Raw genomic sequence first — 101,798 nt, 5'->3', positions numbered from 1 at the left:
AAATCTCCCCTGGTCCTGAGGCGAGGGCCTCAGAGAGGTGGTATCCCTCCTGCAAACACGTGGGGACAGCCACACCAACCTGCCAGGGCCCTGGTACTTGGGAAGTGTTCTAAAGAGCACAGACAGGAGATGTCTTCTACACAGACAGCCCCAAACCCTGATAAGAAATGTCTGAAGTTTACATTTTATTAATGACAAAGAAAAGCAAGGAAAACCCACAGGAGAATGAATAGTGGTTCTGGGAGAAACAAAGAGGTTTCTGTACACTAAGGAACCAGAGCACCAGCAGTGGGGACACGTCCCCAAGCCCAGGATGGAGGGGAAGCTGCAACCACAGACAGATCTTCCGAGGGAATGGTCTGGGAACTAGCTGGAGACACAGATTTCAGTCAGACCTAAAAACAGAGACTGAGTCTGTTTCACCAAGTCCTCTGGGGGACTCCAGTGTGTGCTCAGGGCCTGAGAATCACGGTCACTGGAATGGTCACCAGTCCTGCCCTGACCTGGAACCTGCTCTTAACAAACTCCTGGGTACCTTCTGCTGCATGAAAGTCACCAGCATCCATCCAGAGGGTGCCTAGAGCCAGTCCAGGGAGGAAGGAGGCCCGTAGATACCCAACAACAGGTAGTGGTGCTGTACCCGCAGCCCAGGAGGTGCTCACTGCACACACGGGGTGCTCACCTGCACACACAGGGCACTCACCTGCACACACGGGGCCCAGCCCTGCAGATGAGAACCAGAACATAGCAGGAGGGAGACTGTGGGAGCCTGTCTGCCTCCTTGGGGGGCACCCTGCGGTCTAAGTAGGGGATCTTCTTAGATGACTCTGTTGAAAGTCAACCAACTAGGATCTGTCTCCCAGGGCCTCGACACAGCAGCCTGGCCACCTGAGACCTGACCTCACCAGAGGGCAGGGGAGCTGGTGGAGACAGGATGCCACACCCTTCTCCAGGGGCTGCTGTGCCTGATACTCTTCTTCACACCTACCTCTCCTGGTCTGCTACCTGATCTTTTCCACTTCTCTACTTTTTTATTTTCAACCTCAGCATCTGGGGGATGGGGACATAGCTCAGTTGGTAGGGTGCTTGCCTCGCAATCACAAGGCCCTGGGTTCAATCCCCAGCACCATACACACACCAAAAGAACATAGTCAACCTTGGCATTATATACACCCAAACTCAGTGTGACCCTGTATCAGTTTCCTGTTGCTGCTGTAACAACTATCACAAACATGTGGGCATAAAACAACATGAGTGGGCTAGGGATGTAGCTCAAGCGGTAGCATGCTCACCTGGCATGTGTGTGGCCCGGGTTCGATCCTCAGCACCACATAGAAACAAAAGATGTTGTGTCTGCCGAATAAACTCAAAAATAAATATTAAAATTCTCTCTTTCTCTTTAAAACAAACAAACAAACATGAGTGGAGTCTGAGATGAAATCAAGTGTCAACAGGGCCAGGCCTCCTTCCCAGGTTTTAGAAGAGAATCCACCCCTTGCCATTGCCAATCTTTAGAGGCCATGTGTGCCTTGGCTTGTGGCTTCTTCCTCCATCTCCCAGTCTAGCAAATCTCTCTGCTTTCGTTGGCACAGCTCCTTCTAACCCTTCTGCCTCCCTCTTACAAGGACCCTGTGATCACACTGGATCCAATTAGGTAGTGAACACAATCTCAAGACCCTAGTCATATTTACAAAGTTCCTTTTATCATTTAAGGTACCAAATTAACAGGTTCTAAAGATTGTGGTGTGGATTTCTTTGGGGTCCCTGACTGCCAGGAGCATCCGATCTTGCAAGACCAACTGTCATTAAAGCCTTGCTTTTTGCCATACCTGTCTCCTGGTCCCTTCTTTAGGCTTTAACAGGTATGTTTCTCACACAAGGTCCCCAGTCTTAGCCCATGGCAGCATCAGTTGAAACCCAAAATCTCATCTGCATCGAATCATCTAAATGACCTATCTGGGCGTGGTGGCACACACCTGTAATCCCCATGGCTTGGGAAGCTGAGGCAGGAGAATCTCGAGTTCAAAACCAGCCTCAGCAACAGTACGATGCTAAGCAACTCAGTGAGACCTTGTCTCTAAATAAAATACAAAATAGGGCTGGGATGTGGCTCAGTGGTCGAGGGCCCAAGTTCAATTCCTGGTACCCTGCCAACACACAAGAATGACCTAAATTAGGTACAAGTACAGCATCACCCAGGGATGACTGAGTGTAGGCCGTCCTGGGGCCACACTTCGTCTGTCTAATCCTGGGAAACTCATGACTGTAATGAGGCTTAAGTGAGTTCACACACATAAACTCCAGAACCCATTTGCTTCTAATGCAGTGCCTGGACCAGCACAAGGTAACAGTCACAGACATTCCAGTTTAAAAAGGAAGACCATGAAGAAAAGAAGGAGTCACTGGTCCCAGGCAATTTTGAATTGCAGCTTGGAAAACTCCAAGATCTTGAAGGTCTCAGGGCCTGGGAACGGGCTGACCCTGGGCTCTGCCCCCGGCCTGTACCACCGTCCTCTGAGTCATCCTTACCAGCCGAGTCCTGCCGGTGGGGTTTGGAGAGAAACTTGGAAACCTTCTTTAATTTCCTCTTGATGCTGGATGTGGGAAATCCTGAGTCAGGACACAGAAGAGGAACCAGCTCAGGAGAGCACAAACAGGCCAGGTTTCGCTTGGGTCCCGCTGAAGGGAGGAGCACTGACAGGGGACCAGGCTGCCCTGGCAACAGGGAGGTGAAGCTTGTACATTGATCTGGGACAGGGTAGAGTCAGGTCATTGGCACTGGCCAGGGGCATGCTCCAAAAGACGTTCCACAGATGTCTCTTGAGCAAGGCTTGGACCACCAGGGGCTTGTGCTCAGCTTGTCCTGTAGCTGGTGCCACCACCCTATGCAAGCCTGGCTTGTGGCTCCCTCAGGGCCTTGTGCTACAGAGAAAGGGCCTAGGATGCTTGGGCCGTGCAGTGGGTGAAAAGGCAGGCGGTGTGTTGGAAGAAAGCCCCAGGTCCAGGGGGAAGCCAGCATGTCCACCTGCAGAACCTAGGGGAAGCTCCCCCCCAGAGTTAAGGGGACAGATGTAACATGAAGATGGAGATCCCTCTCAGCCACCCATCAGACACCTGCAGGCCCAAGTCCCTGAAAAGTCACCTAGGCAACAGCTGCTATCATCACCCACACGTCAGAGGTGTGACCTCCAGCAGAGCCGGCTGTGTGGCCTTCGAGGTTAACTAGGTGAAGCTAGAGGTTTATTTGGTTTTATTTGTCATCCGCCCCTGTGGTTCCCTGATGTCTCGCGATGGCTCTGTGGGAAGAGCACAGGATGGGGGCAGCCTGCCTGCCTCAGAGGATGTGCCCAGAGTCGCCTGCCCTGCCAGCTCCTGTCCCCCCATGCGGCCCCAACATTGTTTCTCTCAGTCTGTGCAGAGGGACTTTTGCTGGCAGAACGTCCTTGAGAGCCCCGTGGGTTTTCTGGACAAGAAGCTCCTCTCCAGAGACTTCCTGGGTGATCCCATTTCTGTTCCTGGCTTCTGCTGAGATACCTGAGGGACTCCATGAGACACATTCCTGATCTCTTCAAGAGCACTGTGTGAAATGCTCTGACCCTTCCTGGTACCCGGGATTGAACCTGGGGTGCTTAACCACTGAGTCACATCCCTGACCCTTTTTATTTTGAGACAGGGTCTCACTGAGTTGCTTAGGGCCTTGCTAAGACACTGAGGCTGGCTTTGATCCTCCTACCTCTGCCTACTGAGCTGCTGGGATTACTGGCCTGCACCATTGAGCCTGGCATTCTGGCCATTCTTGATCCTTTCAGGCAATAACAAACCATCAAACAACACCCTGGGCTTCCTCTGTAAAGCATGCTTTCCTGACAGTCATCTCCTAGTCTCAGTATCTTAAACTGGATACTTAAGTATCTTGCATGTAGACAGGCTGAGAATTTCCCAAATTATGAAATCCTGGTTTCTTTTTGCTTAACGACTCGTAGCTTGTGCTTCTCCTTGCACATTATGCCAGACAGAGAGAGCAGGCAGGTGCCTGGCAAAGGGGATTGAGGTGGGTCTATTGACTGTGGGCTGGGGGCCTGCTGCACCTGAGCAGTCAGTCTGTGCACCATACAGACCTGAGTCCTATTTCCAGGGACAGCAGCTTTCCATTCTTCCTTGTTTCTTCTGGTAGTCACCCCCTTATGTCAGATGAATTAAATTATGTGGCTATTTGTTGATTTGTTGATTTACTCAATACCTATTAACATTATATAGTCATCACAATTAGTTAAGAGTTTGCCTCTCTATAACCATATTCTGCATCCCACACTGTGCTGGAATTGTCCATGGTGTGACTCCACCCTCCACCCCCAATCACAGTCACTACCACATGCCCAGTGTTTCACTGATTTAAAACACTCATCTGCAGCACAGGCCAAGGCAGAAGGCTGGCAAGTACAAGTCAGCCTCAGCAACTCAGTGAAAGCCTGACTCAAAAGATAAAAAAACTGGGGTGTGGCTCAGTAGCTAAGTGCCCCTGGGTCCGATCCCCAGTACCAAATATAAATAAATTAAATAAACATGAAAACACCTCCTTTCTGCCAATATTACTTTTCCAATGCTCAAGCGTGTCACAAGACCCACCAGGACAGCCCTGGGAGCCTCTGGTCTTGGACTCAGTTCTCGCTGAGCTCTCCGGTACCTCAGCGTAGCTGCAGCCAGATGTCCCTTGGCGGCATGTCCGTGTCTCAATGTCTGATCTTGGATCCTGCCGCTTCCCCATTTTGTTTTATGTCCATATTTCCTTTAGTAACATCTTCTTAATGTAATGGAGATTACAGTTTTAGCATGTTTTGTTCCTAAATCTGTCTTTACTCTGGTAATTGGCTGAGTTGAGAATCTAAATGGCAGATCATCTTCCATGGGAATTCTGCATGGTGCTGCTGTGCTTTAGCTTTCAGTGCAGCTGGAGACATCCCAGGTCGCATTTCCTCTGGCTCGAGGTTCCCAGAGCCCCAGCCTCCCAGAGCATCTATTGTGACTCAGAAGCTGGCTCCTTGCAGCAGTTACTTCCTGCTGGGCTGTGTCCTGAGTTGTTCCCACTGAGATCTGGGAGAAGGGACTTTCATAGGAAGAGGACTAGGTTGATCTTTCCTAAAAGCAAGATCGGAAGGGGTGAGCCATTCTGACAGCTCCCTCTGTAGGATTAGGACCCTTGAAGCACTTCAAATGCCACCTATGCCCCCCAGGCCTGCTGTGGCTGCAGCCCTCACCCTGACACCTGTTCCCTCCCAGGCCTGGTATGACATTTAATCTCCTTGGCTCTGAACATCCACCTCTGGGATGTGCTGATGAATCCTCCTGACTCAGGAGACAGCTTTGACCCATTCCCAGCCTTCAAGGGTGGGCTCAGATCCTGGGCAAGCAGGACCCACAGATCAGAGACCTGGACTGAGAAGTTTAGAACTGCCTCCTCCCGGGTGGTGAGCTTCCTCCTTTTCATCTTTTTTCCTTTTCAGTGAACGCAAATAAATAAATAAATAAATACTCCCTGAGTTTTGTGCCTTCAGGGAAGGGAAGAGAAAAAGTAACTTTCAGATTTGCTGTAATATTCTGCTAATTTTGAAAAAAATAAAGTCACATAGCTAAAAACTTTTTTTTCTGATAAATTCTGGTGCAAATAAGAACTATAAACAAAAGCTAATAAATTAAAAAAATAAACAAAGCAAAAATAAACTCCTATAAAGTATTAAAAACAAAAATTAATAAAAAAATAACAGAATTATAGGGTAAACATACTTAATTTTAAAACATTAAGAGACAAACACACTGGGGATGTGGCTCAAGTGGTAGGCGCTTGCCTGGCATGCGTGCGGCCCAGGTTCAATCCTCAGCACCACGTACAAACAAAGATGTTGTGTCCACCAAAAACTAAAAAATAAATATTAAAATATTCCCTCTCTCTCTCTCTCTCTCACTCACTCTTTCTAAAAAAAAAAAAAATCACATATCATCACATATCACAGGTTCCGTTAATATAAAGGTGAAATATTAACAGACACACTTGGTCTTGAGGTAGGAAACTGGAGCTACAGAAAAGGAAAAGCCATCTCAGGAGAGTCTTGGGGATGCAGAAAACACCACTCAGGACCAGCAGCAGCAGGTGTCCTTGGCCAGTGCCCTTGACCCAGGCCCTTGACCCCCAAGCCCATACCTGCAGAGAGTAAGGTGGGGGCAGTGAGCCACTTCTGGGAACATGGGTGAATGTGCTGCTTTGGCTATCCCTGCAGTCCAGCCCCTGCCAGCAGCCAGCCTGAGAACCAATGAATGGGAGACTGAAAGGAGCTCACAGTACTCAGGACAATCCTGCCCCAGGGCCCAGGGGAGGCCCAATGGCCTGTGAGACCGTTGCTAGGGGTTGTCAGGGAGGGTCCTTGGGTGGACCATGTTTTCAGGATTTCAGTCCCAGATGACAATTTCCTTCCTTTGCATATGATGGAATGTTGTCTGGGTTCAGGTCAGGCTAAGTCAGGGTGACTGTGAGGCGACTCTTGTTCTTGGATGGAGGATGTGTTTCAAAATGGCACTGCCTGTGTCAAGTTCTCCCCGATAGTGGGCACCTCACACAATGGGGTTGTTGGGGTTGTTGTTTCTCCCTCTCCAGGTGGCCCGATGGCCCGCATTCTCCTTTGAACATGTATTTGCTTTCCAAAATAAACCACTGGTGTCTGTGATGAGCACGTGCTGAGATGCCCTTCTGGCTGGTGATGTGGTACAGGCCTACAATCCCGAGGACTCAGGAGGCTGGGGCTGGGTGGCTCAGTGGCAGGGTACCCTGGGTTCAGTCCCTAGGCACTGCAACAAATACCCCTAAAAAGAACCATAAAGAAACTTTCCAGTCCCATATGGCAAGGACCCCTGTCTGGAGTAGAGGTCCCCCTCTCCTGGAACTCCTCCAGGGACAACCTCGGCCTCAGTGTCCTGCACAGAGCCCTTGGGTTTCTAAAGCAGTGGGCATCCACTTATATGCTAATGAATAGCTGGTGTCTCCTGATTGCCGGGGAACCAACTGTCCTTAGTCCACTTTGAGGAAGAGGAAGGGCTGGAGGTTGATCGGTCACCTCTGGATAATGACTTAATAAATCGTGTCTAGTGATGGCACCTCTGTCAAACCCAGCTGACATTCAGAGGGCACCCAGGTGGGTGAAGACCTGGAGGTGCTGGGAGGGGCCCCTGCCTGGCCCTTCTCCACCCTGCTTTTCCCGGGTTGTACCCTTCATGAGAAACCAACAATCTAGTAAGAAAACTGCTTTGCTGACTTCTGGGGAGACAGGGGTTCAGGATAAAGAGAGATACGGTGAATCTTTTTTTTTTTTTAATTGTAGTTGGACACAATACTTTTATTTTATTTATCTTTCTGTGGTGCTGAGGATCCAACCCAGGGCCTCACATGTGCGAGGCAAGCGCTACACCACTGAGTCCCAGCCCCAGCCCTCTACAGTGAGTCTTAAAGGAAACGCCCACAGCCATGGAGACAGGAAAGCACAGGTTTAAAGCTCCAGTTTGAGTAGCTCACCCTTGGCCTGTGTCCTTGACCCGCCCTTGACCTGTGCCTTTGGCCCGTGCCCTTGACCCACGTGTGCAAGCAAAGGAAACACTGGCGTGAAACTGTGCCCTCCCTGTGCCTCGGCCTCCTGCCCCACGCACTGTCCTCCCTAAATACTGACCGCCACTCGGGTCAGTCTCCCTGGACACCAGGTCCTTGCTTTGCCTGCAGGTGGCGCTCTTCTGAGGTTCATGTCCTCCAACCTCTGTCCACGCCCAGGACTGCAGCTGCTGAAATCCTTTTCCCTCACGCTCTCCAGGAACACCCTGGTCCCCTTCTCTGGGGGACTCCTCGGACCCTCGCTGTGAGCCATCCCAACAAACCACGGAACCTTAGGAGCAGGATTATCACAGGCAAAGGGCACAGGTGACAACCCTGCCTGGCGACTGGGAGGCAGGGAGCAGCCCAGGACAGCCTGGACCGTGGGCACCTGCTTTCCTTCCCATCTTCCCTGTGCTTCAGCCCATCCTCTCTTGCTCATCCACAATCTGCCATGGGCCGGAGGGCCATGGAAGCCAGGCCACGGAAGCAGGTCCACTGAGGCCTGCCCACAGAGGCCCGCCCACAGAGGCCGGTCTGCGGAGGCCTGTCCCTGAAATCTCTCCTAGCTCCTGCCTGCTGTCCCTGAAGGACTGGACGCCGGTGGAAGCCTCTTTATAAATCAACTGCATACTGGTCAGGAGTGCGCAAAACCCTCACGTCCCCAGCGGTCCCTAGTCCCAGGGCAGGGGACGAAGGCAGGTGCCCTGGCTCAGGTCTCCTCCATCAGGACAAGGGCACGTGGCTTCCCTGGCGCTCTCCTCTCCCCAGCAATCCTGGCCCCGGACTAGGGCACCGAGATGGACCAGGCAGGGCAGAGAGCAGGCAGGCTGGCCGCGGACAGCCCTTCCCACAGGCCAACCCGCCATGAGATGGTCCTGATCCTCGGAAGGGCCCAAGGGTCCATCTCACCGAGAGCCACTGTGTGACCCGCTGCGGCCGCTGCGCAGCCCGGGACAGTAGAAATGGGAAAGCAACCGGGAGTCCTCGCTGCAGGCCTCAGCACTCCTGTCCCCCTGCACTTTCCTCGAGGGCTCGCGGCGGTCCTTCGCAACTCTGTGGCACACGTGCCGATCCCGACTCCTGCCGGCAACAGGAGACCTCTGGGAAGGCAAACAGCCTCCTGGGCCTCAACCCGCTGCAGGCTAAGGGCTGGGGTGATCTCTCCACATACCGGGGCTGCCTCGGACCTCTGGCAGCCCCACCTCTCTGTCCCAGGGTCCAGATGCTCGCGCAGGAGGGCAGCGCCGAGTTCTGGTTCCCGGGGTATACCTGCCGTCCTTCCTCAAGGCCCAGGTGCTTGAAGGAGGAAGAGTCTTAAAACCATGCCCCTGATGCCCGGAGCAGTGGTGTACGATTGTGATCCCAGTGGCTCGGGAGGCTGAGGCAGGAGGATCTGAAGTACAAAGCCAGCCTCACCAACTTAGCCAAGCCCACAGCAACTTAGCAAGGACCTGTCTCTAATTAAAAAAAATAGAAAGGGCTGGGGATGTGGCTCAGGAGTTAAGCTCTCCTGGGTTCAATGGCCAGTGCCAAAAACCAAATCCAAAACCAAAATCCATACCCCAGGCCGATGAAAACTCATCAGATTCAGCCCACCCCAGAAATCAATAAAGGCATACTTCCCCTGTTCAGGGGGCAACCTGGCCCCCTGGAACAGTGCAGACCCCTTGGCTGAAGCCCTGTCAGAGCAAGGCCTGTGTCACTTGACCAAGTCATTGTCCTTCAGTGTCAAAGGTTGCTTGCCCAAAACACTGACCGACAAAACACAGCTAAGCCACTTTGGTCAGTACAGAAACAGCCATTTATATCTTCTTCAGGTCCCTGGGCTGCAGCTGGGGGGCCTGGAGAACCAGAGCAGGTGCTCAGGCCTCTGTGGAAAGGGCTGCTGTCAGAAACACCCACAGCCCAGGGGCTGCCCATCTGGCACCCACACACCTTCCCTGGCAAAGCCTGAAGAGATCCTCCATAGGAAGAAGGGCAAGATGATCCTGGGAAGGCAAGAGCCAACCATGTCCAGCAAGCAGGCTTGTTGATGAAGTGTTTTCTCTCATTCTGCCTCAATCCTTTGCCTCCATGGTGGCAGGGAACTGAACCTTATAGGGTCACAGCACCATGCAGCAAAGCCCCTCCCCAGACTCTGGCTCCTCACCCAGGCCTCCCCGGACTCCAGGACTGCAAGATATAAACATCTGCTCTTTATTAAAAAAAAAAAAAAAATTGAAGGAGAGCATGGCACACGATTCTTGCCTGTAATCCCAGCTACTCAGGAGACTGAGGCAGGAGGATTACAGGTTGGAAGCCAGCCTGGGCAACTTAGTGAGTGCCTGTCTCAATTTTTATTTATTTCTTTAAAGAAAGGGCTGTGGATGTAGTTCAATCCCCCAAACTGCAAAAATTAAAGAATACAATAAAACTGTAGGTTACCCAGTTTGTATCTGCAGATTGGTCACAGAGTGTTCCGTGTTGAGTGTGAGCACAGAGAAAAGCAAATCGCTGTTCCTGCGAAGTGAAGCATCTAGAACAGCCAGGTCTAGGGACACCATTGGTAGGCGAGAGCCTGCTTAGGGCGCGGAGCGGGACCAGCACCCTGGGAAAGCGTCCTGGACCTCTGCAGTGCCGGCGGCTCATCCACACACATGAGCTGGGTGCCTTTTATGGTGTGTGCATTACATAGTTGCTCAAAAGCAAACGTGCAGAGCGCTTCCTTTGCCAAACTGGGCAGGAATGAAGAAATTCTCAGCAACCGGTCCGTTAACATTCCAGGGTCTTCACCCCCTGGGGGACACGGGTTGTCGCCAAGGGCCAGAGCACCCGGGAGGGAGGAAGGAGCAGGATAGGCGCGGGGGCAAGCGGAGGGGAGGTGGGGCAGAGGGTCCAGAGCCCCTGTGGGTGGGCTAGGCCGCGGTCTGCGCAGCGGGCTCTGCGGAAATCCAGAATGACCTGGAAGAAAAGCGTGACCTGCGACGAGGCGCTGACTCGGACTTCATTAGAGTCTCCGCTTTGGTGCAGGAAGACGGAACAGCAGGGAGAGACTCGCAAGCCAGTGAAGAAGGCGCGCTGTCCAGCTGCAGAGAGACCGTGACTCGAGACCTGATGGCCGCGTTCTGAAAACGCAACACCACGTCCCTCCGGGGCCGACCGGGGGTACGAATCACAGTTGATTACTGTCGCTCCTTGTTAACCATATTTAATAACAACACGTTATTTCAAAGCTACGAAATAGAAAATTTTAAATATGCTCGTTGTCAAAAAGATGCGAGGTGATGGACATGTTAATTAGCTTAATATAATTATTCCACGATGTGCACAAATCCCAACATCACATTGGTGCCCATAAAATATATGACTCTTACATTCAATTAAAAATTTAAATTTAAATGATCTCTTAGAAAAAAAAAATCCCCCAAAGCATCAGTGAGAAGTCCCTGCCCTGGTCCGCTGAGAGTGCTGGGTCTTGTGGTCATTTCAAGGCGGTGCCCCAACGGCCCCTGCGGGGGCATTTTCTGCTGGGCGCCCCTCACCACCAGGAGGCGTATTCTGTCACTTTCAGTTCCCCTGGTTGGAAGGTGCTTTGGATGTAGGTAATTCCAGGACCCTTTCATGGGGCAAAGAGAAGGACCACATTTTATTGTCTCCTGCAGACCCCTTAGCAGAGTCTGCTCATGGGGGCTGCTGTCCTACTGGCGGCTGGAGTTCAGTAGGTGCCCCACACGCAGATGACCTTTACAGCTCTGTGCTCCTGCCATTATAGTTCCAGAACCAGTAGGAACATTGACTGCCAGAGACTCACAGTCAGCCCAGCACCACACAGCCAGGACCCCAGTTCCAGCTCTGGCTCCCAGTGCAAGCGGCTGCCCAATGGGAGGCTCCCTCTATGGGGGAGGGTGAATAGAAGAGCTGATCTCTGAGCCTCACTAGGAAGGATGACCAGGAGGGGGGAAAAAAATTCAGGGCTTCAGAGACCACCTGGGCAGCTATTTCTGGGACCAAGGAGAAGTATGACCAGTGGCCAGAAAGGTAAGGTGGGTGCACAGAAAAGCTGTTTAAGACAGACTCAAGGTCAAAAAGGGCCTTCCACAGTGGCCACGCCTGTAATCCCAGCGGCTTGGGAGGCTGAGGCAGGAGGATCGCAAGTTCAAAGTCAGTCTCAGCAACTTAGCAAGACCCTGTTCAGAAATAGAATATAAAAAGGGCTGGGGATGTGGTTCAGTGGTTAAGCGCTCCTGGTTTCAATCTCTGGTACCAAAAAAAAAAAAAAAAGTATGGTGAGTCTATGGTTCAAATATATAATAATGACAAATAAAACTAAAAAAAAAAAAATGACCAAGAGGGTCTAGCCATGATAAGTAAGTGAAATCTATGTGGCGCGGAAGCCAGCAGCAGTGGTGAGAGGAGTTGCTGGGGCCTGCGCTGTGCCCAGGGGGCACCAGGGAGACGTGTCCTCTCTGTAGGGTGGTTGGAAGTGAAGGGCCCCCTGCACAAGGCCCCACAGAGAGCGCCGTGACTTGCATCTGGAGCCCCAGAAGCTGTCATGATAGCGGAGCAGCTGTGCTTGGAGATGGGGAGGCTGGACATCCTCAGTGGATCAGCCCATCTGACGCATTCCTAATCTGAATGGGTGGATCGATGGTGGCACTGGGTGGATGGGTGTGTCACAGGGATGTGGTCTTGGGAACCCTGTCCCACCCAGATCCTTCCCATCTCTCTCTCTGCTGCCTGGCCTTCCTGAGCAAGCAGCCTGCCCCACCATGTCCTCTGCCATGTTCTGCAGTGGAGTCCACCAACCATGGACTGAACCTCTGAAACCGTGAGCCAAAATAAATCTTTCCTCCTTTAAGTTGTTCTTGCCAAATATTTTGGTCACAGCAATGAAAGGCTAACTGAGAGTGCTCTCAGCAACAGCAGTGAAGGGGCATGCACCCCTGGGACCCTAGCTCCATTCCAAGGACATCGCTGGAGAAATCTCACTCATGAGCTGGGACAGGAATGTACATCTCAGCTTTGATCACACAAGTTCCAACCTAAATGATTAGCAGGGAAAGGGTGAAATAAATTGTGCTACACTCACACAATGGAACATTCTCTGCGGTGAACAGGGTGATCTACAGCCCCGCGAAGCCACATGCAGAGATCTGGATAAAGCCTGACATGGTCATGCCTGGCTTCTGTGGCAGGAAGCGGGTGTGGGGAACTGGATATTAGCAGGCCCTCAGAAACATGCCCAGACAGGTCAACCTGAAGGCTCTGTGCATCAAGAAGGTGACTTAGCAGTTGCTAAGTCACACACCCCGAGTCAGGTAAGAGCCTTATCCTCGTACCCTCCTCCTTAAAATTCCCTTTGCCTTTCTCCTACCCAGGGGGTAGGTCTGGAGCTCCTCAGCCCTGTGTTCAGTTGTCTAGCTGCTAGCAAAAATCAGACAGTGAGTATTACCGGAGTCCTAGGCCAGAGGCCTGGCCTGGGGGACCCAACAAATCAGGTATGACCATCACCCCCAAAACCAAACAGAGGGTCCTGGTGAAGCCTAAAGGAACTTCAGTCAGTGCCGTTGCCCTGACTGAAGACCAGGGGGCTTGGGGGGACACTGAGGTTTTAGAGAGGGGATGGGGCAAGGGTGGGGTTTGCTCAGCTGGAGGACTCTCACTACTGCCCACCACAGATCTAATCCCATCTGAGCACCCAGGCAGGGCCTGTCCAGGACCAGAAGCTGCTGCTGCTGCCCAGGTTGGGGGGTTCTCTGGAATCCAAGGGGACCCAGAGCCCAAGAGCCGGATGCAAAATGGAGGCAGAGCCGCCAGGACTCTAGTCCTGCTCTTAGCTCCCTGAGGACAACTGCAGGGCAGGCCGACAGGAGGAGTCCAGTCTTGTCGCAGGTGCTTCAGGGCATGAATTTCAGGAAGACAGAGAGGACACGTCTCCTTTCCAGTGGCTGCCAAGGGGAGCAGTATGATGGGCTCAAAATCTCATCCGAGCAAAGTGCGGACTTTCGCAAGAATGCTCCACCCCTGAGCCACTGGCCAGTACCACAGTGGACCCGAGAGCCTCAGGCCTAGACCGGCAAAGACCACTGGACCCACCCTGCAGGGCCAGCGATCCCCGCGTGGGCTGCAGCTGGTGCTCCTCCCTGCTGCTGCCTGAGGAGCAGTTCAGCCAGCTGCAGGCTCATGGCCCTGGGTCTCCGGCTGCCAGGGGCTCGACCTCCCCAGACCGGCTCAGCATTCTCCCTTCTGTATTCATAAACCTGCAAGTCTTTTTATTTATCTTTAAATTTTGTGACAGGGCCTTGCTAGGTTGCTGAGACTGGCCTCGAACTTTCCAGCCTACTGCCTCAGCCTCCCCAGGCAGGCTAAGTTGTGGAATTGAAGCATTCATGAATGTCCTGTCCAGAATGGAGTCTCCTTCTGGGATCTGTGGTTAAAAGCTGTCCGTGGAAATAGGAGACTGACACATACCATTTTGCAGTGGATCTAAAATGTGTGCTGCATGAAAGAGCTAGACACCCAGGATTTATCATGTAAGGCTCCAGAAGAGCGGAATCAACAGTGATAAGAAGGAGCCAGCGGTTGCCCAGGTCAAGAGTGGGAGGCAAATGGACTGGGAAGTGCCAGGAGAGAACTGGACTGTGAGCCTGGAGTGGACAGTGGGTATCAGGTGTGCTCAGGTGTGCACATTTACCAAGTCCCCTTGGTACCTTAGGATGAGTGCATTTTAATATGTAAACTAGACCTCCATCAAATTTATCTTAAACAATAAAAAGCCCTTGGGAATATTTCTACAAAGAGGAGAAGATCTTTTAAGACATACTTTAGAAGTTATTCTTAGATCTTGTAAAAATATCCTTTAATATCTAAAGTTTCTAATTGCTTGTTGTACTCGATAATTATTGTCCAGGTATCAATGTTAAAATACCAATTGACATCATCCTGCACCAGCCTATGTCGATCCCAGCAATTTGGGAAGCTGAAGCAGGAGGATCTCAAGTTTGAGAAGAGCTGCCCCAATTTGGTGAGACCCTGTTTAAAAAAAAAAAAAAAAAAAATTAAAAAGGGTTGAGGATGTAACACAGCATAGAGCTTCCCTACGTTCAATCCCTTGTATGAAAATAATAATAATAAATAATAATAAGTAAAACAAACAAAAAACCACTGTCCACCCAGAGGATGAAAATTGGCAGTTCCTTTCCCCTATGCACGTACGATTGTGAGTTAAAGCCCACAACTCTGTTGGTTCCCTTTGCAAACATGGGTCTGAGAGTGTTGGAGGGACACCGTGGATTTCGAGGGGTAGCACAATACTTGGAATCTGATCGGGTTGACATTCCACCTGTGCTCCTCACCAGCTCTGTGGTGTCAGCCAATTTACAGGCCACCTGGGTCTGGGTTAGCATGCTTGGAGAGTGGGAGTAACAACAGTAACCTCCTGGTCAGGCTGCAGCAGGGGGCTGGTGTGCTGGATTACAACTCCCTCCTCTCCACTGTGGATTCAGTGCTGGCTGGAAGGGACCCCAGGGAGGCTGGGTTTCAACAGGTGCTTCCAGGATCACCAGACAGGAGAAAGGGATGCCAGAGCCAGGGCTCCTCTTAGGACTTTCTGCTATTTATATATCATTCATCAAAATGGTCACACAGCCACCCCAATATCAAAGAGCGAAAGCATGCAATACTACCTTGGGCCTAAATGGGAAGAAAGTAAATACCTGGTGAACAGCACTAGCATGGTTAGCAAGTATAATTCAATTTTAAAAGTGGGTAGAGGAACCAATAATAATAAAAAAAAAATTCAGGCTGTGGCTGTGGCTCTGCAGTAGCACACTTGCCTGGCATGTGTGAGGCACTGGGTTTGATTCTCAGCACCACATAAAAATAAATAAATAAAACAAAGGTCTACCAACAACTAAAAAAATTTAAAAAATAAAAATGAAAAATGGAGAAATAAAGAATGAATTTGAATTTTTAAAAAAAAATGTTTATTTTTTAGTTGTACACAATAGTTTTATTTTGTTTATTCATTTTTATGTGGTGCTGAGGATGGAACCCAGGGCCTTGCATGTGCCAGGTGAGTGCTCTACCACTGAGCCACAACCCCATTCATGGATTTGAATTTTAAGAATCACAGAATTGCAAAATAGGCTCACTGATCTGGGGAAATTTCATAGAGGGCATGGGAAGGCCACTGGAGGGACGAGTGGAATGGCGTTGTTATGTCTGGGTGTCCACTTGGGGTCCAGGTTCTTGGGGATGTGAAAAAAGAATTGAGCAAGACACACAGAAGGAATAAGCCAAGTGCACTTTATGGAGGGGAAGGCGGAAGTAGCACTCATAAGGCAGGTGCAGTGGCCCACAGGGGCTCATGGCCCCAGGTCCAGAAACCCTGGTCTTTTATGCTCTCTTCCCTGTGGAGACAGAATTGAGGACCTTACCCCATCTGCTCCCACTGGTTACCTTGTGATGCCTGATTACAAGTGTCCGGTTTCCGAATACCCAACCTGTGGCAGGAAGTCTCACATCCATAGGACTTGTAAACAGGGACATGACTCACCTCCAGCTTGTACCCTGCCTCTGCCATCTTGGAGTCCTGCTTCAGTATCTGGGATTTATCTTTACTAAGCCAGATGGAGGGTCTGGGGTCAGTGGTCGGTATCTGGGAAAGGATTTGTCTAGGGAAGGATCAATGCTTTGCCTCTTCCCAGAGACTGTCATTTCAGACTTGATGGATATCTCCTCCTGGGGACCTGTCTTGTCACTGGGGAAGATTGTACTAGGAAAGGATCAACGTATTGCCTTCTGCCTCATTCCCTGTCCCTGTTTGGAGTTTGTCATTTTCCATATCCAACACATATAAATAAAAGCACATTCTGAAAACAAATTTAATAAGTAAGTACCTATTAAGTGGACTGACAGCACTCTTTAAGAACTCAGGCCTGGAAAAAGACAGACCTGGAGGTGAAGGTTGGGGAGTTCACGGGGTTTTTGGATTTAAAGCCACAGTCCCTTTTTCCTTCCCTTTGGGTTCTTTCTACCTGTCCTGTTTCTTCTACCCTATTTTTTTTCGGCTTAGTGGTTGAACACTTGCTTGGCATGCCAGACGCCCTGGGTTTATCCCCAGAAAACTGTATTTATTTTGCCTCATATTCCGCTTATTTCACATTGCAAGCATTCGGGGACTGTTCATCCTTTGTCGGCTTCTACATTTTCACTCTTCTGGGGACTGCACTTTCAGCATCAAAGTCCAGCATCAGAAGACTGCTGTGGTGACCTGAAGTCAGAACAAACACACGGAAACCTTGTGCAATTGGGCCGGCTGGGTCCAGGCCCCAGGGAGGGCAATGATCTCCCGCCTGCTGGGTTCGGCCCCAGGTTAGGCGAGGACCCGCGTTGGGTCCCGGCCCAGGAGTTGGGCAGTGACCTTGCCTAGGGTCCCTGCTCCGAGGAGGGCGGTGACCTCGCAGACACCAGGCCTGAGATTGGGATGCTTCCTTGCAAGCACCCGGCCTTCCGCGGGGGGCGCCGGGGAGCTGCCTCCGCCCCGAGCGCGCGCCCCGGACCCGCACGCGCGGGAGGCCTCGCGGGGCCACGTGACGCCCTGGTCCGGCAGACGGCGGGCGCCGCGGAGCCATGGGTCGGAGGCTGGCGGGCGCCTGGGCGCTGGGCCCGCTGCTCTGGGGCTGCGCGCTGGCGCTGCGGGGCGGGATGCTATACCCGCGCGAGAGCCCGTCGCGCGAGCGCAAGGACCTGGACGGGCTCTGGAGCTTCCGCGCCGACCTCTCCGACGGCCGGCGCCTGGGCTTTGAGCAGCAGTGGTACCGGCGGCCGCTGCGCGAGGTGCGCGCTGCACGGCGGGGCCGCGGCCGGGCGCGGGGTCTGCGGGCCGGGGGCCGCGGCAGCGCAGGGCGGGCGGGCTCGCCCCAGCGGCCGGCGTTGCCGAGCGGTGTCCACGACTCAGAGCGCAGCGGGGCGCGGCAGGGGCCAGCCTGGACTTCTGGGGCCACCTTGGCCCAGGCAAGAGGGACCGTGGCTTCCAGCGCTCAGGGAGAGTACGGGTGCTGGCCCCCCACCACCAGGACCCTTGCCCAGCTCCCCGGCCGCGTGCGGGTGCGCAGACTGGGCCAGCAGGGCGCCCGCGGCTTCCTCTCTCTTTCCCACTTCACTCAGCAGAGGAGGAAGTGAGGAGCCGGCCTGCCGCCAGCATTACCGACCGGGGCTTCCTCAGCCTAGGGGCCCGGCCCTGCCAGCCTTCCTCTCTTGTCAGCCGGTCGCAGGGGGTGGCCCTTCCTGCCCCTGGCCGAGCTGACCCCTGGCTCACCCTGATCCATGGAGATCTTGGCCCTGGTGCTCTCTGCCCTGAGGAAGCTCTTCTGACCAACACGGTCTCCCCACAAACCATACTGGCATTGCTGAGGCCAGCAAGTGATCCATCTGTTCATAGTCCCTTTTGTGTGTCAGAGCTGTGCCAGGTGTTGGGGAGTGTGGCAGTGCAGGACGGTGGGCCTAGGGCCTAGGGGACTGGACCTGACCTGACTCTTCTCTCCCAGTCGGGGCCCACCCTGGACATGCCAGTCCCCTCCAGCTTCAACGACGTAGGCCAAGATGCACAGCTTCGGAGCTTTGTTGGCTGGGTGTGGTACGAACGGGAGGCAGTCCTGCCTCAGCGGTGGACCCAAGACCTGGGCACAAGAGTGGTGCTGAGGATTGGCAGCGCTCACTACTATGCCATTGTGGTCAGTGCATGGGGCAGCAGGCAGGGGGTGGGCAGTCATGCTGCTGAGCATGCCTGGGGTTGCCTGGCTCCCAACTGTCACCTGATAGCCCACCGTCTAGGTGGAACAGTAGGGGGACATTCATGCCCCAGTATTGGGTCTGAGCTGCAGGTGGGACACATTGCCTAATCTCCTTTGGCTCTACCCTCCTCCCACCAGGCTGGTGTGGCAGGGGGCTTCTGGCAGGCCCCTTGGCCCCTACATGTGGGTCCTTATGTGAGGGAGAACCTGAGACTGCAGGGCCCCCTCTTTAAGCTCTGGCCTGGTGGCCCTCCTTGTGTCTGCAGTGGGTGAACGGGGTCCATGTGGCAGAGCATGAGGGGGGCCACCTCCCCTTCGAGGCTGACATCAGCAAGCTGGTGCAGAGTGGTCCCCTGTCCTCTTGCCGCATTACCATCGCCATCAACAACACACTCACCCCCCACACCCTGCCGCCAGGGACCATCCTCTACAAGACCGATACCTCCAAGTGAGCAGCAGCCTGTCCCCTGGTCCCCCTCCCACCTGCCCAGAGGTCTTCCTGCTGGGAACAGGGTGGCTTTTGCAGAATTAAGGCCTTAGATCTGGGGAGGCCAGGGAGATGTGAGTTGAGGTCAGAGGATCCAGAGCAAGGACACATGATCACTGTCCTCCACCCAGGTATCCTAAGGGCTACTTTGTCCAGGACATAAACTTTGACTTCTTCAACTATGCGGGACTGCATCGGTCTGTGACACTCTATACGACGCCTACCACCTACATCGACGACATCACGGTCACCACTGGAGTGGACCAAGACACTGGTGAGGGTTCCTGGCAGCCTCTGCCCTCAGCTGGGCCTAGAGAGGCTTTATTCGCTTTTTGGAAAGATCCTAGGAAAAGGGCTCTGGACCCCCACAAGCTCCCATCTACTCAAAAGCTGAAATGAGAACCATCAAGGCCTTGAGAAATCACCTGGTTGACCTCACTTTGAGGACAGGAGGCTCAGGGAGAGGTGGGGTCCTGCCTAAAATGGTGTAGCTCAGGATGAGGGTCCTGTGCCCCCCTCTCCTCTCACGCACACTGAGTTCCATTGAGAATCCCCCCCCCGCCCCCCCCCAGGCCAGGTGGTGGCTGCAGGCTGTGTGATTAGTCTACCCTCCCTGTCCTGATCTCTTGTTCCCTGCAGGGCTGGTGAATTACCAGATCTTCACCCAGGGCAGTGAACATGTGCAGCTGGATGTGCGTCTTCTGGATGCAGACGGCAGAGTGGTAGCTTATGGCGAAGGGGGCCGGGGCCAGCTGCAGGTGCCTGCAGCCCATCTCTGGTGGCCATACCTGATGCATGAGCACCCTGCCTACCTGTACTCACTGGAGGTAAGGGTGGTTTAGGATTGGCGCTGAAGGAGGCCTTTTACCCCCATCTGGTGGCCCTGGCTTCAGCAGGCCTAGGACAGGTGGGCGAGCTGGCTTGGTCCCTTGGGCTTTCTTTTTTCATCCCTTGGTGGGGAGGCCCAGCTTTGAAGAGCAGGCCCAAGGGGAAGGGCTGGGGTGATTCTTCTTTGCAAAAAGCAGAACCTCTTACTTTTAGGAGATGTTTCTGCTTGCAGGCCCAAAGGTGGGGCTTGTGGTGTACTAGGGACCTTCCCAGTTGGGTGCAGTGGCTCAGGCCTGCAGTCCCAGCTATTCAGGAGGCTGAGGCAGGAGTTTGAGGCCAACCTCAGCAATTTGGCGAGATCCCGTCTCAAATAGTAAAAGGGACTGGGGATGTAGCTCAGTGGCAGAGTGCCTGCTCTCAGCCCCCAGTACCACGAAAAATGGGGCCTTCCTGTCAGGGCGGTGGGCTTGGCCTGTGCGCTCACTCTGCAGCTGTGGTTGCTTGGCCCCCACAGGTGCGAATGACCGTGCAGACCGAGGCCGGGCCAGTGGCCGATTTCTACACCCTCCCCGTCGGGATTCGCACCGTGGCAGTCACAGAGAGCCAGTTCCTCATTAATGGGAAACCCTTCTATTTCCACGGGGTCAACAAACACGAGGATTCAGATGTGAGTTGCAGCCCTGTGCTCTGGGGGGCTGTTTCTGTCACCATCCCCTCCTCCCACCTGCCTCAGTGGCCTGAGGCCCTGGAGGGCAGCTCACCTGCGCCCGGCTGGAGTCCAGTCGCAGTTCTGGCTGTGGCGGGCCAGCCCTGGCTGCGGGCGTCACTCTGTTCTGTGGGGGTGCCCAGGTCCGGGGGAAGGGCTTCGACTGGGCCCTGCTGATGAAGGACTTCAACCTGCTGCGCTGGCTGGGCGCCAACGCCTTCCGCACCAGCCACTACCCCTACGCCGAGGAGGTGATGCAGCTCTGCGACCGCTACGGGATCGTGGTCATCGACGAGTGTCCGGGCGTGGGCATCGTGCTGCCGTGAGTGTGGCCCTCCAGCCCTGCCTGCCCGTCCCGCAGCCTGTCCCCGCGGCCGGCCTTGCCGACGCCCTCTTCTGCTCTGCAGCCAGAGCTACGGCAATGCGTCCCTGCAGCACCACCTACAGGTGATGGAGGAGCTGGTGCGCAGGGACAAGAACCACCCGGCAGTCGTGATGTGGTCTGTGGCCAACGAGCCCACCTCCTCCCTGAAGCCCGCGGGCTACTACTTGAAGTAAGTGCTGCCTCCGCCTCAGCGGAGCCTGGCTGGGCTGGATCAGCTCTGGGCTCCACACACCAGTCGAGGTTTTCAACCTGGTGAGACCCTGTATCTCCCATTCACCCCTGAAGTGTTGTTGGTATCCGTAACTTTAAATTAAAGACATGGCTGGTGACAAAATGAGAGTCACCTATAAAATAGTACTTGAAAGCTGAGTGGTACAGCTCCTGCAATCCCAGTGGCTTGAGAGACTGAGGCAGGAAGATGGTGACTTAGAGGCCAGTTTTGGCTACTTAGGGAGGCCCTGCCTCAAAATAAAAAATTAGGAAAAAAAAAAAAAAGGCTGGGGGTGTACCTCGAAGCACCCCTAGGTTCAATTGCCCAAACTAAAAAACAAACAAGCAAAAAGCCCACACCAAAAACTCCCCAAACCAACCAACCCCAGGCATAAAAACACTCTCTGCTGCTCTGGTTTCAACTGTAAAGTGGAGTTGGACATAATAGAGCCAATTAATCTAGGCACACACTGTTTTGATTGTTTTGTTTTTGGTACTGGGGGTTGAATCTTGGGGTGTTCAACCACTGAGCCACATCCCCAGTCTGATTTTACATTTTATTTTAAGACAGAGTCTCACTAAGTTACTTAAGGCCTCAACAGTTTGCTGAGGCTAGCTTTGCACTTTCAATCCTTCGGCCTCAGCCTCCTGCATAGCTGGGATTACAGGTGTGCGCCACTGTGCCCAACTGTAGGCACACAATGAAACAGGTTTTTCAATGGTGTGCATATGTAACAGGCTAAAGTTACAGGTCCAGGTCATCTAAATTCATGCTCCCTTTCACCAGATGCCCGTAGCTCCCACCCCGATCCCCAAGTCACTGCGGAGGACTGTGGCACCTTTGGAGCAGTTTCCCTGAAGTAGAGGACTTGCTGTGGCTGCTGCCTGGGGGCATTCCTCCTTTCTTAGTCCCAGGGCTGTCACTTGTGGCAGGCTACCCCTTGCTGTAGAGGTGCCAGGCCACAGAAACTCCCCAAGGCAAATGCACCCAGCCCAGGAGTGTTTTGGGCCCAACCCGGCCCGGCTGGCAGGGAGGAGGGGAGGCTGGCTCCTGGACACAGGGACGGAGGCCCACCGGGCTTGCAGGCTGTTCCCACGTGTGGGTCTAAGGTGTCCCTGTGGAAACCACAGCTTTCAGAGGGGAAGGGGGGTGTAATGGAAGAGGATGTAAGGAAGGAGGAAAGCAGGCATGGCCAGGGACAGGGCAGCCTGCTCGGGTCCCTCTACCAGGAGCCTCTTCTCCATTCTGCCTGGTCAGCCTGACACCACACTGTGCCATTTCTTCAGGGAGGCTGCCCCTGATTCTCTAGACCAGACGAGGTCCCCCATGTGCCGCCCTTTCGTGACCCTTGCTGTCATTTGCCCTTTTAGCTTGTCCCTTTGCCTGTGCCCGACTCTGCTCCTGGGATCTCTGCACTTAGCCTGTGAGCCTTGCTGAGCACAGGCACAGGGCAGCGCCCTGACTGTTGTATGGACAAATATCCCATCCTGACACCCCCCTTCCTGCCACCAAGAGCTTCTCAGATTCACAACGCTACCCAGCCCAGGGGCAGTGCTAGGCCTACTGATGCCTGCTCACTTCTGGGGAGGGGCGGAGCCTGGGCAGGAGTGGCGGCCTCCGGGTACCTGGGCAGGTGGGGCAGAGGGAGAGGTGACTGAGGGCCCTTCCCAGGCTCACAGCCTGTCCTCTGTCTTCCTTGCTCAGAACAGTGATTGCCCACACCAAAGCCTTGGATCCCACCCGGCCTGTGACCTTCGTGACCAACTCCAACTTCGAAGGGGACCTGGGGGTGAGCTGCACACCTTCCTCGCCCGTGTCCTTTGTCCTGGTGTTTGCCAATACCTGCTGCTTTGAGGCTCCGTTAGCATCCCGCCATTTCCACAGATAGTCAAAGTTCGCTTCCTGGCCAGCCAGCCAGCGTGGCTTCTAAATCCAAAGAGGCTGGGCAAGGGCCATGTGCTCTGTTCAGTCTGGACTCCACGTCCTCTGCACCCCAGTTAACAAGCTCTAGAAGTCGAGTCAAAGGTCTAGGGTGCTGAGTCCTCCTGGCTGAGCACCCGTCACTGTGGGAAGCTTTTCAGAAGTCCAGATGTGATCTTGAGGTTCCCAGGTATCTCAGGGTGGGAACCTGAGTTCTTAAGAAGCTGCGCAGGGCCTGCAGTGACCAAGTGGCTCCCTTCAGATGGGGCCTGTGTGACAGGCACTCAGAGCTGCTGGGCCCACTGTTCCGGGCTTGAGTTTGTGTGGGAGCTATAAACATGGCACAAGGGAAGGCTCTTCACCAGGAACCAGGGGGAGCGTGGAAGGAGGTGGGACAGTAAGAGCAGTAGGAAGGGCCCCCTGGGCGGGGTTGGAGAGCCCCCGAGCCCCCAGGCCCTTGCCACCTCTCCAGAACACCACCTCCACAGCAGCACAGGCTGCGTCCTCGAGCCTGAGCAGCAGCGCTTCCTTTATGGTCTGCTATGTGGCGGGGAAGGCTTTGCAGGGCTCCCTGTGCTTAGCCTCCAGGGAGAGCGCCAGACTCCTCTGGTGGAGTCTGGGTCAGAGGAAGGTGGTGCCTGCACCAGCCTCCCCAGCTTCTGCCTGCCGCAGTCTAGGAAGGAAGGGGCTGTGACCCGCGGGAAGGACTGCCTCTTCTACTAGACAGGTGTGTCCCTGGGAGGTTAGGTGCGCTAGCTGGGTGCAGAAGCCTTCGCTGTGCAGTGGCCCCCTCCTCCTATCACCAGTTCCCCAGGGAGCCCAGGAGCCACCTTGGGACGCCATGGTGAGCTGGGAGGGAGCTCCGCAGTGTGCTCTCAGCGCATGCACAACCCTAGGTCCTCGGAGAAGAGCTGCATCCAGTGGGCCTCCAGGGCAAGATGTGGGAGCACCACCTCAGCAGCAGAATCCAGCTGGGTTAGGGTCCTGGACCCCGCTGAGGGTTGGGCCTCCGAGGCCAGCTCAGAGCACCTGCCCAGCATGCTCCTGGCCCCACCTGGTCACTCGTGGCCGCCTTTCCTACCTGTGGGGCATCTCCTGCGGCCCCTGGGTGACTTCTCTGACACAACCTGGCTAGTAAACAGGCTTTGTCACTCTGTCCCAGGCTCCCTATGTGGACGTAATCTGTGTGAACAGCTACTACTCCTGGTATCACGATTATGGGCACTTGGAGGTGATACAGCTGCAGCTGCGCACCCAGTTTGAGGGCTGGTATAGGACCTACCACAAGCCCATCATTCAGAGCGAGTATGGTGCAGAGACCATTGCGGGGTTCCACGAGGTGAGCAGAGCCGTGCAGTCCTTCACTCACCTCCACGAGGTGGGCAGAGTTCTTCACTCACCTCTCCCAGCCTCCCCGCCCTTTGTTTGGACGGGGGTCCTCCCAACTCTCCAGCACCTGCCCTGCTGCCAGTGGTCAGGCCTCTACCTTGCCTGGCCCGAGAGGCAGCCTCCTTTCTGGACAGCCACCCTCCAAATGCCTGTCATCTTGCTGGCTGACCCACCGTGGGTGTCCTGGCGCTGGCTCTTGCTGGCCTGTGGGCTGGAGCACTGACTGCCCTTTGCTGTACCCCAGGCTCCCCTGTTCCTGCCTAGGCTGCCCACAGCAGTGCCAGTTGTCTGAGTTCCAGGGTCAGCTTGGCTGGCCCCTGTCATGGGGTCCACCTTGCCCGCCCAGGCAGGGTTAGCTGTTGGTACCCGTCCTAGCTGTAGGCAGCACACTAGTGCTGAGTGCCCATAGGAGTGGGCGAGGTCTTGGGAGAAGACTCACTTCCTCAAAAATTAGCCACTCTGCCTTGTGGGGGGGGTTTCTTATGTGATTCTTTTTAAAAAACCTCTTCCTTTTCCAGCTGGGGTTTGAACCCAGCAGCACTTTCCCCACAGGTTCTGAGTTGCTTATAGCCTCGTTCATCTTCCCGGGCTGGCCTGAGCCTTGTGATCCGCCTGCCTCAGCCTCCCAAGTAGCTGGGATTACAGGCATGGCCACCTGCCTGGCCCTGTGTGGACTCTTGAGTCACAGCCAGACCATGATCCGCACCCAGTCATCCTCTGCTGTCACTGTTGAGCTCTGGTTCACTCAGTGGACTCTGCTATCCTGCTCACAGAGAAGGCCACTCCCACTGACTAGCAGAGCAGGGGAGAGTGCATGGTGTACAGCTCCTGTCTGAATAGGTTGAGGGGTGACAGACCCTTTCTGACAACAGAGATGTCTCCATCTGTGCTGCCCTAACAGTAGCTTCCAGGTACACATGAGCTGTGCCCGGCAAGGCTGCCTTCACTTGGGGTTAGGTAGCTGTGTGACTGTGCCGCTGCTTTAGACAGTGCAGTTCCATCTCCATGAGCAGGCGCCGGGCACCCTGCCCTGCCCTGCCCTGCCCTCCCCTCCCCTCAGACTCAGCATTTTTTTCTCCCCTACTTTCATACTAGGGATTGACCCAAGAGGTACTTAACCACTGAGCCACAGCCCAGCCATTTATTTATTTTTAAATTTTGAGACAAGGTCTCACAAGTTGCTTAGGGCCTGAGTTGCTGAAGCCTGTTTAGACTTTGTGAAGACTTGGCTTTGAAATGGACATAGCTTGGCTCCTCTTTCAGCTCCTCTCGCTGGAGCAGAGTCAAACCCAGCAGGGCCTTCTCTTCTGAATGACTGCTGCACCCTGGAGCACCTGAGAGACCCCATCTCCCAGGAGGCTCTTGAGGTGGACACTTGGACTGCGTGCCCCAAGAACATCTTTCCATCACGAGGTCCTGCACCTTGACACATAGGAGCACCTACTAGAGCATTCAGTGAGAGCCTAGAAAGGGCCTCTGGCCTTGTCTGCCAGGTGTGCTGCATACTGCCCAGCCCTGCTCTGCATACCCCTTCCCTGTGCTAACTTGGAGCTTGGTCCCCTTGCAGCGTGCTTGCCTTTCCTGTTTATTGCTCTGTCACCAGTGCCAGTCACACAGGTGGACACTAGGTTAACTGCTGAATGAACGACTGCTCCAGCAGCTGCTGCCCAGGCCAGCTCCAGGTGGAACTGCAGTGTGTAGAACTGGGGGCACGCTAATTCTCAGACGAGGCTGCTTAAACAAGACTTCACTGCAGGGCCATTTGGCTTTCAGATTCGGAAAAACGACAAGGCAAAGCTCAAGTTATGCTTATAAATACAGTAACTACTACTTATGGGTTCGACTCTGGGGTACAGCACACCATAGCTGAGTCCTGCAGTCACCATGGCCCACTGCAGGGACAGTTATTTTGGTCACTGTCAAGTGGATCTTTATTTTTATCTAACATTTTTGGTTCTGCCAGTTCTGACTCTTCTCTCTGCCTTGAATCCCAGGATCCGCCTCTTATGTTCACTGAGGAGTACCAGAAAAGTCTGTTAGAGCAGTATCATTTGGTTCTGGACCAAAAACGCAAAGAATATGTGGTTGGAGAGCTCATCTGGAACTTTGCCGATTTCATGACTAACCAGTGTAAGTGGCCCTATGACTTGTGCAATGTACCACTTCTCATTTCTTCAGGTTAGCTTTTCAGTTCTGGGCATCTGGTTGTAAGAAGGCTGGAACAAAGGAGTGGGCTTAGTTCACGTGGGCTACACGGAGAACTTGCTAGGAAAATAAGGCCGTGCTTAGCAACAACAACGCAATCAGCACCTGCTCCCAAGTCATCTTAAGAGAGAGTCTCCTATCTTGAGGCAAAAAGGGCCAGCTTGCCCTGCCTGGATCCAGGGGACTGGATCTAATTTTGGATACACCTATTATTTCAGAGAAGGGTACAAAGTCCAAGAAACACAATTCAGTCTGTTTTATGTTACCAACTTGCAAAAAGGAGGCTCGCCAAAGGTAAGTCCCAATGTACTGAATATGGGTGTCCATCTGCACCTTCTTGAGTCAGGCTGGATGAGCAGCTTCAGTGAGGTTCCAGGCCAGCACTTCCTTTCTTCCATGCCTCCAGATTTCTAGTTTCCTCACTTACTTGACCTTCACATGGCTGGGTGAGCAAGAGGACATGGCAATGGAGAAAGTCAGGCCTCTGGTAGGTCCAAGTGTGACTAAATACCCGAAAGGAAGGGGGACAGACAAGCACACAGGATGAGGTGAGGAATCAGAAAAAGGACCGAGCTGCTTAAGATCCATAGCCCTGGATACAGGGATGGCCCTTCTGTGGTGGGACGCTGTGACCTTGGGCAAGTTGTGTCACCTTTCCATGGGCCTACAAGGCGAGGTAGTGACCCTCACCTTATAGATTCCATTTGACATGGCAGCGGCGCCAGGTATTTGCTTATCATGGGAGAATTAATTTTTTAATTGTACGTGGACACAACATCTTTATTTAAATATTTTTACATGGTACCAGGGATTGAACCCAGTGCCTCAGGCGTGCTAGGCAAGCTCTCCACCACTGAGCCACAACCCCAGCCCCAGAAATGGTCTTTTTTGAGACGGGATCTCACTATGCTACCCAGCCTGGTCTTTGGCTCCTGAGCTCAGAGCCCTCTTCCCTCAGCCTTCCCAGTAGCTGGTCACCAGGTGCACACCTGAAGCACTCGTCCACTGGTGGAGCCACATTGCAGGTCCTGTTGCTCTACATCCCAGTCCCCTGGGAGAGCTGCCTCTGCAGGAGGCCCAGGCCTTGCTGGGCACCCATATTTAAATCCCCCCAACAGACCTGTGGTATGGGAGGGCAGTGGTGTTTAAATGCTCTGGCCTAGAAGGTGTTGCTCCATACTCTTCAGAACAAGCAACCGCCACTCCAGACACTCAATTTTTGTGGCTGGCTTGATTGCAGTTTGGTTCCCAGGTTGTCCCATCAGTCACCTCAAGTGCTTTCTGCTTTGTTTTTTAGCACCACAGAGACCAGTGGGGAATAGAAAGGGCATCTTCACCCGGCAGCGACAGCCCAAGAGTGCAGCCTTCCTTTTGCGGGAGAGATACTGGAAACTCGCCAATGAAACCAGGTACCACCCTTCGGTGGCAAAGTCACAGTGTTTGGGAAACAGCCCGTTCACTTTGTAAAGCCAGAGAGCTACCTCCAGGACCCCCACCACTGTGCACCTGAGGAAGGGCGACTTCCACACCCACAGAACAAGTGCCTCTTGGCCATGTTGATGGCACCAGTTTCTGGTCTGGACTCTGGTGACCTGCTAGAAGGGGATGATGTCAGAGACTATAAAATAAAGCTTTTCTAGAGTGGGAAGAGTCTGCATCAGTGGCCCCTCACACAAGGGTCTTTCCTGCAAAGACAGGTGGGGTCCTGCGTGTCAGTTCTTCCTTGGCCTTTGCTGTGCAGGACAGGTAGAGAACCATGGCTTCAACACCCACGTCACAGACGGAGTCCCCATCACAGGGCTGCCTGTGCTCGTGGGCCCAACAGCCCAGGGGAGTAGATCCCCACGAGAGGAGGCCCACAGGCACTGGCGGGCGTACAGAGGCGCTGCGCTGGCATCGACACACCCATGTGACACTTCCAGTCGCCTGGCAAATGAGCATCAGAGAGGCTTACGTGTGGACACGTGTTGCTAGTGCTTGTTCCAGCCTTGGCCAGCCCAGTCCAACAGACAGGCTCCCTCACAGCCAGTGCCACTGTCTGCGGTGACACCTCTGGGCCAGCTGTGTCTCTGAATGGCACTCCAGGCCTTGGTACCTCCAGGCGGACTCCTCCACCTGCCTTCTGCAGAACAGATGCCTTCCTCAGGAAATTTCCCATCCTCCCCTTACAAGGGTCCAGTGGGGCAAATAAAGTGCGTTATGCCTGAGATTTGAGTTTCCATCAGTCCTGGTTTGGAAAATGATTCCTTTTGGTATCAGTCAAATGGCAGACAGTGAAGCCACACAGTTCTGGATGCAGAGCTGGACTCGCTTCTCTCGCAGTTGCCTTTTCAGCCTGTTTTCCAAGCTCCGTGGAAGAGACAGTAAAATGAATTCAGCCTGACTGTACCAGGTATCTGCAGACCACTTTTTAAAAACAGCTTAAGTACCAAGTCAGAAATTCACGTCACCACTGAATGTAAGATCTTTAAAGGAATCAAGTTTTGTGTTCCAGTTTAATGCCAAAGAATATATAACGTTCCTTTAGTTGGCAAACATTAAAGGAAATTAAACATAACAGGCACATAAATGTTTTACAAATTAGGGACAGGGTCCAATTCTTCAGCCCTCATGGTCTAGCACATGATAGGTCTGTTCTTTCAAATGGATTTGTTATCTTGTAGGTGTTCCCTCTTCAGAGGACTGTCAGATGGAGCATCTGGGTGAGCTCCAGGAAAACCATGTACAACATCTGCTTAAGCATCCTACATCAGTAGGACTCTAAGCAGCCAGCACCTTTGGTCATTAATTCTTGAGAGCCACATACAGCACAAACCCACAGGAATCCTAAGACCTAGAGTCCATGGGAAATCGATATCAGATCAGTGTACCTGTAGAGATGAGGTCACATGCAGCATCACTTCAAGCACACTTTAAAGGTTCCTACTGAGTCTAAAAAAAGATTTCATTCAGGGGCTGGGGTTGTGGCTCAGCAGAGCGCTTGCCTCGCACATGTGAGGCACTGAGTTTGATCCTCAGCACCGCATAAAAATAAATAAATAAAATAAAGGTATTGTGTCCATCTACAACTTAAAAAAAAAAAAAGACTTCATTCAGCTTCTCTTAAAAAAATTTAATCCTGTAGTGTAAGAACGAGGGCAGCCGGTTTCCACAGATAACTTCTACATTTATTTTATACCAAAAAGTTATGTGCAACAAATAAACATTCTTACATATTTACATTTGTTTTTATTTACCAGTTAGCAAAATGGTGTCCTCAATCTTTGATAAAGAATGTTTCTATCTATATTAAAGGGGAAATTCTGCCCAGTGAACTCCATTTAAAATGAATGTTTACTCAGGAGCATAAAGCACTAGTAATAAATATTTTTGATGGAACATACTATACAGATCAGACACCTAATCCTTAGGCCATGCTTAATACAGATTTATAACAAAACATTTCACCTTTTTTGGGCGAATTTGTCAAAAAAAAAAAGGAAAGAAAAGAAAAGAAAAAAAATGTTTAATCGAGTAGCCTGGACTTCCACCCCTGCCCCTTTAGTTTTACCGAAGGGCTGTTCTCACAAATTAGGATTCATAAGTGCTGCCTAAAATGTCTAAATGGAGATGTTTTGCCAAGGCCTGTGTGTTGGACGAAACCTAGAGGACCAGGGCTGCTGAGCAGGCGTATCACCCCAAGTAAATTCCAGGAAGAACTGGGCTTCTTCACTGGCATCTGTCTAATGCTGATCTAAGACAAGACTGCCTGTCATTCATTGGCATCAAGCGCTGGCGCCTGCCAAAGTCATGAAGTAACTGCTACAGATTTCTTTGCACTTCCAAAATCTCTTGAAAATAAAGCAAGCAAACAAAAGCCAGCAAATACTTTTAATTTTACTGTGGTCTTGGTCCTAAATCCTACCTAGGAGGTCTAAAGATCCTTTGTACCAAATGAAGAATCTTTGTTTCTTGGTATGAAAATAATAGTCAATACTTTTGACATTCTTCTGAAGTCATGACCTGGAGGAGAGGCTGTGCTGTATTTATCAAGAAAAAATAATTTCTGGCACACAACTAGTTAAACCTGAGTTTTCCAGAAGTTCACCCTGACAGCAACTAGCTGCTGTGAAAACCCAGATGAAATCCTCCAAAACACCCTAGAATTCATCCTTTAACCATACTAATTTCCTCAAGTATTTGTGACTATTAAGTAAACAAGAGGCTTTGTTTGTTATGAACCACTTTAAACACAAAGCTTGGAATTACTGCTAAAACCAATGTTTTCCCCAGTCTGTCCTTCAGCATTGATGGTTTATGATGCTGCATTGTTTAAATATTCAATCTAAACACTGCAGATCGTAACAATCTTCAAATTTTATAATATGGTATCCCTCCTCTTGGTGGAGTAGAAGGTATGTAGGGAGCCTTAATTCCTCTAGAGAGAGAAAAAAAAAAAAAAAAAAAAGCCAAGTAACATGCAACAGGGTTTTCTGCTGCTTGCTGAGACACTGACAGTGCAACAGGGTTTCTGCTGCTTATTGGAGACTCTGAAACTTCAGCAATGCTGTTACTTCAGGCAGCACCTTTTCATCTCAGTGAGAAAAAGGGCCTAATTCTACTGGGGCATAGGAATGTGGCAACAGTTTTTATATAGCTGAAACAGTGCTTCCCCGAAGTGCAGGAAAGCAAGGGAAACATGAAGGGCCAGGCTGCACATCTGCAGCTTTCTCACGAAGGGTTGCAGACCTTTCCCAGAATGCAGCATCAAGATAAGCTTTAACTCTACTTTGCTGACGGATACAGAATGTGATCAGAGATGGCTTAAAATTGGGCACAATGGACTTGTTGGCACAGCTGCCTGGTGCCACAAGTCTTAGCCGCTAACCATTTCCACTAAAAGAGAGCCAGTGACTGCTCCAGTGACCTCACTGTACGGCTCTCAAACACAGGACCTGCTTCTCTGAAAGCGCCGGGCACTCAGTGCTGTCTAAAGTTCTGTAACTGCTTACGAACACAACTACAATACACACGAGACAGGCATTGAAATGTTCACATTCGTGGGAAATCATAAGCCTCCATGAAATCTTAATACCTTTTAAGAAAATGGGTTAAAAACCCACTAAGAGTTCATTAACTGTTCAGATTTTGCCCCTGCCTTGGGCCAGATCATCTATGGTGTGCCAGTTACGGCAGTTAGTGGTAAACTAACGAACAACTGCTGACTCTACACACCTTAGTTTAGAGCAGAGCCTGTCCCTGCAGTCAAAAAGAAGGCAAATAAAGCACTCAGGTTACTCTTCTAATTGACTATTTTTAACATAATGATTAATCAAATTGGAAGCAAAGACATCGCGCTGCTTCTCAATCTAAGGAGTAAAATGACCACACAGAACTTTTCTGCAGAGTGCAAGTTTTCTACTTCACAGTTAGGAAGGAAGGACACTCCTACCCAGGTTCCACACACAAAATATTTGGTTTGAGATTTAAGACAGAAGGCACTTTTAACATTCTGATATAGGATGTTAGCCACAGAGGCGTACTGTCACGATTTCATTTGGGTTTATTCAAATCACCTTGAAAGATTCTTACTGCATTGTGTTGTTATGAGAAAGAGCAGTGATGACATGACTGCATTCCCCCTTTAAATATTTCCACCTGTAATGCTTCTCCCAGTTCAGCAAACTGACCAGTGTCAGCCCTACCCTTTTACAGACCCAGGCTCTCATTCACAACAGTGACCAACAGTCCTCAGTGCAGAAGGAAACAGGGAACATGCAGCTACAGAAGCAATCCTGCCAGGGCAGTGGGGCTCACACTGGTGACTCCAAAGTCACAATACTGCTTGGCTGACTGGCACCAATATTAAGGGAAACATCTGCACTGAAAATGCAACTCTCCTAGGGCTTTACCTAAAAACGCCACATTGGTACTTCCAGTTTTTCTCCCATTAGTGTTCTGAAGGCCTTGACATGAAGGTCTGGTCACATGACACATTCTGTAAGGTTACACTGATCCAGTTTTATACTAGACATAAACGTGACCTGAACATTCCAATTTAGTTTCTTCCTCTCAGAGCAGGGAGATGAAAGGGAACCAACCACCCTATTATTTTTGCCGCCAATGCTGCACCCACGGCTGTCAGTACTTCCACAAGATGCTCTGCATGGCTTACTATTTCCACTATTTCACCAGCCAACATTGAGCTCTCAATTCTTCAATGCTATTCTTCAACTAAACTGTACAGTAAGTTCTGCAGGGATGGATCCAATATTTCTACTTTTATTTACAAATATCACATAAATGGATTCTAGTTGAATCTACATGTTTAAATCCATCGGCTAAAAACATATTACATATTGTAAACATGGCAATATTTAATACAGTATCTATTCTAAAATATTTTCATGTCATGATCACATTTGTTATACCTGAAATTGAATTCATACACATTAAAGAATTACTAGCAATGGTTGCTCACTTTACAGTTGAGGAAAGGGGGCTAGGGCTATGTTTTATTATCTCAGAAACATCTTCAAAGTAAAGTTAAAGCTTGTCTTTGATTGGCTCCGTGTGTCCTTTTTTTTGTATCCATATTTAAAATGAAGATTGACACAGAAAATAGCTAGGGCCCCTTCTAATTTACAGTATTTTAAAAAATCAGTTTAAGATTCTTAGGGAGAGTGTCTGTTGTGAAGAATTTAAAAAAAACAAAAACAAAAACAAAAACCTGCTGCAAAATAAACTTAATGGGAACGGGACATCAGACTGTCAGTAAAAGCTGGCCAGGGCATCAGTCCTGCTTGGGCTGCAGCTGCCGTTTCCAGGCCTCATTCAAGTAAACTAGTCGTTTGTAGTTGATGATGAGAAGGATGAAGTTCAGCACATATGTGGTGACGCAGATGATGCAGAACTCCTTCAGCACAAAGTACAGGATGTAGGCCAGGTACACGGACCCCACCACAGACACGATGGAGGACGTCATGAGGATCAGAGCCGCGACTGCGCTCGCTGTTAGGCCTGCAAGAGAGAGACATGGCTGAGCCCACTGCCAGGCCAGGGGTTGCCTGAGGTCCACTGCAGTGCATGAATACTGATCAGATGGGGTTTGAGTTTCACAGCATTTCACATGAAATACTGCTTGCTTCATAAGCTAGTCTTAGCTGAGGAATTGCACACAGAGAAGATATGCAATCTCACCATCACATGAAGCAAGGAAGCCGATCTGCAAGATCAACAGCCCTGGCTCTCCTAATGCATATAGGGACAGGACAGCAACATTTTCTTCCAAGCTGTACACATTTGGTGGCCCCCAACCCCCACAGCACTTTCACTACAGGCTCCCCATCTGTGGAAATTAAAATTTGCTTTTCATCTTTAGATCAAAATTTATCAAAAATCCACATGGGAGATGACTATGCCAACATACTGCTAAAGAAGGGGGAAAGGTCTTGATAAACATTTCAGAATGGGCTGACTGGTGGATAAGGGAAGCCACACTTGGCCAGGTGGCCACATGTGGTCAAAGGCAGCAGTGTGTTACACCAGGGCTCTCAAGACAGACATGTGCCTGAGTTCTTGATTCACCTTCCCCTGTTATTTTGTAACAACATAAAAGTGGATGCACTTATTTTCAAGGACAGAGAAGGCATGGCATATTAAACCACCCTCTTACCCAACGGCTAACAAACAGTAACAAGAAAAGAAGAGGAGGTGATGGCAGACTGGAGGAAGTCAGTGAGGACTCAAACCTTGGGGATTACTGGTAGCAAGAGAGGTGACGAGAAGATGCCCATGGGCTAATGCTCCACCATAGGGATTTAGCTTGGTCAGAACTGGTTGATGATGCTTTACTAAGGCTCTTCAAAACTAAGATGCTGTTCAATTACTTGTGCCAGAAACTGGCAAATCTGGCCAGCCACCTGCTTTTGTTAATAAAGCTTTATTGAACCCAGCCATTCTCATTTATGTGAGTATAGGTGCTTTTGCGCTAGAAAGACAGAGATGGGTAGCTGCAGAGGCCAGAAAAGCCTACCTGGCTCCTTACTGAAAAAGTTTGCTCATCTGACCTCTGCTAAACTTCTAAGATTTCAAAGAAAAAAAACCCAATTTTGTCTCCTTAATTTTACCTACAGAAGTCAGTTTTAAAAATGACATGGGCAGGCTGGGCTGTAGTGTCAGTGGTCAACTGCTTGCCTTGCATGCACAAGGCCCTGGGGTTGATACCCAGGCACCATGAAAAACAGATAAATAAAACAACATTAGAACAACATGAACACTTTCTTACTTTCTCCATGTTTCTCTCTTCTGAAGCCTACCAACAAGACTTGTGAGAACAAAGGGAGCTAGGATCAAGCTGATTAAATGACCACAAAAAGAATGCAATGTCAATGCTGCTAGTAGCTACAAAGTTGTTATAATGTAATGTAACCAGGTACTTGTGGCTTGGGGGGAAATTACCAGTAGAATTTAAAATGTGCTATAACTCTAAATAAATGATGGGGCAGCCATGTAATATTTCCCAGCTGTAAAAAAATAATAATAATAATAAAAAAGACACAATATACTGTTATTTCTTACAAAGATTATCAAGATAGATCAGTCAAGCAAAAGAAGTGGGGGTGGAGGGCAAGCTGTAGAACAGTATGTATAGCATCTACCTTTTATATTTAGAATGGGAGGAAAATTAAGATCATATATTTATATTTTCCTGTGCATGCATAAAGAAACTCTAGAACAACAATGAGCTATCAGTCACGATGCAGGGCCATGGAAACTGGGCCAAGTGGAACTTCTGAAGCATGTGAATGTGTATCCACGAAGAAATTAAATCTCAAATGCGGCATTTCACATGGCTTGGTGGGGGTGAAGATGGTGTGCTCTGGAGTAGCAAGATAACTTCAAATGTGCCTCCAGTGATAGACACTGACATTACAAACACATAAGAGTCTAAAGACCTTAGAAAGCATAAATGGAAGTAATACACATGATACATATGACTTGAATCATGCATAAAATGAAACTAACCAATTAACATTACATATAGAATTTTTATTATTTCACCTTTATCTCCAAAAATTGATACAAAGACTTTTCTTAGGCTCTTTTCTATTAAGGGAAAACAAACCATTCCCTTGCATTTGGGCTTATATTTTATATTCTTCTTCAGAAATTCAACAAAATATATGGAATTAAAAAGTGAAATTTCTCCTCTCCACCACATCCTTTCCTATGCTTTTAAATGCACATATATAAACATGTATTTTACCCTATACTTATTAAGCCACAATTTGCTTTTTTCACTGAGTAGTACCTTAAGCTTTCCAGGATTTACAAACAGACCTACTGTTCCTTGAATGAATACATACAATTTTCTGATAGGAATGTGCCCTAATTTATTCAACTATTACCTATCACCTAGGCATCTTCCAATTTTTGCTATTTTAAATTGTACTGCTATGAATATCTTTGTGCAATGTCTTTGTACTTTTGCAGGATAAATATACAGATAAAGAACTGGGCAAACTTGATGAAAGGATCATTCAGAAAAATTCACAATTTGCAATTTGCCTCATAACATCTACTTCAGATGGAAGAGTTAAATGTATTTTTAATGAATCAAATCACAGAAGACCTGGCAGACCACGAAATGAAACATTAACAATTAAAATGCACAGGCAAAAAAGGATGCATCTAAATCTACAGCTATAAAAATTTATACAATAAAAATTCACAAAACATAAAAAGTATAAAGGAGTAAAATGTTCACAACAAATATGAACACAGACTATTATCAGGATCTCCATAATTAAATGGGCAATAAAAGGAAATTTAAATACAATAAAATTAAAATAATAGCTAACATTATTTAACTATTAGAAATTTTAAAAAATATTAAAAAATGAAAATTGATGAAGCTTCAGGGAAACCAGACAACTAGGGGAAAAGCAAACTGGTAATATCTATTCAAAACCAAACACTATTCTATGCTTTTGACCCATTAACCCCATGCCTAGAAATTTATATTATGGAAAAGAGTCCAAGAGGAAGGGAGGGCTGTAAAAAAAAAAAGTTGAGTACTGCAGCAGTATTTACGATATAAAAAGCATGAAACCCAGATGTCACCAGTAGCAAAACACCGAAGGGGACAGGTAGCACTGCACTGGAAATCAAGGAGCACAAAGAGTCACCTGAGGAAGCAGGAGACAGGGCTGGGGTACTCTGTAGCAGAGTGCTGGCCTGGCACATGCACGGCTGGCCGCAGCCCCCGACCATACACGCACACAGCAGAAGATAGTGCAAACAGCAGGTAAATGAAGGCAGTGGAGGTGTGGGTGCAGCTTATTGTTAATGCTTTCTTGATACAGGATATTTAAAACAGCTACTGGGTCAATAATAAAATAAGCAAAAACGTTAACAGGGAAGAATGTTGGATCACGACTGCCTTAAATGGAGCTGGTTTGGGACACCATGAGATGCTGCTCTCCATGATTAAACAAACACCAAGTGACACTGAGTTCAACGTAAGCACTGTAGAAATTCTGGTGAATCACATTTCACAACACAAAAATATGGAGCGAGCTAGTGGTTCTATCATTAACATATGCTTTTATTTACTATAAAAACACTTAGGGCAAGGGCACAAAGTACTGAGTGAACATAACAAACTTATTTTTGTATTGCTGTATAAATACTTACCAAGTAATAACTGTAGTATATAAAATATAAGTCCAAAGACACTGTTTGGCTGGTTTAATACACCATCCTTTCCAAAAATGGAACCCAAAAGACCAAATCCTCGACCCCATCTGTAAAATAAGGAAAACCAGTAACCCTATATTTGAGATTCCCTATTTTTAAAAATGTAAAATTATTTGAGAATGTTATCCAATTCTTAATCAACTAAGTTGCCAAATTCTTAAATATCTTTTGTTCAGAGTGATTTACCCAAAGAGGGAACCAGTCCTAATTTTCAGTATTGCATCTGGTTAAAAACAAGGATTGCATAGAAACATATCTAAAACTGCCAATATACCCATCTGAATCTCTTAAGTGGCTCATTTCTATCTATTCCTTTTCTGATGTCGTTGTCATTTTCAGGAGGGAGCCTCTCTCAATTTGAGCCAGAGTCAGCAGCACCACTGACCTTTGGGCTAGGGATTCCTTGTGGTAGGGGCTGTTCTGGAAGGAGTGTTCAATAGCATCCTTGACCGGCTAGGTGCTAGAGCACTCCCCAACCCCCAATGAGACTACCCAAGATGCCTGAAGCCATTGTCAAACCTGGGGTGGGGATGGAGAGCTAAAGGCTGAACCATTTTAGGTCTTCCATGGAAGATGTAAGAGCTGTTTCCTGGCAAAGTTTATCAAGTTATGTATGAAAAAAGACATCATGGGAACACACTTTTAAATGCAGGACAGTATCAGCAACTATAGGTCTTCCCTAGAACCATATCTCAAAGGTAAAACTGATACATTATATGCCCCATCATTTTTTAAAGTTAAATTTCAAATTTTCCATTTAACAGGTTTTTTTTTTTCAGAATGCTATGTTCTTAGTTTAAAAAGGATTAATTCTGGTTTAATAAAACCTGATACAAATGTCAAATAAATATTTACCTTTAGATAAAAACCTTTGAAGGTTATATTAACTCTGAATGAACGTGCTTTTTAAATACCAAAAAGAAAACAGTTATTGATGTTGTCAGTTGAGAGGCACTCTAATAAAACCTAAACTTTAGTTCTGAAGATAGACTGCCTGAAAAATAAAGATTAATGGTTTAATAGTACTCATGTTCAAAAAAGCTAAGTGAAACCCCTTCAGAATAACCATGTTGAGAGACAGGAATAACCCCAGTTCTACAACCAAGAGCTGTAAACACTTTTACTGTATAGTTATGTTAAAAAACACAAAGTAATTGCCATTATGTTCATTTATTCTTTCATCCATCAAATGCTCACTGAATGTGTACCAGGCGGACACTGAAGTGCTGGGGAACTAGGAGTGGATGCACTGGACAAGGTGCTGCCCTTGGGGAGCTTACAGTCTAGTGGGGGAAGTAATAGTCAGGTAAACAAAAGACCAAATGACCCTGAGGAACCAAGAAGCCTACTAGTGTTTGAAGCCAGGCAACTAGTGTGTGGGTGTACTCACCATCCCTCTGGAAGATCAAGTGTAGTCACCCAGGGAGGCCTTGTTAACATGCATATTTTGCTTCAGTGGGTCTATGGGGGCTTAGACTCTGCATTTCTCCCAAATACAAACAAGACCCCCCCTCTAGGTGATGTTCAAGCTTCTAGTTTGAAGACTATACTATGAGGTCACTGCTCTGGACAGAGGATGGGTGGAGGAAACCACTCTAGCTAGGCAGCTAAGGAAAGCCTCTCTCAGGAATTCAGTTTGAGCTAAATCAGATCCTGAATGATAAGAAGAAGCCAGTCTCACAGGAACAGCAGATATAAAGGCCTTGAATGAGCTACTGGTGTACAAAGAAAGCCATCAAGGCTGACAGTGATAAGGGGGAGAGGGGTAGGAGAACCTAGCACAAGTCCAACCATTTAAATTACTTAGGGCCTGGTTTGTAGGCTTGATTAAGAATCTGATTTTTATTCTAATTGCAGTAAAGGACACTTATGATAGAAGCTTATTTATAATCATTCTTAGCCATGGTGTAAAGACCCAAACTGCAGGGGGGCAGGAGCACAGACAGGGAGAAACCACATGCCGTCAAACTTCTTAGTCTCACTCATCTGAAGTACAAATTCAAATTTAAACACTGCCTTTGGCCAATGGAAATAATGGGCATACTGCCAAAATTATCAGGGATAAACAATGTCTTAATCATTCATGTAAGATCACATGGATATTTTCCTTGAAAACAATGTGATAATCCACAAAATGAATACAGTATCTTATCAAAGAAATACACCTTAAGATTTCAAAACAAAACAATACCAAAGCCTTATAGAACAAAACAGACTTCCCTATTCCAGCACTCCCCACACGCATGTTCTAATCCCCAAAGACAAACATTCTACCTTCTGATCCCCAAAGACAAACATTCTGATGTTTTTAAAACTGTTTTTTACTCCTATTCACCTGAACATTCATAAATAGTGTTTATTTTGTCATTTCTTGATTCATGAATTCTAAATATTATCTTTTGACTTTCTAATATGGCAGGATGGAACACTGCTTTAAAAAAAAAAAACCATCTTAGGGGTTGGGGCTGTAGCTCAGTGGTAGAGCGCCTGTCTTGCATGTGTGAGGCACTGGATTCGATTCGATCCTCAGCACCACATAAAAATGGATAAATAAAGATATTGTGGGCTGGGAATGTGGCTCAAGCTGTAACGTGCTCGCCTGCCTTGCGCGGGGCGCTGGGTTTGATCCTCAGCACCACATAAAAAGATGTTGTGTCCACTGAAAACTGAAAAATAAATATTAAAAAAATTATCTTAATAAAAAAAGGTATTGTGTCCATCTACAATTAAAAAAATATTTTAAAAAATAAATTTAAAAAAATCTTATTACAGAAACTTCAAACGCATGTGTACAAAGTGAACAGAACAGTGTAAATAAACCACCCACTACCCAACTGCAATAATTGTGCCTTTCTTGTTTCATCACCATCTCTACCTACTTACCACTCTGGTTATTTTTAGTTATTTTCTTTAAGGTAAAATTTACATACCCATATATTTTTGACAAATGGACACATCTGGGTAGTCCACAACCCATCACTATATAGAATGCTTTCATCTCTCCAGTTAAGTTCTGCTCAGTCCTCGCCCATCCATCCATGATTCCCTGCCCATGTGCAAAGGCATGGTGGACAGTCAGGCTCGTAGGAACCCAGCCTCTGAACCAGAGTGACATCACTGTCTTGTGGACCTCAGTGTAGTACTTTTGCTCTTGCGTCACACACTATATATATTTACTCATTTATTTATTTATTTATTTGAGCTGTAGTTGGACACAACACCTTCATTTCATTTATTTATTTTTATGTGGTGCTGAGGATCGAACCCAGCGCCCCACACATGCTAGGTGAGGCTCTACTGCTGAGCCCAACCCCAGCTCCACGTTCTAGCATTTTAAACCAAACAGAATAGCCACTAGTTTTCTTAATAAATAGTTAAAATAGTGAATTTGATCAAGTTGCATGTAATAACTGTAACAAGTCAACTCACAAGCAAAGCAGGCCATAATACATGGGCATTTCCTTGGATGTCTTTTTGTGACACGTATTTCACTTAGGGTGATGCCCTTGTGGTACATCCATCCATGTTGTAGCATGTGTTGGGACTTCTTCTGCAAGGCACTGAAGGCACACACCACACTGTGTTACCCACTCATCTATCTGCATGGCCTTGGTGGCTTCCACCCTTGGCATGTAAAACTATACGTATGTATTTAGCCGCTTGATCCAAACAATCACAAATGCTCCTATAATTTTTCACCCATCCCTTTGAAAGGAGCAAGCCCATTTCAGATACAGTCAATGTCCAGGCCATCAAATGAGAAGAGGTCCTTAACAAGAAGAAACTGGAATATCCCTCCTACCATTTTGTTAAGGTTAACAGAGTGGTTTACGGGGAAGAGGTGGCTCTGGACAAAAACAGAAAAAGAATCCGTATTTCCTTCATTTTAAATTTATGGATTATGTATGACAACTTTCCAGAAAGAAAAATGACTATATGTTGATCCAGATGGTAAAATCAACTACAGATATTAAAAATATTGATGTTAATTGTTTGGGTTTATAAAATATTTGTCAAAGTTTCTTTGGTGGAAATGAACTTGTACCTAGAAATGGCCTCTTTCTTGGGTTAATTTTTCAACTTATCTCAGTAATTCACAAGGGACATAACCACTGGAGAGAATAGCTCCTGGGAAGGGTAACGAGGTGGGGTGCTGCAGGTGGCCACCAGGTTTTCAAGGCAACACACACATCCAATGCTTAGTTGGAGAGGACTGTTGGGAGGTTTTTTGAGTAACTCAGTGGAAGACTGTATTTATTTGGTAGGCTTTTTGTTTTTCTTATTTTCAACTTTACATATATAGTTTTAAAAAATCAGGGCTGGGGGCTAGGGTTGTGGCTCAGTGGTAGAGCATTTGCCTAACACACACGAGGCTCTAGGTTCGATCCTCAGCACCAAATAAAAATAAATTAATAATGATATTGTGTCCAACTAAAAAATAAACATATATATAAAAAATCAAGGCTGGGGTTGTGGCTCAGTGGTACAGTGCCAGCATACCATGTGTGAGGCATTGGGTTTAATCCCCAGAAACCCATTAAAAAAAAACTAAGTAAACGAAATAAATGTATCCATCTACAACTAAAAATATTTTTTTTAAAAAAAATCAGATGGTGCTAAAACACTTAGGATAAAAAACAGTGGTCCTCTGAACCTGAGTTACCTCAGAAGCAAGTGCTTACAATTCACTTCAGTGGTTTCTCTACATATTTACCTACAAATTTCTTTTCTTCCTCCCACCCTTTTGCTAGGGAGGGAACCCAGGGCCTCACACCTGCTAAGAGAGCATTCTACCACTGAGCCAACCCAGCCTCTACAAATTTCGTTGTATAAAAATGCTGATCATTTCTAGACAATCAATATGGTACCTAGACTATGACTTATGACTTAGTGCATTTTCACGCTGCCCTCGACATTGAGCTGAATTGAGCCAGGTGCTGAGTGGACAGGACGCCAACACAACACAGAGCTGCTGGTCTGTGCCAGCAGGTTAAAGTTTTGCACACTAAATGAAAGTTCACAAATAAACCAGGAAGCAGAGGCCACATGGCCACCAAGCCTCTTCATCTCTTGGAACTAGTAGTGGGCTCCATGAGTCAGTCCTTCCTCACGTTCCCATCATTCAAGCTGCCTTCGCATTTTCCCTCTGCCACTCCAAGGTGAAGTCCTATGTATCTAAACATAGCCACAATGATGTTCAAAAAGTGGTTTGTCTATGATGTCATAGTCCCAGCACTCAGGAGGCTAGGCAGGAGGATTATTTAAGACCAGGAGTTCAAGGTTAGCCTGGGCAATACAGCAAGACCCATCCTCTTAAACAAAAAAATAAAAAAAAAAAAAGAAAAGGAAAGAAAAAGACGAGGAGAGGGAGGAGGAGGAAGAGGGGGAAGAAGAAAAAAAGAAGAGATGAGGAAGCTAAAAATGAAAAAGGACCATTATCCTGACTTCATAGTCATTCCCACATTAAAAGTAGTCTGAATATACAATTAAAAAACACTGTCACTGGGCTGGGGTTGTGGCTCAGTGGTAAAGCACTGAGTGGCAAGGCCCTGGGTTCAATCCTTAGCACCACATAAAAATAAATTAATTAAAGATATTGTATCTCCCTACAACTAAAAAATATTGTTTTAAAAAAACCTTGTTATTGTCAAACTTCATAAACTCAGTTTAAGAAATTAATTTTAATATAACATAGGTTGAAACTAAAAAGATGAAAAAAAGATATACCATAAGATACTAATCAAAGACAACTAGAGCCCGGTATGGTGGCACTTGCTTATAATCCCAGCTATTTGGGATGCTCAAGCAAGAGGATTACAACTCTGGGGCTAGCCTCAGCAACTTGATGTGACTCTGCTGCAAAATTTAAAAGGCTGGGGATGTAGCTCAGCAGCGAGGTTCTCCTGAGTCCAAGCACTATAAAAAAAGGAAACTAGATTATAGTTAAAATGCTAAATTTTATGTTATGAATACTTTACTGACAAGAAAAAAAATATAGTAGCTGTATTAACACTAGAAAATGCAGTTTCCAGAACAAGGGAATTTACTAGGGAAGGGAAAGAGACATACAATGAGAAAAGGTCAAGTGACCAATAAGACAATCCTAAATGTAAATGCATCTAACAGGAAAACTCCAAAATAAATGAAACAAATAAATTAAACTGAAAGGAGAAATGAATCTACAATTATGTATAAAGACTTCAATATACCTCTCTCAGTAACTGACAGGACAGAAAGTCAGAAAGAAAACAGAAGGCCTGACCAGAATTATTACTCATCCAACTTCACAGTTAAAAGCACTCCACCCAACAACAGCAGAACACATGTTCTTTTCATAGACACAGAACACTCACCAAAATAGACTATTACAATAAATAAAACACAAACATATTGTAAACAAAATTTAACAACAAAAAAATTGGACGTAGGGTGCTGAAGACTGAATTCTGGGATTTGTGTATTAAGCACACACCTTACCACCAAGCTACATCTACAGCCTGAGCACGTGCCCTACCATTGAGTTATATCTCCAGCCTAACAAGCAAATTTAAAATAACAGAAATCATAAAAGCTGTCTTCTGACCATAATAAAATTAAACTAGAAATCAGTAGCAGAAAGATATCTGGAAAGTGTACTACTATTAAGAAATTATATAACATTTTGAAATTTAAAAATTCACATGAGGTGATAGATATGTCTACCCTGGTACCCCAACTAATGTGTGAAATTTTTATATTTTCATGTATCAATTAAAAAATAAATTTTTAATTTTAAAAAATTCATGAATCAGCTGGGTGCAGTGGCACATGCCTGTAATCCCTGAGATCTGGGAGGCCGAGGCAGGAGGGTTCCAGTAACTTGGTGAGGGCCCAGCAACTCAGCAAAACCCTGTTTCTAAATAAAACATTAAAAAATGGCTGTGAATATGACTCAGTAGTTAAGTGCCCCTGGGTTCAATCCCTGGTATCCCCACTCCCTAAGAAAAAAATCATGAATCAAATAAGTTATACATAAATAAGAAAATATTCTGAACTAATTAAAACAAAATAAAAGAATTGGTGGCATGCAGCTAAAGCAGTGCTCAATGGAAATTAATAGCGTTATTAAAGTATTTATATTAGAAAAGAAGAAATCAGCCAGGCATGGTGGCGCACACCTGTAATCCCAGGGCTCAGGAGGCTGAGGCAGGAGAATTGTGAATTCAAAGCTAGTCTCAGCAAAAGAGAGGCAACTAAGCAACTCAGTGAGACCCTGTCTCTAAATTAAATACAAAATGGGGCTGGGAATGTGGCTCAGTGGCCAAGTGCCCCTGAGTTCAATTCCCCGGTACCATCACCCCAAAAAAGAAAAGAAGAAATCATTACTGTTTCCACTTTAAAAAACTATAAAAAAAGAAAAAAACAAACTAGACCTAAAGAAAAGAAAGGGAAACAAAACACTAGAATTAAAGTAAAAATCAAAGGAATTTAAAACAGAAAAACAATCCAGAAAATAAAAAGCTAGTTCTTTGAAATGATCAGTATTATGCTTTAGATAATGAGCTGTCTCCCAAGAGTTCTTATGTTAATGTCGGAATGTGAAATGCTTGGATTGTGAGAGCTACAACCTAATCCTTGTAGGAAGAGACTGCGGGCAGGGGGCATGGCTGGAAGGGGTAGGTCACTGAGGGTATGTCCTTCAAGGGTGCATCTTATTCCCTATGTTCCCTTCCTCCTTCCTGGCTGCAGTAGGCGGAGCACTTTTTGCCTACCACACCCTTCCAGCATGATGTGCTGTCTCACCTAGGGCTCAGAGCAATGTAGTCGGCGGTTTATGGACTAAGTCTCTGACATCATGAGCCAAAACAAACTTTTTCTCCTTTGAGTTGTTCTTGCAGGTATTTTGGTAATCATGATGAGAAACTGATCAACACACCAATGAAATCAATAAATCTCTAGTTAAGCAGGAGGATTGCAAATTTGTGTAACTCAGCAAGATTCCGTCTCAAAATAAAAAAATAAAACAGGCTGGGGAAGTAACTCAGTGGTAGAGTACCCTGAGTTCAGGCCCCAGTACCTTAAAAAAAAAAAAAGATCGATATCAGAAATGAAAGAGAGGGTATCACAGCAAACACATTAAGAAGAAAAGGAAATACTACATATGATCTGTGCCCACAAATTTGAAAAGTTGCATGAAAAAACAATAATTCTAAAATTCACAAATACCAAAATTCACTCAAGAAGTTAGCAGAGAACCCAAATAGTACTATTAACAGTTTAAAATTTTCCAAGAAAACCAAACTCCTGGTCTACATTGTTTGTTTTCCTGCAAAAATTCTGCACAATTTCTTCCAGAAAACAGAAGAGGGAATACTTCCCAACTCACTTTGTAAGGCTATCCTGACATCAAAACCAGGCTAAAGCATTAGAAGAAAAACAAAGACAAATGGAAAGAAAACTCACTGCAGATCAATATTAATCATGAAAACAAGACATAAAAAATCTTTAAAAAAATAAATAAAACCCTACAACACTGTCAATCAAATTCAGCAACAGACAGGATAATACATTGTAACCAATTGGGATTACTTCTGGGAATTCAAGGCTGGTTCAACCTTCAAAAGTCTATTAGTGGGCTGGGGATGTGGCTCAAGCGGTAGCGCGCTCGCCTGGCATGCGTGCGGCCCAGGTTCGATCCTCAGCACCACATACAAACAAAGATGTTGTGTCCGCTGAAAACTAAAAAATATTAATAAAAAAAAAGTCTATTAGTGTAATTAATCATATATCAATGTCCATAACAAAAAATGCTTTGCAAAGGAGGAAGAGAAAGGATTTTCCTTGATCTTATATACTCACCCAAAGGAAAAAAAAGTCCTAGAATTAACATCACAATAAATGAAGAAAGACTAAATTCTTTCCCCCTAAAATAGGAATAAAATGACAATGTTTGCTTGTTCCACTCTTATTCAATACTAGCCAGTGGAATAAAGCGGGGTGTGGGGGGGTGGTGGTTAGAAAGGAAGATGAATTGTTCGGAAAATTCCAAATGGGAGAATAAATACATAAATGAACAAGGGCGAAATCCCACATAAATACAAATTCTACACTACAATTACATGAAGGGAAGAGAAAGATAAAAATTAACAGGGGCAAAAAGATTAGGTGAGGAGACAGGGCCAAAGATGACAACTCATTCTTAGAAGATGAAAAATAAATGAATAAATGATAACTGGCAGAACAAAAAAAGCTGATAGTAGGTGACTGCAGAAGATGTCATCGTAGGATGATTTGGGTAGCAAAGTCCCGGGAGGGCTCAGGAAGAAATGGTACCAAGAATCTCAGAAGCAAGAAGTAGAGGTGAAAACAGGAGAACTGGTACAAGCCCTATCCATGTATACTTCTGACAGTCATTTTACTGAATTTTAATATGAACAGACAGCCAAAGACATTTGGAAGAAAGACCTAACATGAAAGAGGTAAAAACAAAGTAAATAAACTGTAATACTTGTAGGAAGTAGACATAATGCAGGTAACAGAAGAAAACTGTATTGAATAGCACTTCCTGTCCCCTACTCCTTCCACCCTGATCTCCATAGCTAGTTAGATCCCACATTCCAGGGGACCTAGTCATGTGTATATTATAATCTTTTTTTTTTTTTGCCCTGTGAAAAACAAATAAATATAAAATTCTGAACCACCATCTCTGATCAATAACTGCTTCAGTTTTTTTTGCTTTGGCTTTTCTGCTCTGCTTCCAATTTAGGAACAAGAAGTGAAAGAATAGTATCCTCCCATAACCAATCACACAGGGTACCTCCCCTCTGTTTAGTCCTCTTCCTAGCTTCTCTATACAACAACTTCCAACCAGGGAATAAATACCTCAGGTCTCCCCCTGCTCCCCCTCCCAAAGAATTTATATTCCCCCTTTGAGTCTGTGTCAAATGCAAATAACAGTGGCTGATGCCCTTGCTATATATATATCAAGCTCTGAGTAATAGCCTCTTGTTCTCACGTGGGCCAATTTCCACATAAGAGGTAAAAAGCTTCTAGAATTAAGAAGTAAATGAATTTATAGGTCACAAGGTCAATATACAAAACTCAAAATTATTTCTATATATAAGCAACTTGTTGGAAATTTTAAAAAGTGTCATTTACAACAGCACATACATAAAGAACGAACATATATAGGTACAAAATATGTGTAGTTAACTATTTGCTCAAAGTTATGAATGAATGAAATAAATCAAAGAAGGCCTACACACGTAAGAGACTATGTTCATATGCTGGACGACTCAATATTGTCCAGTTTATTAATTCTCCTCAGACTGCTCTATAGAGTCAATGCAATTTTAATCAATAAGACTTTTTTTTTGTAGACAATGACAATAATTTATATAAAAAGGTAAAGGAACTAGAAAAGCCACGGCAGTTTTCAAAAAGAATAAAGTTGGAAAATAATAACTTCAAGACATTCCAAAACCTCAGTGATTAAGACAGTGTGGCAGTGGTAAAGGACAGACACAATGACCAAGGGAAGACTAAAAGACTAAGAGGCCAGAAACACATAATGTGGGGGGCCACACCAGCAATCCCAGCAACTTGGGAGGCCAAGGTAAGAGAGTCACAGGTTCAAGATCAGCCGGAGCAACTTAGCGAGACCCTGTCTCAAAAAAAAAAAAAAAAAAGAAACAGACATAAGTGATGTTTTTAGCATAAGTTCAAAGACAATTCAATGGAAAAAAGGATAGTCTTTTCAACAAATACTGCTAGAACAATTAGACATCCCATGCAACCTCACCCCCAGAACTGAAAATGACGAGAAAATACCCATAAGAAACTCAACCTGTATTTCATCCCTTAAACACCACTTACCATTAGAGAAGATTGCAGACTGGACTTCATCAAAAGTCCAAACCTTTGATTTAGGAAAGACACTCTTTTTTGGGAGGTGGGTGGAGGGGGGGGGGGCGAGTACTGGAAATTGAACCCAAGGGCACTTAACTGCTGAGCCACATCTCCAGCCCTTAAAAAAGTTTTTTTTTTTTTTTTTTGGGGGGGGATAGTTGTATATGGACAGAATGCCTTTATTTTATTTGTTGATTTATTTTTTTCCACAATACCTTTATTCTACTTATTTATTTTTATGTGGTGCTGAGGATTGAACCCAGTGCCTCATGCATGATAGGCAAGTATTTTGCCACTGAGCTACAGCACCAGCCCCCTAGCCCTTTAAAAAAATATTTTACTTAAAGACAGAGTCTTGCTAAGTTGCATAGGGTTTTGCTAAATTATTGAAGCTGGCTTTGAACTCACAATTCTCTTGCCTCAGCCTCCTGAGCTGTTGGGATAGGAAAGACACTCTAAAATGCCTACAATATAAGGATTTTGGTTTTAGTATCAAGGATTTAACCTATGGGCACTTTACTACTGAGCCACATCCTCAGCCCTTTTTATTTTAAGGCAGGGTCTTGCTATGTTGCTGAGGCTGGCTTTGAACTTGTGATCTTCTTGCCTCAGCCTCCCAGGCTTCTGAGCTTACTAATGTATGCTACTGCACCCAGCAGAAGAAAGGATTTTGAAAATTTTCATCACATAGAAATGATACATTTTTGGGAAAATATATGCTCACCCTTAGTTGAATATTATACAATCTGTACATGCATCAAAATGTCACATTGTATCCTAATACATATAAATGTACAATTGTCTCAATTTAAAGAAAATGGACACACCATTACACTCTTATCAGAATGGCAAATGAACATAATGTAACAAAACAACACAACACTCAAGTGCTGATGAGGATGTAAAGCAATTAGAACTCTCATTTTTTTTCATATTTAAAAAAACATAGTACTTGAATTGCAGAAATTTATGGGATACGGTGTGATGATTTGATACATGTAGCATGTAATGATCTAACCACTGTAATTAACCTTACCATCTCCTTAAGCATCTAAATAAATGTTTTAATTGACATGCAGTACTTGTGCATACTCACCAGGCACAGTGCAATATTTCAACTTGTGCACACAGTAAGTACTGATAGGTTCTGGGGGACTATGTTTCTATCCCGGTGCCACTGCCTTTGTTTGGGGCCTGAGAGTGCCTTTCTTCTAGCTAGCCATAAAACTTAGGACAGGCTACTGGGCCACTACTGTGCCACAAGATGCCAGGACTTCCTCCTTCTCACTATTCTGGCACCCATTGTCCAGCCTCCCTCTGCCCCATCCTTAGAACTTGATACATTTTTGGTAACTGATATAGAATGCTATGGAAAACAAATCAGCACTTTCCTTTCTTTCTCACTTTCTTCCATTCTTCTAAAAAATGTGGTCTTGCTACATTGCTCAGGATGGCCTTGGAATCCTGGGCTCCAGGAACCCTCTAGTCTCCACCTCCTGGACAGTGGGGGCTATGTATGTGCCACTGTGCCAGGCTCATTGGCAGTTTCTTATGAAGTTAAACATAAGTCATCATATGACCTAGAAATCCTCCCTCATCTACTCAAGAGAAACAAAAACATGCTCACACAAAAATCTGTTCACAAATAGTAACAGTGGCTTTATTTGTTATTGTCCCAAACTGGAAACAACTCAGTTGTCCTTCAACAAGTAAATGGATGAACAAACTGGTACTCATCATGGAATGTCACTTGGCAATTTAAAGGAAAGTGGGCACAGTGGAACATACCTGTAATCCCAGTGGTTTGGGAGGCTGAGGCAGGAGGATCTTAAGTTCAAGGTCAGTCTCAGCAACTAGTGAGACCCTGCCTCAAAATAAAAAGGGATGGATGTGGTTCAGTGGTTAAGCACTCCTGGGTTCAATCCACAGTACAAAAGAAAGGAAAAGGAAAGACTACATGAAACAAGATGGATGAATCTCAAATACATTATAAGTGAACAAAGCCAGCTACACTCTACAAAATTCTATCCAAATGATATTTTGGAAAAGGCAAAACTTTTGGGATAAAGACGAGAGAGATCACGTTGTTAAGGGCTGACTATAAAGGGAACCATTCTAATGTTGATGGTAGCAGTGGCCATGTGACTATACAGGTCTGTCTAAACTCAACATACTGTAAACCAAATGGTGGTCATCAATATATTTAAACTTAAAATTAATTTTAATTTTCATTAAAATTTAAAAGCATAACAGAATGTTATTAGGTAAGGCTCTGTCAACATTAGATGCTACCATAAATGGGTAATTATATAGAAGCTAATCCTACTATTAAGGGTTTTCAAATGTCAATCTCTGTACATATTTTTTTTTTTTCTGGGGGGAAAAAAGTTTCTCCAGAAACAAAACAAAACAGAAATTCCACAAGTTTCCTACTACTAGGGTAAGAATGGGGATGAAGATGCCTGGCTGCTAGTGCTCTTAGAGCCTTGTCTATTTTCTCATTCTTTTAGTCCTCATGGCTGTATACAATTTCTTTTATTCCTTTATTTCCTTGGGGTTTCCTGAAGTTGTAGATATAAATACATGCATTAATTTCATTGTTTACTAGAAACTGAAAATTCATAGATTCCAGTGTTATCCAATATTTATGAAAGAAGCAACAGGGATATGAAGTGGTGGGAGATATGAAGCTGGGTGTCTAAGTCAACATTCTAGAAGCTTAGTCTTAAAACAGAAGGTCACATTCAGATTTGTAATATAGTAAGTACTGTTAAGTACCTACATACCAAATGAAGAGGGCTTAATTGCCTGTGCAGAATGAGTCACTGGCCTTGGTGGTCAGCATCGTCAGCAGGGGGTCAGAACTGCAAAGATTGAGACCAACAGTGAGTGCTGAGACAGTGTTGGCCAGCTACAAAGCCTTCACTGGGATGAAGTGACATTTAGAAGGAACACTGACAGAGTTCCACAAATGCTTGAACTGTGGAAGAACCACAGTGACTCCCAGGCTCCCCAGATGGCTGAGTAGACTGTGAGGCCATTAATGAGATAGAGCACTAGAGCACTGGAGGAGGCTCGAGAGCAGACCAAGCTTAATCTCGACATGCTGAGTCTCCAATACTTCTGAGTCACAGGGATAATTTTGTTCTATAAGCAATCAAACAATAAATCTGATATGTAAAATCTCTATATGTACAACCTTCTAAAATGCAGATTTAGAAGTAAGTTCTAAAAACTACAGCCATAAATACAACAGCACAGGAAGAACACTCTAAAAAATTAAAATAAGAGGGTATTATTTTAAATCCTAGGGAGCACCAAAAATTAAGGATCCACAGAGGGACTAAAAAAAGGGTGAGAGTGGTAAGAGAACCAGGAGAGAACACAATACCTGGAGGCCCTGGGAGGGAGCATTTAGGGAAGAATGTAACCTTCAATATCAAGTTCTAAGGGTGGTTTAGTCAAACAAAGAGTGAAAAGTACTTCCTGGATTTGGCAATTAAGCCAGAGATTAAATACAATATAAAAGAATGTGTATATATAGCTATCAATCACTACTAAATCCATATAAATAGAACAATCTGACCATTTATCTGTTACATTTGCAAAAAAATGCCAATGGAATGCAGCCACTCGCATTCATACTGTTTCTGGCTGCTTTCCAACTGTAACAGAACAATAAATTAGCTGGACAAAGATATGGCCCACAAAGCCTAAAATATTTGCTATCTGGCCTTTACAGAAAAAGTTGGCCACATCTCTTGTATTTGACCAATATGACACCCCTATTGGTAAAAACTAGTCAGCTACAGTACATAAAGACAGAATCCCCCAATTAACAGAAGACTGATTTGCTGCTAAGTGGCCAACTGGCCACCAGAGGTCCCACAGCTGGTATTTCACTTGGTAGAGGGTAGGTCTAGGGCCTAGTTTGGGGTTTCAAAATCTGAAAACTCTGAAAAACCTTGAGAAGGTACTGTGTCCAGCCTCAGTGAGCCATCTGTAAAGACAATGGATGGTATTGACCCCTCCTGGGAAGCCTATACTGGCTAGGTCCCACTATGCCATAGGCTCACGAGGTCTCAGAGAAGGGCTATTCTATACACACCCCCATCTGCAGGGAAGCCTTGGTAATCACCAGGCAATCTGACAGGATTGATCTCATTGTGCCTCACATCATCCCATTACTTGTCACGGCCAAGAAGGCAAGCTTTGTAAGGCACCCATCTTCACGCAACTCTCACACTGCTCTGTACTATCCATTAAAATCTAATTTGTGCTGAGCATGGCGGTGCATGCCTGTAAGGTGAGGCAAGAGGATCAAAAGTTCAAGGCTGGTTCAAGCCCAGCCTCATCAACTTAGTGAGACACTGTCTCAAAATAAAACTTTAAAAATGGGGTAGGGGGGCCGGGTTGTGGCTCAGTGGTAGAGCACTTGCTGAGCATGCGTTGAGGTACTGGGTTCGATCCTGGCACCACATAAACAAAATAAAGATATTGGGCCCATCTACAACTAAAATAAATAAATAAGATTTTAAAAGGGGGGGTGGGGATGTGACTCAATGGTTAAGCACCCCTAGGTTCCATCCTTAGTACCAAAAACCAAAACAATCTAATTTTTCATTTCTCTCCCTTCACAAACTTCTCAGCTTTGTCCTCTGAAGTTTCAGCTTCCTTGATCAATAAGCCCTTAACTTAAAAGGAGAAAACCTTTTCTACCTTCTTTAGCGCTTCTCTAACAATGTGATTTCCCCTGCAGCCCATCCAACCTGAGACACTTTTTGCATCATACTCATCTGTCAGGTATGGGAAGGGAAAATATCCTTCCTTTCTACTGTATTTTTTGTGGTGCTGGGGGTCAACCCAGGGCCTTGCACATGTTGGGCAAGCACTCTATCACTGGGCTGCATCCCCAGCCCTCCCTTTATTTTTTCTTTCATCTTTGCTCCTGTCTCCCTCTTATGAAACTTCCTTCCCCTTGGAGGTACATTTCAACATCACCAGACATGCCCAGCCACTACTCTCACAACTGCCACCTACATCCTGAAGTCACAGCCTTCCATTCAAAAGGCCTTTACATAACCAGGCTCACAGCTGTTGCTCTTTATCTGTTCAAGATAACTCAACATTAGATATGAACAACCACTCAATTACCTCCTTAATAACTTGAACTCAGGTACTCTCCCAAGAATTAATGTCTCACTTTGTCATTACCAACCAGTATTTGAAAAGACAAATAATAATTAAACCTTTCAAAAATTGAAGACACCAAGCCACTGGATTTAAGAAGTTCTGGACCCCAAGACACATAAAGAAAACCTCATGCAGGTACATATTAAAACCTCAGAAAACCAGACATTAGACATCTTTAAAAGTAGCCACAGAGGAGGAAAAGGACATCTTACTCTCAATGCAACAACAGGAAGACTAAGAGCTAACCCAACAGACAGAAAGGAAGCCAAAAGGACAAGTGAACTGCGAGCCGACAATTCTACATACATGTTGAAGTATCACTTGGAAATGAAAGTTTTCTTTCCCAGATGAATAAAAACTGAATTAGTTTGCCAGCACACCAGCAATGAAACAAGTTCATCAGGCTAAGGAAGTATGATCCCAGACAAAAGCACTGCAAGACAGAGTGAATGAAGATGGAAAGGAGAAATACAAAGACTAAATGAACATTAGTTCTGGAAAATAGTACCCATGTTTTGTGGAATTAACAAATATGTGATTAAAAATTAAAACAGGGCAGGGGGCATAGCTCATCAGCAGCGTGCCGGGGATTAGAGCCTCAGCACTGCAAACACACACACACACACACACACACACACACACACACACGGCAACAATGGGGCTGGGGATGTGGCTCAGTGGTAGAGCACTCAGTGGGCTGGGGTTGTGGCTCAGTGGCAGAGCACTTGCCTAGCATGTATGAGGCACTGGGCATATCAGCAATAAAAAAATAAATATCAATAAAAAAATAAATGTCCATTGACAACTAAAAAATATTTTTTAAAAAGTTGTTGTGTCCAATTACAACTAAAAAAATATTTTAAAAAGGCAACAATAATGATACAAAAAGGAAAGGAGTGATAAATGATACAAAATTATTCCAAGGTCCATGTTCTCACAGAGAAGTGATAAAATAATCACTATTGGGTTTTTACAGGCTAAGAATGAATGCTACAATCTATAGGGTAATGAGTAAAAGAAAATGAATATATCTGAATAAGTAAGCAAGTAAGACAAAGTGTGAGGAAATGGAAAAATGAAGTGCTCTAGTACTACAAGACAAGAAAGTAATGAACAGAGTTTGCAGAAATAGAAGTTGGCTGGGGATGGTGACAGACGCCTGTAACCCAAGCTCCTCAGGAGGCTGAGGCAAGAGGATCAAAAGTTCAAGGCCAGTCTGGGCAACTTAGTGAGACCTTGTATCAAAATAAGAAAAAAGGGGCTAAAATACAGCTTGCATAGCATGTGTGAGACCCTGGGTTCAACCCCCCATATGGTAGGAGGAAAAAAAAGAGATGTTAATTTTAAAATCTACATTTATCAATAATTAAATTGACCATGTCACAGAGATACTAGTAAAAACGTGACTACTGGCATTTTTTGGGACATAGCTTATGCTGTATTTAGGGGAAATTTTTAACGATGAAAGTATGCATTAGTGCTCCAAATATCAATCTCAAAAGTTGCAAGTTAAATTCCCCCAAAGGAGAAGAAGCTAGTTAATGTAAGAGCAACAAAGAAATATGAAATAAAATTATAAGAGCCCAAATCAAAGATTAGTGACCTCTGCCTAGACTCATCAATTTCAAGGAATGGGAAGAGCCTGACATGACAGTTTCCTTCACTTCCATCTTCCAGATCCTGGCTCTGACACCTGGACAAGACCCCCGACACACATACCTCTCCTGGAAACTCCCTCCCTGTTTCCTATGTTCACATGACCAAGCTGCTTTTCTTGAGCACTCCTCTCAGACAATGTGCCTAAACCAGTATGCTCATCAGCTGCAGTGCCTCCTGCAGCAGTCTGTGCTCCAAGTGAGGGCTCCTTCCCCACTGCCTGCCCAGTGCCCCACAGTGGCTCACCTGCAGTGATCCCAATCACAAACACTTCCTGTGTGTCCACCACTTGCCTAGCGCTGCACTGGGTGCCCTCACAGAGTTCACATTCTCATAAGGAAGAGACAGGATGCAAGGTCACAAACACATAAAGCAGGAAAAGGTGAATTCAGTGTTGGAAGAACTGCATTTAACTTACGTCTAACATTCAGTCAGGTGCCAGGAAAGGCCTCGCTGAGGTGAGAAAGCAAACTCAGAAGGCTGGTCTGAGGACAGCTGGAAAGACAGTATGGAAGGAAGAGTGAGAAAATCAGAGGGGAGAATGACAGGTGATAAAGTAAAAAAACACTGTGGCTAGGGTAACAGCAGACCATTTGGGTCTTTAGGCCTTTATTATGACTTAAATTATGACTCTGAATGAAATGGGAAGCCAGAGTGGGGTGCGGTGGGGTGAGTGGAATAAGAAGTCCAGTTGTGTGACACTATAGAAATAATGCATGCAGGTTATGGGGACTTAGATCAAGAGGGTAACAGCGGAGGTGCTAAGAATGCTGAACCAAGGAAATTCTAAGGAACTTGCTCTCAGACTGTTGGTGCAGAGATAGAAAAATAAAATAGTGCAACACAATAGAGGTTTCTGAGTTCATCAACTGGGAAGAAAAATTGCTGTTTCCTGAAATTAGGGAAAAGAAGGCTTGAGGAGATGATGTGGGACTCAGTTTTATGGACACAAGTTTGAATGCCACTGATATAGCCAAATGGAGATATCAGACAAGCAACCAGCTACACGAATGTCTCAAATGTGCAGCGTAAGCCAGAGATAACACTGGGGGAGTGGTCAACACTTGGAAGGCATTTACAGTTATGATACTGAATGACACCAGCAAGCAGCCACTGATAAATGAACAGATCTATTAACCAGTGAGTAGTAACAAGTAGTATCAGTTATACAAGTAGTAACAAGTAGTATCAGCCTTGAGGGTTGTCAACCTTGAGGGTTTCTTTTTTTTTTTTTTTAAATCCGCCTTTGCTCTTGGACAGTACCATATGCCACCTTTGAGAAACTGCATAGCCAACATTAACACAATGTCAATTTCTTCAGGTTCCTCTTACTTGTTCTTCAAATTGGTGGCTTTTCCCTTTACTAACACTCAGTTCCCAGAATTCTGCATGCATCCTGAAATGGGATACTGTCATGTCTTACTGAAACCTGGCTGAGAAACTTACCCTTCGTGGAGACTATCTAAAGACCATTCCAGCAACTCACTCCTATGGCTTACTCGTGTGTGTGTGTGTTGCTGGGGATTGAACCCAGGGCCTTATGCATGCGAGGCAAGCACTCTACCAACTGAGTTAAATCCCTAGCGCATTTTTTTTAAACAATACCTTTATTAGTTATTATTTATTTTTAACATGATGCTGAGGATTGAATCCAGTGCCTCACATGTGTGAGGCAAGTGCTCTACCGCTGAGCCGCAACCCCAACCCTCTGTGGCTTATTCTTGAATCAGCCAGTACATTATGCTCTGCCTTTGGCCAACCCTCTCCTTCCTTCACACAACTGCTTCACTTGGCATTGTCTTGGCAACGTCCACATGCAATCATGAATTCCTCTGTTCACGTACTGAAGGAATGCTGCTGAGGGCATCCATGAAGTCCTGTGTTCTTCAGATGAAACCCTACAAGAGATTTCATTTATAACTGATGGGCAAAACTTTGTCTTCCCTGAAGAGTAACAGGCAAACTTTTCTTTTCAGGCAGGACTGCCATGAAGCATATAATGCTTGATTCTATTCATGTCGTAATCCAGAACAAGCAAAACTACAGTGGAAGAAATCACAATAACGATTATCCCTGGGAGGTGGGGAACTAAAGGGCAAGAGCATAACTTTCCAGGGTTATGGTAATGCCTGGCACAACTGAGAAAGAACAAAGTGAGACTTTTTCCTCAAGTGGCACAACTGAGAAAGAACTGTCACTATAGTTGTCCCTACTGAGCTCCACTCTCCCCCGCTGATTACCAAAAATATCCCTAGACACTGTCAAGTGTACCCTAGGAGGCAAAATCACCCATAACTGAGAATCATAGCCTTTTATCTTGAAAGAGTTTTGGGTCACACAGTGTACGTATCTGTCAAAATTCAGGATATACCCTTCATATCTATGTATTTATTTCACTGTATATTGTATGTGTATTTAGCTCAAAAGAAAATAAACTGTAAGCAAATAATGTGCTCTAATTAATGATATGCATGCTAAAGTAGAGGAAGTTTTAGTGATTGCTGGTGTTAAGAGTCTGGGTCTCCCCCAACCCTCTCCTACCAGCACTATCAGAGATTGAACCCATGCTGGGCAGGTCTCTACCTTTGAGCTGCATCCCATCCCCGGTCTGTTTTAAAATTCTAAGACAGGGTCTTGCTAAGTTGCCTAGGCTGGCCTTGAACTTGTGATTCTCTTGCCTCAGCACCCAGTCAAACTTTCCCTCTTTTTAAGCTGATTATTTCAGATATTTTTACAATAATGCAAAGCTGAGGAACATAGTTGGAATACAGGGTAGATATTTGTACATGCGTATAATAATGCAAGTATAGTAAATGTTAATGGTAGAATCTCAATGGTTGGTATACAGGCATTCTGTAAAATATTATTTAAATTTTTCTGTATGTTTGAAAATTTTTATTCTGGAAAGGAGGGAGCTTTTGAGATACTACGAACATTTGAGAGCAATGGCAGAAAAACATGAAAGTTTGACAAATTACAAGTTATTCTGAATGGCTGGAGTGGTGTGGCCAAGTGAAGACAGGTAGAGCACAAACCACAGACTCAGAGGAATCCTACTGCCCTATGTAGGCAATACATGTTTTTAAAGAGACAATGAAGGCCCAAATCAATGCACAGAGGACAGGTGTAAAGGGAAGGAAATGGAAACAATCACTGAAGTAGTGAAATTAACAGGGCTTAATCACCACCTGGATTTGCAATGAAGGGGTAAGCAGGGAAAGAGGTGTCCAGCTGGGGCTACTGGTAACATGGAAAAAGTCTCACTTTGTAAGACAAGGGACTAAGTAATGACTAAATACGATCATCTAATATCTTGAGACCTGGGAATCTCGGTGTAGGAGAAAAGACAAATGATGCAGATGAAAACTCTAGCTCTTGAATCTAACTCGGAGTGAAAAAACTTACCATGGAGCTGCAGAGGCAGCTCAGTGGTACAGTGCTTGTATCCACACACATACCAAAAAAAAACAAAAAAACAAACAAACAAAAAAAAACCTACCTCCCCAGTATTTTCACCTTAAAAAAAGATACTTCCTTTACTCCAAACAATAATCAGTTGGTAGCAATAAAACCTAGATTGTGGTCTTCTAATTCTGTTTTCCCCCAACATAAAACTAGGACTCCTTGAAGAGTAAACAAGACAAACTGAGGATAACAGTCATACCAGAAAAAATATGCTATCACAGAAAGCTATGATAAGGCTAGCTATTGATAATATGCCAAGATTCCTTATATGAATAAGGAAGCTCTCAAAGGCTACTGAAGTCATACCAGAATGACACAGAATCAGGCAGGGTGGTATGAATGTAAATAAAAGTTAGTCAGTGAACTGCAGCACATTACAGATGCTTAAATTCTATGAATTCATAATGATACAAATTAGTTGGTCACTATTAGAAATGCCAGGGAAGCCAAGCACTGTGGTACAAGCCCGTAATCCCAGCGACTCAGGAGGCCGAGGCCGGAGGATTGCAAGTTCAAAGCCAGCCCCAGCAACTTAGCGAGGCCCTAGGAAACTTAATGAGATGCTGTCTCCAAATAAAAACATAAAAACCAGCTGGGGATGTGGCTCAGTGGTTCAATCTCTAGTATTAAAAACAGAAATACCACCACCACCACCAAAAACCCAACAAAAATACCAGGGAACTTACTCATTTTGAAAACTGACAAACACAAGATAAAACTGTGCACTCACCCTGCCTTGAATTACTGATTATGCAGTACTTCATCTGAGTACTTCATTAGATAAATGAAGAATAAATGAGAATATGTCACCATCTTGCAATATCTAATAAATTAATGAACTTAGGAATGAAATACAAAAAAGATGTAGCCCCCTCCCGCCCTGTCCATAAAACCTCTAAATCCAACTACTGATTTCTCAGAAGTTGTTTTTCTCAGAGAAAAAACATGATTTAATTAATAAACTGCAAGGGGTGAACAGAGGAAAAATGAATACAGAGGAAGGAGTTAGGAGATATCTCTGCAAAAAAAGAAGTCTCAGGAGGGAGAAACAGAAAAACACATTTGAGGACACTGGACCTGAGTTACTTTATACAGTCTCTTTCCTAAGAGACACAAAGTCAAATGTAGGACACTCCTTTTTGATTTTCTAGATTCCCCCTTAACCCAGTAAAGGACTGGGACTTGGGAGCCTCCTGCCTCTACCTCCCACCTCCGCCTCCCAAACAGTTGGGGTTATATGTTTCCATCACTGAGTTGGGGATTCTATGTTGCACTACTGTTCCTGGCAGCACACAGTGCAAACACGTCCTTGACGGCTCCCTGGAGAACACACAGTGCAGCTCAACCACCATGGACGCCAGGTCCGCGAATCCACACCTGTAAACAGTTCTAATTTCCAGCTATTTTCAAGTTCCTGATAAAACAGAGATATCCACATATTCTTTCAAGAATGTACTGTCAATATTTATTTATTTATTTTTAGTACCAGGAATTGAACCCAAAGGTACTTAACCACTGAGCCACATCCCCAGCTTTTTAAAAATATTTTATTTTGAGACAGGGTCTTGCTAAGTTGCCTAAGACCTCGCTAGGTTGCTGAGGCTGGCTTTGAACTTGCAATTTTCCTACTTCAGCATCCCGAGCTGCTGGGAATTACAGGAGTGCACCACCATGCCCCGTTGTATTTTCAATTTTCTAAAAATTAAAGTGCAACAATGACTAACTATCAAGTTGTAGCACTTATTATTTCCAATAAGTACTTTTACCTTGATATTATTTTGTTATGGAATTATATGTCAGTAGTGTATAGTGAACCTTGTTGTATGATATAATACACATCAAATAAATCCTTAAAAAAGATGCACTGAGCCAGGAACAGTAGTGCAACATAGAATCCCCAACTCAGTGATGGAAACATATAACCCCAACTGTTTGGGAGGCGGAGATGGGAGGTAGAGGCAGGAGGCTCCCAAGTTCAAGGTCAGCCTCAGCCACTTAGCAATAACCTGTTTTAATATGAAAAATAAAAAAAGGGCTGGGGATGCAGCTCCATGGTAGAGAGCCCTGAGTTCAACCACCAGTGTTCTGAAACACACACACACACACAAAAAAAAAAAACACACGATGCAGTGAAACCATCTTCTACAGATGTACATATTACAGCACTTAAAGCCTGAACTCTCTTGGGGCGTGAACGGTCTGTCATAAACCCATGATAGGTCAGTTCAGAAATCAGGAGCAAGCACTGAGAAACTTTTATTCAAATGTGTTGCTGCCATGACATCCAAGTATACAATCAAGGATTTGTCTTGCTAAAAAAGTACTAATCCATCCAGGTCTCAGCAAATGTGCACATACATTACATGGTACTCACCATGCACAGTGTAATCAAGTTAGTTTGTCAACTGCCTAAAAGTATGTAAAACTCTGAAAAAAATACATTTATTCATTTTATAACTAGTTCATTTTATAAACATCTTATGCCTGTTCTTTAAATTTAAAATTTAGCACAAATTAAACTAGAGAAATCAAAAAAAGAAATAAAGTAAGCTATAGAAGACAAATTTACATATGGGGGGGAAGCTACAGTAGATTTTTTAGCATCTTTTCAGAGGACAGGACATGCCTTGTTGCAGCAAACCAAAGAGGATGGAGGAAATGACCCCAGGAGATGCAGACCAGAGGGGCATGACCCTCACATAGCAAGCTTAGCATCCCCGCCATACCTGACAGCGTGACATAATGCCACAGCACTACCTGCAGAGACCCACTAGCTGATGCAGCAATGGAATCTCAAAGCTCAGAGGCATGTACAGTACTAGACTCCAAAGCTAGCGAAAGTAAACAACAGTAGTTTCTCCACAAATCTCACTTTAACAGGCTTCCTATCCTAATACTCAGGTTATTAAAATGAAAATGCTAACTACAATTGTCAAAATAAAAAGTGAATGGTTCCACCAAAACATCTGTTTGGAAACAGTGGGACATCTGTACATTCCATCTGTGGTACACCTTGCCACATTTAGAAACTAATGCCAGGGAAGATCAATTTACAAAACAAAACTTGCAGAGTACTGTATACTGCACCTTGACACCCGTGCACAGCTATTGCTAATGTGCTATTGGAACATGATGGTGACACGAAGGAAGGTTCTGTTCTCAGCTTCACACCAACTCGCAGCAGCAGCCCTGTACTGGAAAGAACCACACTGGCAACAGAAATGGTCTGGAGCTTTGTACAGAGTGTTCCCATGGCAAAGGCCGAATGACATGAAAATATTAAGAATTCCCAAATTAAGGAGCTTGTATCAGAAAAGGAAATCACACATGGCTTCTTTCACTGACAAGATTTTATTTTAGTACCAAAAAAAGTTAGTTGAACAAAACAGTATGTTTAGGATTGAAACATAAATTATGAAAATATAAATGCTAAAACATTAGCAGCTATTCTCTTTAGAAACAACTATTAATGAATTACTGTTAAGACAATGGTTACTGTGGGGTATTTTAACCACAAAATAAACTCAGTGTTTTTGTAAGATAAGAAAAAGGTTGGCTCCAACATTTAAAAGATGCGAACTGGGCAACCAATTGTCTGCTACCTCAGAACTTTGAAAGATCTAAATAATTCCTCATAATGAAAAAGCTCAAGTGCTTTTCAATGGCAGGGCAAGATCAAAGGGTGAAAGCAAAAGCTAGAAACTTTTAGGAACAGTTTATACATCACAATACACCTTATAAGTGCACTTTCCAGCCTAAGGAGAGCCACACAAAGGAAGGTCCACCCTGCTATCTGAAGTGACTATTCAGAACATCAACTGACAGACTGGTGCTATTGGCAGATGAGGTGTGTGCTAGAGTCTTTCCACCCCTTGTTTTCATATGTGCAGAATGTGAGATGAATAGTCAGGAGTTTCCATGATGCTATTTAAAACCTTTTCTTCAACTCTCACCAACATAACTAAGCAACAAGTTTCTGAGTATTACTAAATCAATAAACAGCAAAATTTGGCTATGTAGGGTCAGCTGAAAGAGGTGTTTCATTCAGTCCAATCTAAATAAATCAGTAAGAGGTAAGCTTACCTGTCATATTAGAAATTTAAATATTAGCTGGGGTGGTAGCACAGAATTGTAATCCCAGCTACTTAGGAGGCTAAGGAAGGAGGATAAAGGTTTGAGGTCAGCCTGGGTAATTTAGTGAGACACTGTCTCAAATTAAATTTCAAAAGGACTGGGAGCCAGGAGCAGGGGCACCACACCAGAGATCTGGGAAGCTGAGGCAGGAAGATCACAAGTTTAAAGCCAGCCTCAGCAACTCAGCAAGATGCTGACAAAATAAAAATAAAAAGGAGATGGGGCCATAGCACACTGGTAGAGTGCCTCTGGGTTCAATCCCTACTACTTCAAAAAATAAACAAAACAAAAACCAAGAGGGTTGCAGATGTAGCCCAGTGGTAGAACACTTGTCTAGCATGTGCAAGGCATCAGGTTCAATTTCCAATATCATAAAAAACAAAAAAAATTTAAATATTGGACAAACAATGTTGGCTTAAAGTGTATAGGTGCTTAATACAAAGAATATTTCATAACTTTTTAATCAGTTAAATAATTGCAAAACAAAACAAATAATAACTGCAAAACAACTATGCCTATATATGGCTATTCATGTCAACTTTTTATTCTTCATATTACTGATATATTAATTACTAAAATGTAATCCATTTCTGCTTATACATTGTACTTCTGATGGTTTTTCTTTTTAAGAATACATTTTACAGACATTAGTCTGCAGTGGATTGGAGATTTTTTTAAAAATATCGTTTAGTTGCCAATGGATCTTTATTTTATTTATTTATATGTGGTGCTGAGAATTGGACCCAGTGCCTCACACATTCTAGGCAAGCACTCTACCACTGAGCCACAACCCTAGACCCCGAGACTGGAGATTTTAAGAGCCCTGTCTTTCACAGTTTACAGAGCTGGCCTTAAGTAGCTACTTATATCTTTATTTTATGTGGAAAAATTACATCTGAAAAAACTCTATGAATTGGGATTCTGCTAACTTCAAAGTAAATTTTAACATTTAAGACTTGGAACATTGAGGCTACAGGAGAATGTCCTGTCAGAATCCACATCCAGAGCAGTTGTATGCATCACAAGAATGATAGAATGATCAGACCCATCACACTGGTGTGCTTGTTTTCACGTAAGTCTTGAAAGCCAGGACAAGGGCACAACATTCTCATATTTAATCCACATTCTGCCCACTGACACTTTTTTTGGAGGGAGAAACTGATGGAGGAAGATTCCTTAACAATAAGATTCATGTTGGGTTAATGAGATGAACAAAATTGTTTTGGAAATATCAGAATGTCCTGATCATAATCTCAGACACCCTGAAGCTCAGGAAAATTTGAACTTGAAAAATAATTAAACCTCTGGTTCCGATCTGTGGATTAGCTCTGCTAATAGCAAAACACCAAACCTCTTCTTCCACAATTAAAACATAGTGGCATGCATTGCCAGTAATCAAAAACTGCATACTGGGAGGTCTACTGAGGGTCATTCTGGAATGAGAAAGGAAGTCTGTGTGGCTATTTTAGGCTAGCAATCACAAAGAGGGTACCTGAGGATGTCAGAAATATTGCTACCATAAATAGTTTTCAAGTATGCAGAAATAAATCAAACGCTTCCATTTTCACTTAAACTTTTATGATAATTTTACACTTAATGTGAAAAGCTAGTGAGGCCTCCAGCAGTCATATGCCCTAAATTGAGGCTGACTTTGAAGCTTACTCTTCCTCTAATCACTTGCTATGAGTAAATACGCTAATTTCATCTTCTACCCTATACAAGGCCTCTATCAAGTACCTACTAGGAAAAACCATACTTGGTATCAATACAAGGTTTTCAACCTGAGTGTAGCTCTGCTTTGCAATCTTTTTACTTATGGGTTAAAATCTCCCATTAGACCAAAATGAAATCCCAAATCTCTACTCTGGTGGGCTCTCAGTAGAAAATGTGGGCGGTGAATTATGTATCACATCACCTTAACACCACACACACCACATCACCTCCACCACCAGCACTCTGTTATACACATTTTGATTTTATCATCTGTCTGGCATTAGACTGGACTTGAGAAGAGGAACCCTCATTTTTCTATAAGCCCTCAGGGCTAAATTTCAAAGTGTAATTAAGGAAAAAAAAAAAGAACTCCAATTCATTCAAGTTCTGAATTTGTGGTCCTCTCATAAACAGTCAGTTTGTATTTAGGGTTTGCTTGATTACTTTTCCCCCTGATCCAGTTCTCCACCCTTTGGGATCTTAAAAAAATCAGGAAGTTGATATTGTCTAGAAAACATTCCAACATGGCAATTTTTGCAAATAAAAACTTTTTAAAAAACTATTTGTTTTTTAGTTATAGGGGACACAATATCTTTATTTTATTTTTATGTGGTGCTGAGGCCCAAACCCAGTGCCTCACCCATGCTACCTCTGAGCCACAATCCCAGCCCACAAATAAAAACTCTTAAACCTAACATTTTACTACTATGAATTTCATGAAACCACATTTTAGTTTTGTCAAAGGGGCTGAATTAGAGAAACAAATAAAACTATTAAAGAAACAAATAGAAAGTCCCTTATCTTTTATATTCCAGTCCTAATGTGTTTTAAACCTGATTAAATATTGAAGTTTAAGTACCTGGGAGCTGAAAAAGGCTATAAAAATCTAATAGTCTTAAAAAAAAATTGCTGGAATGGGGGCAGGGAGGGATTGGGCACATAGCTCAAGTAGAGTACCAGCCTACCATGTGGGAGGCCCTGGGTTCCATACTGAGTAAGCCCCCCAAAAGAAGCTGGAACAAGTTATGGAAAATAATAAAAGTCATGGTGCTTAATGTTTTAAATGTCTCTGAGAGAATTTTGTGTTCCAAAAACTATCATAAAGTCAGTGGTCTAGGATGAGGGAAGTTTTATAAGATGAACAAAAATTTCACAAAGAGGATTTTCAAGCTGGTTGTACTGGGACATGCCTGTATTCTCAGCAACTCTGGAATGAGGAGTATTGCTTGAGTTCACAAGTTCTAGGCTGGCTAAGCTCAAAAAATTTTCCCAGAGGTGAAAAACATAATTTGCCAAATTTGAAAGAGTAACAGAAACAGTAAATAGTAGATAAAACATTTCCACATAAAAAAAGTGTATAAAAGTGAATGCGTTATTTCCAGCTCTAAAGAATGAAACAGATTAATCAGATGAAAGAGAAAAAAAATATTAGAAAGTAACTCAGATCAACCTCACCAATAGTAGAAGCTGCAGAAAGAAAACACACTAGTTATTGAGCACCAATAATTAATAAATAAACAAATTTATTGAGTATCTGATATACTATATCCATGAGCTCAGGATACAACACTGAATGAGATAGACATGAAATGTGTCCTCAAAAATTCCATATTCTAGAATAAATGAAGCTAAAGTAATAACCAAAGAAATGAATGAAGAAGACTATACTGATAAAGCAGGGAAGGAGAGAAGGAGAAAAAATAGATGTATACATTCTGTGTCCTAGCCAAACTTAATAGAATCTTGGAATTTCCAAACTTCAAAGATTAAAAATAAACAAAATAAATGCATTCTATCCATTTACAACTACAGAACAATTTTTTTTTTTTTTAATCAGGTAATGTTTTAAAACTAGTATCATGTGGACATAGATGAAGTTAAACTGGCCCCTTCATATACACAGTGGAACCAAAAATTGTCTTATGTACTTTTCTATATGTAAATCTGACAATTCCACTTCTAAAAAATAGTCTAAGCAAGCAAACAATACTGTAAATAAAGATATACATAGAAGTATATAAGGATGCTCATCACAAATTATTTTAAATGGAAAATCAGAAAACAACTTACATGGCAAATCATCTAGGATGAAACAAACTACAATTTGGCTACTCAGTAGAATGCTATACAAACATTGAAACTGTTTTCAAACATTTTATTACATGCCCAAATTTCATGACTCAAAGTGAAAGAAAACAAAGGGCATCTTAATTTTGTTTCTTAAAAAAGCACGTTTATGTGCATATACATTTACATGCATATACACATGCACATGTATATATATATACATAAAATCAACTGGAAGAAGTACACTAAAATGTTAATGATGGTGAGAACAGAGGTAATTTTTATTTTCTATATATGACTATTTTTTTTTAATTTGACTAGAAAAAATGAAATAAAAAGTGAATGCATGGTATCTTGCCATAGTCATGTCTATTCAGGATGTTGAGGCAGGAGGAGGCTTCAGCTCTTGAGTCCCAGACCAGTCTGGACAACAAAACAAGACTCAAAAAACAAAAACAAAACACACATACAGACTCACCCGGAGGAAGTGAAACCCAACAATCTTTTAACACTATCACATTTCTCGACTGATATTGTTGTTTAAATCTACCAGTTTTCTGTTTCCTGTCTGTCTATGCTTTGTTCCTTTTCCCTCATATCCTAAACTACTTTGGATTAACTCAGTTACTTAAGATTCCATTTTCTCTCCACTGTCAGTCTATCAGCTGTGCCTCTGCCTAGATTTCCTGTTGGTTCCTCTAGCCTTCACATCCTTGTAGATTATAGCATAGACCTTATACATCTTTAACTTCAGTCTGCTGTTCTGCAGGATACCACCTTACACTGGGCATACAATGGTTCTTGTACATCCCTCCCAACCTCTGTGCTATTGTCAAACATTTTATACATACACATTGTAAAACCTACAATTATTCTCAACATTTACTGAACTTCTTGAATCTATAGTTTTCATCCAACATAAACGTTTTCTTGTCATTGCTTTCTAGAGGTATTTTTCTATCCTCCTCTCTCTTTTCTGAGCCTTCAAATACATGCGTGTTCAATTGCTTTTGTCCCTAGCTACTGCCTATCGAGTCGCTGATGCTCCACCGGCTCCTCCATTTTCCCTTCTGCTTACTTTGGACAGTTACTATCATCTTTAAGTTCACTCATTTGTAGGGCCTTATCCGCTGTTAATCACGTCAGTGTTCCTTCCATTTTATGTCCAACTCTAGATATTCTATTTGGGCCTTTTTTTCTTCCATTTCTCTCCCCATTATGTTAACCACTTACTCTACCTTTGAACACAGTAATAATTCCTGTTTTAATGCTTAATTCCATTATCTCCATCAGTTTTAGGATTGATTTTCATCCTGGATTTTAAGACGTATTTTCCTGGCTTTTTGCATACCTTGGAATTTTTAAAAAATATTTTTTTAGTTGTAGCTGAATACAATATCTTTATTTATTTTTATGTGGTGCTGAGGATAGAACCCAGCATCTCACACGTGCTAGGCGAGCATTCTACTGCTGAGCCAAAAACCCCAGCCCCACATGCCTTGGAATTTTTTATTTAATGCCAAACATTGTGACTTTTATGTTTTGGATGCTGAATTTTGCTGTATTCTTAAAATAGTGATGGACTTTGTTTTGGCACACAGTTTTCTGGAATTGGCTGGATCTTCTAAGAGACTGACTAGTTTTTGCACTGTATTAGGGTGAGTACAGAAAAGCCTTTAATTTAGGGGTAACTTAGCCTCATTACCAAGGTGATACCCTTTTGATGCCTTTGTATATATTAGTGGGCACACTACTTCCAACTGGCTTCAAGTGGTCTCCTCTCATGCATATGCAGACCACTACTCAAGGAGACCCCTAGGGTTGCATGTCTCTGGAGCTCTCTGCATCTCCCTACTCTAAGGTACTCTGTCCCACAAATTATAGCTGCTCCATCCCCACTTCTATCTCTAATTTCTCAACTCAGTAAGACTATCAGGCTCTCTTTGGGTCCCCATCCCCATTCTACAGCCTGCAAACAACCTCCAGGCAATAGGTTGGGGCAGTCACAGAGCACAGTAGGACATAGCAATTTAATGCTGCCTGTTATCAGGTATCTATGAACTGCTTCATATACTATCCAGTCTTCCAGTTTCTTAAGATAGTCAAGGTAAATCCAGACCTTGCTATTCCATCATTGCTGGAGAGAATAAATACTGTAAATCAACTGTAACTGTAACTTAGTTCCACATCATCAGTATTTCTCCCATTCCACCTCTTTATAACACCTATACTGTTTTACTCCCTTTTCCTTCAAATTTGCTCCATTCTTAGTTTGACACTAAACTCTAATTCTCCTCTACTCTGACTATATGTGACTGATCTTGAACTACAAAGGGGAAAAAAAAAACACTACAAAATGTAATCAACTATGCTTTCTAATTGAGTTCATATATATATATATATTACATGAATTTATATATATTATTTTTCTGGTTATGTATCTGCAAAAGTGTACACACACACACACACACACACACACACACACACAGTTTCACAAATATACAACCAGAAAAATAACCAAAAGTTAATCAGTGACAATGTTATGATAATCTGTTTTGTAAACAGTTTTCTTCTTTATACTTTTCCATATTCTCAACATACACACAGTTTATAATGGGAAGCTATTTTTTAAGTTTCTGTTTCCAGCTCTCAGCTCCAGCTGTTTTTGTAGGCTATCACCTCAAACTGGTTTTTTGAAAATGAGTCACACATCTTCTACCCTAGAGCCTGCCTGTCCCCCTCTGTCCTAAACAACTTGCAGAATCCTTCCATAAACTTTGGTCATTTCGATTTGCTCCTCTGATCCCACAACCAGTCAGAATCCTACTGAAAAAAATGAATTTCAATTATCAGGAAACAGTATTACTGCAGTGGGCTCTAGAACAATGATCTCAGAGCAGCATGGAAAATCTAGCACATGGAAAATCAAAACCACACTGAGATTCCATCTCACCCAGAATGGCTACTATCAAGAAAACAAAAAATAACAAGGGTGTGAGGGACAAGGAACCCTTATACACTGTACTGGGAAGGTAAACTAGCACAGCCACCACAGAAAATACTATGGCGTTTCCTCAAGAAACTAAGACTAGAGCTACCATTTAATCCAGCTATCCCACTCTTCGGTGTACATCTGAAAGAATTAAAGGTGGCGTACTGGAGATACCACATGCCTATGCTCATGGAGGCACTACCACAAGAGCCAAGATATGGAACCAGCCCAGATGCCCATCACTGGATGAACAGATAAAGAAAACGTGGTCTATACACACACTGGAATGTTATTCTGCCATAAAGAACAAAATCATGTCATGGGGGGAAAATGGGTGAACTGGAGATCATGTTAAGCAAGTAGGGTTCAGAAATCACATTTTCTCTCACATGTGCACATGGTAAAAACTAGAAGGTGGACTATTAGGGAAGGGAAAGGGGATAAGAGAAAGGAGAGGGAGGGTAGATAAGATCAAAGCACATTACATGCATGTGTGAAATTGTCACTGAATCTCATTATTCTGTATAAATAATATGTACTAACAATTACAGGAAAAAGAAAAGAGCTAGTAAAATGAAAAAACACTTTTTCCCAGGTCAGAGATGCAGGAGAAATCTGCAAAGAGGAAGCAATGCCCTTGGCACAGAACCAGATTATGCCTGGGGTAAAGAGGTAAGAACCAAATTTGGATGATAAGTCCAAAGAGAAAAATTATTCATTAGGGTCAAGAGGCTGAGGACTTGAGCACACAAATTTGGTTGCCATCTATCAATGAAAAAAAGGAGAAACATATAGTAAAGCAAAAATTCAAATGGCACTTTGGCAATAAAGTTGTTTGCTGCCCAAACTGGCATTTGAAATTGTTTAAGCTAAATAAAGGCACATGCCACTACCTCTTTACCATGCTAATAACCAGCTCTGAATGAAAAGGAAATAGCTTAATGATCTCTTAAAATAAGTAACAAACAAATACAGAATTCAAAAGTTACAAAATAGCAAAGGATGAACCCTGAGGACATTGTGCTAAATAAACCAGTCACAAAAAGACAATCATGAGTGACTCTCCCTCTGAGAGGTATGCACAGCAGTCAAATTCCGAGTGCTGTAGAGAGAGGGAGAGAGATCCCTGTACTGGGTATGAAGGGTTCTGGAGAGTAGGTGCACAATAATGCAATCAGCTCAACACTACGAACTGTACACAGAGAAATGTTTAAGACAATGAATTTTATGATATATGTACTTTGCCACAATTAAAATTTTTTTCAAGTCTTAACGTCACAAAATACAGAAAGAGCATCTTCCAATTCTGCCCTCCAAACACTCAGTTTCACTCATCAGAGAACTGGTATTAATATGTTCTCCCACCCTTCCAAAGGTATTCTATTTACATATACCTATGTATGCATGTCTTTAAATAAGACAACCCATACACAAACAGCAACTCAACAGCTATATTACTCACGCCCTTTGGTCTTTTCCTTTAATGTATCTTTCCCAAATTAGTTCCCACAGAATTGCCTTAATTTTAAAAGTTGCTAATTCAATATATGATTATGTTATTATTTTAATAGCTCTCTACTGATGGGTAATTAGGGTTTGTCCAAACTAACACAGCACTAAATGTCTTCATATTATTTAACCCCTTAACCCCTGCTAAGTGTACATATGTATGTTATATGCCTAGATGGGAATTACTAAAACAAAGGGTATATGCATTCTCTGTGTTACTGTATATACATGCACACTATTTTTTTTAATGGATCTTTTATCTTATTTATTTACATGCAGTGCTGAGGATCAAACCCAGGGCCTCACACATGCCAGGCAAGTGCTCTACCACTAAGCCACAACTCCAGTCTCCACACACACTATTTTTATATAATTTTTTTAAATTGAAGTCAGTCCTCTGTACCTGAGTTCTCTACCTGAAGATTAAAACATGGATCGAAAATACTCAGAAAATAAACTGTCTTCACTGAACATGTATAGACCATTATTCCCAAAACAATGCAGTACAACTATTTACACAGTATTCACATTATATTACGTATTATAAGTAATCCAGAGATGATTTAAAGTATACAGGAGTATGTGCATAGGTTACATGCAAATACTGGGCCATTTTAGATGAGGATGAAGGACTTGGAATACTTGCAGACTCTGGTATCCACAGGGGTCTTGGACACCAAGGGATGAACAAATAGAATACAATCAGAAAAGTTTACAAATCCTAACTGCAGCTTGATGAACTTTCCTAATGTACACATACTTGAGAACCAGGATTCATACAAAGAAACAGACTATAAGTTCCTAAAGTCCCTCTTGTATCCCTATCCAGAGTTCCTCAAGTGTGACACAACCCCCCTTCTAATACCATACAGTAATTTTGTCTGTTTTTGAACTTATATTTTTGTGTCTGGCTCTTTCACACAATGTTATATTTGTGAGTCATACATACTAGCAAACTGTAGTTCCTTTTTGTTGCTTTATAATATCCTAATGTGTACATACATGACAATTTATCCAAACTGCCCTTGAGGTATGTGCATTAATTTTAGTGAATATTATGAAAGTGATTTCCATAAAGTTTAAAATTCTACCATTAATATATGGAAGTAGCTCTTTCCCTACAGTTCATCCAACAGTTCATCAAATTTGTTGACCTTTGCCAATATGATACATTAAAAATGCTTTCACTTGTTTCAATTTGCTTTTCTCTTGTGAATGAAATTGAGGATCCCGTATTTAGGAGCTACTTGACTCTTGTTTGAACTGCTATTGAATGTCCTGTGCTCACTCTCTATTGAGTTGTTGGTCTTTCCCATAATCAAGGGCTCCTTTTTTTTTTTTTTTTTTTTTTTTTTAAAGAAAATCAGTTCTTTGAACATGATGCCTGGCAATTATTTTTCCCACTTTATAATACAGAGTTCCAACTGGGCTTATACTAGGTTTTGCTACACATAGTTGCCCTTTTTTTTTTTTTTAATACAAATCATCATTCTTTTCCTTATATCTTCAGGGGTCTTGTAAAACAGAGCAAGAGAGATTCTCATACATTGCTGATTGTAGTGAAAGCTGGTATAATCACTCTAGAAAAATGTTTGGCAATATATCCTAAAAATAAACTTACATATATCCTATGATCAGCAGTTCCACTCAATTTCAACAAAAAATGAGTTCTTATGTCCACTGATCATGTACAAGAATGTTCTTAGCAGATTTAGTCATATTAGCCAAAAAAAATGGAAATCCACCAAAATTTCCATCAATAATGGTATAAATATGGCATATTGACAAAACATAACACTCCAAAATAGAAAAGACCTACAATGTGCAACAAAAATATAAAGAATGTTGAAAGGTACATGGAAATTATAATTATGATGCACCTTTATTTTTTATGTATTTATATGTGGTGCTAAGAATTGAACCCAGTGCCTCACACGTGCTAGGAAAGCACTCTACCACTAAGCTACAACCCCATTCTCAGTTTTTAAAAAGAAGCTAGACATAAGAGGACCTACTATATGATTCACTTTATTTGAAGATCAAAAGCAGGCAAAACTCACACATTAATAGAGGTCAGAAAAGTGGCTACCTAGGGTTGGGGCTATAGCTCAGTGGTAGAGCCCATACCTGGTATGTGTAAGGCACTGGGTTCGATCCTTAGTACCACATAAAAATAAAACAAAGGCATTGTGCCCATCTACAACTGAAAAAAATTTAAAAATGTGGCTATTTTTGGAAGAGGTAGTACTGAATGGGAGAAATGTGTACGGGGAAATTTGAGGTGATGGAGATAATCCATATTTTGATCTGAATGGTGGCTACTTTTGAGGATTCATATATAAAAATTTATTGAGTTGTATTTTTAAGACCCAAAATTTACTAAGTTTATCCCTGAAAATGCATATACTATCTTTTTTTTTTTTTTTTTTTTTTGGTACCAGAGATTGAACTCAGGGACACTTAACCCAGAGCAACATCCCCAGCCCTTTTTATATTTCATTTAAAGACAGGGTCTCACTAAATTGCTGAGGCTGGCTTTGAACTTGCAATCCTCCTGCTGCAGCCTCCCAAGCTGCTGGGATTATAGCAGCTGCTAGGATTACAGGTGTGCACCACTGCACTTGGCTCAATAAAGATTCTTTAGTAAAGAATAAAGAGAGAGACAGCAGGCAAGCTTTCACTGTTTTCCCAGATGGCTATTAAGATAACCCTATATTATTTACTAAAAATTCAGTGTTTTCATCTTTATCACATAAATCCTTTCTGCAGGTGAGGCTACTTCCGTAATCTCAAGTCTGTACTAATGATGGTCTCTCTACTCTGATGGTCTTAATTATTTCACAGACTTAATTTACTTCAACAGACTCTTGTGTGTTAGATAGCACTGATTCTCTCTTCTTGAACACTGGTCTTCATGATTTTCACACAAAATTTCACTTTTTTTTTTCATATAAATTTTAGAATAAAGGAGTTCCTCTACCCATACTGGGGAATTTAAACCAAGGGCACTCTAGTCCCAAGTCACACCCCCAGACATTTTAATTTTTTTAAATTTTGAGACAAAGTCTTGCTAAGTAGCTAAGGCTGGTCTTGAACTTAAAATTCTCCTGTTTCAGTCTCCAGAGCCACTACAATTACAGGTATGTGCCATCACACCTGGCTTAGTATTGAGTTTTGAAAAGACTACTGAAATATTATTTGAGATTATATAGAATTTATAGATTATTATCACTGAGTTTTAAACCTTCAAGATAAGATGCACAATTATCTTACTCCAGTTGAAAAGAGCTCTATTGGGCTGGGGATATAGCTCAGTTGGTAGAGTGCTTGCCTTGCATGCACAAGGGCCTGGGTTCAATCCCCAGCACTTACCAAAAAACCATAAAAAAAATTAAAAAGTAAAAGAACTCTATTAGATTAAAAACTTTTTTAAAAAATATTTTAATATATATATATATATATATATATATATTTTTTTAGCTTTTGGTGGACACAACATCTTTGTTTGTATGTGGTGCTGAGCATCGAACCCGGGCCGCACACATGCCAGGCGAGCGCGCTACAGCTTGAGCCACATCCCCAGCCCCTAAAAACATTTTTTTAAGATGACATGAGTTGTGCTTAAAATAAAAGGAAAATAAGTAAAATAAATTGATTACAATGTTCCTAAAACTTCATTACTGTGTGATCAAGAAGTGACAGAGATGTCACCAATTTTAACATGCATCTTAATTTAGAGGATACTGACATCTTTTCAATGTGAGAGCTATCCTATTGAAGAGTAAGTTATGCCTTAGTATTTATTCTTTTATGTCCTTCTGCAAAGTTTTACAATATTTTTCAGAGATACCTTTAATTTTGTTAGTTCTCAAGTTCATTTCAAAGATGACTTATTTTTTCAAAAATTCCTATATATTAGCATTAAAAACAAACAAACAAAAAACCCTTAAAGGCCAAATTACATGGGAAAGTCACGTCCATGAACTGGAAGACTCAATGGAGTGAAGACTTCAGCTACCCAAAACTTCCCCACTCCACAGCTTCCCCTGAAACCCCCTCAGGCACACTGTACAGCTCACAAGCCCACAGGGCCCAGTATGTAGAAAGGCAGCAGGGAGCCCAGCCTTGGCTTGGCAGCCACTGATACTAAGACCTGTGAAACTGGAACAGTGATTCTCAAAACTTTTCCATCTTACCTCTCTACAGATTATTGAGACTTTAAATAGCTTCAGTTTATATGAATTATCTCTATTGTACTTATCACATGAGAAATTAAAACAGAAAAGTTTTAAATACTTACTGTTTCCTTTAAAAATAACAAGAAATCCATGACACACTTATATACCATTTTATGAAAAACAATTGTTTTCGAAGACAAAAGAACTGAGAAGGGTACACTCTTTAAGTCTCTGTCTGGCTTAACAGAAAGCAGCTGGATTCTCAGATCTGTCAGATCTGCTGCTGCGTCACAGGCCATACACCTCTGGAAAGCCCTAACCAATGGCACATGACAGCTTCATCTTACTACAGAAAGAGCTCTGACCTGGCAAACCCACGGAAACGGTCTCAGGAACACTATATGGTACCCAGACCACTCTTTGAGAATTCTTAAAATAGAGTATTTAAGAAAATGAGACAGAGGAGGCCCATGAACAAAGAAAAGAACAAAACAAGAGAGCCCAAATTCCTGTACATTCACTGATGTTTCTTTCCAATAAACTGTACGGCAATAACAATAATACTCAGGTAGTCATACAGGAAAAATAACTGACCCGTATCTCACACTACTTAAAAACATCTATGTAAACTGTTGATGTAAATGTGAAAGACAAAACAATAAAAGATAGGATATCTTCTTCATACCAGGATACAAAAATCTCTAATTTCAAAGGAAAACATTAACACATTTAACTACATTAAAATTAATAAAGATTTCTGTTAACCAAAAGGTACATTTAAGAGAATAAAAAGGCAGCTGGATGTAGAAGTATATGCCTGTAATTCCAGTAATTTAGGAGGCTGAGGCAGGAGTATCTCAAGCTCAAGGCCAGCCTCCGCAACTTAGTAAATTCCTTGGTAACCTAGTGAGACCATGTCTCATAATGAAAAATAAAAAGGGCTGGGAATATGGATGTGGCTCATGGTAAAGCACCCAATCCCTAGCACCCCATCAAAATAGAGAGAGCTAGAAGGCGGGGGCAGTGGCAAGGTAAAACACGAGAGTAAAAAATACATAGAACCTGAATAAGGTGGTGCACTCCTGTAATCCCAGCTACTTAGAAGACTGAGGCCGGCCTTGGCAACTTGGTGAAACACTGTCTTCAACAAACAAACAAATAAAATGGGCTAAGGATGTAGTTCAGTGGTGGAGCACTTACCTAGCATGTGTAAAGCCCTGGGTTCCATCTCCAATAATGCAAAAAAAAAAAGTATCTGTGACACAGATACAGGGTGTGTGTGTTAGATATGTGTATACATGTGTGTATACATATTATTTATATCTATAGATAGCCATCTATCCTACAAACATAAGACACTGACGGAGCACCTAACAGAAAAACAGGCAAAAGGTGTTAATGAGCTCTTAAAAGAGACGATATCTAAATGGCCAAAAACCACGGAGGGGCTGCTCAATCTCATCAGTAACCAGGGTAAAACAAATTAAAACCAAAGAGAAGTATTAAATAGTACAACCACTTTGGGAAAGACTTTAATAGACACTCATCTACTCTGTGACCTAGAAATCCACTCCTAGACATAGAACTAATAGGAATGAGTACATACATAAAAGATTTGCAGAATGTCCTAGCAGCTTATTCCTCAGTTACATTCAAAAACCCATAACATATAAATCACAATGGTCAATTTGAAATTTAATAGATTAGGGGTGGTGTGTAGATTCAGTTCCTTAGCATGCACAAGGACCTAGATTCAATCCCCAATATTGCAAAATAAATAAATGACAAATAAACATAAGTAGAATTTAACAGACTGACAGTTCCCAGGTTTGGCAAAGAGGCGGATACACAGGAATTCTCATATACAAGTTGGAATCTAAGCCAAAGTGACCACTCTGGAAAACAGTCTGACAGTACCGACTGAAATTGAAGATAAATAAAATGTTGGGCTGGGATTGTGGCTCAGTGGTACAGCGCTTGCCTGGCACATGTGAGGCACATACAAAAATAAAATAGTTATTATATCCATCTACAACTAAAAACATTAAAAAAATTAATATTCACAATTGCTGCAAACTGGGAATAACTTAAGAGCCTACCCAAAAGAAAACAATTTAGTCAACTGAAGTATATTCAAAAGTATATTCAGCAATGATTAATGAATGGACAAACTATAGCTCTATAAAACATGGATGAGTCTCACAAAACAATACTCAGTGAAAGCAGCCAAGTAAAACTAAAACTTTCCATTAATACCAAGTTCAAATAACAGACAAAACTAAGCTTTCAAGCTTGCATGCAATCCTGGTGAGAATGAGAAAACTAGAAAAGTGACCATTAGAATGTTATGCTTCCAAATTTCAAAAGGTTGAAAACAATCTATTGGATGTGGTGAGTGGATGGGGAGGGGAGGCACAGACAAGCCACCGTTTCTGATTTGCACAATGCTTGGGTGGTGACGCCTTTCACTGATAGCAAACAGCACTTTCAGAGGAAGAATATGAATGTAATCTTGGACATGTTGAATTTGAAGTACTTCTGAAATGGCCAAATAGAAATGTCCAGTAAGCAATTTAGGCAATTAGATAAGCAGATCAAGTGCTTAAAGAAGAGGTTGGTAAAAGACAAAAATGTTGGATTCACACATATGTGAAGCTGTGAGCAGGGATGTGATTGTTAAAGAGAAAAGAAAGTGACAGGAGGGACGAGAGCTGATCTGTGAAACATTAACAGTAATGGCCAGGTACAGACATAAGCCAGCAAAAAGAGAAGGGAAGGAACCAACTGGTAGGAGGAAAATCAAAGAGCACATCATGAACCATTAAGCAGGAGAAAAGCACATCTCAGGAGAAACAAGCCACTGGGGGGATGCTGATGTGAACCTAGGAGGGTACATATCACATGTGACACTCAGCAAGCCAGTTCCTACTCCACCTCTTTGCTGGTGAAGACCAGCAACCACCCAAGAGAAAACCAGGGTTTCTGAGAATGGCTCTAAGTTTAGGTGTGGGTCTTTTGAGAAGAATGATCAGGGCCCCTTTTGCTCTTTCCACTCTCCGGAATAAGAGGACAATGTGACAGCACTGGCTGTGTCTGTGCAACTGGGCAGTCACCACTACAAGGTTAGCTTCTTGTGACAGAGGCAGTACGGGAAGGTTCAGCGACCCCACTGCAGCCCCGCCTTCTCTTCTTCAGGGGACAGCCAGGGCCAGAACTACTTGGGCAAAAAATGCCCAGGGCAGGTGGCCAAGGCCAGATCAGCAGTCAACCAAGGCAAAAGGACTCTCTCTGGTTACATGACCCAGAGCAACTGATAGGAATGAGTTAAATCAGGCTCTGCTCAGATCACATGAGGAAGATCTAGTAATGTTTGAGAAGTGGGGAGACAGAGCGGGCTTAATTCATGGTGTTCTAGGATTCAAGTTTAAAACCCAGCACCACAACAAAAATAAATAAAATATAAAGTATTTTCACTTTCCATTCATCAGTACACATGTTTACTAAAATTCTCTCCCAACAGATTTGAAAATAATGGCTATGGATTGGAGTGATATTCCTGGAGTCCCTTCACCAGAATGCCATCATAAAATCATCTGATTTCTCAATTTCTAGCACCATAAAAATCACACACCCAAATACTCAGAGACATGCATGGTTATCCACACATTACCTACTGCTAAGAAAACTTCACAAATTAAACCATGAAGAATAACTACTAATTTAGATTTTCCTTGAAACACAGGTGATTAATATTGAAATGTTAACTAAAATAAAAACAAGCAATAATTTAAAAACCATTATCACTCCCCTAAAATATTTAAATAACAAACTATAAACTTGCAAAGGTACTGCTGACAGTAAATTAATATAATCTGGTGACACACAGTAGGAATTGCCCTTATTATAATTTTTTTCTTTAACAAAATAGAAAACAATAAAGGCTTTATTTTTAAAAAAAATCATAGTACAAAGCTTATTAAAAATGAGACTTGTCCAAGAATTAACTTTAAAAGAGAACCAAGGGATTAGGGTTAGGGTCAGAACACTTGCCTAGCACATGTGAGGCACTGGGTTCAATCCTCAGCACCACATAAAAATAAAACAGTAAAATAAAGGCATCAGGTCCATCCATAACTATGAATACTTTTAATTGAAAAAAAAAAAAAAAAAGAACCAAGATGTTTACATGCTTTTTTTTTTTTTTGGTGTGTGTGTGGGGGGGGGGGGGTTACTGGGATTGAACCCAGGGCCTTGTGCATGTGATGCAAGCACACTACCAACTGAGCTATATCCCCAGTCCACGTTTACACACTTTTTAATAAGAGTGTTTGTTGAATGCTTTGGTGCCAAATGCTTGTACACCTGTTGCTCAGTTTTAAATAATTCTACAATGCAAATGTCACACTAAACCTACTTACAAATAAGAAAAGTGAGCAGAGACTAACCTGTCCAGTGTCAGAGGCAGAAGACGATAGCATTGGGCCTTGAAATTGTAAAACACAAAAGTGTTTCCAGTATATTTTTATTTTTTGGTACCAGAGATTGAACTCAGGGGCTTTCAACCACTGAGCCACATCCCCAGCCCTTTTTTGTATTTTATTTAGAGACAGGGTCTCACTGAGTTGCTTAGCGCCTCACTTTTGCAGAGGCTAGCTTTGAAATCGCAATCCTCTATCTCAGCCTCCTGAAGCTAGGAGTATAGGTATATACCACCACACCCAGCAATAAGTGTTTATAATATTTTAAAGAATAATATATTAAAATATGAGTCAAATGTTATGAAATCCCTGTCCATTGACACAGAACAAGCATTCTGAGGAAGAAATCCTGAAAACTGGTCATCTAATACAGGTCTAGTACAATCTAGCTCAAATACTTGGTAGAAGAAAACCCAAGACTCAGTGCTTCTTTTATCTTTGTTTACAAGAACAGGGTATAGGGCTGGGGATGTGGCTCAAGCGGTAGCGCGCTCGCCTGGCATGGGTGCGGCCCGGGTTTGATCCTCAGCACCATATACAAAGATGTTGTATCCGCCGAAATCTAAAAAATAAATATTAAAAAAATTCTCTCTCTCTCCCCTTCTCTCTCTCTTTAAAAAAAAAAAAAAAACAAAGACAGGGTATAAAAGAATGCCTGGTTTTGCATTTTTCTGACCACGCTCCAGATGCCAGCCCTTCCCCAACTCGGGTGGAGGTCTATATTACATTCACTATGACCACTTGCCACTCTCCTTATTGCCAATTGGTAGAAAACTTTCATTCCTTTCTTTGTGCTGTTCCCTGCAGTTCTTTCTAATCATCCAGGAAATAATCAATCTCTCTAAAGTTCCTAGTTCTGCCTGGTGATTTAGCCAGCACCACAACCCAGGCCAATTTTCCTGTCTTCAAGTGCAGCAGATCCACAGACAACACCTCCCTCAGAAAGGGCTATCCAACCACTATAGATTTAGCTTTCTTCCCTCCCACTACCTAGATTCACTTTATCTTCCTTCCAGCTAACCCGGATAGTCTTTTTTCTAGCTTACCCACTGCAGATCTGTTAACTAACAGGGTATAACAAATGTCTGGTCTTCACGGGTTTTGGCTTAGATAGCAAACACTCCAGCAGCTTACTTGTTCAATACCACATCTTTATAGTTATGTTCTGGCTTTTCCAAAAAGATTGCTCTGAACAGATAAGAGCTCTAATACAAACTCTAGGAATTTCTGTCCTACCTTTTTTTTTTTTTTTAGTTGTAGATGGACACACTACCTTTTATTTGTATTTATATATTTTTGTTGTGCTGAGAATCAAACCCAGTGCCTCACATTTGCTAGGCAAGCACTCTACCACTGAGCTACAGCCCTGTCATATGTTTTTATATTTAAAAAAACGGCACTATTGTTTGTACAATATTTTTTCATTTGGCTGATATGGGTGTAACTTATCAATATTTGATCTCTAAGGAACTTGGAAGTAGTAAACTTGAAGTGATAAAGTGCTCTTGGACTCTTGAGCCAGGTAGTCTGAGTTAGAAGTAGGCCCCTGCCACTGCACTGTCTAGATCAAGTGTCATGCACACGCTATGTGCCTCAGTTTTCTCATCTATAAAATGGCAATGAAACTAACCTACCTCATAGGACTGTTCTAAGAATATATGTGAAGTATTTAGAGTACTGCCTAGCATATAGTAAGCTCTACCTGTAAACATTAATCTCTACTTTATGGTCTTTCAGAATTACTTCTTTGTGATTCTTTCTATTTCTCATGCTCTGTTAGTTTATACTACTTCTGAAATTTCTGTACCAGAAAATAGTTGTAATACAACAATCTATATTTAATTCATGTTAGTCAAAACTATTAAAACAAATTTTCTTTCTCACACTAGCATTCATAAACATTTCACTAAATATGATTACAAGCATTTAAAAGTATGGTGGTGATAGAATGCTAAGAAAGCAGGATACAAATAGGGCTATGGTGGTGCACACCTGTAATTCCAGTAACTTGGGAGGCTGAGGCAAGAGGTTTCCAAGTTTCAGATCAGTCTCAGCAATTTAGTGAGACTGTTTCAAAATAATAAATAAAAGGGCTAAGGGTGAAGCTCAGTGGTAGACTACCCCACCCCACCCCCAAAAAAAAGAAAGAAAGGAAGATAGAGGTCAGAATTATGATAACACCTTCATATTTAAAAAAATAATGGTAACAATATGGTTGTTTCTATTCTGAAAGTAATAAAGTGGCTCTGTAAAGTTCTGCAGCCCCCTGAGTTACAGGGAGGAGCACACTTCTGGGATGGGGGGAAAGGAGACTTCACTATACCTGCTAAGCCATCCTTCAAATCTCAAAGAGCAAACACAGGCCTGCATGATAATCACACAAGGGATAGATCAGGGATCCAAGCTAGTTCTCTGGAAACCACCAGTTTGGAAACCAGATTTCCAATCTTAACCTTCTACTTCCTCTGTTACCCTGGGCAAGCCAGGACCTCTGAATCTGTCGAACAAAAAGCAGCAATAAAAATCCACAGATTATAAAACTGCATCATTTCAATGGGGAATGAGTTGTGAATAGGTGGTGGGTTTTTATTTATTTATTAGCTATGGAACAGGTACAAGTACAACATTTTGTAAAACAAGGAAATGTTTTGTGAATTGTTAAGTCTATTAATCTTTCAAGATTATCTGTACTATTTTACATAGAAATCCTTCTAGGGAATCTAATGCAACTTATAGGAAATACCTACAAAGAGTATTCTGCATATTATTTTGTTTTTCTTGCACTACTTCTGAAACTTTCTTTTTTTTGTTTGTTTTGTTTTTTTGTGGTACTGGATTGAATCCTGGGGGGCTCTACCACTGGGTTATGCTCCACCCTTTTTATTTTGAAACAGGGTCACTAAGTTGCTTAGGGACTTACATTGCCCAGGCTGGTCTCAAACTTGCAATCCTCCTGCCTCAGACTCTTGAGTAGGTGGGACTACAAGTGTATGACATTGAGCTTGGGCTGAAATTGTTTTAAATGCTTTACATCTTGATGCTTTGACAGGGAGTAAGCAATAAATTAAACTAAAACAATTAATGCTTAAATACACAAATGACTAACCTAAAACAAGAAACTCATTTTAAACACATGCATGATCTGACACTGCAAAAAACAGAACATCTCCCATCAATAACAGGTATAACTGAGTATATACTTTTAGTTCATTTTTAACCTAACATTGATCTGGCAAAATAGGTTTTCAAAAAAACATTTATGTTTTAATTATATGTGGGCACAATATCTTTATTTTATTTTATGTGGAAACCACCAGTTTGGAAACCCGATTTCCAAACTGGTGGTTTCCAGTGCCTCACAGCATGCTAGGCAAGCACTGTACCTCTGAGCCACAACCTTAATCTGGCAAAATAGGTTCTGATATCCCTACTTAACCTAAGAATCAACAGAGGTTCCATGAACATAACTGGCTCTAGGCCACAAGTCTAAGCAGTGTTAGAACAAGGAGCCCACCCAGATCCTTTGGATTTGAGTTTGAAGCACCAAACTAAGAGAATCAAGAAGTGCTTACTTAATTTGGTTGACAGGCTCGTTCAGGTTTATAGCAGAGTTTTCACCAATTTATGTAAAAGTGAAAAAAAATAAAACAGTGTGCACAGTGGCACACACCAGTAATCCCTACTGGAGAAGGTGAGGCAGGAGGACCACAAATTTAAGGCCAGCCATGGGGAGGTGTAGCTCAGTGGTACAGCATCCAGGGTTCAATCCCTAGTACTGAAGGTGGAGGGGGCAATAAAGTTTTTGATAAAGCTAAATTATTCAATTTAAAGATCTTTTATTCTGAAATTATGTTCTTTCAAACTGAGTTAAAATATCCTTTAAAAATAAAATGTGGCAATAGATAGTGGTGTCAGTTGTTACTATCTTTTTTTGGGGGGGGGGGCGGGTACTAAGAATTGCACTCAGGGGCACTCAACCACTGAGTCACATCCCCAGCCCTATTTTGTATTATTATTTTTTTTAAGAGAGAGAGAGAGGAGAGAGAGGAGAGAAAGGAGAGAGAGAGGGAGACTCAGAGAGAGAGAGAATTTTTTAATATTTATTTTTCAGTTTTCGGTGGACACAACATCTTTATTTTATTTTATTTTTATGTGGTGCTGAGGATTGAACCCAGCGCCCCGTGCATGTCAGGCAAGCGTATTACCACTTGAGCCACATTCCCAGTCCTATTTTGTATTTTTTTAGAGATGGGGTCTCACTGAGTTGCTTACCGCCTCGCTTTTGCTGAGGCTAGCTTTGAACTTAAGATCCTCCTGCCTCAGGCTCCTTGGTTGCTGGGATTGATTACAAGTGTGTCCCACCATGCCCAGCTACTATTGCTATCTTTATTGGCTGTACTTGATAGAATTTTAAAAACTGCAATTCTGTTCTGTTGCAGCTCCCAACTTTGAATTTCTTTTGAAATCCAAAATCTGGAAATATTCTCTTATGTAATTATGCCTCTCAAAATTTTAAAGACCTTTATACACAGATACTACTCCCCAAGAATGTCTCATTAATCTCTACCTTATTTAACAAATAAGGAAATTTAAGAATTGAGAAACAAGAATAAAGTAAGTTTAAGTAATTCAAAATCACAAGTTAACTCGGGATCCCAGAGGAAGAGTCTCCTGAGAATCTTTTTCGTCTGTTAATCTTTTCTTATCCTTTACCTTTTAATCCTACTAACTCAAACCTGGACTCAAACTTCCTTCTCATAAAACAGTCACATCTTTCTGTACTGCTGATATATGCCAATCAATATTTGAACTAACTTGAGGCCTTCAATAATCTACTTACATTGAAAGGCATTTTCACCTTGTCAAAATAAAAATGTTTAATGATGCTTACTCAATCCACTTCCAAAAGAAAATAAGTCTACCTAATCAGACTTTAGCTGTTTTAATTTCCAAATCTGCAATAAATATTCACATGTACACACAGATGGATTTTAAAAGCAGTTTACAAAACAGGCTGATCAAACTGGATACATTTCTTCAGAATAACTTTATCATATAAACAGCAAGTGAACTATTTATTCCTATTATTAGCAAGTAGTATTTCTTACCCATCTTTTGGCAAGAATCAAATTCAAAATATGTACATTGCTAATAATTAAATACTAGTTTCATTCACGACATAGTAAATTCACTTTTAAAAGTAGAGATCCAGTTATTTTAATCTAATAATACTTCTAAATATTTTAATATTAGTTGATATTACTTGATATAATTTTATGAAAATTCTTAGTTTATACTTACTACATGGTTAAAAAACATTTCTTCTTAAAGAAAAGTCAATTTTAAGAATTTAAACACAAAGTACTCTTTACATGCCCAAATAATAAAAAGTCTATTAAAAATTTTATAGACTACATAATGTTCCCCAAGGTCCAAAACTGGAGCAGTGTCCCACACCTGTAATCCCAGCGACTCAAGACGCTGAGGCAGAAGGACTACAAATTCAAGGCCAGCCTGGGCAACTTAGCAAGAACCTGTCTCAAAATAAAAAATATAAATAACAAAAAGGGCTGGGCATGTAGCTTAATGATAAAGTGCCTCATGGGTTCAAACACCAGTACCACCCCCCAAAAAAACCCCTAAAACTTATGACTGACTCTGTTTAAATTTCCTATTTATCTAATATCAAGTTATTATTTGTTTCTTTAATACTTCAAATATGCTGCTGCACAGACTTCTCATTATGTATTTATTCATTCAACTAACTTTGGGTGGGATACTTTTAAGTTTAAAAGCCCTTCCCAAAAGTAAAAATAACATCAAAATGTCTGCATAAAATATATTTAGTGGATCTCAAGGAGTATCTGTAACTAATAAAGCTCAAGTTGGTTCAAATAACCAACAAATGTGAGCTTTTTGTCACAATGATATATTTTGCACTGTAAACTACATTGTAAATGCATTTTTAAAATGTTTAATGCAACCAGGAAGATTCAACCAGGGATTCAAGCAGGTACAGGAATATGGTTTAAGAGCAAATGAAAGAGTACCTGGTCCATGAAAAAGGCCAAGTGGGAAACATCAGCAGCCTGAAGTTTGCAAACAGAAACAAGGCAAACTCGGAGATGCTAGTTTGTTTGTAATTATCAATATGTGAGTCAAAATAAACCAGGGAGCTATACATTTCTGTTTATCAAGCAATTTACAGATCCACAAGAGGGGAAGTAATGTCTCAAATGTGACTACTGTTTACAAACATCAAAATATTAGGGATATGGTTATGAAATCATTCTTTTCACTTTTGCTGAGACCCCGTTATAAAAAACAGCACCTTAAAAATGCAAGTCCCCGGTCTTTCAAAGTAGCTTACCTAGGAAAATTTAATGCATTAAAACAAAATATAGCCGACAAATCAATCACGTTTTTTTTTTAAAAAAAAAACTAAACCGCCCGGTGTGGAAACCCGTTCAGCAAGTGCCTCGTCTTTGTGAGTGCGCGCTGCTCGGGCCGGCAACCTTCAGGTCCGCCCGCAGCCCGGCGGGGCACTAGCGCCGGTCCAGCGCAAACTTCCACCGGACCTCACTCGGCCTCGCCGCGAGCAGACGTCCGGCAATCGAACGCGCTCAGTGAGGGCGTCCCTCACCGGCCGGTCGCGCTCGCGTCGGTCGGCGAATGTCACCGGCCGCACGCGTCCCGCGGCCTGCGGTGGCACCTGCCCCGGCCCGGCCCGGCCCGGCCCACGCCCCGGGCCGCTCGGCCTGCGCAGGCGGCCGGGAGCCCGCAGGCCGCCCGCCCCCGCCAGCGCCCCGCTCCCGCCGCCGCCCGTGCCCCGCTCCCGCCGCCCCGGCCCCCGCCGCCGCCGCCGCGCTACCTGGAGGCGAGCGCGGCGGAGCACTTCACCCAGGGCCCCAGGTCGCACAGGGCACGGTGCTCGGGGTCGCGCTCCTTCGCCCGCTCCACGTGGTAGGCGTAGATGGAGAGCAGGATCCCGGCGGCGCACACGGCGTACCGGGCCACCCGCTCCCACCGCGGCACCGACACCCTCAGCAGCACGGGCGCCGCCATCTTCCCGCCGCCGCCGCCGCCCTCCGCCTCCTCCTCAACCGCCGCCGCCCGTCGGGGCCCGACCCAGCCGCCGCCGCCGCCGCCTTCGCCGCCGCCACCGCCGCCGCCGCCGCCGCGCCCCATTGGCTCGGTAGCCGCCTCCGGGCCCCGCCCCCACAGGCGCGCGGCCCAACCGCCCCGAGAGGAGCGAGCCGGGCGGGGCGCGGGCGCGAGCGCGAGCGGAGGGGCAGAGCGCGCAACCGCCAGCAGGCCTCTGAGATACAGGCGGCGTGGCGCGCGGTGGGGGCGGGGCCACAGGGGGCGGGACGGAGAAGGCGGGCGCGGGCGGGCGGACGGAATGCGCAACTGCCGAAAGCTGCCGAGACCCAGGAGGCGCGGCGCGCGGCGGAAGGCGGGCTGAAAAGGGGCGGAGCCAGCGGGGAAAGGGGCGGGACGGAGAAGGCGGGCGCGAGCGGATGGGCGGAGCGCGCAACCACCGGTCGCCGAGACCCAGGAGGCACGGCGCGCTGTGGAGGGCGGGGCCAGTGAGAAGGGCGGGGCCAGCAGATAGGAGAGAGGCGGGGAGAGAAGAGGTGGGGCGGGAGGGCGCGGCCAGAGGGGCGGAGCGCGTAGCCACGGGCCGCCGAGACCTCGAAGGAGCGGCGCGTGGCGAAAGGCGGAGCCGAAGGCAGAGGGCGGGGCCAGCGGAGAGGGGCGGTGCGCACAACCGCTGACTGGCCGGGCCGCGGGGAGGCGCGGCGCGCGGGGGCAGGGCCCGCGGCGGGGCTGTGAGTCGCCGGCCTCAGGGGCCGTCGCTGAATGAATTTCAGACACCTCTGTGCGTGACTTTGCAGGCCCGGGCACTCAATTGCCATCCTTTTGCCTTTTTCGTCTTATCACTTGATATTTCTGACCCAATCAAAGTTGACCCTGGCCCGGAGCTCCATAGTCATGCTTCAATGACACGATCTTCCCTGGCACTCGCGGCAGTCACCTGTGTCCAACCTGTGCAAAACTTTAATTTACTTTAATTAAAAAGTATTTTTAAAGTTATTTATGACGCTCTACTTTTCTGTAAGCTGAATTTCAGGAGGCTAAACATAATTCAGATAATGTAGAAAAATATAAAAATGAACTAAAAAATCAGGACACAGAAAAAGGCAAGTCAGAATAAAAGGATAACCAGGACATTGGGACTCGCAAAACAATTGAAATAGAGCCATAACGTTGGTTCTGAGCTTTCTGGTGGCCACAGCTAAAAGGAAAACAATAAATAAATCTCACTGTTCCAAAAGAAATATGCTGTTTCTGGAGATTACTAGCTTTTCTGTGGTTGCAGCACTCAAATTTTCAGGGACTTTATGTAGAGATTTGGGGTAATAATCAGTGTCCTTAGTCATCTATTATTGGATACAATTTACCCCAAACTTTGTACTTTAAAACAAACAATAAACTTATTTTTGCAGTTTCTGTGGGTCAGGAATCTAGGTGCAGTTCACCTGGATCATATAACTCAGTATGTCTCTGTCTCTGACTCTCTGTCTCTCTGGCTACATCAAGATGTATGCTTGCTTAAAAATCCTTTTTTAAGGGGCTGGTGGTTGTGGCTCAGTGGCAGAATGCTTGCCTAGCATGCATGAGGCCCTGAGTTCAATCCTCAGCACCATATAGAAATAAAATAAAATATTGTGTCCACCTAAAACTAAAAAATAAATATTAAAAAAAAAGGAATCCTCTTTCAAGCAGTCTGGTGGCCGATGACAAGCCTCTGCTGGAGTCATCAGTTTCCTGCCCCTTGCACCTTTCCAAAAAAAGCAGTTTCCCCCAAGAGACTGAAGAGAGAATTGGAGGTGTGGGCCCCTGGTAGAATATTTCCTTAGCATGTGTGAGGCCCTAGATCCCATTAAAACACACAATATGATCTTGTAACCTAACCTCAGAAGTGACCTTCCTTCACCTTTACACATTCTGTTACTAGGTCAGCCCACACACCAAGAAAAGACACAGGCTTGCATAGCAGGAGCGGCTGCCACTGTTTGTGCAGTTCCTCCTTCACGTTGGTGGAGTTTTTGACCCTAGTTGATCCTCTCCAGAACTGTCATGGTGGCCACCCTATTCAGGAGGGGTTTCATCTACAAGTTAATCCCATGTAAATGTGGGCACAGTGGCCAGAAGTTACCTCAGTGTATCTGCATTACTAAAGAGACCTCCCTTCCCTAGAGTGAAGCAGGTGAAGTCACTATACCAGACCTTAAACTATACTACAGAGCAATAGTAAAAAAAAAAAAAAAAAAAAAAAAAAAAAAAAAAGCATGTTATTGGCACCAAAACCGACTGGAAGACCAATGGTGCAGAATAGAGGACACAGAGAGTAACCCACAAAAATTACAACTATCTTATATTACACAAAGGTACCAAAAACATGCATTGGAGAAAAGTTAGCCTCTTCAACAAATAGTGCTGGGAAACTGGAAATCCATTTGCAACAAAATGAAATTAAACCCCTATCTCTCATCATGCACAAAACTCGACTCAAAGTGGATCAAGGACCTAGGAATCAAACCAGAGTCTCTGTCTGCATCTATTAGAAGAAAAAGTAGGCCCTAATCTCCAATATGTGGGATTAGGCCCCAACTTCCTTAAAAAGACTCCTGTGGCATAAGAATTAAAATCAAAAATCAATTAATGGGATGGACTCAACTAAAAAGTTTCTTCTCAGCAAAAGAAACAATATGTGAGGTGAATAGAGAGCCTACATCTTGGGAGCAAATCTTTACCCCTCACACATCAGATAGAGCACTAATCACTAGGGTATATAAAGAACTCAAAAAGCTAAACACTAAAAAAAAAAAAAAAAAAAAAAAAAAAAACAATCAATAAATGGGCCAAGGATCTGAAGAGACACTTCTCAGAAGATGATGTACAATCAAGCAACAAATACATGAAAAAAGTATTCATCATCACTAGCAATTAGAGAAATGCAAGTCAAAACCACTCTAAGATTTCATCTCACTCCAGTCAGAATGGCAGCTATTATGCATACGAACAATAATAAGTATTGTCGAGGATGTGGGGAAAAAGGTACACTCATACACTGCTGGTGGGACTGCAAATTGGTGCAACCAATATGAAAAGTAGTATGGGGATTTCTTGGAAAATTAGGAATGGAACCACCATTTGACCCAGTGTCCCTCTCCTGGGTCTATACCCAAAGGACTTAAAAACAGCATGCTATAGGGACACAGCCACATCAATGTTTATAGCAGCACAATTCACAATAGCTAAACTATGGAACCAACCTAGATGCCCTTCAGTAGATGAATGGATTAAAAATGTGGCATATATACACAATGGAATATTACTCAGTGATAAAAGAGAATAAAATCATGGAATTTGCAGGTAAATGGATGGAGTTAGAGAAGATAATGCTAAGTGAAGTTAACCAATCCCAAAAAAACAAATGCTGAATGTTTTCTTTGATATAAGGAGGCTGAGTTCATAGTGGGATAGGGAGCAGGAGCATGGGAGGAATAGACAAACTCTAGATAGGTCAGAGGAGTTGGAGGGGAAGGGAGGGGGCATGGGGTAATTAATGATGGTGGAATATGATGATCACTACTACCCAAAGTACAGGTATGAAGACACGAATTGGTGTGAATATACTATGTATACAACCAGAGATATAAAAAATTGTGCTCTATATATGTAATAAGAATTGTAATGCATTCTGCTGTCATATATAAATTTTTAAAATTTACATAAAATAAAAAGACCTCCCTTCCCAGGCATGGAGACACCTCAGCATCACACACCTCAGTGGACCCTGACGAGAGTCTGTCCCATTGGTCCTTCTCTTTTGACATATTTTCCCAATTAGCTCCTTCTGCTTCTGTCTGCTTACTCTCAAAGTCTGTGTACCAATGATTTTAGGTTGTCTGCTACAGGTAATTTACACGTCTACTCTGGCAGTAACGTAAAGGACACTGTAAGAGGAACTTCGAGGAAACCTGTGACCTTGCTATGCGTTTGACTGCTCATTGCTAAGCAGCACCTCAGATACACCCTCCACTACTTCTCACCTTGGAGATTTAACACACACTGTGGCTTAGCCACTGCTCAGCCATCTTGATCCTGGAGGGCTTTCCCACTCTAAGTGATGATTTTGTTTTCTCAAGTCAGCTTTTTGGATACAGAAGGAGAAGTGGCCTCAGTAGTTCTCTTGTTTTGATCTGTTTTCTCCCACCAGAAAGCAGAAAATGACTGCCTTTTATCTGTTAAACACAATTTATGGAGCTCTCAAATTAGGCTCTAACAGACCAAAGCATGCTAAAGTTCATGTCATCAAACAGAAACTCAATTGTCTTTCAGATCCTCAATGAAATCAGGAGACAGCCAACAGCCACCCACAACAGTCCAGTCCTAGCTGCTGCTCACGCAATCCCTCTGCATTAGCCCTTGAGAGAACTGCCTGCAGCCACTCTGGCCAGTTGCTTTTCATACTGTGTTGCTGTTTTGTTTCCACTTGAACTACCTCATAAAAACCAATTGTGCCCGAGCGATGGTGCCCGTGCGATGGTAATCCCTGTAATCCCAGCAGCTCAGGAGGCTGAGGCAGGAGAATCACAAGTTCAAAGTCAGCCTCAGCAAAAGTGAGGTGCTAGCAACTCAGTGAGATCCTGGCTCTCAATAAAATACACAATAGGGCTGGGGATGTGACTCAATGGTTTTGTGCCCAAGTTGAATCCCCAATACCAAAAAAAAAAAAAAAGATTGTCCTGCCATGCCCCATGGAATACCTTATCTAAATCTTAACTAAGACGCTGGGGTTTTGTGAATCACTGATGAAACCATTATCTGGTTTGGATCTCAAATATCTCTGGAAGGCCCCTATGGTAAAGGCTTAGTTGCCAGCCCGAGGCACTGCCGCAGAAGGGGAGTGGGGTCTAGAGGAAGGGTGCTGGTTATTGGTGGCATGACACTGACTCTGCAAGGACCCCCCGCTTGCCTCTTAGCTGCCATGAAGTAAGCCCCTTTGATCCCCCATGAACTCTTTGCACAGGCCCAGAAGAAACAGAGCCAACTGACCATGGACTAAACGCTCCAAAACCAGGAGCCAGAGCAACTCTTTCCTCCTTTAAGTTTATTATCTCACACATTTTGTTACAGAAATGGAAAACTGACTAACCAATAAACAATGGCACAGGGTAAACATTCCCATTTGAAAAGGGAGGAATAGAAGAAAACCATGAAGGATCAGACCAAAGCAAGAATTAAACCAGGTAGGACAAACATTAAAATCTGTAGCTGTATGCCCAACATTTGGGGGTACTTGGGAGTGTGATGTGAGCTCCAAAGGACTTAGTAATCCACCCGTATGGCTTTGTGTGCCACAACCCATCCAACACTCTCTGGGGTTCGCTCTGTTCACTGCCTGCAACTTTCCTTAGCAGGCATTCCATGTTGGTGGCATCTTTAACTTCTGGGGTCTCCATTATAGCTTCAGCTTAACTCTCATAGCTTCAGGCATCACCCTTTCTGGTGCAGCCTGCAGGGACTCCAACCCTGCCTCCCAGGCCTTCCTTTAAAATCTGAGTGGAAGCCTCTGTGTTACTCCAAAACCCTTGCTTTCTGCATACCTACAAAACCCACATTATGTGGATGATGTCAGTCTCCCATGGCTGGAGCAGTAGTCAGTCCTGCTTAGACCACATCATAGTGGCCTCTGACTACCTCAACAACTGCACAGTGAAATGATTCCTGAGGGAGTAACTTCCTGGGAAGCCCTATGTAAGCAGTGCACCCTAGCACTCTCTTCTCAAACTAAAGTCTTTCAAATCAGATTATATTTTTATACCATTGAGCCTGACATGGATCCTGAGAGCCCTCAAATTAGCTTTCCATTGTCCTAGTACAAAGCACTTGGCTTCTTTTAAAATAATTTTTGTTGGGGGGTACCAGGGATTGAACTCAGGGGCACTCAACCACTGAGCCACATCCCCAGTCTTATTTTGTATTTTGTTTATAGACAGGGTCTCACTGAGTTGCTTAGTGCCTCGATTTTGCTGAGGCTGGCTTTGAACTCATAATTCTCCCACCTCAGCCTCCTGAGCCACTAGGATTACAGGCGTATGCCACTGCACCTGGTTTGACTTCTTCTTAATGGCACTAATCTCTTCAGTAACCTCACCTTCTTCAATTCCAATTTACATGTGCTTCTTTTCTGCTAAAGTATAAGTTTTTCAAATCATTCAGCTCTGCTCTTTGCTCTTAATTCTCACAATAAATCTGGCTAAAAGTAGACAGCAATATGCTATATCCTGAATATATAGCATGCTATATATCCATGCTATATCCTGAATATTGTGCTGTCTTGAAATTTCTTCCACCAGATTAATTAATCCGTCATCCTTAAATGCAGTGTCACTCAAAGTCTCAAGGTGTGGACAAAATGTAGACCACTCTTCTCTAGAATGTAACAGTGATGTCTGGTAGTCGTTTCCTATGGAGTCCTCATTTATGTTTGGAACCTCATCAACACAGCCTTTACCCTCTGCATTTCTTTCTTTCTTTTTTTTTTTTTTTTAAAGAGAGAGTAAGAGAGGGAGAGAGAGAGAGAAATAATTTTTTAATATTTATTTTTTAGTTATCGGCGGACACAACATCTTTGTTTTTTTGTATGTGGTGCTGAGGATCGAACCTGGGCCGCACGCATGCCAGGCGAGCATGCTACCTACCGCTTGAGCCACATCCCCAGCCCCCCTCTGCATTTCTATCAGCATTCTGGTCTTCTGAGCTCACACCAGAATCACTCATCAAGCTCAAGTGTTCTTAGACTTCTTTAGTCTGCTTATCTAAACATTTCCACACTTTTTCCACAAACCAATTCCAAAGGCTTCTGAATGCCATCATCAGGTATAGTAATAGAAATGACCCCACTTTTTTTTTAAGTCATGTTATTTTTTTTTAAAGAGAGAGAGAGAGAGAGAGAGAGAGAAGTTTTTTAATATTTATTTTTTAGTTTTCAGCAGACACAACATCTTTGTATGTGGTGCTGAGGATCGAACTCGGGACGCACGCATGCCAGGCGAGCGCACTACCCCTTGAGCCACATCCCCAGCCCGACCCCACTTCTTGACACCAGTTTTCTGTATTAGTAAGTTTCCCATCACTGTGACAGAATACTTGAGAGGAACAACTTAAAAGAGGAATGATTTATTTAGGTTCATGGTTTCAGAGTTTTGTCTGTAGTCACTTGCTTCCATTGTGTGGGCTTGTGGTAATGCAGGATGTTGTGACTGGGAGCTCATGGTAGAGCAAGAATTGCTCACCTTGATGTGGATGGGAAGGAGAGAGAGGGAGGAGGGGGGCGGGGGCGGGGAGGGAGGGAGGAAGTGATAGGAAAGGGCATGGACAAGAGTTACTCACTCAAAAGGGATACACCCCAGTGACCTACTTTCAGCAAATAGGCCCCACCCCCTAAAGTTTCTGCCAGGCCACCATTGGGGAACAAGTCATTGATACATTGTCCTTTGGGGGACATTCCAGATCTAAACCACCTTTGTCACTATAAGATTTAGTGATCCACTCATGGGTATACACCAATGAGAACTGAAAACAACAGTCCACACAAAAATTGTCCATGAGTGTGCATAGTATCATTGTTCCAGATAGCCAGAAATGTCCATCAGGTGATAAGTGGATAATTGTAATGCCAGATTCATAGGACCCCAATAGACCTCCAGGAGCCAAATTCAATGCAATCACACAAGAGTCTTTATTGCAAGCTCAAGCCTGGACTCACAACCATTCCCGTCGCAGCTGTCCCAGGGAGTGAGTCCCAGTCCTTTGTTCAGTGAGATTTTATAGGTTTTGGGGGATACTCTATGTGTCACAACATCACATAGCAAATCATTCCATACCTCGAGAAAGTCAAACAACAACTCTTAACATTGATTAGCACATTCACTGGCAGGAACAAGTTGGGTAGGGGTGATTGGTTAGTACAAGAGGGGGACTCCTTTGAACTGATTGGTTAAGGCCACGAGGGGTGTACGTGTAAAACTACATGGTTTCCCAACATATTATCAACCACCATAAACTACTGGGGGGGGGTCATCTGGCATCCCTGGTATTTTCCCTGTCTCTTGCTGATTGGTGGTTGCTAGGGGGTTGCTATGGGTCTTCACCTAGCCTAACTGAGTCAGGGACACCTGGGGCCACAGATCTCTCCTGTTATTTGCAGACAAACAACTCAGCAGGGTGGGTATGTGCTTAGGAGCGCTCAGTGGGTTTTTCCAAGGACAAGGGACACGCCCCTTCCTTGGACAGGCTTTGCTCTGAGGTAGAGGCTGGTTTCTCAAAAATGGAGACACAGCAGTTTCTCATAATCAGAATGTGGCATATACATACAATGGAGTTTCATTTAGCCACAAAAAGGAATGCAATGCATATGCCCCAACATGGATGTATTTTGAAAACACGCTGGGTGAAAGAGAACAGACTCACACATAAAAGGCCACTTAGAATATGATTTCATTTATATGAAATGTCCAGAATAGGTAAATCCCTAAAAGAAAGAAAGATTCATGGTTGTCAAGGGCTGGGGTGGGTGAGGATGGAGAGTAAGTGCCAATGGCTACAGGGTTACTCTTCAGGGAGATGAGAGTGTTTTAGAATCAGTGATAGATAATACTGTAATAGATGCCCAACTCTTTGAATAAATTACAAATCACTGAGTTGTATATTTTAAAAGGGTGGATTTATGGCAGGTGGATGGTATCTCACCAAGCAATTATTTTTTAAATGTGTATGTAAGGGAACTTCCTTGCTGAGATCCATCACTTAGTGTCTGCTCCACCAACTGCAGCACCCAGGAAGGCAAACACTGGGCCTGACTTACTCCCATTGGTTGGTGCAGGGCCTGGCAAAATAACAGGTGCTCAAGAACTATTGGTGAGCGCTGGGGTTGGGGCTCAATGGTGGAGCACTTACCTAGCACATGGGAGGGACTGGATTCAATTCGCAGCACCGCATAAAAATAAAAAAATCAAATAAAGGCACTGTGTCCTTCTACAACTAAAATATTTAAAAAGAATTATTGGTGAATGAATAAGTGAATGGGACCAGTTTAAATGCTGCCTCATTCAGATGGACACAATACCTTTATTTTATTTTTATGTGGTGCTGAGTTTCGAACCCAGTGCCTCACACATGCTAAGCGAGTGCTCTACCTCTGAGCCACAACCCCAGCCCCTCCTGAGAAAATTTCATCTAGTATTTCTGTATTTGTACAAAGAAGATCTATGTTGGCTCAAGTTCCCATATCCAAACTAGGAATCTAAAAGTTTTCTGCAAGCTTCTTCAATGATTCCAGACTTGCTTGGTGGAGTTAGAATTCTGTGCTTTGTATTGTCTGCCAACATTTTAGAAAAAAGTCACAATAAGGACCTTCAGGGTGGGGGTTGTGGCTCAGAGGTAGAGCACTTTCCTCGCATGTGCGAGACCCTGAGTTCGATCCTCAGTACCACATAAAAATAAATAAGTGAAATAAAGGTATCATGTCCAACTAAAAAAATAAATAAATATTTTTAAAAAATAAGTAAATATTTTTAAAAAATAAAATAAAGACGCTCAGGTATGGCAGCAGACGGCCAGAAATCTTTCTACAGCAGAGACTGGAAGCCTGGGTGTCCCAAGGTCCTTCAGGAGAACACTAAGATGAACATCCTATTGAGAGGAGAGAAATTCTTACATTTGAGAGAGAATAGGTCCTGCTATTATGTTATTATTGTCAATTTAGAAGAAAATGCTCACTTTAAAAAACTGGATGGGAGCTGGGGATGTGGCTCAAGCGGTAGCACGCTTGCCTGGCATGTGCAGGGCGCTGGGTTCAATCCTCAGCTCCACATAAAAAATAAAATAAAAGATGTTGTGTCCACCGAAAACTAAAAAATAAATATTAAAAAAAAATTCTCTCTCTCTCTCTCTCTCTCTCTCTCTCTCTCTCTCTAAAAAACAAACAAACATATAAACAAAAAAACTGGATGAGCCAGATGCAGTGGTTCACACTTCTAATCCCAGTGGCTCGGGAGGTGGAGGCAGGAGGATCACAAGTTCAAAGCAATTTAGTGATGTGATAAGCAACTCAGTAAGACCCTGTCTCTAATAAAACACAAAATAGGGCTGGGGATGTGACTCAATGATTGAGTGCCCCTGAGTTAAATACTAGTACCCCACCCAAGAAAAATGGATGAGGAGAGGCCCAACAAACATCCTTCATACACAGAGGACTTGCTGACCTGCCACTGGACACACATCTACATGCCAAATGAGATATTGTGTTTTAACGTTCTGAGATCTCTATGAGGGAAGTGTCATTGTCTCCACTTTTTGTAGGAGAGCAGTAAGTCTCAGAGGCTAGATGACTTGCCAGTTGCTTGATGTAGGGCTTCAGTTGGCACCCAGGCCTGTCTGGTTCTAGAAGTCCCCCTCTTCTATCATGTGGCTCTCCTCTGATAAACCACTGTTCAATTTAACGTGGACTCTCTGTTTGTTACCTGAAGGTAATGAGTGGGTTATTTCTCCCACCCCCTCCTTTTATGATATTTTCTCACTGTAACAAGGCACCAAAGTCTTTTCTTGCTCCTGGCTCAAGGTGAGAACAGAGGTGGCCTCTGGGATATGCAGTAGGCTGGACCCCAGGCTAAATCCGGATGTCTGCTGAGACTCCACCTGTGCTGTGCATCCTGAGGTCCCTGTCATGAGTCCTCACCAGAATTCTTTCCTCCCAAGCTCCATGGACCCCAGTGCTGGTACCTGACCACCAGCCCTAATGTGGCCTCAGAGCTCAGGAGTTGGCCAGCCTGGGCAACTGGGTGAGATCCTGCCCCAAAATAAAAACTAAAAAGGGCTGGGCGTGTAGCTCAGTGGTAAAGCAAATTTGGGTTTTAAAAAAAAAAATGTATGGTGAAAGTAGAGAGGGCAAAACACTATTTTTAAAGCTTTTGCCTTTTTTCTGGGGTAATAGAAAAATTAATCTGGGAGGAGAAAGAAGTTCCCTTTTATTTGGGAAAAGATATTTGCTGAAGACCTTTTAGTTGCATAGGTACCAATAGCTAATATTTTTGAGTACCCATTCACTCAGAATATACTTGCTGGGTACCTACTTGGTGGTCGGACCCTCTTCTAGAGACTGAAAAAGTAGTTACCAGAACAGTCAAGAGCTCTGCATTGGGGGCTTACAATGAAGCAAGATCAGTACATACAGTACACAATAGTAACATGGTGTTCAGTTCTGACCTCTATGAATATTAGCTCATGGCACAGGGCTTATGAGCTTGGGTCTGGGGGCCAGACTGCTGGAGTCTGAATTTTAGTTCTGCAATTTATCAGCTATGTGATTTTTAGCAGGTTACTTTTTCTCTCTGATCTTCTGTTGCCATATTTACAAAACAGAAAACAATAGTTTCTGCATCAAAAGTTGTTGTCAAGATTAAATGAGGACTCAGTCTCTACCCGGACTCTGCCCTGTTGAGTTTTGTGGGCCATGTGGCTGCTGCATCAGCCTCCAGACCTTGCAGGGACTCAGCCCTTCGGCACCGCTACCCCAAGTCCAGCTGTTACTAAGGTCGCCCCGGCAGCAATCTAGCCTTCCAGAAGCTAGCAGCCCAAACATCTCCATGGTCAAAGCAGGCCAGCCACCAGGCACATGGTAGCAGTCATCCATGTAGTAGTGAATGTCATTTGATGAGCGATCACCACCTATCCTAAATGCCCTGGAAGTGCAAGGCAGGGAGACCAGGCTGGTTTTGGAAGTGGCCCAGCATTTGGGTGAGAGCACAGTAGGAACCATTGCTATGGGTGGGACAGAAGGTTTGGTTAGAGGTCAGAAAGTCTTAGATGCTAATGCACCAATCAAAATTCCTGTTGGTCCTGAGATCTTGGGCAGATCCATGAATGTCATTGGAGAACCTATTAATGAGAGTTTCTATCAAAACCAAACAATTTGCTCCTATCCATGCTGAGGCTCCTGAGTTCATTGAGATAAATGTTGAGCAGGAAATTCTGGTGACTGGTATCAAGGTTGTGGATCTGCTAACTCCCTGTGCCAAGGATAGTAAAATTGGGCTCTTTGATGGTGCTGGATGGAGTTGGCAAGACAGCGCTGATCATGGAGTTGGTTAACACTGTTGCCAAAGCCCATGGTGGTTACTCTGTATTTACTGGTGTTGGTGAGAAGACCCATGAGGGTAATGAGTTACACCATGAAATGATTGAATCTGGTGTTATCAACTTAAAATATGCCACCTCCGAGGTAGCATTGGGGTATGGTCAAATGAATAAACCACCTGGTGCTCATGCCCCGGTAGTTCTGACTGGACTGACTGTGGCTGAATACTTCAGAGACCAAGAAGGTCAAGAGGTACTGCTGTTAACTGATGGTGTCTTTCGCTGGCTCAGAGGTATCTGCCTTGTTGGGCAGAACCCTTTCTGCTGTAGCCTGCCCTGTCCACTGATGTGGGTACTATGCAGGAAAGAATCACCGCTATCAAGAAGGGATCTGTCACCTCTGCACAGGCTACCTATGTGCCTGCTGACGACGTGACTGACCCTGCCACTGCCTTTGCCCATTTGGGGCTACCACTGTGCTGTCCTGTGAGATTGCTGAGCTGTGGATCCTCTGGACTTCTTTCGCATCATGGATCCCAACATTGTTGGCATGAGCATTGTGATGTTGCCTATGGAGTGCAAAAGATCCTGCAGGACTAGAAATCCCTCCAGGATATTATTGCCAGCCTTAATGAGCTTTCCAAGGAAGACAAGTTGACTGTGTCCCATGCATAGAAAATGCAGCTTTTCTTTTCTTAGCCATTCCAGGTTTCTGGGATCTTCACAAGTCATGTGGGGAAGCTGGTACCTCTGAAGGAGACCATCAGAGAATTCCAGCAGATTTTGGCGGGTGAATATGACCATCTCCCAGAACAAGCCTTTTATATGGTGGGACCCATTGAAGAAGCGGTATCAAAAGCTGATAAACTGGCTGAAGAGCATTCATTGTGAGAGGTCCTCTTGCCAAGCCAAGCACTCATCCAGTGTATTGTTCCTGTCCTTGCCTCTAATTCTAATAAAACAGTTTTCCTCTGTAGGCCACACAAGAGTCTTGATTGAAGACATTATGTTCTGTCTGAAGAGTATTTAAGGTTTCCAATAAAATGTACACTCCTCCCCAGGGGAAAAAAAAAGATTAAATGAGGGACTTAGCAAAGGATGGCTATGTTGCCCAGGCTGATGTTGAATTGTGATCCTCCTGCCTCCGCCTTCTAAGTTACTGGGATTACAGTCCTGCGCCATCACACCTGGCTCATCATACCTTTCTGGAGTCTTTCCACTTTTCTGAGGATGTCAGAGAGTCCATGAGGATGACCATGAAATTCCTGAGTCATTGTTTCATGTCTTCCTCAATCCTGATGACCTTTCTACTTCACTAAAGCTACCCACAGGAATGGTCCTTGCCCTTTTTAAAAAATATGTATATATATTTTAGTTATAGATGAACACAATATCTTTATTTATTTATTTATTTATTTATTTATTTATTTATTTTTATATGGTGCTGAGGATCAAACCCAGTGCCTCGCACATGCAAGGCAAGCACTCTACCACTGAGCTACAACCCGAGCCCAGTCCTTGCCCGTTTTGAATGACTAGATTTCTGTAATCTTAAACTCCAATATCCTGCTCTGTATCCTCTGTTGAAGAGTTTCTAAGGTGGCCACAACCACACCTCCTATTCCATGTGCTCTTGTCCAATGTGATAGGGATCTGTGTTGTTTCCATTGAATATGAAATGGTCTGTGGTTGGCAAAATCAATGCTCTGTACCTTCAGAGGCTAGATCATAAAACGTGATTTCTCCATGGTCTTCTTTAGAAACTCTCTGAACACAGTTGCCATGCTGTGAGGAAACCCAGAATATATGAAGAGACCACATTTAGATCTCCTAGTCAAAGGCCCCAGCTCAGATCTCAGACATCAGCCTGCAGTAGTCACCAGACTCAGGACTGAAGAAGACTGAGATAACCTCAGCCCCAGCCACTGCAACAGCATGAGAGACCATGCCAGTAGTGAAAGCCACCTAGCCAAACCCAGTCAACTCCCACAATCATGGAGAGAGAGAGAGAGAGACAGGGAGATAGATAGATAGATAGATAGATAGATAGATAGATAGATAGATAGATATTGTTGTTTTAAACCTCCAAAGTCATACAGTTATTCCTTATGGAACAAGAGTTGAAATATTATCATTTCCTTCTAACTCCCTCGTTCTCTGGCCCATCAAACCTCTGATCTCCCTGGACACCTGCTCTGCCTTAACCAAAGTTTCCCCCAGACACAATTAGAAATAGTCTGTGTTGTCTCCCTGATCTTTAGAACCATGTTACTAATTGGCTGAGAGTTTTTTGCTTAATGTAAATACAGATAACAAAAAGGAAAAGTGCAGCTTCCTTAGTGTTAACAGCTCTGAACTTAGAATGCCAGCTGCTCTCAGCTCTCAGTGTGTTAGAGCTCTGAACTTAGAATGCCAGCTGCTCTTATTTCTTGGTGTTAGCAACCCTCCCGCCACTCTCAGCAGCACAAGCTTGCAACTCTTAAGAGCTGCAGCTAGAGGCTCCCAGCAGCCCTTCTGCAGCTCTCCCAGCAGCTTTCCACAGCCAGTTCTAATAACTTCACACAGCTTTCCTGTAGTTCTTGGCCATTCTCTGGAGTGCTTCAGTAGCTCTCTGGTTGCCAGATATTCTTAGGCCTAGCAGTCCTTAGTGTTACCAGCTCGTAGCACAACTAGATCAGCTTGCTCCACTCCAGTTAGAAATCACGAATATGCCAAAGAAAACCATCAGAAAGAGGCTTCAATGGGGCTTCTGCTGAGCACAAAGGGAAGCAGTATACAACCAGAGTTTCCCTGACTGGCCTGATGAGGGTGAAAGGAGTGCCACTTACATGGACAAAAGGGGTGGGCTCATGCATGACACAGTCTCCTGTCTGTTGACCCCTAGACATTCTGCATTGCCAGGCCAGTCTGCATAGATGTGCTCGGCCCACCTATCCTTACTGTCATGAGCGAGGGAGGTGCTCCTCACAGATCAGTCTGCTGGCATTCAGAGCTCAGAGCTGCTAACACCAAGAACTGAGAGCAGCAGGCATTCAAAG

At 43.9% G+C, this 101,798-nt stretch overlaps 2 protein-coding genes and 1 pseudogene across 4 annotated transcripts; 2 read left to right on the top strand and 1 right to left on the bottom strand.

Moving 5' to 3' along the window:
* The first annotated feature begins 17,205 nt into the window (after positions 1 to 17,205).
* Gusb (glucuronidase beta) lies at positions 17,206 to 28,743 on the top strand. Of its 2 annotated transcripts, XM_076840127.2 has the most exons (12): positions 17,206 to 17,449; positions 18,160 to 18,345; positions 18,672 to 18,853; positions 19,024 to 19,166; positions 19,532 to 19,719; positions 20,235 to 20,387; positions 20,570 to 20,748; positions 20,834 to 20,980; positions 22,727 to 22,811; positions 24,105 to 24,281; positions 26,326 to 26,461; positions 27,834 to 28,743. In XM_076840127.2, the coding sequence occupies exons 1-12, from the start codon at positions 17,243 to 17,245 to the stop codon at positions 28,001 to 28,003; spliced, it is 1,953 nt and encodes a 650-aa protein (XP_076696242.2). In that variant the 5' UTR covers positions 17,206 to 17,242; the 3' UTR covers positions 28,004 to 28,743. The 2 variants fall into 2 exon arrangements, with proteins under 2 accessions (XP_076696242.2, XP_076696244.2); XM_076840129.2 differs by lacking the exons at positions 17,206 to 17,449; positions 18,672 to 18,853 and having other exon boundaries at positions 18,255 to 18,345.
* Positions 28,744 to 29,681: 938 nt separating this feature from the next.
* Vkorc1l1 (vitamin K epoxide reductase complex subunit 1L1) lies at positions 29,682 to 86,688 on the bottom strand. 2 transcript variants are annotated; one of them, XM_076840130.2, is made up of 3 exons: positions 86,420 to 86,685; positions 37,214 to 37,323; positions 29,682 to 33,535 (listed from the first exon to the last, which is right to left on the bottom strand). In XM_076840130.2, the coding sequence occupies exons 1-3, from the start codon at positions 86,611 to 86,613 to the stop codon at positions 33,309 to 33,311; spliced, it is 531 nt and encodes a 176-aa protein (XP_076696245.1). In that variant the 5' UTR covers positions 86,614 to 86,685; the 3' UTR covers positions 29,682 to 33,308. The 2 variants fall into 2 exon arrangements, with proteins under 2 accessions (XP_076696245.1, XP_076696246.1); XM_076840131.2 differs by lacking the exon at positions 37,214 to 37,323 and having other exon boundaries at positions 86,420 to 86,688.
* A 4,462-nt stretch (positions 86,689 to 91,150) lies between these two features.
* On the top strand, positions 91,151 to 99,651 carry LOC143385464 (ATP synthase F(1) complex catalytic subunit beta, mitochondrial pseudogene; annotated as a pseudogene).
* Positions 99,652 to 101,798: the final 2,147 nt, after the last annotated feature.

This window comes from Callospermophilus lateralis, chromosome 19 (assembly GCF_048772815.1).
Source record: "Callospermophilus lateralis isolate mCalLat2 chromosome 19, mCalLat2.hap1, whole genome shotgun sequence".
In the NCBI taxonomy this organism is placed as follows: domain Eukaryota; kingdom Metazoa; phylum Chordata; class Mammalia; order Rodentia; family Sciuridae; genus Callospermophilus; species Callospermophilus lateralis.
The sequence above is the reverse complement of the archived record's forward strand: the minus strand, read 5'-3'. Positions and strand labels throughout refer to the sequence as shown.

What these genes read in the sequence shown, in the direction of transcription:
- Gusb (XM_076840127.2), top strand. Translation starts at nt 17,243, where the DNA reads ATGGGTCGGAGGCTGGCGGGCGCCTGGGCGCTGGGCCCGCTGCTCTGG. An exon ending in TGGAGTGGACCAAGACACTG is followed by an intron (nt 19,167 to 19,531) that starts GTGAGGGTTCCT and finishes TGTTCCCTGCAG; the next exon opens with GGCTGGTGAATTACCAGATC. An exon ending in CCTACCTGTACTCACTGGAG is followed by an intron (nt 19,720 to 20,234) that starts GTAAGGGTGGTT and finishes TGGCCCCCACAG; the next exon opens with GTGCGAATGACCGTGCAGAC.
- Vkorc1l1 (XM_076840130.2), bottom strand. Translation starts at nt 86,613, where the DNA reads ATGGCGGCGCCCGTGCTGCTGAGGGTGTCGGTGCCGCGGTGGGAGCGG. An exon ending in TCCGCCGCGCTCGCCTCCAG is followed by an intron (nt 37,324 to 86,419) that starts GTAGCGCGGCGG and finishes CTTATTTTACAG; the next exon opens with ATGGGGTCGAGGATTTGGTC. An exon ending in TATACTACAGTTATTACTTG is followed by an intron (nt 33,536 to 37,213) that starts GTAAGTATTTAT and finishes TCTCTCTTGCAG; the next exon opens with GCCTAACAGCGAGCGCAGTC.